The sequence below is a fragment of the Ranitomeya variabilis genome, chromosome 2 (assembly GCF_051348905.1).
Source record: "Ranitomeya variabilis isolate aRanVar5 chromosome 2, aRanVar5.hap1, whole genome shotgun sequence".
Lineage (NCBI taxonomy): Eukaryota > Metazoa > Chordata > Amphibia > Anura > Dendrobatidae > Ranitomeya > Ranitomeya variabilis.
The window spans coordinates 346,426,086-346,570,264 of record NC_135233.1 but is presented as its reverse complement, the minus strand read 5'-3'; the positions used below and the strand labels follow the sequence as shown (position 1 = coordinate 346,570,264).

General features: G+C 45.4%; 3 protein-coding genes across 6 annotated transcripts in view; 1 reads left to right on the top strand and 2 right to left on the bottom strand.

Annotated features, from left to right (window-relative positions):
* LOC143805811 (THAP domain-containing protein 5-like) overlaps nt 1-21,089 on the bottom strand; it is a 23,696-nt gene extending 2,607 nt beyond the window's left edge. The window contains exons 1-2 of one of the 2 annotated variants that reach the window (XM_077285493.1): nt 20,885-21,089; nt 12,880-13,072 (exon numbers count right to left, since the gene is read on the bottom strand). In XM_077285493.1, the coding sequence (XP_077141608.1) occupies nt 12,880-13,072; nt 20,885-20,949 (258 nt within the window). In that variant the 5' untranslated portion in view covers nt 20,950-21,089. Of the gene's footprint in view, nt 1-12,879; nt 13,073-20,413; nt 20,503-20,884 lie in introns of those variants that run through there. The other variant, XM_077285494.1, reaches the window with a different exon arrangement.
* Nucleotides 21,090-21,186: 97 nt separating this feature from the next.
* On the top strand, nt 21,187-29,053 carry LOC143805812 (Fanconi anemia group F protein-like). Of its 3 annotated transcripts, none has more exons than XM_077285497.1 (2): nt 21,187-21,307; nt 27,916-29,053. In XM_077285497.1, the coding sequence occupies exon 2, from the start codon at nt 27,933-27,935 to the stop codon at nt 28,968-28,970; it is 1,038 nt and encodes a 345-aa protein (XP_077141612.1). In that variant the 5' UTR covers nt 21,187-21,307; nt 27,916-27,932; the 3' UTR covers nt 28,971-29,053. The 3 variants fall into 3 exon arrangements, with proteins under 3 accessions (XP_077141612.1, XP_077141611.1, XP_077141613.1); XM_077285496.1 differs by having other exon boundaries at nt 21,208-21,420; XM_077285498.1 differs by lacking the exon at nt 21,187-21,307 and adding an exon at nt 21,429-21,611.
* A 24,335-nt stretch (nt 29,054-53,388) lies between these two features.
* LOC143803746 (vomeronasal type-2 receptor 26-like) lies at nt 53,389-112,040 on the bottom strand. Its single transcript, XM_077281521.1, has 6 exons — nt 112,017-112,040; nt 111,479-111,621; nt 69,190-69,481; nt 57,347-57,568; nt 55,273-55,399; nt 53,389-55,185 (listed from the first exon to the last, which is right to left on the bottom strand). Exons 1-6 carry the CDS (start codon nt 112,038-112,040, stop codon nt 54,323-54,325), a joined length of 1,671 nt encoding a protein of 556 aa, XP_077137636.1. The 3' UTR covers nt 53,389-54,322.
* Between the last annotated feature and the right edge of the window lie 32,139 nt (nt 112,041-144,179).

Sequence of the window (144,179 nt, the reverse complement as noted above, 5' to 3'; positions counted from 1 at the left end):
GGAGCCATGTCTTGGACCATTTTCTTCAACTTCCACCAAAGATTTTCAATTGGATTGAGATCTGGACTATTTGCAGGCCATGACATTGACCTTATGTGTCTTTTTTCAAGGAATGTTTGCACAGTTTTTGCTCTATGGCAGGATGCATTATCATCTTGAAAAATGATTTCATCACCCCCAAACATCCGTTCAATTGATGGGATAAGAAAAGTGTCCAAAATATCAACATAAACTTGTGCATTTATTGAAGATGTAATGACAGCCATCTCCCCAGTGCCTTTACCTGACATGCAGCCCCATATCATCAATGACTGTGGAAATTTGCATGTTCTCTTCAGGCAGTCATCTTTATAAATCTCATTGGAACTGCACCAAACAAAAGTTCCAGCATCATCACCTTGCCCAATGCAGATTCGCGATTCATCACTGAATACAGGGATTTTTGTGTACTCACCGTAAAATCCTTTTCTCCGAGCCCATCATTGGGGGACACAGACCATGGGTGTATGCTGCTGCCACTAGGAGGCTGACACTAAGTGAAAACAAAGAAAGTTAGCTCCTCCCCTGCAGTATACACCCTCCTGCTGGCTCACAGCTAACCAGTTCAGTGCATAAGCAGTAGGAGATCAATAACAACATATGGGCGTATATAGCATGTCATATTATATATGAGAGTATAGCATGTCAGAATATAAAAACAAGCACAAGCTAATAGGGTGGGAGCTGTGTCCCCCAATGATGGGCTCGGAGAAAAGGATTTTACGGTGAGTACACAAAAATCCCTATTTCTCCTTCGCCTCATTGGGGGACACAGACCATGGGACGTCCCAAAGCAGTCCCTGGGTGGGGACAACATCAGATCAGGCCGGTGTAACCGCTACTTACAAGAGCGTAACCGCGGCCTGCAGAGTCCGCCTGCCCAGACTGACATCTGTGGAAGTGTGTGAATTATAGTGCTTCAAGAATGCATGCGGAATGGAGGAATTCGCAAGCGTGCGGTCGTGCTTGCCGACGTCTGGTACCTAGAGCCCTCAGACAGGGAGATAGGCTGACGTCTAGCACGGAAGGACTCCTGGATGGTGAAAAGAATCCACCAGGCTAACATGGTCGATGAAACGGCTAAACCCTTCCTGTGACCGTCAGGAAGCCTACTTACCCTCGAGAAGCCCAAGTAAAGTGTCCAACCTTCGGAAGAACACCATCCTCGATATGTACCCACTCAGAGTATCTACTTCTTCCAGATCATGGAGAAAACATTCCGTTGTGTGGACTAGAGCCGAAAGAGATGAGAGGACGATGCCCCTGCAACAATGGGAATACAATACTACCTTGGCAACGAGGGAAAGGAGACGGCCTGAGGGCAACCTAGCCTTGATGATGATGAGGAAGAAAGTCTGAAAGAACAGAGTGGCGAGCTCTGAAGACTCCTCAGGATGACAGGTACGCAGAGAAATAAGGGGAGCGACCATCCCTGATAGTAAAATCTGTCCGGGTCGAAAAAAGTCTACTGTAAGATCCCCAGGACCATTAAGGTCCCACAGATCTAACGGTACGCGGTAGAGAAAAAAACTACGGGTGAAGACTCTCTGCAAGAAATTCATATTTGCGGTTTCGTCGCAATAAGCCAGACAAAATACTAGTACGGCAAGGGAGAGAACCTGACAGTGTCAGTGATCTCCCGGGATCACTGGGGCCCTTTCTGCTTCCAAAGAGATCTCAGAAGTAGTGGAAGAGAGTTATGGAAATGGGTACCATGGAAGAAAACGAGCATGCACTGCGATGGTCATGGATTTCGAGGTCAAACCATGAACTGGAGTACATTAGTGATCAATTTGGACGCCATCCGACCTGATGGAAGACTTCCGAGAGAAGTTCCCAGTCACATGAGGAGAAACCCTGACGGCTGAATATGTCTGCCACCCAGTGTTCTACTCCAGGGATATGTACTGCTGAGATCACGGAGTGATAGATCTCGGCCCATCAGAGAGTGCGAGGTACCTCGGCCATGGCGCTTGACTGTGGGTACCTGCTAGATGGTTGACGTACGGCGCAGCCGTGGCGTTATCCAATTGAAGACGGATGGCTGACCCGCTTGAAGGCAGTAGACCTGCTGTAGGATTAGCTGTACCGTTCGGATCCCCAGTGCAATGATCGGGAGAAAAAGACTGGAATTGGTAGTCCTTAATAACCATTGGACCAGGAGAAGGCTCCAGATGAGAAAGGAGCTAGAGACTGCCCCTGTGAAGGCCTGATTGCCTGCTTGAAACGAGCGGAGCGAAAGAAACTGCTTCCATTGTCGTCTTTTTCCCCAGAACCGTCCTAGCGAGTTGAATGAACCGAGGGAATGAGAGACTAAGTGCACGAGCTTCTAGTTGAAAAGCCACGACCATGACTCAAGATCGTTCTTGTGCAGGATCATCCTCAAAAAGAATCTGCTGGGCTGGGAAAGAGGAAAAAACTTGTCCAAGTTTAGCTGCTAGCCCAAGTGAGAAGGTATTGCAAGTGATATAGACGACTCAGCGCAGTCCTGGAAGAGCAGCTAGAAAGTCGACCAAATAGGGAAGGGCGACCATGCTTCTAGGGTGCAAGAAGCACATGACAACCGCTATGATCCATGCGACCACTCTGGTGCGGTAGCTAGGCTGAAGGGCAAGGGCGTGACTTGAAAATGCTGTTCGCGAATGGAAAGGCGAAGAGATTATTGTAGAGGGGAAAAAATAGGCATGTGAGGGTAAGAATCCCGAATGTCGATGGATGCTAGAAAACTCCACTTTTTTCTGTTGAAGTAATGGCTGAGCGGAGGAACTCCATCTGAAAAAGGAGGACCTTGTCAAAGGTTGTTAGAAGTTTGAGGTCCAGGAATGGTCTTACTTTTCATTCCCTCCATCTTGAAACCAAGATCCCTTAGATCTAGACTGTCCTGGACAACGCTTCCACTGCTGGTTGGGTCTGTAGAAAAAGATACGATCCCTTGTTAGTCTTCCGCTCAGAAGATTTGATTTGAATCGAAGTAGATAAGGTCTCTGACCAGGAGACTATTGGTCAAGCAACATCATGTGGCGGCTAAAGAAGGGTAGAGCACTGAACCCGAAACCACAAGACGGAACGAACCAGATTTGCTATCCGACCGTCTGCGGTATTTTAATTGATGATACATCGGGCAGGGATACTGGTTGGTACACCATAAGAAATTCTACCCGGTTAGTCTGCCAAGTGGCAGAATGCGGGGCTGCAACCAGCAGGTCTCTTGCCATTGTCGTGCAGAGTAGAAAATTAGGAACCCTCGATCCACCATCCTCTTAACAGGGACGTGGAGAGGAATCGTCCGCTTTTTTGCATCATCCGCTAAATAGTGGTGATACCAAGAGGGGAGCTCGGACGACAAAAATGTGCGCCTCTGTACATCCCCAGAGTTGAGGTCCCCGGGTGAACAGAGCAGGTTGTCTGGCATTAGGCCTGGATGCAGAAGAGGATACATGGAGGCGACGCTGCATGTGTTCATCTGTTGAAGATGTGGGGGGAATCGGTGCCCCTAAAAAGGACCCATCTCCCATAAAAATCAGACCAGGTATGGCAACCTACTTAGAGGCTTCTGTCCAGTGAATCGCTCGTCAATGTTGATGGTATAAATAGGAGAGTCCCTCCTTTTCTGAAGCTCTGGCAATCCAAGGCAATAAGCGATCCATATTCAGCGTTGTTCTCAACCAATCATAGGGGAGAGATCAGGAAATGAAAACTTCCGTCTTCTAGACCCCTGTACATTTTTCTAGAACCCTTGCGGCCCCTGCTAGCCGACGGCTCCCATGTAGGAGAGGGACCATGTATCTCGGTCCTGCGAGCACTCCGAGTCACAGAGGGTTCACAGAGGGATTCAATCTCTTGGTCCGAGAAAACCATGGGTTGTACTTTTCATTCCCTCCTCGGTTAAGGGATGAGTGGCGAAGGCTCCAGAGCTCAGTTAGGGTGACCAGCTTCGGATTGGTGAAGTGCCCTTAAGACCAGGGCATACTGGTCACGTGCCTTTAAGACCAGGGCATACTGGTCACGTGCCTTTAAGACCAGGGCATACTGGTCACGTGCCTTTAAGACCAGGGCATACTGGTCACGTGCCTTTAAGACCAGGGCATACTGGTCACGTGCCTTTAAGACCAGGGCATACTGGTCACGTGCCTTTAAGACCAGGGCATACTGGTCACGTGCCTTTAAGACCAGGGCATACTGGTCACGTGCCTTTAAGACCAGGGCATACTGGTCACGTGCCTTTAAGACCAGGGCATACTGGTCACGTGCCTTTTACTGTGGGAAGAGCCGGGATCGGCGGCGGCGGGCTCCTGAGCTCACTGGAACTAAGTACTCTGGTAAAAGTGACCGGCTTCTGGTTGGTCATGACCTAAAGAGCAGAGAATGCTTGTCATGTACCCTTAAGACCAGGGGATGCTGGTCGTGAAACTAAGACCGGAGTGGCTGGTCGGGAGCCTTTAAGACTAGCTCAAGGACCAGGGAATACTTCTGCGTTTATGGCCTGTATAATGGTTGAAGTTTTTTGTTTTTTTTACATTATCCACCTCTGCTGTCGGAGGGGTTGTTGGGGAAAGGAGAGCGGGGGGAGGGATGGAGCGGCGTCTCCCTACCTGGTTCCTGAATCCCCCGTCAGCGTTGGATTAGATTCTCCAGCGCTGAAAGCAGCGCCGGGACCGATGCCGCAGCCGCTTCCGGATGTTCACAGCTCATGTCCGGAAGCGGCAGGGAGATGAACATGGCCGCCGAGAATATGTGGTGTTCTCGTCCTGAGCGAGAAGCGCCTGAATAGGGAGGCGGAGCCTAAACGCGCGGCCTAGCATGGGCGGAGACTCCGGGTTGCGGCCTACACGCAGCTGAAGCCGGGGGCTAAATTTTAGGCCAGTTACGCAGAGCCCTCCAGCCGCACAAAATCCCAGCACTTACCTAGGAATCTGCCGCAAGGCAGAGTATGCAGCTCTGTTCAGCAGATCATTAGAAGGAAAACTGTTGCTGTCGCTGCTGTTTGGACGGTGCAGGTATAGAGAAGACCTCAATCCATCGTCCCTTTAGCAGGGAGGAGGAGAGGAACCGTCCGCCTCCTTGTACCATCCGCTCTTAATAGTGATGGTGCAGTGGGGGCTGCTCGGACGCCATGCTGAATAGTGCCTCTGTACAGCCGAGGGTAAAACCTGGTGGGCAGGGCTGAATGTCCGGCAATAGGCCTGGCTGCAGAAGAGGATACTGGAGGTGACACTCCAGTGCTCGTCTGATAAGGGAGGGGGAGATCGGTGCCCTTGAAGGGGCCCGTCGCCCCTAGAATCAGCTCAGGCAGTGGCTTCCCACGTCGCAGGAGAGGATACGGAGAGGTGAAACTCCCGTGCTCGCCTGTTGTTGGTTCGGGGGAGATCGGAACATGAAAGAATCTGTCGTCCCCTTCGTCCGTTGTAAAAGGTAAACCTCCTACGGACACTAAGCAAGAACTAGTTAGCTGTGAGCCAGCAGGAGGGTGTATACTGCAGGGGAGGAGCTGACTTTCTTTGTTTTCACTTAGTGTCAGCCTCCTGGTGGCAGCAGCATACACCCATGGTCTGTGTCCCCCAATGAGGCGAAGGAGAAATGACTTTAATCCAGTCATCCACAATCCACGATTGCTTTTCCTTAGCCCATTGTAACCTTGTTTTTTTCTGTTTAGGTGTTAACCCCTTAGTGACAGAGCCAATTTGGTACTTAATGACCGAGCCAATTTTTACAATTCTGACCAGTGTCACTTTATGAGGTTATAACTCTGGAACGCTTTATCGGATCCCGCTGATTCTGAGATTGTTTTTTCGTGACATGTTGTACTTCAAGTTAGTGGTAACATTTCTTCGATATTACTTGCGATTATTTATGAAAAAAATGGAAATATGGCGAAAATTTTTAAAATTTTGCAATTTTCAAACTTTGTATTTTTATGCCCTTAAATCAGAGAGATATGTCACAAAAAATAGTTAATAAATAACATTTCTCACATGTCTACTTTACATCAGCACAATTTTGGAAACAATTTTTTTTTTTGTTAGGGAGTTATAAGGGTTAAAAGTTGACCAGCAATTTCTCATTTTTACAACACCATGTTTTTTTTAGGGACCACATCACCTTTGAAGTGATTTTGAGGGGTCTATATGATAGAAAATAACCAAGTGTGACACCATTCTAAAAACTGCACCCCTCAAGCTGCTCAAAACCACATTCAAGAAGTTTATTAACCCTTTACGTACTTCACAGGAACTAAAACAATGTGGAAGAAAAAAATTAACATTTTACTTTTTTTTGCAAACATTTTACTTCAGAACCATTTTTTTTAATTTTCACAAGTGTAAAAACAGAAATTTAACCACAAATTTTGTTGTGCAATTTTTCCTGAGTACGCCGATACCCCATATGTGGAGGTAAACCACTGTTTGGGCGCACCGCAGAGCTTGGAAGTGAAGGAGCACCGTTTGACTGTTTCAATGCAGAATTGGCTGGAATTGAGATCGGACGCCATGTCGCGTTTGGAGAGCCCCTAATGTGCCTAAACAGTGGAAACCCCCCACAAGTGACACCATTTTGGAAACTAGACCCCCCAAGGAACTTATCTAGATGTGTGGTGAGCACTTTGAACCCCCAAGTGCTTCACAGAAGTTTATAACGTAGAGCCGTGAAAATAAAAAATCGCATTTGTTTTCACAAAAATGATTTTTTCGCCCACAAATTCTTATTTTCACAAGGGTAACAGGAGAAATTAGACCACAAAAGTTGTTGTGCAATTTCTCCTGAGTACGTCGATACCCCATATGTGGAGGTAAACCACTGTTTGGGCGCACCGCAGAGCTTGGAAGTGAAGGAGCACCGTTTGACTTTTTCAATGCAGAATTGGCTGGAATTGAGATCGGATGCCATGTCGCGTTTGGAGAGTCCCTGATGTGCCTAAACAGTGGAAACCCCCCACAAGTGATACCATTTTGGAAACTAGACCCCCCAAGGAACTTATCTAGATGTGTGGTGAGCACTTTGAACCCCCAAGTGCTTCACAGAAGTTTATAACGTAGAGCCGTGAAAATAAAAAATCTCATTTTTTCTACAAAAATGATCTTTTTGCCCCCAAATTTTTATTTTCACAAGGGTAACAGGAGAAATTAGACCACAAAAGTTGTTGTGCAATTTCTCCTGAGTACGTCGATACCCCATATATGGGGGTAAACCACTGTTTGGGCGCACCGCAGAGCTTGGAAGAGAAGGAGTGTCGTTTTACTTTTTCAATGTAGAATTGGCTGGAATTGAGATCGGACGCCATGTCACGTTTGGAGAGCCGCTGATGTGCCTAAACAGTAGAGACCCCCCACATATGACACCATTTTGGAAACTAGACCCCTTAAGGAACTTATCTAGATGTGTGGTGAGCACTTTAAACCCCCAGGTGCTTCACAGAAGTTTATAACGTAGAGCCGTGAAAATAAAAAAATCGCATTTTTTCTACAAAAATGATCTTTTTACCTCCAAATTTTTATTTTACCAAGGGTAACAGGAGAAAATGGACCCCAGAAGCTGTTGTACAATTTGTCTTGAGTACGCCGACACCCCATATGTGGGGGTAAACCACTGTTTGGGCGCATGGCTGAGCTCGGAAGCAAAGGAGCGCCATTTGACTTTTCAATGCAAAATTGACTGGAATTGAGATCGGACGCCATGTCGCGTTTGGAGAGCCCCTGATGTGCCTAAACAGCAGAAACCCCCCAAAAGTGACCCCATTTTGGAAACTAGACCCCCCCATGGAACTTATCTAGATGTGTAGTGAGAACTTTGAATGCCCAAGTGCATCACAGAAGTTTATAATGCAGAGTCGTGAAAATAAAAAATATATATTTTTTAACAATAAAGATTTTTTAGCCCCCAAGTTTTTATTTTCACAAGGGTAACAAGAGAAATTGGACCCCAAAAGTTGTTGTCCAATTTGTCCTGAGTATGCTGGTACCCCATATGTGGGGGTAAACCACTGTTTGGGCGCATGGCAGAGCTCGGAAGGGAAGGAGTGCCATTTTGGAATGCAGACTTTGATAGAATTGTCTGCGGGCGTTATGTTGCCTTTGCAGACCCCTAATGTACCTAAACAGTAGAAACCCCCAACAAGTGACCCCATTTTGGAAAATAGACCCCCCAAGGAACTTATCTAGATATGTGGTGAGAACTTTGAATGCCCAAGTGCTTCACAGAAGTTTATAATGCAGAGTAGTGAAAATAAAAAATATTTTTTTTCCCACAAAAAAGATTTTTTTAGCCCCCAAATTTTTATTTTCACAAGGGTAACAAGAGAAATTGGACCCCAAAAGTTGTTGTCCAATTTGTCCTGAGTATGCTGGTACCCCATATGTGGGGGTAAACCACTGTTTGGGCGCACGGCAGAGCTCGGAAGGGAAGGAGCGCCATTTTGCAATGCAGACTTTGATAGAATTGTCTGCGGGCGTTATGTTGCGTTTGCAGACCCCTAATGTACCTAAACAGTAGAAACCCCCACAAGTGACCAAATTTTGGAAACTAGACCCCCTAAGGAACTTATCTAGATATGTGGTGAGAACTTTGAAAGCTCAAGTGCTTCACAGAAATTTATAATGCAGAGTAGTGAAAATAAAAAAATATATTTTTTTCCAACAAAAAAGATTTTTAGCCCCCAAGTTTTTATTTTCACAAGGGTAACAGGAGAAATTGGACCCCAAAAGTTGTTGTCCAATTTATCCCGAGTACGCTGATGCCCCATATGTGGGGGTAAACCACTGTTTGGGCGCACGGCAGAGCTCAGAAGGGAGGGAGTACCATTTGACTTTTTTAGCGCAAAATTGGCTGTCGTGTTTGGAGACCCCCTGATGTACCTAAACAGTGGAAACCCCCCAATTCTAACTCCAACCCTAACCCCAACACAGCCCTAACCCTAATCTCAACCCGATCCATAATCCTAATCACAACCCTAACGATAATCACAACCCTAACCCCAAAACAGCCCTAATCTCAACCCTAACCATAACCCTAATCAAAACCCTAAATCCAACACACCCCTAACCCTAATCCCAACCCTAATCCCAAACGTAACACTAATCCCAACCCTAATCCAAAACCTAACCCTAATCCCAACTCTAACCCTAACTTTAGCCCCAACCCTAACTTTAGCCCCAACCCTAACCATAACTTTAGCCCCCGTCGTCACAAAAAAAGTTCAATGTAACCTTTTTTTTGTACGTCGCGTCCGCCATTTCCGCGGATGCGTGGCCGTAACTCTGCCCCCTCCTCCCCAGGACATAGACTGGGCAGCGGATGCGTTGAAAAACTGCATCCGCTGCCCACGTTGTGCACAATTTTCACAACGTGCGTCGGTACATCGGGCCGACGCATTGCGACCGCCCCGTACCGACGCAAGTGTGAAAGAAGCCTTAGGCTACTTTCAGACATAGCGCATTTTTGAGCGCTATTTTGCGGGCGCTTTTCAAAAATGCGCAATGTCATTTTCGTCTGCCGGCAAAGTGAATGAGAAATTCACTTTGCCGTTCAGACACACCGCAAAAAAACGCGGCGCTTTTGTCTGCAAACACGCCGGCGTAAAAAGAATTGACATGTCAATTCTTTACGCAGCGGCGTGTCTGCGTATCCCCCTAGGGCCCCATATTACCTTCCACACACAGCGCCTTTGTCCTGGGTGTCGGCGTCTTTGTACGGAGGGGTTGACACCCAGGACCGGACGTGACGTCGGACAGGAAGAGGGAAGCCCCCGCCCCCCAGTGAAGCAGCATGGAGTCCTTCTGTGTGTGTGTGTGTGTGCGTGTGTGTGCGTGTGTGTGTCCCCATGCGACGCTAGTGCCACCATTGTGCTAAGTCGCCGTATGGGACTACTACTCCCATCCGGTATTAGGATGGGAGAGTTGTCCCTGTGTCCGGCGACTTAGCACAATTGTAAAGTTACACAAAACACCTACACACAATACACATACATGACACACAGTACATACAACATATAACACAGAGTATATACTCACCAACAGCACACTTGTAGGCGAAGCCCTCGATCCTCCAGGAAAAAATCCAAAAATAATAAACCAAATTCATACTCCCTGTCCGCAGAATCCATAAAACGAGTGTCCCACGCCGATCGGCTGCTCTCCGGCGATACACTGCCAGGAGCGAAGCTCCTAGCAGTGTATCGCGTACTGTTCCGGAGTTCAAAGACTCCGGCGTCTCGGTTAACAGCAGTACAGCTGCGTTGAACTTTCCCACGCAGCACTGCCGTTAAGCGAGAGTGCCGGGGTCAATGACCGCCGGTAAACTCGCTCGCGCATGCGCAGTGACACACCGACAGGAACTATGGCTCCTGTCAGTGTGTTGCTGCAGCCGTGGAGAGCAGACATATCTCTGGATGTGTCTGTTCTCCATGGAAAATCTTGATACGTGGCACTTAAATATGTGGCAATTAAATACGTGACACGTGGCACTTATACGTGATACGTGTCACTTAAATACGTGGCACTGAAATACGTGGCACTTTGATACGTGGCACGTGTCACTTAAATACGTGGCACGTGGCACTGAAATATGTGGCACGTGGCACTTTGATACGTGGCACGTGTCTCTTAAATACGTGGCACGTGGCACTGAAAGATGTGGCACGTGGAACTTTGATACGTGGCACGTGGCACTGAAAGATGTGGCACGTGGAACTTTGATACGTGGCACGTGGCACTGAAATATGTGGCACGTGGCACTTTGATACGTGGCACTTTGATACGTGGCACGTGGCACTTTGATACGTGGCACGTGGCACTTTGATACGTGGCACGTGGCACTTTGATACGTGGCACGTGGCACTTTGATACGTGGCACTGAAATATGTGGCACGTGGCACTTTGATACGTGGCACGTGTCACTTAAATACGTGGCACGTGGCACTGAAATATGTGGGACACGTCGCACAAAAAAGTTACATGTAGTTTTTTTTGTGTCGACGGTCCGCCGAAGCACGACGCATCCGTCGCACGACGGATGCGACATGTGGCAATCCGTCGCAATGCGTCGCTAATGCAAGCCAATGGAGAAAAAACGCATCCTGCAAGCACTTTTGCAGGATGCGTTTTTTCTCCAACGACGCATTGCGACGGAAGCCAAAAAACGCTAGTGTGAAAGTAGCCTAACCCTAACCCTAACCCTAAATTTAGCCCCAACCCTAACCCTAACTCTAACCCTAACCCTAACCCTAACCCTAACTCTAACCCTAACCCTAACCCTAATTTTAGCCCCAACTTGTCTTCTCCTGCCGGCCGGCAGATGGCAGCAGATGGCGGGCGCACTGCGCATGCGCCCGCCATGATGAAAAAGCCGGCTGGCAGGAGAAGACAGAAGAGGACCCAGGGACCCCGGGTGAGTATGTTAGGGTCCCCGAATCCCCCTATTTCTCTGTCCTCTGATGTGCGATCACATCAGAGGACAGAGAAATAACTGATCGCTTTTTTTTTTTTTTTTTTTTTTGCGGTCGCCGGTAAACTGTTAATTACCGGCGATCGCAAAGCAGGGGTCGGTGCAAATCGACCCCGATCATGTTCTTTGGGGTCTCGACTACCCCCGGCAGCCGAGACCCCAAAGAACATCCGGGTGCCGGGCGGCGGGCGCACTGCGCGTGCGCCCGCCATTTTTTCCCGGAAAAAAGATGGCGGCGCCCATGGGGAGACACGAGGAGCACCGGGGGAGGTAGGTAAGTATTGGGGGGCTATTGGGGGCCATCGGGGACCACATTTCTCTGTCCTCCGATGTGCGATCACATCGGAGGACAGAGAAATTAAACGGCAAATCGCGTTTTTTTTTTTTTTTGTTGCGACCGCCGGTAAACGGTTAATTACCGGCGATCGCAACTCGGGGGTCGGTAAAAACCCCCCGAATCATGTTCTCTGGGGTCTCGGCTACCGAGACCCCAGAGAAAATCCGACTCTGGGGGGCGCTATTCACTTTTTCCACAGCGCCGTTAATTAACGGCGCTGTGGTTTAAGTACCCTTAGCGGCCGCCGTTAAAAGGCGTATCGGCGGTCGTTAAGGGGTTAATGATAGCTTTCGTTTAGCTTTTCTGTACGTAAATTTCATTTCCTTTAGGCGGTTTCTTACAGTTCGGTCACAGACGTTGACTGCAGTTTCCACCCATTCGTTCCTCATTTGTTTTGCTGTGCATTTCCTGTTTTGGAGACATATTGCTTTAAGTTTCCGGTCCTGACGCTTTGATATCTCCCTTGGTCTACCAGTATGCTTGCCTTTAACAACCTTCCCATGTTGTTTGTATTTGGTCCAGATTTTAGGCACAGCTGACTGTGAACAACCAACATCTTTTGCAACATTGCGTGATGATTTACCTTCTTTTAAGAGTTTGATAATCCTCTCCTTTGTTTCAATTGACATCTCTCGTGTTGGAGCCATGATTCATGTCAGTACACTTGGTGCAACAGCTCTCCAAGGTGTGATCACTCCTTTTTAGATGCAGACTAAAGAGCAGATCTAATTCGATGCAGGTGTTATTTTTGGGTATGAAAATTTACAGGGTGATTCCAAAATTTTTTCCTCAGAATTGAGTGATTCCATAATTTTTCCCCTATGCTTGGTTAAAAATAGTAACCATTACTTACTACCACATTTTTTTGTTCTTGATTTCTTTTAGTGTTTCTTAAAGCCAGAAAGTTGCCATTTGAAATGAATTTAGTTTTGTGCCATATCTGTGATCTACTTTTTTTTTCTACAAAATTAAACAACTAAATGAACATCCTCTAAGGCCGGTGATTCCATAATTTTTGCCAGGGGTTGTATAAGAGAGAAAGAAGAGCTAGAGAACAGAATACCTACCGATACCACCGGGCTGGAGGAGAAGATGGTGGGAACAGCATCGTGTCTGAGGTAGCGGACCCCCCAACGAATATGGAAACAAGACGGTCTGAAGTGCTTGTTGCAAAGATACTGGTTTTTCGTTGGGAAGAAATTTTCTACATTCATGTTTGTCAGCCATTGCTTGAGACGTACTTTATCGTGTAATGGAAATCTGGGGGAAGAAAGGAGAATCAGACTCGTGAAACTGACAGGTGCTCACACAGGAGACGTGAATGGTGGATCCTGTGTTATCTACTGTATATAGAGGTGTTATCAGTCATCGTAGAGGAGGTGAGCTGTGACATCACCTATTGTGAATGGTGGATCCTGTGTTATCTACTGTATATAGAGGTGTTATCAGTCATTGTACAGGAGGAGGTGAGCTGTTACATCACCTATTGTGAATGGTGGATCCTGTGTTATCTACTGTATATAGAGGTGTTATCAGTCATTGTACAGGAGGAGGAGGTGAGCTGTGACATCACCTATTGCGAATGGTGGATCCTGTGTTATCTACTGTATATAGAGGTGTTTTCAGTCACTGTGCAGGAGGAGGTGCTGAGCTGTGACATCACCTATTGTGAATGGTGGATCCTGTGTTATCTACTGTATATAGAGATGTTATCAGTCATTGTACAGGAGGAGGAGGTGAGCTGTGACATCACCTATTGTGAATGGTGGATCCTGTGTTATCTACTGTATATAGAGGTGTTATCAGTCATTGTACAGGAGGAGGAGCTGAGCTGTGATATCACCTATTGTGAATGGTGGATCCCGTGTTATCTACTGTATATAGAGGTGTTATCAGTCATTGTATAGGAGGAGGTGAGCTGTGATATCTATTGTGGATGGTGGATCCTGTGTTATCTACTGTATAGAGAGGTGTTATCAGTCATTGTACAGGAGGAGGAGCTGAGCTGTGATATCACCTATTGTGAATGGTGGATCCTGTGTTATCTACTGAATATAGAGATCTTATCGGTCATCATACAGGAGGAGGTGCTGAGCTGTGACATCACCTATTGTGAATGGTGGATCCTGTGTTATCTACTGTATATAGAGGTGTTTTCAGTCACTGTGCAGGAGGAGGTGCTGAGCTGTGACATCACCTATTGTGAATGGTGGATCCTGTGTTATCTACTGTATAAAGAGGTGTTATCAGTCATTGTACAGGAGGAGGAGCTGAGCTGTGATATCACCTATTGTGAATGGTGGATCCCGTGTTATCTACTGTATATAGAGGTGTTATCAGTCATTGTACAGGAGGAGGAGGTGAGCTGTGACATCACCTATTGCGAATGGTGGATCCTGTGTTATCTACTGTATATAGAGGTGTTATCAGTCACTGTACAGGAGGAGGAGGTGAGCTGTGACATCACCTATTGTGAATGGTGGATCCTGTGTTATCTACTGTATATAGAGGTGTTATCAGTCATTGTACAGGAGGAGGATGTGAGCTGTGATATCACTATTGTGAATGGTGGATCCTGTGTTATCTACTGTATATAGAGGTGTTATCAGTCATTGTACAGGAGGAGGAGGAGAGCTGTGACATCACCGATTGTGAATGGTGGATCCTGTGTTATCTACTGTATATAGAGGTGTTATCAGTCATTGTACAGGAGGAGGAGGAAGTGAGCCGTGATATCACCTATTGTGAATGGTGGATCCTGTGTTATCTACTGTACATAGAGGTGTTATCAGTCATTGTACAGGAGGAGGAGGTGAGCTGTGACATCACCTATTGTGAATGGTGGATCCTGTGTTATCTACTGTATATAGAGGTGTTATCAGTCATTGTACAGGAGGAGGAGGAGGAGAGCTGTGACATCACCTATTGTGAATGGTGGATCCTGTGTTATCTACTGTACATAGAGGTGTTATCAGTCATTGTACAGGAGGAGGTGAGCTGTGACATCACCTATTGTGAATGGTGGATCCTGTGTTATCTACTGTACAGAGGTGTTATCAGTCATTGTACAGGAGGAGGAGGAGGAGAGCTGTGACATCACCTATTGTGAATGGTGGATCCTGTGTTATCTACTGTATATAGAGGTGTTATCAGTCATTGTACAGGAGGAGGAGGAGGAGAGCTGTGACATCACCTATTGTGAATGGTGGATCCTGTGTTATCTACTGTATATAGAGGTGTTATCAGTCATTGTACAGGAGGAGGTGAGCTGTGACATCACCTATTGTGAATGGTGGATCCTGTGTTATCTACTGAATATAGAGAGGTTATCGGTCATCATACAGGAGGAGGTGCTGAGCTGTGACATCACCTATTGTGAATGGTGGATCCTGTGTTATCTACTGTATAGAGAGGTGTTATCAGTCACTGTACAGGAGGAGGAGCTGAGCTGTGATATCACCTATTGTGAATGGTGGATCCTGTGTTATCTACTGTATATAGAGGTGTTATCAGTCACTGTACAGGAGGAGGAGGAAGTGAGCCGTGATATCACCTATTGTGAATGGTGGATCCTGTGTTATCTACTGTATATAGAGGTGTTATCAGTCACTGTACAGGAGGAGGAGGTGAGCTGTGATATCACCTATTGTGAATGGTGGATCCTGTGTTATCTACTGTATATAGAGGTGTTTTCAGTCACTGTGCAGGAGGAGGTGCTGAGCTGTGACATCACCTATTGTGAATGGTGGATCCTGAGTTATCTACTGTATATAGAGGTGTTATCAGTCATTGTACATGAGGAGGAGGTGAGCTGTGATATTACCTATTGTGAATGGTGGATCCTGTGTTATCAACTGTATATAGAGGTGTTATCAGTCATTGTACAGGAGGAGGAGGTGAGCTGTGATATCACCTATTGTGAATGGTGGGTCCTGTGTTATCTACTGTATATAGGGGTGTTATCAGTCATTGTACAAGAGGAGGAGGTAAGCTGTGACATCACCTATTGTGAATGGTGGATCCTGTGTTATCTACTGTACATAGAGGTGTTATCAGTCATTGTACAGGAGGAGGAGGAGGAGAGCTGTGACATCACCTATTGTGAATGGTGGATCCTGTGTTATCTACTGTACATAGAGGTGTTATCAGTCATTGTACAGGAGGAGGAGGTGAGCTGTGACATCACCTATTGTGAATGGTGGATCCTGTGTTATCTACTGTACATAGAGGTGTTATCAGTCATTGTACAGGAGGAGGAGGAGGAGAGCTGTGACATCACCTATTGTGAATGGTGGATCCTGTGTTATCTACTGTATATAGAGGTGTTATCAGTCATTGTACAGGAGGAGGAGGAGGAGAGCTGTGACATCACCTATTGTGAATGGTGGATCCTGTGTTATCTACTGTATATAGAGGTGTTATCAGTCATTGTACAGGAGGAGGATGTGAGCTGTGATATCACTATTGTGAATGGTGGATCCTGTGTTATCTACTGTATATAGAGGTGTTATCAGTCATTGTACAGGAGGAGGAGGAGAGCTGTGACATCACCGATTGTGAATGGTGGATCCTGTGTTATCTACTGTATATAGAGGTGTTATCAGTCATTGTACAGGAGGAGGATGTGAGCTGTGATATCACTATTGTGAATGGTGGATCCTGTGTTATCTACTGTATATAGAGGTGTTATCAGTCATTGTACAGGAGGAGGATGTGAGCTGTGATATCACTATTGTGAATGGTGGATCCTGTGTTATCTACTGTATATAGAGGTGTTATCAGTCATTGTACAGGAGGAGGAGGAGAGCTGTGACATCACCTATTGTGAATGGTGGATCCTGTGTTATCTACTGTATATCGAGGTGTTATCAGTCACTGTACAGGAGGAGGAGGTGAGCTGTGATATCACCTATTGTGAATGGTGGATCCTGTGTTATCTACTGTATATAGAGGTGTTCTTAGTCACTGTGCAAGAAGAGGAGGTGAGCTGTGACATCACCTATTGTGAATGGTGGATCTTGTGTTATCTACTGCAGAGGTGTCAAACTGCATTCCTCGAGGGCCTCCAACAGGTCATGTTTTCAGGATTTCCTTGTATTGCACAGGTGAGAATTTAATCACCTGCACAGAATGATTCCAGCACCTTGTGGAATGCTAAGGAAATCCTGAAAACATGACCTGTTGGCGGCCCTCGAGGAATGCAGTTTGACACCTCTGATCTACTGTATATAGAGGTGTTATGCAAATTGCCTCTTCTGAGAAAAAGAGGACTTGAACGCTATAGCGCCACCTGTTGGAAATAGCAATCCTACAAGTCACAATCAACCCTTTAACGAGTCGTGCAATATAACTTAGGATAAAAGCCAAATCAGTATCTCAATTTGCAGACACGGTGTTTCGGGCTGTTGGTCCTCGTCGGTGCGAAGCATGAGAACTGGTTTGGCTAGGTGAGAGGCTCTGGACTGGGGTCTAAGGGGTAACGTTTCTCCTTATGGAGAGTGACATACCAGCTGGCTTGACAAGGTAAGGAGGCTTATTTGCCATGCAATGCTCCTCTGGGAAATTAAATATGCAAATTGCCTCTTATAGAGGTGTTGTCAGTCATTGCACAGGAGGAGGAGGAGGAGGTGAGCTGTGACATCACCTATTGTGAATGGTGGATCCTGTGTAATCTACTGTATATAGAGGTGTTATCAATCATTGTACAGGAGGAGGAGGTGAGCTGTGACATCACCTATTGTGAATGGTGGATCCTGTGTAATCTACTGTATATAGAGGTGTTATCAATCATTGTACAGGAGGAGGAGGTGAGCTGTGACATCACCTATTGTGAATGGTGGATCCTGTGTAATCTACTGTATATAGAGGTAATAATACACAAAGAAGGACCGGTATAAAGTGCCAGTATGCACCAAATAAATATTTTATTTTGAATTTACATATAATATAACCAAAAAACAACAAATACCTGCAAGGTTGCTACTAAGAAGCAGAGACTGCCACAATAAGTTATAGGTAATAAACGTATTACCACACCTGTGCCTACTTTAATATACCCATACATATAACTCAGTATACTCAATTATACTACATAGTGTAGGGGTAAAAAGAAACCCTGTCTAAATACATCTAAGTAATGTGCTGGGTAAAAATGAAGATAAGCGGCACTTACATAGATCTGGTGTGGATCCCAAATGGCGTCCCCGCCGCCCCAACGCCATTTGGGATCCACACCAGATCTATGTAAGTGCCGCTTATCTTCATTTTTACCCAGCACATTACTTAGATGTATTTAGACAGGGTTTCTTTTTACCCCTACACTATGTAGTATAATTGAGTATACTGAGTTATATGTATGGGTATATTAAAGTAGGCACAGGTGTGGTAATACGTTTATTACCTATAACTTATTGTGGCAGTCTCTGCTTCTTAGTAGCAACCTTGCAGGTATTTGTTGTTTTTTGGTTATATTATATGTAAATTCAAAATAAAATATTTATTTGGTGCATACTAGCACTTTATACCGGTCCTTCTTTGTGTATTATTATAATCATTTGGTTAATTGTGCCTTTTGAACTTTATATGGGTCTAGTGGTGTATATAGAGGTGTTATCAATCATTGTACAGGAGGAGGAGGAGGAGGAGGTGAGCTGTGACATCACCTATTGGGAATGGTGGATCCTGTGTAATCTACTGTATATAGAGGTGTTATCAGTCATTGCACAGGAGGAGGAGGTGAGCTGTGACATCTATTGTGAATGGTGAATCTGTGATAACTATAATATATAGAGTTACCTGTCATTGTACAGGTGTTCCTTGCATTGTTATCGTGTATGTGATGGTATTTAGACTGCTGAAAAGTCTTCTGTGCAGAACCAGTCTAGTGTTAAACCTAATAGCCAGTGTGAAAACTGCATATAATATATACTGTGTACTGTACCTGTCAGACGGCCATATAAATTGGACTGCAGTGCATGGACTGGCAAAGTGACTCTCCAAACCCGAGGGTGACAGTGGTATATAAATATATGAAGGGGACACACTCGGGTAGTGAGACCCACTGGCGAGTCCATGTACTGATTTCCCATTTCTACGGCAGTCTGACTGCACCTTTAGGCTATGTTCACACTTTGCAGTTTTTGCTGCGGATCCGCAGCGGATTTGGAGCTGCGGATCCGCATCAGTTTTCCATGCAGGGTACAGTACAATGTTACCCTATGGAAAACAAAAACCGCTGTGCCCACTTTGCGTTTTTCCGCAGGAAAATCCGCGCGGATTTTCTGCGGAAAAAAAGAAGTACCATGTCAATTCTTTCTGCGGATTCCGCAGCGGTTTTCCACCTGCACCAATAGGAAAGTGCAGTTGGAAAACCGCAGTGGAATCCGCAGTAGAAACCGCACAAAAAACCGCAGTGAAAATCACCGCGGTTTTGCACTGCGGTTTTTGCAAATCCGCTGCGGAAAAATCCGCAGTGGAATCTGCAAAGTGTGAACAAGCCCTTACAATGCAGCTCTGGCGTGGGGCCTCATTACTTCATCCATCCACCCTGGCTGCCATAATTGAACATGCATGTCAAGAGAGAGCCCCTTCCCTCTATTCCCGATGCTCTCAAGGGAATTAAACAGCCGGGATGAGAGTTCTCCGTATCTCTAACATGGCTGACACTAGTATACATCTGTACATTCATAGCGGATTGCATAGCTGTAAAATTGAGTGACGGGGGTTTAGGGATGAGCTACAGGCTCCACTGCATCAGCGGGGAGATAGTTGTCAGACACAGCTGGACTCTTCATAAAGAAGGCAGAGAGGGTTTACTACCAGGTCTGCCTTCCGGATCTGTCTATGCAGTATAGGAAGCACTGACAGCGCGTCTTCCTCTCATCCTAGCGATCCCCGAGGACCAGGACCTGCCGGGTCCCAATAGGTCCAGATCTGGGGGTTATAAACAAACCAGGGTGAACAAATAAAAAAAAATGTATATATCTAAATGCCTCCCAAAGTTTAATTATAATATAAATGTGTGAAATAAAAAGTAAAGAGAAAAAAAATTAAATTAGGTTACGTTCACACATTGCGTTTTTTCAGCATTTTTTTTGTGCATATATGAAGCTGCGTTTTATAGTTCTAGCAAACTCTATGAGATATCAGAATGCTCGTGCACACATTTGATTTTTGGCCTCACTATTTTGTGCAAAACCTCGGTTATTGCCAAATGTGGCATGTCACTTCTCTCAGCGTTTTTCACCCATTGAAAGGAATGAAAAAAAAGATTGGAAAAAAACGCAGGTATCAGGCTTTGCTGCAATTTTTTTATGCTAAAACCTGATGAAGTAGAATTAGATTTTTTATTTTGTGCACTAAACTTTATCAGTATGCACAAGAGACAAATACGCAGGGAGAAAACGAATCCAAAAAAGCATCAAAAAAATGCAAAAAAAAAATATATATATATATATAATAATAAGGAAAACCTGCTTTTTTGAGGCAAATTTCTTACTGCCTTAGGAAAAAAAACGCAGCAAAAATGCAACGTGTGAACACAATACAGTCCCGACTCCACTAAAGATTAAAAAATGTTGTCCCATAGATACGAATACTTACTGAAAAGTAGGCAAAATGTTTGCCCCTGCTATTTAGTAGTTATATTTATGGGTTGCTGGTTTTTTTTTTTAAAGATTTTTAAATTTTCTTTTGCCTGATAAACCAACAGAAAAAAAAGTTTTATAGAATAATATATATATATATATATATATATATATATATATATATATATATATATATATATATATATATATAATAAAGCCACGCATAACAAACAAAAAAAGGGTAAAAAAAAATGTTATTGAAATATACAAAGGAAAATAACTAAATTTACAGAGGGAAAAAGAAAAAAAAAGTATCGGGGCTAGTAATGGTTAATACTAATAAACAGATAAAATCCAAGTAGGAGGTGAGTAGAAGTTCGGTGAGAAGTCCGTGCCCCCCGCACCGCACGGCCCGTGACTCCGCCACCAGAGAACTTCCAGCCACACGCCCCCTCCCCCACACAGGCGCTGGCCGCCCCGCACTCACTTGTAGTAACTTTCCCTGCCTGTCTCCGCTCTCCTGCACTCCGGGACCACGCAGCTCTTCGGCATTCTACTCGCTCTCTCTTGCCTCTAAAAAAAATAAAAATAATAATAATGACGTTTTCCGTTGTCCCCTTGACGTCATCCGGAAAGGCTGAACTGTGTGTAAACCCCAAGCGGCCATTTTGGATAAGGGAAATCTGATTGGGTTCTTGTAATTTGTTGCCCAAAATGAGTGGCGGTGACGTCATCCTTGAGCGACTCACGTACGCGCATCACGCTGGCGGACATGTTTAGTAAGGGCAGATTTGCTCTGACTGCCAGTGAAGCTGTTTGGACGCCGCTATAGTATGTGCATGACTGAGGGAGGCCTGAGGACGAGCCGCTTTACAGGGACTGCTCACCTCAGAGAGCAGCGGCTGACTAGGTAAACACTGTTCCAAGGAGGGGCGTGACGTCGATGAAGGGGCGTGGTTATGAGGTCAAGTTTGCCACCTCACATGGAGCTTCCGGAATAATAGAGGCTGGAACAGTTGGCAGGTACGTGTGTAACCCTAGGTGATGAGGTCAGATCTGCCCCAGAGCAGGGAAGTGCACCGAGTCCTCACACCGACAATTCACGCCTTCACATCACGTATTCGTGTGCAGCTTCACCTTAAAGGGAGCCTTTCTTATGACTTATTAAAGGGGCTGTCCATCCACTGTTATACTAAAAGAAGGACTCGGGCCAGGTAAAAATATACACTCCAGCGATGGCGTGCTTGTACCTTGGCAACGTCTCCGCTTCCTGGTGTCTTGGGCTGAAAAGAGTCTGTTTTAGGGGCTGAACTTAAAGGGAATCGGCGACGTACAGACAGTCCGCACTTGTATGGAGGAGACGCCGAGCAGAATCATATATAGGACTGTAAGACTTGAATTCATTGAAGTCTCTGGTATCTATATGTAGGCGTCCAGTGTGATAGCTGTAGTAGTCCATTGGGTGGTTCCACTAGTGACTGATAGCTGTAGGAGTCCAGTGGGTGGTCCTACTAGTGATGGCTGTAGGTGTCCAGTGGGTTGTCCTACGAGTGATAGCTGTAGGAGTCCAGGAGGCAGTCCTAATAGTGACTGATAGCTGTAGGAGTCCAGTGGGCGGTTCTACTAGTGATAGCTCTAATAGTCCATTGGGCGGTCCTACTAGTGACTGATACAGTAGGAGTCCAGTGGGCAGTCCTACTAGTGACTGAGCGGTAGGAGTCCAGTGGGCAGTCCTACTAGTGACTGATAGCGGTAGGAGTCCAGTGGGCAGTCCTACTAGTGACTGATAGCGGTAGGAGTCCAGTGGGCAGTCCTAGTGACTGATAGCGGTAGGAGTCCAGTGGGCAGTCCTACTAGTGACTGATAGCGGTAGGAGTCCAGTGGGCAGTCCTACTAGTGATGGCTGTAGGAGTCCAGTGGGCAGTCCTACTAGTGATTGATAGCTGTAGGAGTCCAGTGGGCGGTCCTACTAGTGATAGCTATCTTGGCATGTACAGACATATATAGTAGACTGTCAATCACTTGTAGGATCACCCACTGAACTCCTACAGCTGTCAGTCACTAGTAGGGCCGCCCACTAGACTCCTACATACAGACACCATAAACATCCATGAATAAATTACTAGTTTTATTGAAACTTTTTCCCACAAAATATGTCTGTCAGTGAGCTTCAGCTTTATAGCGTGGTGCCTTCGGAGCATTTTCTTTAGGGCGTGTTCTCATTCAGTGAATAAATGTTGGTTAGTGGATAATTGCCGACTCGAGCTGATGAATAGATTAGTAGTTCCCTGGTCTAGTGGCCACCAGAGCCCTGTGAGCCGCTTCCTATCTGACAGCATCCTTGGTTCTTATTCTGATACTAGATGGTGGCCCAATTCTAACACATCGGGTATTCTAGAATATGTATGTATGTATGTATATAGCAGCCACATAGTATATAGCACAGGCCACGTAGTATATAGGAGCCATGTAGTACAGGTCCTTCTCAAAAAATTAGCATATAGTGTTAAATTTCATTATTTACCATAATGTAATGATTACAATTAAACTTTCATATACTATAGATTCATTATCCACCAACTGAAATTTGTCAGGTCTTTTATTGTTTTAATACTGATGATTTTGGCATACAACTCCTGATAACCCAAAAAACCTGTCTCAATAAATTAGCATATTTCACCCGACCAATCAAATAAAAGTGTTTTTTAATACCAAACAAAAAAACCATCAAATAATAATGTTCAGTTATGCACTCAATACTTGGTCGGGAATCCTTTGGCAGAAATGACTGCTTCAATGCGGCGTGGCATGGAGGCAATCAGCCTGTGACACTGCTGAGATGTTATGGAGGCCCAGGATGCTTCAATAGCGGCCTTAAGCTCATCCAGAGTGTTGGGTCTTGCGTCTCTCAACTTTCTCTTCACAATATCCCACAGATTCTCTATGGGGTTCAGGTCAGGAGAGTTGGCAGGCCAATTGAGCACAGTAATACCATGGTCAGTAAACCATTTACCAGTGGTTTTGGCACTGTGAGCAGGTGCCAGGTCATGCTGGAAAATGAAATCTTCATCACCATAAAGCATTTCAGCCGAGGGAAGCATGAAGTGCTCCAAAATCTCCTGATAGCTAGCTGCATTGACCCTGCCCTTGATGAAACACAGTGGACCAACACCAGCAGCTGACATGGCACCCCACACCATCACTGACTGTGGGTACTTGACACTGGACTTCAGGCATTTTGGCATTTCCTTCTCCCCAGTCTTCCTCCAGACTCTGGCACCTTGATTTCCGAATGACATGCAAAATTTGCTTTCATCAGAAAAAAGTACGCTTCTGCCGCTGTTTATGGTTCAAAAGTGGCTTTACTTGGGGAATGCGGCACCTGTAGCCCATTTCCTGCACACGCCTGTGCACGGTGGCTCTGGATGTTTCCACACCAGACTCAGTCCACTGCTTCCTCAGGTTCCCCAAGGTCTGGAATCGGTCCTTCTCCACAATCTTCCTCAGGGTCCGGTCACCTCTTCTCGTTGTACAGCGTTTTCTGCCACATTGTTTCCTTCCAACAGACTTACCATTGAGGTGCCTTGATACAGCACTCTGGGAACAGCCTATTTGTTGAGAAATTTCTTTCTGGGTCTTACCCTCTTGCTTGAGGGTGTCAATGATGGCCTTCTTGACATCTGTCAGGTCGCTAGTCTTACCCATGATGGGGGTTTTGAGTAATGAACCAGGCAGGGAGTTTTTAAAAGCCTCAGGTATCTTTTGCATGTGTTTAGAGTTAATTAGTCAATTCAGAAGATTAGGGTAATAGGTCATTTAGAGAACCTTTTCTTGATATGCTAATTTATTGAGACAGGTTTTTTGGGTTATCAGGAGTTGTATGCCAAAATCATCAGTATTAAAACAATAAAAGACCTGACAAATTTCAGTTGGTGGATAATGAATCTATAGTATATGAAAGTTTAATTGTAATCATTACATTATGGTAAATAATGAAATTTAACACTATATGCTAATTTTTTGAGAAGGACCTGTATATAGCAGACAAATAGTACGTGGCTTGTGCTATATACTACGTGGCAGCTATATACATACATATTGTAGAATACCCAATGCGTTAATACAGGCCACGCAGTATATAGCAGTGGCCACGCAGTATATAACACAGCCCAAACAGTATATAACACAGCTCACGCAGTATATAGCAGCCACGCAGTATATCACACAGGCGACATAGTATATAACACTGGCCACGTAATATATAGCACAGCCCACGCAGTACAAAAGACAGCCCACATAGTATCTAACACTGGCCACGTAGTATATAGCAGCCACGCAGTATATAACACAGCCCACGTAGTATACAGCAGTGTGGGCACCATATCCCTGTTTAAAAAAATAATTAAAATAAAAAATAGTTATATACTCACCCGCCGGGATCCAGCGAAGCTCTCGCGATGCGCGCGCTGCTGCCGCCATCTTCCGTTCGCAGGATGCATTGCAAAATTACCCAGATGACTTAGCGGTCTCGCGAGACCGCTAAGTCTTCTGGGAAATTTCGCAATACATCTCTGGGAACAGAAGATGGTGGCAGCCGCGTGCGGCTCGGCGGACTACGGAGGGTGAGAATAGCAGGTTTTTTTTGTTTTTTTTAATTATTTTTAACATTACATCTTTTTACTATTGATGCTGCATAGGCAGCATCAAAATAAAGATTCCAACAGCATAAATAAATACTCCTAGCTAGAAGCATTGCTATGCCTGCTTCTCCATTAGTTACATTGAAAAAATCACAAAAATAGTGGAGAAATCAATATATCACCAAAAGATGAGTACCAAGTACCCATAGACCAGAGGTGTCAAACTGCATTCCTCGAGGGCCGCCAACAGGTCATGTTTTCAGGATTTCCTTGTATTGCACAGGTGATAATTTAATCACCTGCACAGAATGATTCCAGCACCTTGTGCAATGCTAAGGAAATCCTGAAAACATGACCTGTTGGCGGCCCTCGAGGAATGCAGTTTGACACCTCTGCCATAGACCACTATGACACTAACAATGTAAAATCAATAAAGTTTATTGAAAAATAATATTAAAAACATATCCTGATATGTGAGGATCTCAAAAGACTCAGTAAATTTACATATGGCAGTGGTAATACATCAGCACATATCGCATAGCATTGTCTAATATATATACATGTAATTCATGATCCCGTATGAGGTTCATAAAACATCCTCTAAGGCCAAAATCTAATGTATAATGCCCGGATGATAGGAACTAAACATTAGGGAATTTCTTCTACAGATAATAGTCAATGCTTACCCATTCTTAGTCAAGATACCACTGCGCAGAACGCCCCGACGCGCATTTCGCCCACGTGCTTTCTCAAGGGGAGTGTATTGCTACCCCCACCCCTTCCTCTTAAATACCCCCAGTTATTTCAAATTAGCCAGTGATAACGGAGTCCGTTACCGCTGGCATTAACCCTGTGTTAGCGGTGACTGGAGGGGAGTATGCGTGCGCCGGGCAGTGACTGCAGGGGAGTAGGGAGGGACTAATCAGACTGTGCCCGTCGCTGATTGGTCGCGGCAGCCATGACAGGCAGCTGGCGAGACCAATCAGTGACGCGGGATTTCCGTTGCGGACAGAAAGACGGAAGTACCCCTTAGACAATTATATATATATATATATATATATATATATATATATATATATATATATATATATATATATATATATATATATATATATATATATATATATATATATATATATATAGCTGTAGGTTCAATGTCATCGTTGCGGCATAGCGTCACGCAGGTCTACTAGTCAGAAGAGGCGCTGGGGATGCAATAGGGGGTCGGCCCGGCTCCCATCCGGTGACTGTGGACTACTGATGTGGCCACTAGATGGGTCTCTGTGAATCGATTCCATCATCTGTACTCCCCACCGCTGTGAAATAGCTGGTATCCCAGGCAGGGTCAGCGGCACCCATGACATTTGCTGACTTTTCCAAGACTCCAGAAGGTGTCCTCTAATTCTTGGAGGCTCCCAGATAAGCTGGAGTAATGGGTACAGATCTGCCTCTAACTATAAGCCCATCAGACCAGGTCAGGAAGCTCACAGTCTGCCGGGCGGACGCGGTACCAGGATTGTGGATTGCAGATATGTGACACCATCCTCAGTATGACGAGTGCTCTGGCATGCAATTATGTGAGACAAAAAATTATTTTTCAATTGGGATTCATTAAAAATATTGCATCATTTTGCTTTGTTTCCGGCACATTCACCTTTAATGTGATCCGTGGTCATAAATCAGCGATAGGAGCTCAGATAAAGACAGATAAAGGAATGACATTCTTTCCCATCAGGACGAGCTCGATTTTAAAGGGAACTTGTGAAAAGATTCGTACTGCACAAACCATGAGCAGCATCAATCATATTGGACGCACCGTCACAGCCCACTGTGTATTTCTCTGGGTGGTATTTCAGAGTAAATATAGTGGAGACCGGGCCTGGACCTTTGATAATATCCACCATTGCCAAGATCTCTCACTTGACATACAATAGTTAGACATTGCTGATGGATGATCGGTCATTGTTATGTAGACATCTCCTGAGGTGATCAGGTAGACAACAGGAACAAGTCAAGCTGGTGGGTCATTGTTCTGTTCACAATCCATCTGGTGTTTGGTCTGAGTTCACTTTCTTCAAAGGGTTCACCTTCCTTTAGAATGCATATCTGGCCTCAAGTTTGTGTAACGAAGGCCTGAAAAAGGTCATCTGGTCTCAGGCCTTGGAAAATAAAAACTTTGGAAGTGCAAAGACGCCATCTACTACTCATTTAGAAGGATAGTTGCATTTTGAATGAAACCCAATTGCAAAAATTATGTTTAGCACAGAATACATATATTTAAGTAAAAAGTATCCCAGAAGGTTGGAAACCCCCTTCATAGAACAGCTAACTCAGTGTAAACTATGCTGGAAAAATGCACAAAATATTTTTTTATTCTCTATATTCACAACCCAAAAATATTTCTTAGTACAATTTCTCCAACAAATTCTCATGGTCACATACCAGGGCCGGACTGGCCATTGGGCAATTCTGGCAAATGCCAGAAGGGCCTGTCTGGTCGTGGGCCACATTGTCTGCTATTTTGTTAACAGAATAGGTGTTCTCAAGACACACATACTGTTAAGAGGTGTGACAAAGCACAAAGTGCCAGCACGTCATAGGGAACATTAGAAATATTGGTCTTGTAGTAGATCTTGCTTCCTTCACCCAGGGTAATCTTACTAATATATCTCATCTGGTGCTTGGGGATGGGGACCGAATGAGCCTGTGTGATTTCAAATGCCAGGGCTGAATTTCAGCCCCAGTCCGTACCTGTCACATACTCACTAAATTTGCCCTCCCTATCCTCGATCTCCAGATCAGTGGAGGTCAGATGCATTTATCCTGTAGGTCTAGTGGCGTCACTTGTTTCCTCCACTTTTCTTTTTCTATGATTTAGGTGGATGTGATGGCATCATGGCTGAGAAGATGAAGACCCTGCTGGACAATTTGGACCAATTTCTAGAAGTTCTGGCGTTGTCTCAGAGTGTTCATGCCGACGATTGGGATATTCTCCATGTCCAGCGAGCTCTTGAATGGGGAACCTATTTCCAGCATGTCCACCATCAGTACAAGGCAAATAAACCTCTTAGAAACTCAATAGAAGCTCATCTTAGCAGGAAAAACCAAGAACTTTCTGAATATCTGAAAACTTACCATCACGTTACGTTTGATGACCTAAGTAAAGGCCGGAATCTCCTGTGTATGTCTCTTCTCCAGAACAAGGCTCTTCCTGATCCCGTATTCAAGTACGTGACCGAACTGCTCCGAAACTCCGAATCCAAAGGTGCTGAGTCTACGAGTTTAACCCATGTGATATCCCAAAAAGTGGCCTCACAACTACTTCTATCTCTTCCTATATTGGCGTCTGAAGGATTTTACGAGTTATCGGACAACCCTATACTAATGACACAAGCCAATCTCCTGAGAAAACGTCTAGAAGGACGATTGGAGGTGTCAGAAGACAACCAGAAGTCCTCCATCATGTCAGATATTCTTGGCCAGATTTCCAGACCACATGTCTACCACCTGCTAGTAGCTGTTCTTTTATCTAACAAAGCATCCAAACACCAGGACCCCATATCTGATCTTCTCCTGGATTGGGTTCTGTCAGATGAGGATCTCTCTGGTGGCCTTTTCATGAATGTAAGATGCCAGGTCCTGGCGAGGTTAAGCTTCATGTCCTTCAAGTTCAGGAACATCTACTTGGAATATTTGGTTAAGATGGGTAGTAGTATGGAACCAGACCTGAGTTGTCGGAAATGGGTCAGTGACTCCTTTAACCTGACTTTTGATGGATTGATGGATCATTATAAGCGTCTGATGGAAGGACCTGAAGACTTAAAAGACTTCTTATTAACTAAACTTTGGACCCTAAAAAATAAGGATGGGAACTATGAAGTGCCTGGTGTTAGTATATGGACCGATGTACTGGCTGAAATACAAAAACCTTAAACTATTTTTTTGTTTTCATAGTTTGCTTTTATTATGTGGTGTAAAAATGTATCACCTGGGCTTATAAAAAAAAAAAAAAAAGACCCATCTGCTCTCCTGACATATCTGTTTTAGGCTATGTTCATATGTCCAGTAGTGATCAGTTACAACTGATCCAGTAGTAATCTGTTGGCAAAATAGTTGTGCAGACACAACGTCTTTCTGTTTTTAAATGACTGATCGCTGCTGACTTTGTATTTTTAACATTGAAGTCTATGAAAAAACGAGTCTGTTAATTAGCCATCCATTTTTCTTTCATTTGTAACGGATCCGTTTTTTTCTTACTGGATCCAGTTGCCGGCACTGGGAAATCCTTACAACACGTGATGTGAGGATTAACAAGTCAAGTACAAAAATCATGAAACAATACAAGTTACCGCCTGGTACAGGAGGAAAGAGGACCCTCACAATCTACAAGGGATGGGTGAGGGTACAGTAGGTGAGGGGAGAGAGCTGGTGGTGCAGCAGTATGGTGGATCGGTGGTTACTGTAGGTTGTAGGCTTGTCGGAAGAGGTAGGTCTTCAGGTTCTTTTTGAAGGTTTCGATGGTAGGCAAGAGTCTGATATGTTGTGGTAGAGAGTTCCAGATTATGGGGGAAGCACTGGAGAAATCTTGTATGCGATTGTGGAAAGAGGAGATAAGCCAGGAGTAGAGGAGGAGATCTTGTGAGGATCAGAGATTGCGTGTACGTCAGTACCGGGAGATGAGGTCATAGATGTGTGGTGGAGACAGGTTGTGGATGGCTTTGTATGCCAGGGTTTTGAACTGGGGTCTCTGGGCAATGGGAAGCCAGTGCAGGGATTGACAGAGGGAAGGATGTTGTGAACTCTATTTTTAGGCTCCCTCTAGTGGTCACAAGCTGTACTGTGTAGTGTTGTCTTTCTGCAGGTTGGCTGCATCAGCTGGTTCGTTATCCTTGGTTGGTTTCCTATTTAGCTCACCTGGATACTCAGTTCCTTGCCTGCTATCAATGTATTCAGTGCTCTTCAGATTCCTTGTGACTACCTTGCTCCCAGTCTCTCCAAGACAAGCTAAGTTTTTGTTTGTTCATTTTTTGATTATCAGCATTCATCATGTTTCTTGTCCAGCTTGCTAAAATGTGATCTGTGATCTCCTCGCTTGCTGGTTGCTCTAGGGGACTGAGTTTCTCCCCCCACACCGTTAGTTGGTGCGGGGGTTCTTGAAATCTCAGTGTGGATATTTTGTAAGGGTTTTTTACTGACCGCACAGACCCCTTTTCTATTTTCTGCTATCTAGTATTAGTGGGCCTCATTTGCTGAATCTGTTTTCACCCCTGTGTATGTGCCTTCCTCTTACCTCACCGTTATTACATGTTGGGGGCTTCTATATCTTTGGGGATTATTTCTCTGGAGGCAAGAGAGGTCTTTCTTTCTCTCTAGGGGTAGTTAGTTCCTCAGGCTGGCTCGAGACGTCTAGGATTTTTAGGCACGTTCACCGGCTACCTCTAGTGTGTTTGGATGGGTTCAGTTTTGCGGTCAGTCCAGTTTACCACCTCCCTAGAGCTAGTCCTATGTTTGTTACTTAGCTGGAGTAATTTGTGATCCTCAACCACTAAGGATCATAACAGTATAGCAGGCCTCAAAGTGTTTAATGCATCGCAGAAGTGGGATAAAAAGAAGACCTGAGTACATTTTTTTTTTTTTTTTTCCTCCCGCTTTTCCTTTGCTGCAGTCTGTTTAGCTTCTTTCATCCCCTTGAACTCTGGGTGGTTTTGAGCTCAGCTGCAGACATGAATATTCAGACTCTGACTTCTAGTGTGGATCATCTTACTGCACGGGTGCAAAGTATTCAGGATTTTGTTATTCATAGCCCTATGTCAGAACCAAAGATACCCATTCCTGAGTTGTTTTCTGGAGATAGATCTAGGTTTATGAATTTTAAGAATAATTGTAAGTTATTTCTATCTCTGAGACCTCGGTCCTCTGGTGATTCTGCTCAGCAAGTTAAAATTGTTATCTCCTTGTTGCGTGGTGACCCTCAAGATTGGGCCTTCTCTCTGGCACCAGGAGATCCTGCATTGCTTAATGTAGATGCATTTTTTCTGGCTCTTGGACTGCTTTATGAGGAGCCTAATCTTGAGAATCAGGCAGAAAAAGCGTTGCTGGCTATCTCTCAAGGTCAGGATGAAGCAGAGGTGTATTGTCAAAAATTTCGGAAATGGTGCTTACTCAATGGAATGAATGTGCCTTGGCTGCAAATTTCAGAGAAGGTCTTTCTGAAGCCATTAAGAATGTTATGGTGGGGTTTCCCACCCCTACAAGTCTGAGTGATTCTATGGCTTTAGCCATTCAGGTTGATCGGCGTTTGCGGGAGTGCAAATCTGCTCATCCTTTGGCGGTATTTTCTGAACAGAGACCTGAGTCTATGCAATGTGACCTAACTCTGACCAGAATTGAGCGACAAAGTCATAGACGTCAAAATGGGTTGTGCTTTTACTGTGGTGATTCTACTCATGTTATCTCAGCATGCTCTAAACGCTTAAAGAAAATCGCTAAACCTGTCACCATTGGTACTATACAGCCTAAATTTATTGTGTCTGTTACTTTGATTTGTTCTTTGTCGTCTTACCCGGTTATGGCTTTTGTGGATTCGGGTGCTGCCCTGAATCTGATGGATTTGTCGTTTGCCAGGCGCTGTGGTTTTGTCTTGGAGCCTTTGGAATTTCCTATTCCTCTGAGGGGAATTGATGCTACGCCATTGGCTGAGAATAAGCCTCAGTATTGGACGCAAATGACCATGTGCATGACTCCCGTACATCAGGAGGTGATTCGCTTTCTAGTTTTGCATAATTTGCATGATGTTGTCGTTTTGGGTCTGCCATGGCTGCAGGCTCATAATCCAATAATCCAGTTTTAGATTGGAAAGCTATGTCTGTGTCAAGTTGGGGTTGTCAGGGAATTCATGGCGATACTCCGTTGGTGTCTATTGCTTCTTCCACTCCTTCTGAGGTCCCTGAGTTTTTGTCTGACTACCAGGATGTATTTGATGAGCCCAGGTCCAGTGCCCTGCCCCCTCATAGGGATTGTGACTGTGCTATAAATTTAATTCCTGGTAGTAAATTCCCTAAGGGACGACTTTTTAATTTGTCTATACCAGAGCATGCCGCGATGCGGAGTTATATAAAGGAGTCTTTGGAGAAGGGACATATTCGCCCATCCTCTTCCCCTCTTGGTGCAGGATTTTTTTTTGTGGCCAAGAAGGACGGTTCTTTGAGACCGTGTATAGATTATCGCCTTCTGAATAAAATCACAGTCAAATTTCAGTATCCTCTGCCATTATTGTCCGATTTGTTTGCTCAGATTAAGGGTGCCAGTTGGTTCACCAAGATAGATCTCCGTGGTGCGTATAACCTTGTGCGCATTAAGCAGGGAGATGAATGGAAAACAGCATTTAATACGCCCGAAGGCCATTTTGAGTACTTGGTGATGCCTTTTGGACTCTCTAATGCTCCTTCTGTGTTTCAGTCCTTCATGCATGACATCTTCCGAGAATATCTGGATAAATTTATGATTGTTTATCTGGATGACATTTTGGTCTTTTCTGATGATTGGGAGTCCCATGTGAAGCAGGTCAGGATGGTGTTTCAGGTCCTGCGTGCTAATGCTTTATTTGTGAAGGGCTCAAAATGCCTCTTCGGAGTACAGAAGGTCTCCTTTTTGGGTTTTATTTTTTCCCCTTCTACTGTGGAGATGGACCCAGTCAAGGTCCAGGCTATTCATGACTGGACTCAGCCCACGTCTGTTAAGAGTCTTCAGAAGTTCTTGGGTTTTGCTAATTTTTACCGTCGTTTCAGCGCTAATTTTTCTAGCGTGGTTAAACCTTTGACGGATTGGACCAAGAAGGGTTCTGATGTGACTAATTGGTCTCCTGCGGCCGTGGAGGCCTTTCGGGAGCTGAAGCACCGGTTTTCTTCAGCTCCAGTCTTATGTCAGCCAGATGTCTCTCTCCCCTTCCAGGTCGAGGTTGATGCTTCTGAGATTGGAGCAGGGGCTGTTTTGTCGCAGAGAAGCTCTGATGGCTCTGTGATGAAGCCATGTGCTTTCTTTTCAAGAAAATTTTCGCATGCCGAGCGGAATTATGATGTTGGTAATCGGGAGTTGTTGGCTATGAAGTGGGCATTTGAGGAGTGGCGACATTGGCTCGAAGGAGCTAAACATCGTGTGGTGGTCTTGACTGATCACAAAAATCTGATTTACCTCGAGTCTGCCAAGCGCCTGAATCCTAGACAGGCTCGTTGGTCGTTGTTTTTCTCCCGTTTCAACTTCGTGGTCTCATACCTGCCTGGTTCGAAGAACGTGAAGGCTGATGCACTTTCTAGGAGTTTTGTGCCTGACTCTCCGGGAGTTTCTGAGCCGGCTGGTATTCTCAGAGAGGGAGTGATTTTGTCTGCCATTTCCCCAGATTTGTGACGAGTGCTGCAGAAATTTCAGGCGGATAGACCTGACCGTTGTCCACCAGAGAGATTTTGTCCCGGATAGATGGACCAGCAGAGTTATTTCCGAGGTTCATTCTTCGGTGTTGGCGGGTCATCCTGGGATTTTTGGTACCAGAGATTTGGTGGCTAGGTCCTTCTGGTGGCCTTCCTTGTCGCGGGATGTGCGTTCCTTTGTGCAGTCTTGTGGGATTTGTGCTCGGGCTAAGCCTTGCTGTTCTCGTGCCAGCGGTTTGCTTTTGCCTTTGCCTGTCCCGAAAAGGCCTTGGACGCACATTTCCATGGATTTTATTTTGGATCTTCCAGTGTCTCAGAAAATGTCTGTCATCTGGGTGGTGTGTGATCGTTTTTCCAAGATGGTCCATTTGGTGCCCTTGCCTAAGGTGCCTTCCTCCTCCGATTTGGTTCCTCTATTTTTTCAGAATGTGGTTCGCTTGCACGGCATTCCTGAAAATATTGTGTCTGATAGAGGATCCCAGTTTGTGTCCAGGTTTTGGCGGACTTTTTGTGCTAAGATGGGCATTGATTTGTCTTTTTCGTCGGCCTTCCATCCTCAGACTAATGGCCAAACCGAGCGAACTAATCAGACGTTGGAAACTGATTTGAGATGTTTTGTTTCTGCTGATCAGGATGATTGGGTGACTTTTTTGCCATTGGCCGAGTTTGCCCTTAATAATCGGGCTAGTTCTGCTACTTTGGTTTCTCCTTTTTTCTGCAATTCTGGTTTCCATCCTCGTTTTTCCTCGGGTCAGGTTGAGTCTTCCGACTGTCCTGGGGTGGATTCTGTGGTGGATAGGTTGCAGCAGATTTGGAACCATGTGGTGGACAATTTGAGGTTGTCACAGGAGAAGGCTCAGCGCTTTGCCAACCGCCGCCGCGGTGTGGGTCCCCGACTTCGTGTTGGGGATTTGGTGTGGCTGTCTTCTCGGTATGTTCCTATGAAGGTCTCCTCTCCTAAATTCAAGCCTCGCTTCATCGGTCCTTATAAGATCTTGGAAATCCTTAACCCGGTGTCTTTTCGTTTGGATCTCCCAGCATCGTTTGCCATTCATAATGTGTTCCATAGGTCTTTGTTGCGGAGGTATGTGGTACCTGTGGTTCCTTCTGTTGAGCCTCCTGCTCCGGTGCTGGTCGAGGGCGAATTGGAGTACGTGGTGGAGAAGATTTTGGATTCTCGTTTCTCTAGACGGAGGCTTCAGTATTTGGTTAAGTGGAAGGGCTATGGTCAGGAGGATAATTCCTGGGTTGTCGCCTCTGATGTTCATGCGGCCGATTTGGTTCGTGCCTTCCACGCGGCTCATCCTGATCGCCCTGGGGGTCTTGATGAGGGTTCGGTGACCCCTCCTCAAGGGGGGGGTACTGTGGTGAACTCTATTTTTAGGCTCCCTCTAGTGGTCACAAGCGGTACTGTGTAGTGTTGTCTTTCTGCAGGTTGGCTGCATCAGCTGGTTCGTTATCCTTGGTTGGTTTCCTATTTAGCTCACCTGGATACTCAGTTACTTGCCTGCTATCAATGTATTCAGTGCTCTTCAGATTCCTTGTGACTACCTTGCTCCCAGTCTCTCCAAGACAAGCTAAGTTTTTGTTTGTTCATTTTTTGATTATCAGCATTCATCATGTTTCTTGTCCAGCTTGCTAAAATGTGATCTCCTCGCTTGCTGGTTGCTCTAGGGGACTGAGTTTCTCCCCCCACACCGTTAGTTGGTGCGGGGGTTCTTGAAATCTCAGTGTGGATATTTTGTAAGGGTTTTTTACTGACCGCACAGAGCCCTTTTCTATTTTCTGCTATCTAGTATTAGTGAGCCTCATTTGCTGAATCTGTTTTCACCCCTGTGTATGTGCCTTCCTCTTACCTCACCGTTATTACATGTTGGGGGCTTCTATATCTTTGGGGATTATTTCTCTGGAGGCAAGAGAGGTCTTTCTTTCTCTCTAGGGGTAGTTAGTTCCTCAGGCTGGCTCGAGACGTCTAGGATTTTTAGGCACGTTCACCGGCTACCTCTAGTGTGTTTGGATGGGTTCAGGTTTGCGGTCAGTCCAGTTTACCACCTCCCTAGAGCTAGTCCTATGTTTGTTACTTAGCTGGAGTAATTTGTGATCCTCAACCACTAAGGATCATAACAGAAGGAGGCCGGGGAATAGAGGGGGGACAGGTGGATTAGTCGAGCAGCAAAGTTTAGAATAGATTGGAGGGGCGCGAGAGTGTTAGAAAGGAGGACACAGAGCAGGAGATGACGAGGGCATGCATTAGTGTTTTTGCAAATTCTTAGTTAAAGGGAGGGTGCCGTGATTTTAGTTTTTGTATTAATAATTATTGCTTATACAATCAATTATTTTTAATACAAAAGTAAATGTACCTCTTTCATACTTTTTTATTTATTCACTTTTACTTTCACCACTGGAGGCCGCCATTTTCATTAGTGTGGGTGTAAGTGTCTGGGCACACTTGCAGTCCTCACTTACGGCAGCCATGGGCATAGGAGCCAACGGTCGGGCTCCGACCGCATCTCCTGCCTCTCAGCTGTGACTTGGCCACGCCCACTGAGCTGCCCCGTCACAGCTGTGAGAGGAAATCGCGGCCATTTTGTTTATTTCCCTCTGCCATCGCACACACAGCTCAGTGCGTGCGATGGCAGGAGCTGCCAGGGAGAAGCTGCTGCCGAGGGTCCAGGGTAAATATCTGCAGCGAGGAGCTGTGATTGCAGCCTGCACTTAGTATTACAGTACAGGCTGCAATCACTGCCGACCTGTTCAGAGCAGATCAGGGAGATCGTGGCACTGCTCTGCCCTGAACATGACTCAGCATTTCCTGAGAGAGGATGGAAGGTAAGTACAGGGTTTTTATTTTCTTATGCATCTACCACTGCTACCAGCCCCTATATACCACCTAGCACTGCCTGTCTGCCTCTGTATACCACTGCCTGCCTGCCTCTGTATACCACTGCCTGCATGCCTCTGTATACCCCTGCCTGCCTCTGTATACCACTGCCTGCCTGCCTCTGTATACCACTGCCTGCCTGCCTCTGTATACCACTGCCTGCCTGCCTCTGTATACCACTGCCTGCATGCCTCTGTATACCCCTGCCTGCCTCTGTATACCACTGCCTGCCTGCCTCTGTATACCACTGCCTGCATGCCTCTGTATACCACTGTCTGCCTGCCTCTGTATACCACTGTCTGCCTGCCCCTGTATACCACTGTCTGCCTGCCCCTGTATACCACTGTCTGCCTGCCCCTGTATACCACTGTCTGCCTGCCTCTGTATACCACTGTCTGCCTGCCTCTGTATACCACTGTCTGCCTGCCTCTGTATACCACTGTCTGCCTGCCTCTGTATACCACTGTCTGCCTGCCTCTGTATACCACTGTCTGCCTGCCTCTGTATACCACTGTCTGCCTGCCTCTGTATACCACTGTCTGCCTGCCTCTGTATACCACTGTCTGCCTGCCTCTGTATACCACTGTCTGCCTGCCTCTGTATACCACTGTCTGCCTGCCTCTGTATACCACTGTCTGCCTGCCTCTGTATACCACTGTCTGCCTGCCTCTGTATACCACTGTCTGCCTGCCTGCCTCTGTATACCACTGTCTGCCTGCCTGCCTCTGTATACCACTGTCTGCCTGCCTCTGTATACCACTGTCTGCCTGCCTCTGTATACCACTGTCTGCCTGCCTCTGTATACCACTGCTGCCTGCCTCTGTATACCACTATCTGCCTCTATATACCACTGCCTGCCTGTCTCTGTATACCACTGCCTGCCTGTCTCTGTATACCACTGCCTGCCTCTGTATACCACTGCCTGCCTCTGTATACCACTGCCTGCCTGCCTCTGTATACCACTGCCTGCCTGCCTCTGTATACCACTGTCTGCCTGCCTCTGTATACCACTGTCTGCCTGCCTCTGTATACCACTGTCTGCCTGCCTCTGTATACCACTATCTGCCTCTATATACCACTGCTACCTGCCTCTATATACACCTACCACTGCTACCTCTGTCCTGTGTAGCTAATCTAGTCCTGGGTAGCTAATCCTGTCCCGTGTACTGTGTCCTCCGCAGTCAGTATCACACAGGACAGGATTAGATACACGGCTCAGCAGTCGGTATCACACAGGACAGGATTAGATACACGGCTCAGCAGTCAGTATCTAATCCTCTCCTATGCACTCCTCTCCCCCCTGCGTGTCTTTCCCCAATGTGGTTTATTATTTTTGTTGTGGGAGATGAGGGAGTCGAGGATTATGCGTTCGGTATGGTTTAAAAAAGATTAATAAAGGACTTTATTCTGGCCGAGTCTTTATTTACAATACAACTATAGGATGGATAGTAATGGATGGGTGCCTTATAGACGCCTCTCCATTACTAAGCCGTGGGCTTGATGTCACCGGACAATATGAAGGTGACATGAACCCCACAAATATGAACCCCACTTGCTACCGCTACAGGGCAAGTGGAAATTGCCAGGCAAAGCGCCAGAAAAGGCGCATGTAAAAGGCGGCTGAGAGCTGATGTTTTTAGCCTGGGGGGGGAGACAGTATCCGTGGCCCCTTCCTAGGCTATTAATGTAAGCCCGCAGCTGTCTGCATAATATTTGATGGTTATTAATTATAGGGGGCCCCACGTCTTTTTTTGGGGGGTGTCCCCCATTTTAATAGCCAGTAAAGGCTATAAGTATACAGTTGCGAGCGTGTCAGTGTGAGCACACCCTCCCACCCATAGACCAGTACACTGCTCTCCTGAAATACTGTGCTCCTGTCACCCTGCTCCTTCCACCATACGTCTCTCACCTCCCTAGAGCAGCACAATACCATATGGATCACGTATAATGCCGCTATATATATATATATATATATATATATATATATATATATATATATATATAATCACATAATACTCCCATAAAGACCACACATCACACATTATGCCGGGATATTATAATATATATATAATATCACACATTATGCCGCCAAGTGTTGTGTGATCTATGTGACGGTATTATATGTGATCTATATGGCAATATTATGTTTGATCAGTGTTGTGGAATGATGTAAAAACTATATGACGGTGGTATATGAGAACTATATTGTGGGATTATGTGTGATCTATGTGGAAGTACTAGGTGAGAATTATATGGCGGTATTATGTGTGATCTATATGGTGGTATTATGTGAGAACTGTATGACAGTATTGTGTGATCTATTTGATGGTATTGTGTGTGATCTATATGACGGTATTATGCGAGAACTGTATGACAGTATTGTGTGATCTATTTGATGGTATTGTGTGTGATCTATATGGCGGTATTATGTGAGAACACTATGGCAGTATTATCTTCAGAAAGCGGACCCATTCTATGGTGGTTCTGGCTGAGCACCTGCACGTGGGTCTGGGGTAATAGAGGGGGCAGCATGACCTCCAGTTAGGTGCAGTCAGGGCTGGTGAGGCAGCTGAAGAGAAGGGTCTCATTTTTATCATTACTATATGGCTACATTTCCTTCGCAGCGTCACCCCTGACTGCGCCTGTCGCCTCGCTTTCACACATCGCCAGGACAGGATGGAGAAGACAGGATCTGAGGAGGGGAATGGGGTCTTTGCATGCAGAGTCTGGATCAGAACAGGCCATCAATCCACAGAAATGTTTCCTGGATTTCTGTGGAGCAGACGGTCCATCCATGTGTATAAAAGACAACGCTCTATGTACAATCCCTGGCTGCTCTGCGCACTGAACATGGTGCCCCCTCCATAGACCAGCACACTGCTCTCCTGAAATACTCTGTGCTGCTGTCACCCTGCTCCCTCCACCACATATCTCCCAGAATCCTTGCTGCCTGCCATCCTCGGTGACTGTCTACTTGTCAGTACAAGGCTGCCGTCACACATTCAGTATTTGGTCAGCATTTTACCTCAGTATTTGGAAGCCAAAACCAGGAGTGGGTGATAAATGCAGAAGTGGTGCATATGTTTCTATTATACTTTTCCTCTATTTGTTCCACTCCTGGTTTTGGCTCACACATACTGAGGTAAAATACTGACCAAATACTGCTAGTGTGACGGCAGCCTTACTCTGCAGTCACCAACAAAATGGCTGCTCACTGGGTTCCTGAATATCATCCTCTCTTATCCCTTAGCAAACACCTAGAAGGGGAGGAGAGGAGACATCACACAAATGTCAGCAGACTCCGCCCATAATTACTGCAGTGCTGTAATGTGAGCTAGTTGTACACTAGGTTTTTCTGAAATTTCAGCAGCTGCTCCCCCTAGTGTTTAAAAGTGGAAATTCCAAAACTTTTCAAATTATTTTTCATATTTTACTAAATTATAAACAAATGAAAATATTTATTAAGAAAATTTAAACATTAATTCTTTACATTTTTACAATTGCTGTAAAAAAAATTTTTTTGATGGCACCTTCCCTTTAAGGAATGTGCGGATCTGGGAAATATTTTTGAGTTGGAGTCGGCAGGAAGTGGAAAAGGGTTGGATATGTGGTTTGAATGAGAGGGCAAACTCAATGGTTACCCCAAGGCAGTGGGACTGGGAAGAGTGAGCAGCCATGGACTTTGAAGGATAGGTCAGTTGGGGGGGGTGAGTGAGATGGGGGAAAGACGATGAATTCTGTTTTGTCCATGTTAAGTTTTAGAAATCCGGCTGAGAAGGATGAAATAGCGGACAGACGTGGGATTCTGGTTAGTAAGGAGGTGATATCGCGGTAGATCTGTGTGTCATCAGCATAAAGGTCTTCTTGAAAGCCGTGAGACTCTATGAGCTTTCCCAAGCCAAAGGTGTAGATGGAGAAGAACAAGGGTCCTAAAACTGAACCTTGGGGGACTCTGACAAGGGGGCAAGATGATGAGGAGGAGGTGTGTGAGTGGGAGACGGTGAGTGTCTGGTCTGTTAGGTATGAAGAGATCCAAGATAAGGATCAAGTCTGTGATGCCAAGAGATGAGAGAATCTGTAGTAAGAGGGAATAGTTCACCGGGTCAAAGGCAAAGGACAGGTCCAGGAGGAGAAGTATTGGAGTCCGTACTCCTCTCTAATACCTCTGATGGAAGCCTCTGCTGTTTTTCATCTACAGAAAAATACTACTTATAAAAACATTAATTTTTATTAATTATACATTAAAGATGTTTATCTGTAAAACCTTAAACATGGAAGAAATCTGGGAACAAGGTATGGGTCTATCTTATTCCTCTCTATGGCGGTAATGGACGGTGTAACAACAGAGCATAGTTAGCCAAAAGATATTGATAACCTCATGCTGAAGTCCCCTGTAGCGTGCCTCATAAGAAAAATACCCTGCCTAGCCACGGAGGTTGGCACCCTAGTGATGCAAATGGCGCCTCCGCTCAACGTCGATTCTCCTGCTTGTAGTCCTAGTAGGCTCTATAGCTAATAGTATTAGATTGGCGGAAAAAAAATGCCAAGTGAGACGGTAGACCTGATAAGCCAAGGAACTGACCGCAAAAGAATACACCAATATCCTGCTGCAGTAAATAGCAACCAAATCAGAGAACTTACACAAATATAAATATAACACCTTTAATTAAAATCATAGGATATTCAAGAAGGTGTTATATATATAAGAAGGTGTTATATTTCATGTGCATGTCAATACAATGGAAGCCAGGGAACGTGAAATGGCTGCCACATGTTCATAAGTATAATGTTCAAAAGTACTCGAAGCGTTTCCCTTTTTGTTTATCTCTCAATGGTTCATCGGGAGAAAAGTATTGACGTAGTAGCACTTAGCTGACACTGCTGATAGGAGATGGTGCTTCACTCACAGGCGGTGGCACATTGGTGATTTAGTGCTGCCCTCTCCCCTTAGTGTCTTAAGGCGAGTCCCTTCCACCATTCAGAAAGGGAATATTGATTGCACTTTCAAAATATTTTACCATAATGACATTTTTGAAATTTTGATCAATAAGGAGCAGAACACTCAGCCTGTCTCTGGGGACCTCTTAGTCTCCAAAAGGAGTTGAGTGGCCAACTGACTGCTGGAGCACCTTTGGTCATTGTATATTGATTGGTTTGTTGAGTCCTCATCCGTCCCTGGCTTTCTGATGTAGAGAGATCCAAGTAATAACACACAGCACAAGAGATGTGTATTCATATGCAGGGATCGCCCAGGAGCTCGCCTCTGACTCACTGGGCTCACCCCTCCTGTTTATATAGGAATGAGATAAGCATTTACAGACATGCGTACAAGGGCTCATATTCTCTAACAAAGAGTATCTATTCTACTGATAACGTTCACTTCTGGAATGCAGGTTACAATATGGCAAAGGAATGCGTCCATAAAAGGAAATATGTCTACCTTGCTCAAGTTTCTTCATATACGTCTCTGAGTAGAGGAAGACAAAATGGATTCTTCAATCTGATCTCTACAATTCCCCCCTTTGACATATTCCTTTTATAATCTATCACAAATCCCCTTTAACATATCCATATTTTAGATTACCACAGGGCCAAAGACAAAGCCTTTATTTTTGGTATTACACATGTACACGCTTGTATTCAATAAGAGAATCAAATCTACTATCAATTCTTCCGTTTAACTCTCACAACCTTTTCTTTGTTCTGCAATAAGTATACTAAAATATAAAAACAAAAATTAGTACAGTAATATTAATTAGAATCACTAGAGGATAACATAAGAATGAAGAAGAAAATTTATACTCTTGCATCTATTACACAAAATTTATCTGTGCATACTGAGATACTCTTGAGCACAATCTGGAATAGTACGTATATGACTACAATAATCATAACTATATGTATTATGCTCTGCATAATCCCAGCAACCCACCCACCAATCCCTCTGAACCAGTTGGCTGGGTTGAGAAAAGAGAAAGTATCAGACCACCAGCTATCCTTATTCTGGTCATTGTCTTTATCATACTGATCTCTGAGTCGTTGTATGTCCTTTAATTTAAATGTCATGTACTAATTTTCTATGATGTTGTATGAATCTATTGTTCAAAGGGGTTAGAGAATTCAGTTTATCCCATGCCTCCGTTGAGGTTAATACTATTAACATCAATATTCTGAGTTTTATACTGCTCTTTTGCAATGGCTTGCATGTATCCATGATGCCTTTCCTTCAAGCTTGACTGATGTAGGTGTTGTCAACAGGACTTGGAAGGGTCCGTCAAATCTTGGTTCAAGAGCCTTTCTGGTGTGTCTTTTTACATAGACTTGATCACCTGGTTCCAACTTGTGACTTCCTTCAGTGTTGTCAGGATCTGGAAGGGAAGCAAAAAACTTGTGCATGCACCTTAGTTAATTGTTTCTGAAGATTTTGCACATAAGAAGTCAATGACTCAATATTTAACACAAGTTGTTGTGGAAAATAACATCCTAAATTGGCAGTCCTGCCAAACAAAATTTCATATGGAGACAGTTTAGTCTTACCCCTTGGGGTATTGCGTATTGACTTGAGTAAAGGGCCAGTGGAAGGCATTCTGTCCAAGGCTTTCCTGTTTCAGCCATGGCTTTCTGTATTTTTAATTTTAAAGTTCCATTCATGCGTTCCACCTTTCCAGAACTTTGAGGATGGTATGGAGTGTGTAACTGACTTTCAACACCCAACATTTTCAGTACATTTTGAAATATTTCTCCAGTGAAATGAGTACCCCTATCTGACTCGATCACTTCAGGGAGACCGTAACGGGGTATCAGTTCGGCAACTAGCTTTACAGCAGTGTTTTTAGCTGAAGCCTTCCGAACTGGATAGGCCTCTGGCCACCCTGAGAACATGTCCACACACACCAACACATACTCATACCCATTACTTTTTGGCAGCTGGATAAAGTCTATTTGTAATCGCTGAAACGGATAGAGAGGTCGGACGTGGTGCTTCATAGGGGTCTTTGTTGTCTGTCCAGGATTATGTGCCAGGCATATAGCGCATGTTGCACAATAGTCTCTTGCGTAGTTGCCAAAACCTGGAGCCAACCAGACTTGCTTTGCCAGTAGTGTCATTGCATTTGCAGACACATGAGTAGGGTGGTGCAGTCCACCAACTACAATCGGGTACCAGGCTCTAGGTAGACATATTAGTCCATCTTTCTTCCAAATTCCTGCTTGTTCTTCTGCCCCTTCCTTTTTCCACCTGTCCCTCTCCTCTTCTCCTGCATCTTCCTGTGCTTGTCTCAGTCTATCTTCAGTATTTTCTGTGGGGTTTACAGTATGAACCTGCTGTAAGGGTTTAACTGCTGCTGCTTTGGCTGCTTTATCAGCCCTATCATTTCCCCTAGATTCCCTAGTGTCGAGTCTCACATGTGCAGCTACCTTAATTACTGCTACTTCTTTTGTTTCTTGTGCAGCCTCTAAGATCTGTTTGATCAAAGAAGCATGTTTTACAGGTTGTCCTGACGCTGTCATGTAACCTCTAGCTCTCCAGATTACTCCAAAATCAAACACAATACCATATGCATACCTAGAATCAGTGTATATATTAGCTGTCTGATTCTCAGCTATTTTTAGCGCTTCAATCAATGCTGTTAGTTCTGCTTCTTGTGCAGACTGTTTCGGTGGAAGAGGTTCTGCTTTGAGAGTTTCAGATTCTGACACAACTGCATACCCTGTATGGAAATTACCTGTGTCATCTGCAAACCTACTACCATCTATAAACAGCTCTAAATCTGGATTTTGAAGTGGTGTTTCGGATACATTGGGTAAGCCTACCGTTTCTTGTAAAATGAGCTCTGTACAATCATGTGTGTCTGTAGGGAAAAAATTTGCGTGTGGATCAGTGTCCTTATTCCCCCCTTCAGACTCGAGAGGTAGCAGTGTTGCTAAATTAAGAGTCTGAAGCCTAGCAAATGTGATAGTCTGGTAGCCCTAACGCTGGAGCTGAAACAAGGGCATCTTTTAATTGTTGGAATGAAATCTGACCTTCTTTTGTCAACAAATAAGGTTCATTTTTTACACAGTCATACAGTGGTTGCATTAGTTGACTGGCATGTATAATCCATTGTCTACAATGAGACACTATTCCTAAAAATGCTCGTAGCTGTTTATGATTTCTAGGCTCATTCATCTGTCTTATTGCTTCAGTTCTTTGAGGTGTAAGATGCTTTTTACCTTGAGAAATGCAATGACCTAGAAAGACCACTTTGATCTGACAAACTTGTAGCTTTTGTCTATTCACTTTACACCCTTCTTTTCCTAGAAAACATAATAAACTTACAGTGGACCTTTCTGCAGTTTCTAGATCTGTGATAGTAACGTATGAGGATTGGGTACAACTGGGGTGATTGGATCTAGAACTTTGTTTATTTCTCTTAGATCATGTACCATACGATATTTGGGCATAGAACTCTTATCAAGAGTTCTCTTCTTGACTGGATACAGAGGAGTGTTAGCAGGTGATTGTATCTCTACCAAAACTCCTTTCTCTCTATATCCCTCTATCTGTTTTGTAATCGCTAATTCCTGCTGGGCACTCACAGGGTATTGTCTGAGCTGTGGGAGAACAGTTCCTGGTTGCACAGATAATTTTACAGGAGAGATATGTAATAATCCCACATCAGTGTCACCCTGTGCCCACAGTGTTTCTGGGACCATTGAGAGGTCTAGATCTGTGGTGTACTCTTTTTCTTCAGTATAATCCTCAAAAGCCTGAATTCTGACATATTGTTCTAATGTTTCTGCATCATCAGGGATAGTCAGCATAACTGTGCCATCGTCCCTAAAATTGATGTTAGCTTCTAATTTCTTTAGGACATCAGTTCCTAACAAACATGTTGGGGCACCTCTGGCATACAAAAATCTGGATGCAAAACATTTAGGTCCTAATGAGACCTCTAGGGGCACAGTATATGGCAGTGTTCGAATTACCCCATCATAACCCTCAGCAAAAGTTGTTTGTTCTGAAATATCTTCCGGATTCGGAAGAAAATCTTGATTCAAAATTGAGGAAGTTGCACCTGTATCTATCAAAAATGGAATCTCTCTCCCCCCCACATTCACCTGAATCATAGGTCTTCTAGCTGGTAGGGAAGTTTGTAACACATCGAGTCAATCTGAATCTGGTATGGGACCATCTATGATGGTAGATTTCTGCTGGTTGTCCGTTTGGGGAGGGTTATTTCTGGGAACAAATTTGCCTGACTTTATATCTGCCAACTTCTTCCTGCACTCTCTTTGGAAATGACCTGGCTTTTTACAGTAGTGACAAGGAAAATTGTGTCTCATTCTTCCTCCTGTATTAGCTTGTGCTATTCTAACAGGCTTACGATTCTCTCTCATATCCATGGCTATTCCTAAACATCGTTGTTTCACAATATTTGGTTGTTCAATTGTTCTCCAATCTGGAGTAGAGGATTTAAATTTTTCTCTGATTTTTGGATCTAGCCCCTCTATTAATTGTTTTGTAAAAAGTCTCCTTACTGAAGCATCAGTCATATCCAATCCTTCATCCCTAAAGCTATTTTCTAGTTCTTGACTATATTCTTCAATACTTTGCCCAAATTTCTGCATAATCACACCTGTTGACCCCCTTTCCCTCTGTTTTCCTCCTTCTGTTCTTCCAGATGGTACAAATGATTGGGCTTTTGGATCTAGGTAAGGTGGTGGGATTATATTACAACTTTTTCCCTTTCCCATGATCCATTTGGAAGTGTCTGGATCATACTTCCAATTCTCCTCTTTAGCTGTTTTTGAGACCTCTATCATACAGTGTATGATTTCTTCCCACCCATTGTCTTTGATAATTCCTCCTCTTTCTTTACTCAGTCTTTCCCATTCTGTACTGAACATAAGTGCTTCTGAAATTCCCAATTTTTCTCTCACTCTTCTAATCTGACTTCTGACTGCCTTTCCACATCTTTCCTGTATGATATCTGCTGCTTCCACTTGTCCTAAGACAGTTTTGGTCTGTTTATTTCTCATTTTAGCTATTTCTACCCCAGGTGACGTTTGGACAATCACTGTGGTGATGTCTCGTTGCCTTCTCTCCTAGGGAGCTAAAATATCCTTTCAATATTTGCTATTTCTACCCCAGGTGACGTTTGGACAACCACTTCCTCTGTTGGTGGCGTCTCGTTGCCTTCTCTCCTAGGGAGCTAAAATATTGAAGAGCTCGTCTGCTCCGTTTCTTCTAATATGCAGGACGTACTTAAGTGCTATTATGCACACAAACCCAGCAACACCATACAGATCACAAAACTTTCTGTGTCAGTTAGCATACTTGTCCCAGGCTCATGAAAACCGCGTCCTGGGCTCATTCTATCACACCTTATCCAGGGAATGTAGAAACAAGTTCTATAGGAGAGTCAAGCATGGGCGGAGGTCTCCCAGAAGGACGCAACCACATGACCCAGTTAGGCTGACTTCACCAATAACCTTGTTCTAACAATCGTGGCTTATTGTTCTACGCACTTCTATTCTTCTTTCACAACATGTCACAACCTTCACACTGTTCACACACTGTTCACACACTGCCAGGGACTAGACTCATAAATCTATACAATATGGTAACCCGAGTTTTATAGGTATCTACTCACTACTAGACTAACCCAGCGTGACACGGCTCATAGAGATCTTTCGGATAATACAGGGCAGATAAAAGAGAACTAATAATGTCTCTTACCTGGCCAGGTATTTCAGTTCATTTGCCGTCCATTATCCCAGATCTCCGTTGTCCGTATCCGCAGGTAAATCTCGAGCAAACACTCTCTCCTCAGGTCCCTGTTCAGGCGCCAAGAATTGTTGAGTCCTCATCCGTCCCTGGCTTTCTGATGTAGAGAGATCCAAGTAATAACACACAGCACAAGAGATGTGTATTCATATGCAGGGATCGCCCAGGAGCTCGCCTCTGACTCACTGGGCTCACCCCTCCTGTTTATATAGGAATGAGATAAGCATTTACAGACATGCGTACAAGGGCTCATATTCTCTAACAAAGAGTATCTATTCTACTGATAACGTTCACTTCTGGAATGCAGGTTACAATATGGCAAAGGAATGCGTCCATAAAAGGAAATATGTCTACCTTGCTCAAGTTTCTTCATATACGTCTCTGAGTAGAGGAAGACAAAATGGATTCTTCAATCTGATCTCTACAGGTTCAGATCTATTTGTTTCTTTTTCTTATGTGATCTGGGAGCAGATACCCTGATTCCAGCAATCTGTCACTTACTAGGCTCTGTTTTCGGATTTAAATTAAATCAGTGTTTTATCAGCAGGAGATTATCACTAGAGGACTATGTGTCTTATGATTCCTAGTCCAACCCCATTTCCACCACTGATTAGCAGCTTTCTGTCAATGCACAGTGTACACTAAAAGCGGCCAATCAGTGCTGTGGGCGGGGTTATACAGAGCTCAGCAGCTCAGCATTGTGAGCTCTGCTAGACCTGCAGCTTAGAAAACTGTGATTCTATCACAGCTGCTGCACCCAGTAAACTAAGCGACACATCGCTGGAATCAGGATCTCTGCTTCTATATTATGCTGCTCTCAGATGAGGCAGCAAAAAACTGGTAGCAGATTCTTTTTAAAGTCTTAAGGATAATATTGTAAAGGGTTGTACCGCCTCAAGCACCCTTGGCTATTGGCTATTATTACCAAGAATGGCTGCATACTATGATGCATTTCTCCTGTATCAACCACTCCGAAGACCAATGTGGCACCACAGGGCGACTATTGAAATGAAAGCGTCTCCATGCTCCATCAAAGGGGAGTCTGGGCTACGGGCCACCACTAGGCCACCTTAACAGAAGTTACACGGAAACTATTGGAAATAACATATAGTTACATAGGTTGAAAAAAGACCTAGGTCCACCAAGTACAACCTTTCTCCACCAATTATACTTGTTCTTTTTGTCGCTAAATTATCTATAACCCCAACGTTTACTGAAATACCGGTTTTTACGTACCGGTAATAGGATTTTACAGAGTCCACGACAGCACCCCAACGAGAGAGGGGATCCGCCCACCATCCGGACCGGAACCTACAGGATTAAAAGGGGCGGTCCCCCTCGCCACTCCAGTTTGTGTTTCAGAGTACAAGGGACACCGCCCATTGAGTTAGTACATAAACATATATACTTAAACATTACTAAATACCATCACCTCTAAAGAGTGATAACTAATGGCACACCTTCCAATAGAGTGCAGGAATCCAGTGATTAACTACGGGGGGGGAATGTGCGGGTGCTGTCGTGGACTCTGTAAAATCCTATTACCGGTACGTAAAAACCGGTTTTCCTATCGCCACGACAGCACCCCAACGAGAGACTTTCAAAGATCCATCACCTGGGTGGGACTACAGCACTAAGTACTGAACGGCCAAAAACTAAACTGGCCTCTGAGGATAAATCAAGACGGTAATGTCTATAAAAGGTGGAAGGAGATGACCACGTTGCCGCCTTACATATTACGTCTATGGAGACGTCCGCTCTCTCCGCCCAGGATGAGGCCATGGCTCGAGTGGAGTGGGCCTTGATGCCTTCTGGAGGTATCTGACCCTTGGCAGTATAAGCAAGGACTATCGTATCTCTTATCCATCTGGCAATAGATGCTTTCCTTGGATTCTGAAAGGAAACAAACAGAGCCCTACTCTGCCTCCCTGGTTTTGTCTTGTGCAGGTATTCTAATACTGATCTTCTGACATCTAGCTTATGACATTTCTGCTCTTCGGCTGAAACGGGATTGTTACAGAATGATGGCAAAACTCTTTCCTGACTTCTATGAAATTTGGAGGCTACTTTGGGTAGATACGCTGGATCTGGTTTTAAAACTATTTTATCCTGAAAAACCATTAAATAAGGAGGGTCTATTGACAATGCTTGTAAATCACTCACTCTCCTAGCGGAAGTCAGGGCCACCAGGAAGGCTGTTTTTAAAGCTAAGTTTTTTAAGGAGACAGAGTCTAAAGGCTCAAAGGGAGGTTCTGTCAACGCATCCAATACCAAATTCAAATCCCATGGCGGTAATTTAGGAACATACACTGGGTTACTACGTTCGGTGGCTTTAATAAATCTGGCTACCCATCTATTCCCTGCCACATCACTGTTATATAATGCTCCCAAAGCTGATATTTGGACTCTAAGGGTATTTACCGCTAAGCCCAATTCTCGGCCTTTTTGTAAGAATTCCAAAATAGCCGGAATTGGAACTTTGCCAGAAAAGGGATGTTGGTAAAAGGCAAGGAACTTTTTCCAAGTTTTGGAATAGATCTTAGTGGTAACTTCTTTCCGGCTATTTAAAAGGGTGGATATCAGAGCTTCTGAAAAACCTCTCCTCCTCAATAACTCCCTCTCAAATTCCACGCCGTCAGATGCAGGGATTCCACATTGGGGTAACAGAATGGACCCTGGGAAAGAAGTTCCGGACTGGCCGGCAATATCCAGGGGTCGGTCACCGACATTGCCCTGAGTACAGAGAACCACGCCCTCCTGGGCCAGAAGGGGGCAATCATGATCACTCTCGCCCCCTCCTCCCTGATTTTCCTGAGGACCATAGGGATCAGACACATTGGGGGAAATGCATATGCCAGTGGGAAATTCCAGTGAATCTGAAGGGAGTCTATTATACAGGGTTTGTCTGCTACCTGAAGCGAAGCAAACTTCCTGGTTTGTCTGTTCTCCCTTGTCGCAAATAAGTCTATATCGGGTAACCCCCACAAGTCTACTATCTGTTTGAATACCCGACGATCTAGAACCCATTCTCCCTGACGAAGAGAATGACGACTGAGGTAATCTGCTTCTGTGTTGAGTTCCCCTCGAATGTGCACGGCTGACAGAGAACGAAAGTGAGCTTCGGCTATGAGGAGTATGTCCGTAGCGGTGTTCATTAGGGAACTGGACCTTGTCCCTCCCTGGTGGTTGAGATATGCTACTACTGTTGTGTTGTCTGACTGGATCCTTACATGTGAATCCCGCAGAGATGGTAGCAACCTGAGTAGGGCCTTTTTTACTGCCATAAGCTCTTTCCCATTTGAGGACTTTTGAGCTTCTAAGAGAGACCATTGCCCTTGAGTCCAAACATCTCCTATGTGAGCTCCCCAACCTATCGGACTGGCGTCGGTTGTCACCGTGTTGTCTGGTACTATACTCCAGTGCACCCCTTTTTCTAAATGTTCCATATTTAGCCACCATCTCAGATTGTGTAGAGTGGAGGTGGATAGCCTGAGTCTTCTGCCTAATTGACCTTGAAGACTCTTCTCTGCGTCCAAGACCTGGGCCTGTAATACTCGAGTGTGGAATTGAGCCCACTGGACAGCTGGTATGCAAGATGTTAGGGATCCCAGAAGGGACATAGCGTCTCTCAAAGTCAGATCTGGTGTTTTTATCACAGTACTGACTTTGTGCACAATCGTCTGCTTTTTCTTTTCCGGAAGGAAACATAGTTGGTCTTCCGAGTTTAGCAGAATACCCAAGAAAGTCTGAGTTGTTGATGGCTCCAATCTTGACTTTTCTATATTGACTAGCCAACTCAAGTCCTGTAAGGAAGATATTACATGCTTTAGTCGACTCCTACACTGAAAAAACGAATTCCCTACTATCAGGAAGTCATCCAAGTAGGGTATAATTAATGTATCTTGCTCTCGGACATAGGCCATTATTTCCGCAATGACTTTAGTAAACACCCTCGGTGCCATTGATAAACCAAATGGCATTGCAGTAAACTGAAAGTGACCTGATCGTTTAGGCACACCGCCATTCTGAGGAATTGTTGATGATCCTTGTGAATAGGCAGATGGTAATACGCATCCTTTAAATCCAGGACTGTCATATAGCATCTGGGAAAAAGAAGTTTAGTCGCCGTTTTAATCGACTCCATCTTAAAGGCATGGTATTGCAGATATTTGTTCAATCTCCGTAAATTTATGATGGTTCGGAAGGATCCATCTGGTTTGGAGATTAAAAATAAAGGGGAATAGAAACCTTTCCCCTGCTGATGTTTCGGAACCTCAACTATCACTTCCTTTTGTATTAATGTCTGAACCTCCTTTTCCAGGGCCTTCTGTTGGACTACGGAATCAGGGGCAGTCAAAATATAAAAATTCGAAGGTCTTTCTCGGAATTCTAATTTTAACCCTGACTTAACTATACCCAGAACCCAATTGCTCGAAGTTATTCTGGCCCACTGAGTATAGAAGTACTTCAATCTGCCCCCTACTGGAATATTAACGGTAATTCCTTCTGCGTCTTGAGGAGGATGAAGAGGCATTAAAGTCCGGACCTTTCTTTTTCGGCTCCGTTGACTCCCACTCTCGGTTCTGGTAAGGTCTCCGGTACGGGAAGCGTCTCTTGAAGGTATTCCTAAAGGTAGGATTGAATATTTTAGGAAAACCTTTCTTCCTATCCTCAGCTTTAGCTAGGATATCGTCCAATACCGGGCCAAACAGGTACTCACCCCTACACGAAATTGTACAAAGTTTAGCTTTTGCCTGGGAATCCCCCTTCCAGGTTTTAAGCCATAGGGCTCGGCGGGCTGCGTTCGAGAGACCTGCTGACCTGGCTGCCAGTTTCAGGGAATCCACCAATGCATCTGCCAAATACACCACACCTTCACGTATTTGTGAAAGGGAGCTCAGTATTTTATCTTTGGGTACTTTGGATTTTAACTGCTCTTCCAGCTGGGTTATCCAAACCATGACAGACCTAGCCGTACATGTACTCGAGATCGCCGGCTTGAACGCTCCAGCCGAAGACTCCCACACCTTCTTCAACAACATATCTGCTTTCCTATCTGACGAATCTTTCAGCAGGCCTACATCCTCCAGAGGCAGGGTACCAACTTTAGATGTAGAAGCCACCGCTGCGTCCACCTTCGGGACCTTCGTCCATTCCGTCAAGTCATTATCGTCAAAGGGATACCTTCTTTTTGCTGATGACGGTAGGAACCCCTTATCCTGTTTATCCCATTCCCGCTTAATAAGGGTCTTAACCGTATCTACTACCGGGAATGACTTACGACTTTTCTGGCACAAGCCCGCAAACATTATGTCTTGCGCTGACCTCGGTTCCCTGTTTTCCGCAATGCCCATGGTTGCTCAGACCCCTTTAACTAACATGTCCATATTTTCTACCGAAAAACATGGCCTTCCCTCCTCATCTGAGGATGATGAGGAACGGGAACATTCACCTTCCACCGATGGGCTAGATCCAGGAGATATGTCCCTGACCGACTTTTCATGGTGGCTGCCTGTAAGGGTACCGTCACACATTGAAATTTTCATCGCTGCGACGGCACGATTCGTGACGTCGCAGCGTCGTATAATCATCGCTCCAGCGTCGTAGACTGCGGTCACACGTTGCAATCACGGCGCTGGAGCGATGCCGAAGTCCCCGGGTAACCAGGGTAAACATCGGGTAACTAAGCGCAGGGCCGCGCTTAGTAACCCGATGTTTACCCTGGTTACCAGCGTAAACGTAAAAAAACAAACAGTACATACTCACCCGTCGGTGTCCTTCAGGTCCCTTGCCGTCTGCTTCCTGCTCTGAGTGCAGCCGTACAGTGAGAGCAGATCGCAGCACCGCTGTGATCTGCTCTCACTTTCCGGCCGGCACTCAGAGCAGGAAGCAGACAGCAAGGGACCTGAAGGACACCGACGGGTGAGTATGTACGGTTTGTTTTTTTACGTTTACGCTTGTAACCAGGGTAAACATCGGGTTACTAAGCGCGGCCCTGCGCTTAGTTACCCGATGTTTACCCTGGTTACAAGCGAAGACATCGCTGGATCGCTGTCACACACAACGATCCAGCGATGTCAGCGGGTGATCAAGCGACGAAAGAAAGTTCCAAACGATCTGCTACGACGTACGATTCTCAGCAGGGTGTCTGATCGCAGTAGCGTGTCAGACACAGCGATATCGTAACGATATCGCTAGAACGTCACGAATCGTAACGTCGTAGCGATGAAAATTTCAATGTGTGACGGTACCCTAAGGGAATAACTTATCTCTTCCCTGATGACAGCTCTGAGGTCTGATGAACGAAGGGGGACTTCCTCTTCTAAGGTCTGAGAGATGCAAGCCTGGCAAAGCCTTTTAGTGTAACTGTCAGGCATAGGAGTCGTGCATAGAGCACATTGCTTATGCTTTGATTTAGATGACTTTTTACCCTAAAACAAAGCACAGAATAATAGACCATGTCAGCATCAGGTGTACTTTTAACACTCACCACAAGCTGACCCCGTGAATACCGATTTTGGAGGAGATGAATCCTTCTGTGACGCTGGGGCGCCTGCATGCCGCTGCCCCCGTACCACTCTGCTGCTGCTTCCTGAGCGGCCGCTACTGCTCTTGCTGAGCTGCTCTGATCCCTCTCCCTGAGGGTGCTCCGCGTCCCCTACTGAGGACATCTTGCTACACGCCGCATTCCATAGCCGCCGGCCTTTCATATGAGCAGCTGCACTCCTCCCCCGGCTTACCCCGGAAGTGTAACAACTACTTCCGGGTTCACCGGCGCCGGTGAGAACGCTGAACCCCGCACCTGCACTGCGGACCAGGACGGCACTGCCTGACTCCTGGAACGTGCTCCGTATGGCCAGACGAGGGGGGGTCTGCACGCAGGACACCCCCGACGCTGCTTCCGGGCCCCCGATTCTGCCGTTCCCAACGGATACCGCACAGAAGCATGGCGGACCCGGGTAAGACATCCTGCAGGCTCCCGCCGTCCGGACAGGAACCCAAACTGGAGTGGCGAGGGGGCCGCCCCTTTAAATCCTGTAGGTTCCTGTCCGGATGGTGGGCGGATCCCCTCTCTCGTTGGGGTGCTGTCGTGGCGATAGGAAAAAGAGAATTTTAGATATTTTTTCTTTATTTGCCCTTTGATCCACAGATGGAATGATCTTTAACTTGCACATTCTGTCAACAGCTTCTGAACTTTTCTTGCTTTACTCTTTTATTTTTCTGGTGCATAAAAGATTATGAAGCATTTGGGAAAGAAAATACACCCTAAAACACCGGCTGCAGATACAAGGATGGCGAAAACCTCTACAGCCACTGTATACTTCCCTTTGGTGCTCAGGTATGCCGGTATGAAGGAAATCCAGACACTGAAGAAGACCAACATGCTGAAAGTAATGAACTTTGCTTCATTGTATCTGTCGGGTAGATTCCTAGCTGGAAAAGCTATGATGAAACATCCCATGGCAAGGCAGCCGATAAAGGACAACATGAGGTAGAAGCCAAGGTGCTCTTCACATTCAACAATTATCTGACCATCCTGTGAGTGGAGATCCAAAAATTGGGTAGGGGGATGTGTTCCTAACCACAAGGCACAGATAATAGCTTGGAAAGAAGAGGAGAAACCAACAATGGTCCATGGGAGCTTCTTCCCCATGAATCTTCTCATTTGGCTTCCAGGTTTGATAGCTCGAAAGGCCGTAACCACAAGTATGGTTTTTGCCAATAAGGAAGACACTGAGACCGTAAAAGACATTCCAAAAACTGTTTGTCTTAATAAACAAGTTATGTGTCCTGGATGACCAACAAAGACCAGACAACTGCAGAATGTGAAAGTAAGCGACAAGAGAAGAAGGAAACTTAGATTTCTATTGGTGGCTTTAATGACCGAATAGTTCTGATAATGGGTGAAGATGGCAAGGATGAAGAGGGAAGCTAGAGAAAGCACAATGGCGCTGCAAGTAAGAGTTGTACCCAAGAAGTCTTCATAGGACAGATAGATAATTTGTTTTTCAATGCATTCATTTTTCTTTCCATTCGGCCATTGGTCATCTGGGCATTTCCAACAGCTGCTCATGTCTGTGGGAAAGAATTAAACACACGGTTGATAGTCTCATATTGCTGCACGTGCCATATACTGAGAGCTATGGTGGTGCCAGCCTTTACCAGTGTGATTGGTAACTTCTCCTCTGGGGCAAGGAATGCAATCATAGCAGCAAATTGGCTTTCCTTTCAGTATCATTTTCCTGGACCCAGCTCGGCAGCTGACACTGCAGACAGAACGTGGTGGTTCCTAGGAGAGGAATATAAATGTTTCACCCTTGGGGAAACAGTGCTAAAGAAGTAGTTTTATTTTTTTCTATGCTAGTACTTGTTGGGGGCTGTGGGGACACTGATTCTGTGTGAGGACCATCATATTGAGTGGGGTACATGATACTGTGTGTTGGAGCTTCATACTAAGTGGCAAATATGATACTGTGGGGACCATGATACTATCCGTGGTGGGCTGTATGGACCATCATACTGTGTGGGGGACTGAGGGTTTCGTGATAACATGTATGGGGCTGTGGGTGGCATCATACTGTGTGTTTGGGAACTATGGAGAAATCATACTGTACTGTGGAAGACTGTAAGTTCCATGATGCCATGTATGGGGCTGTGGGTGGCATCATACTGTATGTTTGGGAATTATTGGGACATCATACTGTGTGGGAGACTAAGGGTACTGTCACACTAAACGATTTACCAATGATCACGACCAGCGATACGACCTGGCCGTGATCGTTGGTAAGTGGTTGTGTGGTCGCTGGGGAGCTGTCACACAGTCAGCTCTCCAGCGACCAACGATGCCGAAGGCCCCGGGTAACCAGGGTAAACATCGGGTTACTAAGCGCAGGGCCGCGCTTAGTAACCCGATGTTTACCGTGGTTACCAGCGTAAAAGTAAAAAAAAACAAACAGTACATACTTACATTCCGGTGTCTGTCCCCCGGCGTTCTGCTTCTCTGCATTGTGTCTGCGCCAGCCGGAAAGCACAGCGGTGACGTCACCGCTGTGCTCGCTGGCCGGCGCTCACAGTGCAGAGAAGCAGAACGCCGGGGGACAGACACCGGAATGTGAGTATGTACTGTTTGGTTTTTTTTACTTTTACGCTGGTAACCACGGTAAACATCGGGTTACTAAGCGCGGCCCTGCGCTTAGTAACCCGATGTTTACCCTGGTTACAAGCGAACGCATCGCTGGATCGCTGTCACACACAACGATCCAGCGATGAGAGCGGGAGATCCAGCGACGAAAGAAAGTTCCAAACGATCAGCTACGACGTACGATTCTCAGCAGGGTCCCTGATCGCTGCTGCGTGTCAGACACAGCGATATCGTATGGATATCGCTGGAACGTCACGGATCGTACCGTCGTAGCGACAAAAGTGCCACTGTGTGACAGTACCCTAAGTGCCATGCTGGGGAGCTGTGGGTGACATACTGTGTTTGGGAACTATGGGGACATCATACTGTGTGGCGGATTGTGGGTTCCATGATACCATGCTGGGGGGCTGTGGGTGACATACTGTATGTTTGCGAACTATGGGGACATCATACTGTGTGAGGGGAACTTTAAGAGCATTATGCTTTGCTGAAGGTCACTTTGGGAGAACTGTGTTACTTATGAGGACATCATACTTTGTGTGGGGGGGTACTGTTATGGCAAATTGTGTGAGAACATTCACTACGGGGTACCATACTGTGTTGGTGGGGTGATTTGGGGACATCATACTCTATGGGTGCCATGAAAGGGGTGTTGTAGTGGGTGAGAACACTAAGGGGCTTCAGTAGAGATATAAATACAGTATACATGTGGCAATACATATCCCTCTCATATTTTTTTTAAAGCTGGGAGCTATGAGCCCACTTATTCCACCGCATATTTTTTTGAGTGTGTGTGTTGAAGGAACCTCATGATTTCTATGTATGTCCCTGACCACAATAGAGATGTTACTATGCGTTTTGTAGCTACAGCAGTACAGCTTTTTTTATAGCGGCCAAGTTGGAAAAAAGTGGTCTCCTAACACCATCCTTTTGATTCAGTATTACAAAATAGCCCTTATTTCTCAAACCAGTCCTAGAGAAAAGGCCCATAAAATCAGTGCCCACCATGGTGATTTTCTCATTCACTCTCCTTCTAAGAGAAAGCTTATCCTGCACGGTCTACTTTCTTCAAGCACAAACGAACAAGATGTCTACCTGGGCAAGATGATCAGCCCATACAATGGCTGATACATTAACCGTCACGTTGTCCCCACTGCTAGATGTGATGTTTCCAACTCTGACACTTCTAAGTTTCTCCTTGCGTCCGGTCACCCAATTAATCAGATCATACATAGGAGCAGCATCTCCATGTTCATCAAAGTATACGTCCTCTCCAGCGCTATTGGTAAAGTGCACTCTTCTCAGAAATTGGTGAAGCTGATGAAGAAACATATACAGGATATACAGAGCATAAATGTCACAATTGCTATTAAGTACCAGTAAACATTCTTGGGATCAAGGTTCAGTAAAGTGTACATTGGTAATCACCCACAGATTAAATATGCCTTATACCAGGATCTGCACCACATCTGATGACTGTTCTTCAAAGTATGCTTCATCTGGAAGTGGATGAACTTCTAAATTTGCATGACGTGGTAATTACTTTTGAAGAGTCATGAGGAGGCGCTGCTCTCCTGAAGAGTCATGAGGCGGCGCTGCTATCCGGAAGTCATGAGGAGGCTTGAATCCTGAAGAGTCATGGAATGGTGCTACTGTTCTTTAGTGTCATTGGGTAGTGCTACAATCCTGAAGTCAACCTAAAAAAACAAATATGGACCACAGAGCAGTAGAAACATTAAAACTTGATATTTATTGAAAAATTTTAATAACATGCATTAAAAAACTAAAAAATAAATGAGGAAAAGATAAGGGGTAGTGACACCTTAGCTTAGTGCCACGTTCAAAGGCGGTTGGTTATATGTGTCGCACCATCGCACTCTAACAAGCATCTCTATTCTTCCAACAGGTATGTTCATCCACCCAGCTCTCCTGCTGTTTGTCTATGAAGTGCACACCGTACATCACCCAGCTTTGCACATAGACTTCCCCCTGCTCCCTGCTTTCACATGGTATGCCTGTCAGCTCACCCCAGCTTACCCTGTGATATTTATGACCTTGTTTACTTAGGCTTGATTGTATGCATCTGGTCCACCCTTAATTCTCTGACCAAGATGAGCAGAGACCACTCCTCTCTGCTTCACACCTGAACGCACTTAGTTTTCCATATATTGTATAGCGAAAGTCTGCATGACTTTAGTCTGCAGTGTGATCCCTACAAGTGTGTCCTAAAAGTGTGGATTACATTAGAACTAAAACCTGAATTGAACCTGAAGGGAACTGAAGGTAACTGGCCAGTCACTGCAAACAATGTTTCTGTTTCTTTTCACTTTCACCCCTATAATCATTCACTTTCTGCTACCTCCCCCAATCCCCACACCAAATAAGGAACTGTTCATCTCCTCTTCAATCCTCCCCATCCACCTCACCACCTCCTCCTCAGAACTGTTCCTTAACATACAATCCTCTGTCTCAAAGCACAGGAAGCCCCCTCATGCCCTCTCCTACTCCCACCTGCTAACACTATCTCTGCTCCTTCTCACTGCTGGTGATATCTCTCCAAATCCTGGTCCTCCTCACCACATTCCCACAGTCATTTCTACCTCCCATCCACGTTCCATCACAAACGTCCGTAACCTCTCTAACCTTATACCCATTTGCCCAGCCCCCGCTTCCCCTGTCCTACTAACAGGAGCTCTGTGGAACGCTCGCTCTGTCTGCAACAAGCTTTCCTACATCCATGATCTTTTTGTTACTACCAAACTTTCCTTCCTCGCCATCACCGAAACCTGGCTCACCCCTTCTGACACAGCCTCCCCTGCTGCACTCTCTTACGGTGGCTTCCACCTTTCTCACACACCCCGCCCCAGCAGCAAGCATGGCGGCGGAGTTGGTTTTCTCCTGTCAGATAACTGCTCCTTCACCCCAATCCCACTGCCACCCTCTGTTACCCTCCCTATCTTTGAGGTGCACTCTGTGCGCATCTACTCCCCCTCCAACTGGCTGCCATTTACCGCCCCCCAGGGCCAGCCACCACCTTCTTTGACCACTTCACCACCTGGCTACTTCATTTCCTTTCTGCGGACATCCCCACTATCATCATGGGCGATTTCAACATCCCCATTGACACTTCCCTCTCAGCTGCCACTAAACTTCTATCTCTCACTTCCTTCGGCCTCACTCAATGGTCTTCTGCAGCCACTCACAAAGATGGTCACACACTGGACCTCATCTTCACCCGCCTCTGCTCTCTATCTAACCTCTCTAACTCACCTCTTCCTCTCTCTGACCACAACCTTCTCACATTCTCTTCCCTCTCCACTCCATGTCTACAATCCCCACCCCACAAACTTTCACACCCTCGCAGAAATCTTAAACATCTTGACCTACATTCATTCTCTGAATCCCTCCTCCCTCTCACAGACATAAGTTCCATACACAATGCGGATGACGCTGCCGCTCTATATAACACCACAATAGCTGTAGCTTTGGAATCTGCTGCCCCACTTACACATACCAAAGTTCGCAAAATCAACAGACAGCCCTGGCACACCAGCCTGACCAAAGAACTGAGGCGAGCTTCCAGGGCTGCTGAGCGCAGATGGAAAAGATCCCACTCCAACGAGCACTTCATCGCATTCAAACAGTCCCTCACTACTTTCTAGACCACACTCGCCACAGCTAAACAAACCTACTTCTCATCTCTCATATCCTCCCTGTCTCACTACCCTAAACAGTTATTCAACACCTTTAACTCTCTCCTCCGTCCCCCAGCACCTCCTCCCTCCCCACTTATCTCCGCTGAAGACTTTGCCTCATTTTTCAAGCAGAAGATTGATAGCATCAGAGACAGTTTTGGTTAACAACCCCCAGAGCCCTTCCTCCCGACTTCCCAGCCCTCCACCTCCAAAACCAACTTCTCCACCATTACAGAAGATCAACTCTCCACTCTACTCTCAAGATCACATCTCACCACCTGTGCACTTGACCCGATCCCTTCCCACTTCATCCCAAACCTCACCACAGTCTTCATCCCAACCCTAACCCATCTCTTCAACCTATTACTAACTGGTGTTTTCCCCTCAAGCTTTAAACATGCCTCCATCACACCTATCCTCAAAAAGCCCTCTCTTGACCCATCCTCTGTATCTAGCTATCGCCCTATATCACTTCTCCCTTATGCCTCCAAACTACTGGAACAACACGTCTACCTTGAACTGTCCTCCCATCCCTCTTCTTGCTCCCTCTTTGACCGCTTACAATCTGGCTTCTGGTCACACCATTCCACTGAAACTGCCCTAACTAAGGTCACCAACGACCTCTTAACCGCCAAGAGCAAGCGACACTACTCTGTCCTCCTCCTCCTCGACCTGTCGGCTGCCTTTGACACAGTGGACCATTCCCTATTATTACAGACCCTCTCATCCCTTGGCATCACAGACTTGGCCCTATCCTGGATCTCATCATACCTAACAGACCGGACATTCAGCGTCTCCCACTCACACACCACCTCCTCACCTCGCCCCCTATCTGTCGGAGTCCCACAAGGTTTAGTCCTTGGACCCCTGCTCTTCTCCATTTACACCTTTGGCCTGGGACAGCTCATAGAATCTCATCGCTTTCAGTATCACCTCTATGCTGATGACACAGATCTACATCTCTGGACCAGATATCACCTCCCTATTAGCCAGAATCCCTCAATGTCTGTCCACTATTTCATCCTTCTTTTCCGCTAGATTTCTCAAACTTAACATGGACAAAACAGAATTCATCATCTTTCCCCCATCTCACGCGACCCCCCCCCCAACGAACCTAACCATTACAGTAAATGGCTGCCCACTCTCCCCAGTCCCACAAGCTCGCTGCCTCGGGGTAATTCTCGACGCTGATCTCTCCTTCAAACCACATATCCAAGCCCTTTCCACTTCCTGCCGACTTCAACTCAAAAATATTTCACAAATCCGTTCATTCCTCAACCAAGAATCTGCAAAAACCCTAGTCCATGCCCTCATCATCTCTCGCCTTGACTACTGCAACCTCCTGCTTTGTGGCCTCCCCTCGAACACTCTCGCACCACTCCAATCTATTCTAAACTCTGCTGCCCGACTAATCCACCTGTCCCCCCGCTATTCCCCAGCCTCTCCCCTCTGTGAATCCCTGCACTGGCTCCCCATTGCCCAGAGACTCCACTACAAAACCCTATCCATGACATACAAAGCCATCCACAACCTGTCTCCTCCATACATCTGTGACCTCGTCTCCTGGTACTTACCTACACGCAACCTCCGATCCTCACAAGATCTCCTTCTCTACTCCCGTCTTATCTCCTCTTCCCACAATCGCATACAAGATTTCTCTCGCGTATCACCCCTACTCTGGAACCCTCTACCACAACACATCAGACTCTCACCTACCATCGAAACCTTCAAAAAGAGCCTGAAGACCCACCTCTTCTGACAAGCCTACAACCTGCAGTAACCACCGATCGACCAAACCGCTGCATGACCAGCTCTACCCTCACCTACCGTATGCTCACCCATCCCTTGTAGATTGTGAGCCCTCGCGGGCAGGGTCCTCTTTCCTCCTGTACCAGTTATGACTTGTATTGTTCAAGATTATTGTACTTGTTTTTATTATGCATACCCCTCCTCACATGTAAAGCGCCATGGAATAAATGGCGCTATAACAATAAATATTATTATTATTATTAATGTGTCAAAAATGCATAATCAGGCTACAAAAAATACATAGAGACAATACTATCATAGAAAAGATAATTAAAAAAACAGCACGTCAAATAATGAAGCTAGCAATCAAATAGCAGTACAAGGTATATATATTCATGAAGACTCTAATTATAATATATAAAGTGACAAGTGCAATGCGATAATACAAAGTTGTAAATAAGAATGAAGCCTATCAGAAAATCAAAAGAATCACTGCCATATCAAAAACTTAACATATCATGGTTGCTGTGAAATCATAATCAAAAAGCGACACACAAGTATTACCAACTACATGGTGGCCCGATTCTAACGCATGGGGTATTCTAGAATATGTACAGTACAGACCAAAAGTTTGGACACACCTTCTCATTTAAAGATTTTTCTGTATTTTCATGACTGAAAATTATACATTCACACTGAAGGCATCAAAACTATGAATTAACTCATGTGGAATTATATACTTAACAAAAAAGTGTGAAACAACTGAAATTATGCCTTATATTCTAGGTTCTTCATAGCAGCCATCTTTTGCTTTGACTGCTTTGCACACTCTTGGCACTCTCTTGATGAGCTTCAAGAGGTAGTCACCGGGAATGGTCTTCCAACAATCTTGAAGGAGTTCCCAGAGTTGCTTAGCACTTGGCCCTTTTGCCTTCACTCTGCGGTCCAGCTCACCCCAAACCATCTTGATTGGGTTCAGGTCTGGTGCCTGTGGAGGCCAGGTCATCTGGCGTAGCACCCCATCACTCTCCTTCTTGGTCAAATAGCCCTTACACAGCCTGGAGGTTTGGGGTCAATAAAAAATAAATGATGGTCCAACTAAACGCAAACTGGATGGAATAGAATGCCGCTGCAAGATGCTGTGGTAGCCATGCTGGTACAGCATGCCTTCAATTTTGAATAAATCCCCAACAGTGTCACCAGCAAAGCACCCCCACACCATCACACCTCCTCCATGCTTCACGGTGGGAACCAGGCATGTAGAGTCCATCCCTTTACCTTTTCTGTTTCACACAGACACGGTGGTTGGAACCAAAGATGTCAAATTTGGACTCTTCAGACCAAAGCACAGATTTCCATTGGTCTAATGTCCATTCCTTGTGTTCTTTAGCCCAAACAAGTCTCTTCTGCTTGATGCCTGTCCTTAGCAGTGGTTTCCCAGCAGCTATTTTACCATGAAGGCCTGCTGCACAAAGTCTCTTCTTTACAGTTGTTGTAGAGATGTGTCTGCTGCTAGAACTCTGTGTGGCATTGACCTGGTCTCTAATCTGAGCTGCTGTTAACCTGCGCTTTCTGAGACTTGTGACTCGGATAAACTTATCCTCAGAAGCAGAAGGGACTCTTGGTCTTCCTTTCCTGGGGCGGTCCTCATGTGAGCCAGTTTCTTTGTAGCGCTTGATGGTTTTTGCCACTGCACTTGGGGACACTTTCAAAGTTTTCCCAATTTTTCAGACTGACTGACCTTCATTTCTTAAATTAATGATGGCCACTCGTTTTTCTTTACTTAGCTGCTTTTTTCTTGCCATAATACAAATTCTAACAGTCTATTCAGTAGGACTATCAGCTGTGTACCCACCAGACTTCTGCACAACACAACTGATGGTCCCAACCCCATTTATAAGGCAAGAAATCCCACTTATTAAACCTGACAGGGTACACCTGTGAAGTGAAAACCATTCAAGAAAATGCCAGGTTTTTGAGGGCCCCAGGCGAAAGAGTCTCAGTGGCCCCCCCTTTAACACATACCACGATTCCTGATGCACAGATACAGGAGAGAAATATAGCACAGCCACGTAGCGTATAACACAGCCCACGTATTATATAGCACAGCCCACGTAGCATATAGCACAGCCCACGTAGCATATAGCACAGCCACGTAGCATAGCCACGTAATATATTGCACAGCCCACGTAGAATATAACAGCCCACGTAGCATATAACACAGCCCACATAGTATATAGCACAGCCATGTAGCATATAGCACAGCCCACGTTTCATATAGCACAGCCCACGTAGCATATAGCACAGCCCACATAGCATATAACACAGCCCACGTAGCATATAACACAGCCCACGTAGCATATAGCACAGCCCACGTAGCATATAACAGCCCACGTATATAACAGCCCACATAGTATATAGCACAGCCCACATAGTATATAGCACAGCCCACGCAGTATATAGCACAGCCCACGCAGTATATAGCAGTGTGGGCACCATATCCTGTTAAAAAAAAGAATTAAAATAAATAGTTATATACTCACCTTCCAGCGGCCCCTGGATCCAGCCCAGGCCTTTAGCGATGCTCCCACGAGACCGCTACGTCATCAGGACAATACTAAGAACGCTAGCTGCCGGCAGCATCGCAAGCATCGGGAACGCTGCGCGGGACACCGGAAGGTGAGAATATTGCGATATTTTTTTTCTTTTTCCCATTATTTTTAACATATCTTTTTACTATTGGTGCTGCATAGACAGCATCAATAGTAAAAAGTGAAGCGGTGTTTAAATCCCGCCCCAATATCGCTGATTGGTCGTGCCCAGTCGGCCGCAACCAATTAGCGACACGGGATTTCCGTGACAGACAAACAGACGGAAATGGACCTTAGACGATTATATATGTAGATAAAGATGGCGTAGTCACCCCTGGGTTCCTCTTCCACGTCCTCACCTGAGGTTTGTTTAATTAACGGCATTTTGACTGCACCATCTTCATTGGTAATACTTTTGTGTCCCTTTTTGATTATGATTTCACAACAGCCATGATATGTTAAGTTTTTGATATGGCAGTGATTCTTTGGATTTTCTGAGATAGGCTTCATTCTTATTTACAACTTTGTATTATCGCATTGCTCGTGTCACTTTATATATTATAATTAGCATCTTCATGAGTATCTATACCTTTTACTGCTATTTCATTGCCATCTTCATTATTTGACGTGCTGATTTTTCAATGATCTTTCTTATGATAGAGACAATACTATGTATTTTTTGTAGCCTGATTATTAATTTTTGACACATATAACAACCGCCTTTGGACGTGTCACTACCCTTCAACCTTGCCTCATTTATTTTTTAAATTTTTTTAATGCATGTTATTAATATTTTTCAATAAATATCAAGTATTAATCTACTGCTCTGTGGTCCATATTTGTTTTTTTGGGGTTGATACTGTTATATTTATGGATGAGCTATAACTAGTGATAAGCAAATATACTCGTTGCTCGGGTGATCTCCGAGTATTTGTTTGTGCTCGGAGACTTGTTTTTTTTTGCTGCAGCTGAATGATTTACAGCTGATAAACAGCTTGATTACATGTGGGGATTCTCTAGCAACCAGGCAACCCCCACATGTACTCAGGCTGGCTAGAAGCTGTAAATCATGCAGCTGAATCAACAAAAGCTAAATCTCCAAGCAGTCACAAATACTCGGAGACCACCCGAGCGTGCTCGGGGGAAAACCCGAGCAACGAGTATATTCTCTCATCTCTAGCTTTATCTACTATACGGCCTTTTTTTTGTTTGTTTTGAAAAATATCCTGAAGAGTCATAGAGGAAGTACTGCTATCCTGAAGAGTCATTTGGATGGTGCTGCTATTCTAAAGAGGCACGGGGGCAGTACTGCTATCCTAAAGAGTCATGGGGTGTTGCTGCTATCCTGAAGAGTCATGGGGGCAGTACTGCTATCCTGAAGATTCATGGTGTGGTACATGTATCCTGATGAGTCATGGGGACATGCTGATATGAGTCATGGGGCGGTGCCGCTGTCCTGAGCAGACATGGGCTGGTGATGTTATCCTGAAGAGACATGCAACAATATCCTGGACAGTAATACATTCTATTATGTAAACCCTATCTTCCAAGTTTCATTATCACCACCCCCTTCCCCCTCACCTGGCAACTGAACTTCATTATGTGCTCCCTCCAAGTCTATGGTTGTGTTGCACTTCTCGAGCCTGCACAACACAGTGAGGCCCACTTCACTCGTCCGTTTTTTGTTTCCATATGCGGTATGTTTTTAATGAGCTGCAAATACGGACACACACCCATTGTATTCAATGGTGGTGCACACATGTCAGGTCTTTCACACGGACCAGGTGCCGACTGCTGAAGGCAGCTTACATCATTGTCACGTGGTCTCCCTGAGATTAGTGTTACCAGGCGACAATGATGGGAGTTGTATCCAGCACCCGCTGTGTCCCTCCTGTGTAAAATAAAGAAGTAAATTAAAAAAAAAAAAACAGCATGGGCTCCCTCTCAATTTTCATAACCAGCAGAGGGAAAGCTCACAGCTGGGGGGCTGATGTTAATAATAGTGGAAAAGGATCAATGACCAGGATGTGTGAAGGAGGGCTGGGATGTAGTCTGCCCTCTTCATCACTACACTGTACATGACTAAAGGACCATTGAAAAGCTTGGAGGAGACAGGAATTGACCAGAACGGGAGGGTTTGAAGATAGCATGACTGCATCGATGTGCCGCCATTTCCATGACTCTTTAAAAGGCTTATTAACCTACAGCCAGGGGCAACAATATAAGTTCGCTTTATAGATAATGCTTAAAAGACCATTTCTACAGGGTATCTTTATGAAGCTGTTCCTCTAGTGTTATTATGTATTACGCTATGGTAGTTATTTTAAGACCTCAAATCAAGTGGCTGGTCCCTGGCAGCTGGAGCGGTGTATTACAAAGGTAGTTCTAAACCCATTAAAACATATATTAGGATATTGAGTAGTGAAAATTTGGGGGCTAAAAACAATGTTTTTAAAATATGGACCATAACTTAAAAAAAAATAATTGCTACTCGCTATAGTATACAAAAAGAAGTCTTGTCACTCGAGTCACCTTCCATGGATGTTCATAAGATAGAGACGCACCCTCTATCTGCGATTCCTTCCAGTACTTGGATGCCATAAACATATGAAGGGCATGAGCCAAGGCATATATAGCGTTATATACTCGATAACTCTCCACCAGGGTCTCTACACCCATCAGAATCTTCTTTGCCTTGTCGTGTTTGCAGGTGTGATGGAGCATTTTACCATCAACTAGTTTACATTCATATAAGGCCATCTTGCAGAGGAAAATAAAATTGCAGAAGGTGTATTGGTCCAACGTGATGTTCCAAAGGAAAGGCATGAGTCCAGGAATCTCCATCGTTTTCATCTGAATGGCCAAAGCTCCATGGAAAGGGCTGAGGTTGACGATGTCCATGGTTGGGTCTAGGAGATGGTACATGTCGGTAAGAACAATCCAGACTTTCTCTCTCCTTGTTAAAGTATGTACTAAAAAATATAAATTAGCTGTAAATTCCAGGTCAGCCCAAAAGACAATAATGGTTGCCGAGGACTCAGAAATGACTTTGGCAATACGTCTATACTCAGTCTTCCAGTAGTTTGTGGAACCGAGGAACTTTTCTGTGAACTCAATGCAACTCCCTTGTGTCATAATGGAAGATTTTAACTTTTGGATTGCATTTTCATTGCTTTCAACGTTGGAATAAACTATTCCAACCCAGGCCCAACCAAAATGCTTCAGCACTGAACTCAATGCATTGTGCAGATGGACAGAGCTGGGAACAGTGCGGTAGAAGTATGGAAATATCAACTTATTACTTAGATGAGGGTCTGTGGCCCCATAGCTGATCTGTAATGCAAAAGGACTTTCTTATTTGTCATCAAACATGGCATCTGTGGTTCAATTTGATAAGAACTGACTATAACGTTTGAAATTCGTCTGCTTCCGTTTTGTAGCAACATGACAAAATCTTGAGTTGACCATACACTAGATAGCTATGGGCCAAATTCTCGTTCTGGCAACAGTTATTTTCCGACTCCATCGTTTTCAATAGAAGGGATAAAGCCTCTACCAGAAATCTCTTGACAGCGGCTTATTTTCTCCAAAAACAAAAGGATCAGGTATTTTAAGTGGTTGTCCCACAAGATACATTTATGGCATATCTGTAAGATATGCCATAAATGTTTGACAGATGCAGGTCCCACTTCTGAAGTAAGGGTCTACAGTGCATTTGCTCGGCTGTATAGAGCACTCCCATAGCAGTGACTGGAGAGAGCTTTTATATGTGCTGCGCCGTTCTGGAGACAGGCAAGAGTCCCAGGTCTCAGAAATGTTTCTTGTGAGAACCCCTTTAAATTTCAACTACCTGATTTCCAGTTAATATAATATTTCAGGAAAGATTTGAGACGCCCCCATAAGCATCGGATGGTCCCACCAAAAATATTGTGTTTCGCCGTCTTTCATCTAATCTGTAGAGGGGCCTTTAGGCTCCATTAATATAATATATGCATAAGCCAGAAAGAAGTGACCAAACTGTAGCTCTTGACAGATCCTGATAGAGTTAAGCAAAATGATTCGCAGAAGCCAGGACCAGCTGCCACATTGGTAGTTTATGGACCATGGCCATACAAATTTCCTCCTATCGTCAGGCATCTGGGTGCCTCTTCAGATTATCAGCGATTACATTGCATAGGCGTCCATCATCAGAAGAGGCGCCAGGGATGCTGGCAAATAAGAGTAGGTTCACTCGCTGGGCCCTGGTTCGGCCAACAAGGACTAACAAACTGGACTAGAGTCCTGAAAATGTTTTTGCTCAATTCTACCTATTGATTTTTAATGGCAGCTGTAATTCTGCTGGCAAAAAAAGTAATATATGCGCCTCTATCCTTAATTGATGTGAAGAAACCGAGCCTATGATGCAAATGTCACAGTCTAAACAGTAGATAAAGCTTCTTTATATGAGTAAATTCCATGCATTAACCCAAAAAATTGAGGCAAGTGCATGCGGCCAACATATTCCAAGAGACTTTTTGGTATACTTGACCTTCCTAATTTTCTATATAAGAACACATAGTCTGCTGCACTTCCCTGTACAGAAGGACTTGGCACAGAAAAAAATACACAAAATACTTTTTTTTAAATGAAACTAAGAGTCAAAGACTGAGATATGCCACCGTATGGCTTTGTTGTGGCACACATTAACACCTTCTATTGGAAGTATACATCTGGAAATACTCCAAACTAATTAATACTATGCTATTACTTCTTGAGAAGGATACAGTGCCTTACTAGGATGATGTATGAACTATGCATGCACCCTTACACACCAGTACAATTATTAGAGTACATGGCAATCATAGAGGGAGTTCTCTACTTAGGAACATATTAAATCACAGAAGGGCATCCTAAAGACACCTACCTGTGGGTAACCATAAATTCCAAATGTATTTGCTACCAGAAGAGAAAGAACTGAAGATGCAAACCCCACCACAGCTACCAGATGTTCTTGGCTTACACACTTATAATTAAGAATTTGGTAGCGACTTCCACTTAGTATTTCCATATAAGCTTTCAGCGTTTCAGCTTCGTTCATGAAGGATTCAAATAGGTGAATTCCCAAAGTGATATTTGGTAGAAGATCCTCGTTCCTATTAATTTCTTCAATGGCAAATAGAACTGTGAGAGCTGTCTGGTATTTTTCCTGATAGACACTAAAAAAAGAGAAACCGTGAGAAAAATCAGCATAGGAAATGTTTAAAAGCTCATGCACGTATGTTGTGTTTGTGTCAAGATAAGGGGCCAAGGTCCATCACAGCGGCCATTGCTCTGACAGATTGTCGAGGGCCTCGATTTGTGAGACAAGCTCTCTAAAACGTCCATATGCCTACACAAAGCACATGGACATCCTCTATTTCTTACCAGGAAGGTTTAGGCTTGAACAATGGCTGTCTGGAGTTGGAGGGTTTGGAGGACTTCTTGTTGCCTATGTGGGGAGAAGAGAGACCCTTGGCCACTGAGACCCCCTGATATAGCATAAAAATGCACTAGAGCCTGAAAATATAGCTGCAGAAAGGCGGTAAAAGTGGTATAATAGAGTTAGGAAAAAAACAGTTAAAGGGACTGTAAAACAGAAATCCAAGAATGACACAGGGGGATGTGGGAAGATGGCCCTGGAGGAATAAAGAGAAGACCCTAACCAGAACTCATAGGAGAGTGGTGCAATTATTCCCACCTATCCAATGTCTTCATATACCCACAGGGTTACCCCTTTGATGACCTTGCATGTATTGTAAGGGCATTGGTACTCTGCTGAGGCAGCAGTCTGGAGGACGGGTGACGTGATGAAATGACATCTGCAGAGAAGTAGACTACTGTGGAGTGCATGGTGTGACCTCTGAGATAGTGAACACAAAGTGGAGGACATAAGAAAAAGAAAAATGAAAAGAAAAAAAAATGTGCAGCAGATTTCGCCATGTCTACTTCCTATGGAAAATAGGCTAAAAGTGAGCTGCCTCATCTCTGAGTAGAGGGCATAGCCCACCAGGGAGAGAACACTTTTACTCACCTTGTGTCGAACCTTCTTTTTTTAATCAGATACATTTTTATTGAACATAACATTGTGTTGATATTCTAGTGACAGGGCTTATACTCAGAGTCCTGGGTCCCACTATGCTAATAAAAACTAAAAAAGTTTAAAACTAATCAAAGGCTAAAAATAAAAAAGTATGTTTGGTATTGACCTTTACGTAAAAATCCAAACTATGAAAATCTAAAGTTATGTGTCTCGCAAAATTGCGAAGGAAACCACATTTTTTTTCTATGAGGTTCAGAATTTTTTTTTAAGCTCCTAAAATAGATAAAAATAAAAGCATATTTGGAATCGCCGTCATCGTGCAGTCGTGGGGAATCATGTTGTCAGGTCTTTTTTGCTACTCAATGAATTCCATAAAAATAAAACCTAAAAAAAAAAGTTGCAAAATTGTGCTTATTTTATCAAAATGTCACCTAACTTAGAATTTTTTCACATTTTCTAGTACATCGTACTGTGAATTGAATGGGGACATACAGAACTACAATTCATCCTGCAAATAAAGCAATCTTTCATACGACTGTGGAGGAGGAAAAAGTGACAACGCCGTAACGAAAAATTGGCTACATCTTTATGGGGTTAATATGACAAAAATTTGATAATGAAGCCATTATAATCCAGTGAAATTCTATCTCATTTATTACAGAAGACTTATAGAACAAGACAGAATGGATCGATCGTCACTACTTACAATACTAAATTTCCAACTTTTGGCTTTATTTTGAATGTCAGCTTTTGCTTTTGAGCATCACGCATCATCCCATTAACTGATATAATGGCACCGATGATCATTTCTCCAGGATGGTATAGCCCTTGTCCTAACCCTTTATTTTCTGCAATTCCCAATGTTTTCAGAATAAAGAACAGAAGATATAATAGTATAAGTAATGACATATTTGCACCAGATATAAAATACATTATTAATCCAGCTCTTGATATCAAGCATGAGAATAAAAACAAAAATTCTGCTATTTTTCTTTTGGATATTGGTTGACGATTTATAGAAGAAATGCTCCATAAGCGACATGCACATTAATGGGATGACTGGTCTCTTTCATGTCAGTAATAAGTGCAGGGCAGGAACCAGAGATTTATAAGCCCAAGATCTGTGGAGTTGACGTGGAAGATTATTTTTCAGTAACTTGCTCCAATTATTAAAATGACAGGTTGATGTTCTTTTTCTATATTCAGTTACAGTGATTTTTTTTATGTTAGTTACTGTGTGAACACCCTCATACCTCCCAGTCGTGTACTTGGGAACTGTTTGGAATATTAAAAATAAGATGATTATAGTGTTTGTCCCTGACAACATCTGTACTCTATAGATGGACCAACCTCATATGTAGAGAATAGACAAAGCCGAACTAGAGGTCTCCAAGCGGTTTGTCCATTTTGGTCTCATGTGCCATTATATGTGGATGTGAAGATTGGACTAAAGAGGTCAATTAAGGGCCAGGTACCTACCACAGTGCCCCACCAGAATAGAGTGTCTCATTTGGTTCTTACTGCACTATCACATTGCAGAAAAAAAAAAATCCATACCCTCAAATTGGCTTTTTTTTTTTAGTCACCGCATCTCCACAAAAAATGCAATGAAAAGTGATCAAGATATCATGTAGACTCCAAAATGGTACTAATAAAAACTGCAGCTTGGCACAGAAAAAACAAGCCATCATACATCTTCATCAATAGAAAATGTAAAAAGTTCTGAGTCGGAAAATGGCGAAACAAACCAAATTTCTTTTTCAACAGGGTTCAGAATTTTTTTAAGCTCCTAAAATAGTTAAAAATAAAATTATATTTGGTATTGCCATAATCGTTTTGACCTGGAGGATCATGCTGTCAGGTCATTTTTGCTAGTCAATGAATGTCATTAACACAAAACCTAAAAAAAAAATGATGCGAAATTGTGTTTTTCTTTATGACCATTTCACCTCATTTAAACTTTTTTCACATTTTCCAGAATATTGTAACACAGGACAGGTGTTACTTACCACTATTTACCAGAGCAGGGGGGCTCCACTAGTGGCCAAAGCTCTCCTGCCCCCAGCCACCGGCTAATAGAAATTAGAGACTATGATTGGTATCAAATCAAATTCATTATGAATTTTCCACAAAGTTCAAATTCCAATTTTCCAATTGTTGGATTCATTGGGCAAGGAATTGGCTAAAATGCATGCTCCATTTCTGAGGTGGCTGAGGGCTGGTGTTATTAGTCTGGGAGGGGGACAATATCCATAGTTTCTTCCCAGCTTATTAAGATCAGCCTGCAGCTGTCTGTTTAGTCTTCGCTGACTATTAAAAATAAGGGGTATCCCACGTCATTTTTTTGTCCCCCTTTTTAATAACCAGTAAAGGCTACGCAGACAACTGTGAGCTGTTATTAATAGCCTGGGAACCTTTATGGATATTGACCCCTTCCCAGAATAATAACACCAGACCCCAGCTGTCTGCTTTCCCTCAGCTGGTTAGGGGGACCCCACAACATTTTTTTCATTAATTTATTTAGGTAGTGCGCGCTATTCCCAGATGGCAATGCTGACTACAACTGTCATCGGTGTCGCCTTGTCTCGCTCATCACAGGGAGACCAGGTGAGCATGATGATCGTTGGGTTACATGTTCATTAATCCGCCATGCTTATACGCTAATTATACCGTTTCATCTCTTATGTGACAGTTATACAGTCATATATAGTTAAAGTACAAGAAAAAGGGGGAGGAAATGAATCCATAAAGATAACCTTATGTCTTTTTAATAAAATTGCTTTATTTAACAGTGCAAGGCAAGAGGGCAATGGTGACAACATAGTCGCCCAATAGAAATATAAAAACAACTAATGCAAACAGAACACCGGGACCCATATCAGAAGATTCTTATTGTAGCAATTAGCATATTGGGTCAAGGTTGCAAGACAAAACAGGGGGACTCAGCCTATAGCAAAAAGGCCCATGTAAAAAAATCGCTGTGTCCCATACATAATAGTACCACAATCAACATACAATCTAATACAGCATAATGCAAAATGCAAGAAAAAAAGAGCGATAAGAAGAGTTAATACATCACCCCAGAATAATGGTATTTGGTAGGTGCAAAGTCCCGGTGTCCGCCCCTATAGTTATATAGTTAAAGCTCTCGGGCTGACAGTCCCACCCTTTTAAAAACGGTTTATGCACAATTAAAGGATGACGCGTTTGTAAATGAAAAGCCTTTTTTTTGTTTTTGTTTAGTTTTTTTTTTTACAATTGCTTAACTTTGGATCCACCGAACCACAGAGAAAGGTAGAAAAAAATCAGTCATATCTTATCACTCATAAAATTGTCACAAAAAGCATAAAGATACAACCCATGAAATAGGAAATAGACATTCTAATTTTCAGATATAGGGGAAGATTCATTAAAGCTTTTATGCTACAAAAGTAGAGTAAAAGCTTTGAAATGGCCAACATTTTTTTTTTGTTACTAGGAATTGTCCAATTTTTTTTTACTTTTGACTCCACTTTGGATCATGGCTGGTGTTAGGGAGGAGTGGAATGGGGCGTGAACACACTCCTCATCGAATTCACCAAATGGGCCAGCATTTTGTACACCAGAAATGCTACTAGTAGCGCTTGGAGGCACTCTCTACTCAGTGGCGTGCGTCTCTTAATGAATTTGGGGCCATGTACCCTGTCAAGACTGGCGTAGTGCAAGCTACCCACTTCATACAAATGCCAAATATATACATTAAAGCAGCACTCCATATAACACTGTGTACTTACAATTTCTATTTTTTCCTTTCTACCCCAGCTAATTCTTCTGTTTTCTCTTAGATCTATGACATCACGTGATTAAAAATGGACGCGCTGAGTCCTTCTAAGCTCTATGTAGAAACAGGACGTCAATTTTCTCTGTATGAGTCATGAGTCACTGCAAAAGTCCCTGGCAGAGGGGAGGAGCAGAGCAGCTGGGTCAGGAGTTAAAGAGGGGAATGATTATTTCAGGAAAAAGAGACTTCCTGTTTCTACATAGAGAAGAGAAAAGAGGAGAATTATCTGGGTAGAAAGGCAAAATGAGCAACTGTAAGTACACAGTGCTATATAATACAATGATTGCAATATATTAAGAGGATAAAAGCTTTGATGGGAAGAGTAGGAGGAGTGCTTTTTTAAAAATCTAGTTGTCCTACTATTTGTATTCAGTTCCACATCTTCTATGAGAATAGTGGATGTTTTTGCTCACTAGCCTAATGGACAGGCAAAATAAGAACCTGGAAGCATCCATAAGCTAGTCATTAGCCTGGCATGAATCCCATAGTACATTTCTGGGCATTAAAGGGGTTGTCCACCTTTGTGGCCAATTTATTTTTCTTCTCCTCCTGCTCTTGTTAGTGCAGCTTTCGTCAGAGACTGCAAAGTGGAGTATGTGACCAGACCTGTCCATCAGTCTCCTCCAATAGAAACCTCACATGAGACTGCTGCATTTCTCCTGTGGGAGAATGTCTTCTATTCAACGCGCTCCTGCTCTGGTCTTCTGCACACAGTGTACTCACTGAAGATACATTTACATGAAAACTTCACACAAAGAATACACAAAAACAACAAAACGGATTTCTTCACTGCAGGTATGCAAATTGCCTATTCGGAGAAAAAGAGGACTTGAACTTTATAGCGCCACCTGTTGGAAGTAGCGATCCTACAAGTCACAATCAACCCTTTAACGAGTCTTGCAATATGACTTAGGATAAATAGCCAAATCACTATCTCAATTCGCAGACACTGTGTTTTGTGCTGTTTACCCTCGTCAGTGCGAAGCATGAGAACTGATTTGGCTAGGTGAGAGGCTCTGGACTGAGGTCTAAGGGTAAGGTTTCTCCTTGTGGAAAATTACATACTAGCTCTGGCTTGTCAAGGTAAGGAGGCTAGTGATGAGCGAGCACTAAAGTCCTCGTTGCTCGGGTCGAGCAAATTGGAATACTTGGGTACTCGACCCAAGCAACGAGCCCAATGTAAGTCTATGGGAAACCTGAGTACTTTTACCGCGATGTCACACCCCCCCCCCCCCCCCGGAGGGTCCTTTTGAGGTCTAAAAATGTCTGAAAATGATGGAAACACTGCTCAAATGACATGGGAGCATCATGGGGATCGCCCCTGAAAGCATTTCTGACTCCAAGGTCACAGCTGTAAGCAATGTTGTCAGAGTTTCACGCCATTTTTACAGGTGCACCAAAAAACATACAAAAACGAGACTAAAATGGATTTTGCTGGGAAATATGTTAACCCCTTAATGACCGCCGATATGCCTTTTAACGGCGGTAGTTAAGGGTACTTAAACCACGGTGGAAAACAGTGGAAAAAGTATATAGCACCCCCCAGAGTCAGATTTTCTCTGTGGTAGCCGTGACCCCAGAGAACATGATTCGGGTCGGTTTTTACCGACCCCGGTTTTGTGATCACCAGTATTAACCGTTTACCGGTGACTGCAAAAAAAAGGGATTTTTGTGTACTCACCGTAAAATCCTTTTCTTCGGCCAATCATTGGGGACACAAGACCATGGGTGTTATGCTGCTGCCACTAGGAGGACACTAAGCAAATACACAAAAAAAGTTAACTCCTCTGCAGTATACACCCTCTGCTGGCTCTCTCGTCAACCAGTTCGTTGCCAAAGCAGTAGGAGCTCACAAACAGAATAGCAATAAAGACTATAAGCCAACGGGTTAACAGGGTGGGCGCTGTTTCCCCCAATGATTGGCTCTGAGAAAAGGATTTTACGGTGAGTACACAAAAATCTCTCCTTCATCTCATTGGGGGACACAGTACCATGGGACGTCCTAAAGCAGTCCCTGGGTGGGAAAACATCTCAACAGCTGAAACCTCGTGTACCCAATGCTGAAAGAATTAAGTGATTAAATGAGGCCTACAGATGCGAAACTGCCGATTGCAGAATCTGTGCCGACGGCCGCATCTGAGGAGGCTTGAACATGAATGTTGTAATGTTTAGCGAACATGTGAAGACTGGACCTAGTCGCAGCCTTACACACTTGCTGTGCGGATGCCTGGTGCCGAATGGCCCAGGAGGCCCCCACTGACCGAGTGGAGTGTGCCTTAATCCCTGCGGGGATAGGCTGGCCTTTGAACACGGTAAGCTTCTTGAATCGCTGAACGAAGCCATCTGGCTATCATGACCTTCGAGGCAGGTAAACCCATTCTGTGACCACCCGGAAGCACAAAAAGGACATCAGCTTTGCGAAAAGACGCCGTTCTGGAAATATAATTTCTGAGAGCCCTCACCAAGTCCAGAGTGTGAAGGGCTTTTTCAGTACGATGGACTGGAGTTGGACAGAACGAGGGCAGGACAATGTCTTCATTCAGATAAAAAGACGAGACGACTTTAGGTAAGAAGGACGGGGATGTCCTGAGCACCACCTTGTCCTGGTGGAAAATCAAAAACTGAGGTTTACTCAACAAGGCTGCCAGTTCCGAAACCTGTCTGATGGATGTTATTGCCACCAGAAAGGCAACTTTCCATGAAAGAAGAGCAAGGGAAACATCCTGTAATGGCTCGAAGGGAGTCTCTTGTAAGGCACTGAGGACCAAGTTAAGGTCCCAAGGTTCTAAAGGCATCTTGTACAGAGGGACGAGATGCGAAACTCCTTGCATGAAGGTCTTAACCTGAGGCTTGGAAGCTATCCAATGCTGGAAAAGGATGGAGAGGGCCGAAATCTGGCCCTTGAGAGGCCAGCGCTAGGCCTGAATCCAGACCAGCTTGGAGAAACTCCAGAATGGAGGGGATGGAAAACACCAACGGGGAAAGACCCCTATCTTTACACCATGAGAAAAAAGTTCTCCAAACACGATGGTAAATACGCATGAAAACAGGCTTCCTAGCGTTGATCATGGTAGATGCGACTTAGCGGGAGAACCCGGCTTGGGCTAGAATCCAGGATTCAATGGCCAGGCCGTTAAACTCAGAACTCTCAAGTTCTGGTGGCAAATGGGTCCCTGGGAGAAAAGGTCCGGAAGATCCAGTAACCTCCAGGGAAAGTTGGCGACGAAATGCATTAGCTCCGCATACCAAGCTCGGCGAGGCCAGTCCAGAGCGACAAGGATCACCGGAACGCCTTCTGCTTTGATTTTTCGGATGACCCTTGGGATCAGCGGAAGAGGCAGAAAGATGTAAGGGAGACCAAATTGGCTCCATGGAAGTATTAGGGCATCCGAGCAGAAGGCTAACGGATCGCGTGATCTGGCTACAAATGTCGGAACCTTGGCATTCTGCCTGGAGGCCATGAGGTCCACATCTGGAGTGCCGAAGCGCTAGCAAATCCCATGAAAGACCTCCGGGTGAAGAGACCACTCTCCTGAGGCTATGCCCTGGCAGCTGAGAAAGTCTGCCGTCCAATTCTCTACCCCCGAAATGTGAACTGCCGATATGAGCGATTGATTTGTCTTGGCCCATTGTAGAATGTGCGAAACCTCGGTCATCGCTCTTCTGCTGCGCACACCTCCCTGGCGATTGATGTACTCCACAGCCGTGGCGTTGTCTGATTGGATCCAGATGGGACGTCCCGCCAAGACGTGATAGAAACGATGAAGAGCCAGATTTATCGCTCGGATCTCGAGGATGTTGATCGGAAGGTTGGCTTCCTGAGCGTACCAACGTCCATGAGCTGTGTGGTGACGAAAAATTGCTCCCCATCCAAGGAGACTGGCATCGGTGGTCACTACCAGCCAGTGAACCGGGAGGAAAGACCTTCCCTGATCCAAGGACGATGTTGCAGTCCACCACCTAAGAGATCGCCTGATTCTGGGTGCCAGGCGAAAACGGCGACCAAGGGAGGCTGTATTCTTGTCCCATGCTGAGATCAAGGCCTGCTGCAGGGGACGGAAGTGAGATTGGGCAAATGGCACTGCCTCGATAGATGCCACCATTTTCCCGAGTACCTGCATGGCAAACCGCAGGGAGTGAGAGCTGTCATGATCTCAATGGCAAGAGAACATAGCATAAGCATATATAGGAACTAGCTCTTGGAAGATGGGAACTGAGCTGACCATGAACTAAACCTAACGCACAACTAGCAGTGGCCGGGTAGCATGCCTACGTTGATTCTAGATGCCCAGCCCAGCCGGAGGACTAAATAAAGCTAGCAGAGGAAAATATTAGTCCTAGCTCACCTCTAGAGAAATACCCCGAAAGGAGATAGAGGCCCCCCACATGTATTGGCGGTGAGTTGAGATGAAATAACAAACGTAGTATGAAAATAGGTTTAGCAAATTTGAGGTCCACTTACTACATAGCAGAAGACAGAAAGGGCACTTTCATGGTCAGCTGAAAAGCCTATCAAAAACACCATCCAGAAATTACTTTAAAACTCTGGCATTAACTCATAACACCAGAGTGGCAATTCCCGTTCACAAGAGCTTTCCAGACACAGTAACGAAACTACAGCTGTGAACTGGAACAAAATACAAAAACAAACATGGACAAGAGTCCAACTTATCTAGTAGTTGTCTAGGAGCAGGAACAAGCACAGAGAGGCTTCTGATAACATTGTTGACCGGCAAGCAACTAACAGAGCAGCAAGGTTATATAGCGACTCCCACATCTTGATGGGAACAGGTGAACAGAGAAGATGAAGACACCAGTTCAATTCCACCAGTAGCCACCGGGGGAGCCCAGAATCCAAATTCACAACAGTACCCCCCCCTCAAGGAGGGGGCACCGAACCCTCACCAGAACCACCAGGGCGATCAGGATGGGCCCTATGAAAGGCACGAACCAGATCGGAGGCATGAACATCAGATGCATTCACCCAAGAATTATCCTCCTGGCCGTATCCCTTCCACTTGACCAGATACTGGAGTCTCCGTCTGGAAACACGAGAGTCCAAGATTTTCTCCACAACGTACTCCAACTCACCCTCAACCAACACCGGAGCAGGAGGCTCAACGGAAGGCACAACCGGTACCTCATACCTGCGCAATAATGACCGATGAAAAACGTTATGAATAGAAAAGGATGCAGGGAGGTCCAAACGGAAGGAAACAGGGTTAAGAATCTCCAATATCTTATACGGGCCGATAAACCGAGGCTTAAACTTAGGAGAAGAGACCCTCATAGGGACAAAACGAGAAGACAACCACACCAAATCCCCAACAGAAAGCCGAGGACCAACACGACGGTGGCGGTTGGCAAAAAGCTGAGTCTTCTCCTGGGACAACCTCAAATTGTCCACCACCTGCCCCCAGATCTGATGCAATCTCTCCACCACAGCATCCACTCCAGGACAATCCGAAGATTCCACCTGACCAGAGGAAAATCGAGGATGAAACCCCGAATTACAGAAAAACGGGGACACCAAAGTGGCAGAGCTGGCCCGATTATTGAGAGCGAACTCCGCCAATGGCAAAAAAGCAACCCAATCATCCTGGTCAGCAGACACAAAACACCTCAGATATGTCTCCAGGGTCTGATTAATCCGCTCGGTCTGGCCATTCGTCTGAGGATGGAAAGCGGACGAAAAAGATAAATCTATGCCCATCCTAGCACAGAATGCCCGCCAAAATCTAGACACGAATTGGGTCCCTCTGTCAGAAACGATATTCTCAGGAATACCATGCAAACGAACAACATTTTGAAAAAACAGAGGAACCAACTCGGAAGAAGAAGGTAACTTGGGCAGAGGAACCAAATGGACCATCTTAGAAAAACGGTCACACACCACCCAGATGACAGACATCTTCTGAGAAACAGGCAGATCTGAAATAAAATCCATCGAGATGTGCGTCCAAGGCCTCTTAGGAATAGGCAAGGGCAACAATAATCCACTAGCCCGAGAACAACAAGGCTTGGCCCGAGCACAAACGTCACAAGACTGCACAAAGCCTCGCACATCTCGTGACAGGGAAGGCCACCAGAAGGACCTTGCCACCAAATCCCTGGTACCAAAAATGCCAGGATGACCTGCCAACGCAGAAGAATGAACCTCAGAGATGACTCTACTGGTCCAATCATCAGGAACAAACAGTTTATCAGGTGGGCAACGATCAGGTCTCTCCGCCTGAAACTCCTGCAAGGCCCGCCGCAGGTCTGGAGAAACGGCTGACAATACCACTCCATCCTTAAGGATACCTGTGGGCTCAGAGTTACCAGGCGAGTCAGGCTCAAAACTCCTAGAAAGGGCATCCGCCTTAACATTCTTAGAACCCGGTAGGTATGACACCACAAAATTAAACCGAGAGAAAAATAATGACCAGCGCGCCTGTCTAGGATTCAGGCGCCTGGCGGTCTCAAGATAAATCAAATTTTTGTGGTCAGTCAATACCACCACCTGATGTCTGGCCCCCTCAAGCCAATGGCGCCACTCCTCAAAAGCCCACTTCATGGCCAAAAGCTCCCGATTCCCAACATCATAATTCCGCTCAGCGGGCGAAAATTTACGGGAAAAGAAGGCACAAGGCCTCATCACGGAGCAGTCAGAACTTTTCTGCGACAACACTGCCCCAGCTCCGATCTCAGAAGCGTCGACCTCAACCTGAAAAGGTAGAGCAACATCAGGCTGACGCAACACAGGGGCAGAGGAAAAACGGCGCTTAAGCTCCCGAAAGGCCTCCACAGCATCAGGGGACCAATCAGCAACATCAGCACCCTTCTTAGTCAAATCGGTCAATGGCTTAGCAATATCCGAAAAACCAGCAATAAATCGACGATAAAAGTTAGCAAAGCCCAAAAATTTCTGAAGACTCTTAAGAGAAGAGGGCTGCGTCCAATCACAAATAGCTTGAACCTTGACAGGATCCATTTCAATGGAAGAGGGGGAAAAAATATATCCCAAAAAGGAAATCCTCTGTACCCCAAAAACACACTTAGAACCCTTCACACACAAAGAATTAGACCGCAAAACCTGAAAAACCCTCCTGACTTGCTGGACATGAGAGTCCCAGTCATCCGAAAAAATCAGAATATCATCCAGATACACAATCATAAATTTATCCAAATAATCGCGAAAAATATCATGCATAAAGGACTGGAAAACTGACGGAGCATTAGAAAGACCAAAAGGCATCACTAAATACTCAAAGTGGCCCTCGGGCGTATTAAATGCGGTTTTCCACTCATCCCCCTGCCTGATTCGCACCAAATTATACGCCCCACGAAGGTCAATCTTAGAGAACCACTTGGCCCCCTTTATGCGAGCAAACAAATCAGTCAGCAACGGCAATGGGTATTGATATTTAACAGTGATTTTATTCAAAAGCCGATAATCAATACATGGTCTCAAAGAGCCGTCTTTTTTTGACACAAAGAAAAAACCGGCTCCTAAGGGAGATGACGATGGACGAATATGTCCCTTTTCCAAGGACTCCTTTATATATTCTCGCATAGCAGCATGTTCAGGCACAGACAGATTAAATAAACGACCCTTTGGGTATTTACTACCCGGGATTAAATCTATGGCACAATCGCACTCTCGGTGCGGAGGTAACGAACCAAGCTTGGATTCTTCAAAGACGTCACGATAGTCAGACAGGAACTCAGGAATTTCAGAGGGAATGGATGATGAAATGGAAACCACAGGTACATCCCCATGAGCCCCCTTACATCCCCAGCTCAACACAGACATAGCTCTCCAGTCGAGGACTGGGTTGTGAGATTGCAGCCAAGGCAATCCTAGCACCAAATCATCATGTAGATTATACAGCACCAGAAAGCGAATAATCTCCTGGTGATCCGGATTAATACGCATAGTTACTTGTGTCCAGTATTGTGGTTTATTATTAGCCAATGGGGTGGAGTCAATCCCCTTCAGAGGAATAGGAGTCTCCAAAGGCTCTAAATCATACCCACAGCGTTTGGCAAAGGACCAATCCATAAGACTCAAAGCGGCGCCAGAGTCGACATAGGCGTCCGTGGTAATAGATGACAAAGAGCAAATCAGGGTCACAGATAGAATAAATTTAGACGGTAAGGTGCAAATGGAAACAGATTTACCAAGCTTTTTAGTGCGCTTAGAGCATGCTGATATAACATGAGTAGAATCACCACAATAGAAACACAACCCATTTTTCCGTCTAAAATTCTGCCGCTCGCTTCGGGACAGAATTCTATCACACTGCATACTCTCTGGCGACTTCTCAGTGGACACCGCCAGATGGTGCACTGGTTTGCGCTCCCGCAAACGCCTATCGATCTGAATAGCCATTGTCATGGACTCATTCAGACCCGCAGGCACAGGGAACCCCACCATAACATCCTTAATGGCATCAGAGAGACCCTCTCTGAAAGTCGCCGCCAGGGCGCACTCATTCCACTGAGTAAGCACAGACCATTTACGGAATCTTTGGCAGTAAATTTCCGCTTCATCTTGCCCCTGAGATAGGGACATCAAAGTTTTTTCTGCCTGAAGCTCCAAATGAGGTTCGTCATAAAGCAACCCCAAGGCCAGAAAAAACGCATCCACATTGAGCAACGCAGGATCCCCTGGTGTCAATGAAAAAGCCCAATCTTGAGGGTCGCCCCGGAGCAAGGAAATCACAATCCTGACCTGCTGTGCAGGGTCTCCGGCAGAGCGAAATTTCAGGGACAAAAATAATTTGCAATTATTTCGAAAATTCTGAAACCCAGATCTATTCCCCGAGAAAAATTCCGGCAAAGGAATTCTCGGCTCAGATACAGGTGCATGACAAACAAAATCTTGCAAATTTTGTACCTTCGTGGCGAGATTATTCAAACCTGCAGTTACACTCTGAAGATCCATTACAAACAGGTGGACACAGAGCCATTCAAGGGTTAAGAGGAGGTAAGAAGCAGCTAGACAGCAATTAAGGGCTAGGCAGCAAAACTCTGAGGGGAAAAAAAAAAATTTCCCTTCAACACTTCTTTTTCTCCTGCTTCAGCCCAAACAATTAACACTTTGCGGGCCGGTCAAACTGTCATGATCTCAATGGCAAGAGAACATAGCATAAGCATATATAGGAACTAGCTCTTGGAAGATGGGAACTGAGCTGACCATGAACTAAACCTAACGCACAACTAGCAGTGGCCGGGTAGCATGCCTACGTTGATTCTAGATGCCCAGCCCAGCCGGAGGACTAAATAAAGCTAGCAGAGGAAAATATTAGTCCTAGCTCACCTCTAGAGAAATACCCCGAAAGGAGACAGAGGCCCCCCACATGTATTGGCGGTGAGTTGAGATGAAATAACAAACGTAGTATGAAAATAGGTTTAGCAAATTTGAGGTCCACTTACTACATAGCAGAAGACAGAAAGGGCACTTTCATGGTCAGCTGAAAAGCCTATCAAAAACACCATCCAGAAATTACTTTAAAACTCTGGCATTAACTCATAACACCAGAGTGGCAATTCCCGTTCACAAGAGCTTTCCAGACACAGTAACGAAACTACAGCTGTGAACTGGAACAAAATACAAAAACAAACATGGACAAGAGTCCAACTTATCTAGTAGTTGTCTAGGAGCAGGAACAAGCACAGAGAGGCTTCTGATAACATTGTTGACCGGCAAGCAACTAACAGAGCAGCAAGGTTATATAGCGACTCCCACATCTTGATGGGAACAGGTGAACAGAGAAGATGAAGACACCAGTTCAATTCCACCAGTAGCCACCGGGGGAGCCCAGAATCCAAATTCACAACAGAGAGCGGCCCAGAGATAGCAAATGGGCTCCCTGGATTAGAGAGGAAATTTTTTCCGGAGGGAGAACTACCAACCCTGGGGAAGTATCCAAAATCATCCCCAAAAAAGGGACTCGCTGGGATGGAACTGGTGACGATTTCTCCATGTTCACCAGCCAACCTAGACGAGACAGAGTGTCGATGGCGACAGAGACGCACTCTTCACAAGCCCGATAAGATGCACCTTTGACGAGAAGATCGTCCAGATATGGAAAAATCACCACGCCCCGGGAGTGTAGGATAGACCTGACAGCTCGCATGACTTTTGTAAACACCCTGGGAGCAGTGGCGAGCCCAAAGGACAGAGCGGTGAATTGAAAGTGATCATCTCCAACCGCAAAGTGTAGGAATCTTTGATGACTTTGGAAAATTGGGATGTGAAGATATGCGTCTTTGATGTCAATTGACGCCAGGTATTCTCCTTTTTCCAAAGAAGCAACAACAGAGCGTAGGGATTCCATCCTGAAGTGGCGCACTGAGAGGAATTTGTTCAACAACTTCAGGTCCAAAATGGGATGCATGGTTCCATCTTTCTTGGGGAGCACGAATAGATTCGAGTAGAAGCCCGTGAACCTTTCTGTGGGAGGAACCAGAACGATAACTGCGCTGTCGTGGAGGGGTTGTAAGGCCTGGTAAGAGGGAACTGAGTGTGCCTTGGACTTTGGAAGACGAGACTGAAAGAAGCGCATCGGAGGGGGGGAGATGAAGTCGATCCTGTATCCGGAAAACACGAGATCTCTGACCCACTGGTCGTGAACAACCGATAACCATACTTGGCGAAACAAAACTAGATGGCCGACTACCATGCCTGTGTCCACCGGACATGGCCAGAAGTCATTGACAAGAGAATTTTCGGGAAGGGGCACTTTTGGGCCTGAATCGGGGAGATCTGTTTCGCCATGAATTAGAAGGTTTGAAGGAAGGTTGCGACCCCCTGCCTCTGCATGGGGGGGCGAGAAGAGCTAGCGGGAGCGGTTGAGGAAGACGAGCCTATGGTACCGCGAAAGGGTCGGAAGCGAACTTGGGATTGGTTCCGAAAGGGGTGAATGGGCCTGCACTGAGGGAGGAATTTGCTTTTTCCTCCGGTAGCATCCGAGATAATCTGTTTGAGTTTATCACCGAACAGAAGCCCGTGCTGGTATGGCAGTGAAGTCAAGGATTTCTTTGAAGCGGAATCTGCCCACCATTCTCGGAGCCACAATGCCCTCCTGATAGAAACAGCGCAAGTGCGGCACAATTAGTCGCATCTAGAGAGGTATGAATAACGTAATCCCCTGCTCAGGCAATCTGATAGGATTAAGTACATCGGGCGGCCAGCTATTGTCTCTACTGGACTTCAGTATGGCCTCGGCCCAGGCCACCATACTAGCTACCCAAGTGGTGACAAATGATGGGAATAAAGTTGCTCCTGCGGCCTCGAAGACCGACCTGGCTAGGTTGTCAATCTGACAATCCGTGGGATTCTTAATGGAAGACCTGTCCGCCAGAGATAAGAGTATTTTTTGAAGCGAGTCTTGATATAGGTGGATCTACAGCAGGGGACTCAGTCCAGTCCTTTCTTAGATTCAAAGAAAAGGGGTACCGAGCTTCGAGCGGTTTTAGGCCCGAGAAACGCTTATCTGGGTGGCTTCTATGCCTTGTAATAATGTCCGTAAACTCAGGGTGGTTGGCGAAAACCCTGTGAGGCCATTTTGTACGCTTAAAGAACACTCGGTAGTCCTGATTAGTACCCGGCACATAGTCTATTGTTAGAGTGTGATTGACCGCCTCGATGAGGGAATCAATAGACTACTGGAGTTCAGGGGATTCCAGGTATGTGGCCACAATGGATTCGTGCTCACTGTAAGCCGCTGGAGAAGGGGAACAAGATAGGGAACCAGCGGCTAAGGAAATATCGGAGTTCTGTGGGGAAGCCGCACGGGTACGCTTCCTGGAGGAATGTGTACTCCCCATCGCAATTCGGCCCCTATCTGAAGACTTGTGCAGCTGGGAGACCCTCTATTGGGGGTACGGCAATGCCCTGACTTGAGGATGAATCACAAAAGGTTTCTAGGGCCCGTGCGAGGGAAGCCATGGACTGTGACAAAGAAGCAGCCCACTCAGGGGGGCTGGCACCTCTGTGTTCTACAGTAGCGGGGGTCTCCTGAGAGCCTGATGTTTCACAGTCCGTACAGAGGGGTTTTGGATGCTTACGCAGTAGGGAAGCATTGCATGAGGCGTAGATCACCGTGTGCATCTTATCTGCCTTTTTATTAGCCTGTGGCTGAGACATTTTGCAGACGTTTGTAGGGAGCTGCAGATGCTGCTAAGAGCTGTAGGGATGTGCCTGGGCTAGCAGGATGAGCTTGCAGAGTGAGCCTGCAGCGGAGGGGTTAATTATGAATGTGCCGTGGAGTGGGTTAAGCAGCATGCGCTAGCTCAGGTCCTGCGTCCGTGCCCCCAGTGAGGTGGTCCTGCCGCGGAGTAGACTGCTGGAGCTGAGCTTCCGACTACTAGGAAGTAGTCCCGAGAAAGAAGTCGGTGCTTCTCGTTTGCAATGAGAAGTGCCAGAAAGAGTAGGCGGAGCTATAGGCGGGAGGGACGCAGCTGCAATCTGCAGCATCCCGGAAAGAAAGCCGGTGTTCTGAAAATTGTCGGCATGTCGTAGATAGTAGGGATGGGCGAGGCTACGGAGTCACGTGCCGCAAACTGACCAATCACGGCCAAGCAACAGCTGAAGATGCAGGGTGGAGAGAAGAGGAGCTCTGGGCGGGGCTCTGGGCGGCAACATGCCTGAAAATTTCAGGGACGGGCGTGATTATGGCACCTGGGGGCCTGGTTAAAACCACAATAGTGAGGGAGGGGGCGTGACAAAGGGAGGGGGGCGTTACTATGCTCAGAAATTTCAGGGCGTCTTCATTTCTGCAAAGGGGGGTGATTAAAGCAGCGGGGAGTGACTACATGCCGAGAAGGGGAGTGTATCCATGCCCAGAAATTTCACCAGAGGGACGATGCTGAAGTTGGTTTCTTATTCGTTCAGTTTCTTATTCGGCTATTTTTTATTTTCTGTTTTTTTTCAGGTTTTTCAATAAAAATAAACCATTGTAAGTATATAATATTATGCGGTCATGTGCCCTCTTGTGAATACACTTAAAAACAGATAAAAATATTAGAAGGCTGGCACAAAAATGGGCATCAAAGTGGGCACTGAGGTATGGTATTAAAGGTGTTAAATGGCTTTGTGCCACTGATCTGACACCTGACTTGCATACCTTGTGATGCCACACATCAAGTTCCTGTCAATCCAGCCTGGCACAAATGGGTTCTGGGCATCAGAACTGGCATCAAAGTGGGCAGAGAACCAATTTTCACACATGCGAATAAGTAACAGCTATTTTTAAGGGGTTAAATGCCTTTGTGCTACTTATTAAACACCTGATTTACATACCTACTGATGCCCCACATGAAATCCATGTCACTCCAGCCTGGCACAAATGGGTTCTGGGCATCAAAACTGGCATCAAATGGGGCAAATCGCCCATTTTCACTGATTTGAATAAGTAACAGCTATTTTTAAGGGGTTAAATGCCTTTGTGCCACTGATCTAACACCTGATTTACATACCTACTGATGCCCCACATGAAATCCATGTCACTCCAGCCTGGCACAAATGGGTTCTGGGCATCAAAACTGGCATCAAATGGGGCAAATCGCCCATTTTCACAGATTTGAATAAGTAACAGCTATTTTTAAGGGGTTAAATAGCTTTGTGCCACTGATCTAACACCTGATTTACATACCTACTGATGCCCCACATGAAATACATGTCACTCCAGCCTGGCACAAATGGGTTCTGGGCATCAGAACTGGCATCAAAATGGTCAAATCGCCCATTTTCACAGATTTGAATAAGTAACAGCTATTTTTGAGAGGTTAAATGCCTTTGTGCCACTGATTTAACACCTGATTAACATACCTAATGATGCCCCACATGAAATCCATGTCACTCCAGCCTGGCACAAATGGGTTCTGGGCATCAGAACTGGCATCAAATGGGGCAAACAGCCCATTTTCACAGATTTGAATAAGTAACTGATGTTTTTAAGGGGTTAATTGCCTTTGGGCCACTGATCTGACACTTAAAATACACAGAAAGTGATGCCCTGCATCAAACCCAGGTCCCTTCAGCCTGGCCCAAATGGGTTTTGGGCACCAGAATTGGCATCAAAGTCGGCAAACAGCCCATTTTCACAGATTTGAATAAGCAACTGGTGTTTTCAAGGGGTTAAATGACTTTGGGCCACTGATCTGACACTTAAAATACACAGACAGTGATGCCCTGCATCAAACCCAGGTCCCTTCAGCCTGGCCCAAATGGGTACTGGGCATCAGAACTGGCATCAAAGTGGGCAAACAGCCCATTTTCACATATTTGAATAAGTAAGTGATTTTTTAAGAGGTTAAATGACTTTGGGCCACTGATCTGACACCATTATTACATGCATTTTGATGCCCTGCATGAAATTCATGTCACTTTAGCTTTTCCCAAATGGGTTCTGGCCGTGAGAATTGGCATCAAAGTTGGCATTGATTTTAATGATTTGAATAAGTAACTGAATTTTAAGGGGTTAAATGACCTTGGCCACTGATCTCACACCACTATGACATACACAGGCTGGAGACACACTAGCGATTTAAAAATTGGTCCTATTTATTGCAGGAAAGTCTGACGAGTGCAATGCAAGTGTCATGTGAGTGTCAGGCGTTTTTTGTGCGAGTACAATCTGACTTCTCACACCTAACACCCGATCTACATCCGACTGCAGTGCGATTTTAACATGAGATTTTACATACAGAAATGTTATTAATCATTTACACATAGTTTTAAAACGTAATATTCTTCAAAATGTATATACCGTATATATTCTAGAAAGATAGATTAAAAGCCGGCAAATGATCAGCCACGTACATTTTAATCAGAGTGACAGGTTAGATTACGATAGAATAGAGATATACACATAGAATAAATGTGTGGTGTGTGTGTGTGTATACATATATACAGTATATATATACTGTATATATATATATATATATATATATATATATATATATATATATATATATATTATAACGCTGATAGCGTCACTCTGTCCAAAGCCTTTATAGACTGCGCAAGCGCGACGCGTCTGCACAGTCTGGATCCCACAGTGTGACGCATCCGGGGAGGAGGATTGTGGCCCAGGAGATCGCGGTATGAGTAAGCACTGAACGCATACCGCTATCTCCAACGGAGAAGCAGAGACGCACCAGGAGGGTGAGTATGAAGGGGGAGGGTGAGCCATGCTATATTCACCTGTCCCCGTTCCACCGCCGGGTCTTCCGCATCCTCTGGCTGTGACGTTCAGGTCATAGGGCGCGATGACGTGGTCAGTGCGCGCCCCCTGCCTCAACAGTCACAGCCAGAGGACACGGATGACAGAGTGGCGCGCGGCGGTGGAACAGAGACAGGTGAATATCGCAAGTGCCGGGTGTGACGGGGCATGCGACAGAGCAGGAAGAGACACCACGCCAGTAATCAATCCAATAAAATTTATCGGAACAGGGAACTGGGACAACACAAATCAAAGTAATTCTGCAGCGTCCGTAATTAGTCTACAATGAGTCCACACAAAGGGAGCAGATCCGGGGGCGCCACCTGGCAATCCGAAGCCAGGCAAAAGAAAAATAATCCTGGGATGGGTTTACTGGATCCAGCAGATGAGGGACACAACACCATTCCACGTGGCAGCTTTTAATCCTCCACACACGGGCACCAGGATCTCGCCTCAGCATACGATCCCAGCCCTTCGCAAGTCACCACACAATTGAATCAGCCAACACATGAGTCTATTGTTCTGTGTCCTGGGATCCATCCCTCCATGAGGGAAAGCTCCCCCTTCTGGTTGTTGACTCAAGCCTGATTACATAGCAGTCCAGGGACACAGGCCGGGGGAGGGACACGCTGTTACACCGGGGGCCTTAGCCAGCGGCGACTTCAGCACCTGACCCCCATAGTGCGCTGGTGTTCCCGCCTGCTTAGGCACTCGGCGCCCAGCGACGAGAGGTGAGTCTGTCATTTTTTTTTTTGAAATCGCAGCATCAGCATACGGGGCATATTATGCTATGGAGCATCTTATGGGGGCCATCAACGATGGGAGCAGCACATGACAGAATGGGGGCGCAGAATGGGTGCAGCACATTACAGAATGGGGCGCAGGATGGGAGCAGCACATGACAGAATGGGGGCACAGGATGGGAGCAGCACATGACAGAATGGGGGCGCAGAATGGTTGCAGCACATGACAGAATGGGGGCGCAGGATGGGAGCAGCACATTACAGAATGGGGGCGCAGAATGGGAGCAGCACATGACAGGATGGGGCGCAGGATGAAAGCAGCACATGACAGGATGGGGGCGCAGGATGGGAGCAGCACATGACAGGATGAGGGCACAGGAAAAGAGTAGCACATGACAAGATGGAGGCGCACAAAACAGGATGAGGGCACAGGATGGGGCTGCACATGACAGGAAGGGGGCGCAGGATGGGAGCAGCGTATGACAGGATGGGGGTGCAAGATGGTAGCAGCACATGACAAGATTAGGGGGCAGGATGGAAGAGGCGCATACCAGGATGGAGACCATATACCAATACAAATGCTCGCCACCCGGGCGTAGAACAGGTTCAATAGCTAGTGGGTGTGTGTATATATATATATATATAACGCCAAGAAGACCAAAAACGAACGGCACTGTCTGTGAAACGAGGTTATCCAAAAATTTCGGGTTCAGGTATTAATGAATAATAGTCCTAGCATCAGCCATGCATCAAGATCATAGGTGCTCTTCTGAAAATACACGAAAATCCATGACCATATGCAAGAAGAAAGAGAAGGCACTCACCGATCTAAAATTCCCAACTTTATTTCATCTTCATGTTAACAAAATACTGACCCGTGGAAGCGCAAGCACAAACGGCCGTCGTCTATCCCTGCTCACAAGAACTCCGCTCCTCACTCCCCCGGCCATGGAATTTTTTTAACATTAAGATGAAATAAAGTTGGGAAATTTAGATCGGTGAGTGCCTTCTCTTTCTTCTTGCATATGGTTATATATATATATATATATATATATATATATATATATATATATATATATATATATACACTGTATATATATAGTCTTTATATTGCAGAGAGAGATACATAGAAGAATAGCCGGTAATTCATTTGTCAGCCTCTCTAAAATCACTGCTGGAGCCGACAGGATAGAAGACATGGTTTACATACACTAAGTAGATGCAGAATAGTTAGATATGTACTGTATATGTCAGTGATCAATACAATTAGTATAGTGTGTGTGCAAATTAGAGGACATGTATGTAATTAATAAAAGATTATTTTGGGGGGAAAAAATGTTGCGGGCTCCCGCATAATTTTCCAATCCAGAGAGGGAAAGCCAGCGACTGGAGGCCAATGTTTATAGCCTAAGAAGGGGTTAATACCCATGGATCTCCCCAGGCTATGAATATGAGCCCACAGCTGTATTTTTAGTGTTTACTGGCTATTAAAATAGGGTAGCCCCCAAAAATGACATGGGGTACCCTTATAATTAAATTCCAGAAAAAGCTATGCAGACAGCTGCGGGCTGATATTCATAGCCTAGGAAGGGGCCATGGATATTGACCCCTCATGGCTACAAACACTAGCTCTCAGCCTCCCCAGAAATGTCACATTTTTAAGATTCACCAATTTCAGCACTTAGCCTCTCTCTTCCCGCTGCCCTGTATCGGTGGTATATGGGGTAATAGTTTGGGGGTTGATGTGACCTTTATATTGTAAGGTCACATCAAGCCCGGCTTAGTAATGGAGAAGTGTCAAGAAGACACCTATCCATTGCTAATCCTATAGTTGTTACAGGTTCAATAAAGACGCAGCCAGGATAAAGTCTTTTAATGAAATAAAACACTAAACACAGTTTTTCATCCTTATTATCCAGCTAATACATACAACGCCCTTGTTCTCCTGTAATTAAAAAAAAACAAAAACAAAAAACCAACAATATACCATACCTGTCAGTCGTTCTGTCCCACGCAGTAATCAATATCTGGGGAAAATACAGTTTGCAACTAGGAGCGGTGCTGAAATGCAACCGCCATGGCTGCAAACTACTGGGGAATGAGGAGATGCTGCCAGTGCAGCTACAGAGACTAGTGCTGATGTCACATAGTCTGCCCTCCCTTCCGGCTTGAACTGCAATGAACTCTGCAGCGTGGGAAAATGAACTGGCATTTTCCCACGCTCCAGAGTTCAGCGCGGGTCAGGCAAGCAGGGAGGGTAGACGCAGTGACTTCACCGCTAGTCACTGAGGCTGCGCTGGCAGCATCTCCTCATTCCCCAGTAGTTTGCAGCTGGGCTGGTAGCATCTTAGTACAGTCCTGGTTGCAAACTGTATTTTCCCCAGATATGGATTACTGCGTGGGACAGAACAACGGACAGGTATATTGTTGTTTTTTTTTTTTTTTATTCATTACAGGAGATCTATAGGATTAGTAATGGATAGCTGTCTTATTGACACCTCTCCATTACTAAGCCGGGCTTGATGTGACCTTACAATTCAAAGGTCACATCAACCACCCAACTATTACCCCATTGCCACCGCTACAGGGCAGTGGGAAGAGAGAGGCTAAGTGCCATAATTGCCATAAATCATGCAGCTGCGTCAACAAAAACTAAATCTCTGAGCAGTCACAAATACTCGGAGATTTCCCGAGCAACAAGTATATTCGCTCATCACTATTAACTACCTGCAAAAAACACTTGATGAACTTTCGATAGTAGTTTGCAAACCCCAAGAAGCGTTGCAAATAGTGATGAGCGAGTATACTCGTTGCTCGGGCTTTCCCGAGCACGCTCGGGTGGTCTCCCGAGTATTTGTGACTGCTCAGAGATTTAGTTTTTGTTGATGCAGCTGCATAATGTATGGCTGCTAGCCAGCCTGAGTACATGTGGGGGTTGCCTGTTTGCCAGGGAATCCCCACATGTAATCAAGCTGTCTAGTAGCTGTAAATCATGCAGCTGCGGCAAGGAAAACTAAATCTCTGATCAGACATAAATACTTGGAGACCACCCGAGTGTGCTCGGGAAAACCCAAGTAACGAGTATACTCGCTCATCACTAGTTGCAAACCCTTCAAGTCACGGGGCTGAACCCAATCACTAATAGCCTGCACCTTCTTGGGATCCATGTGAAACCCCTCATTGGAAACAATCAAACCCAAAAATGATAACTCCTGTACAAAAAATTAACATTTCAAATTTTGAAAAAAGTAGTTTTTCCCTGAGTCTATGAAGGACAGTACGCAAATAGTGAAAATGGGTTTCACTGTCAGGGGAGTAAACCAAGATGTCGTCAAGGTAAATAACTGCAAAGTGACCGATCAGATCAGCAAACACAATATTAATAAAATTTTGAAAAATGGCCAGGGGTGTTTGTTAGCCCGAAGGACGTAAAAAGATTCTCAAAAAGAACTTCTCACGTGAGAAACGCCGTCTTCCACTCGTCTCCCTCTCAAACACTTATCCAATTATAGGCTCCCCACAAATCCAACTTTGAAAATCATTTGGCCCCAGACAACTGGTTACACAAGTCAGGAATGAGAGGAAGTGGGTAAGTGTTTCTCACAGTGATTTTGTTGAGTTCCCGAAAGTCGAGGCAAGGACTCAAACCACCATCTTTTTTCTTTACAAAGAAAAAGCCAGCTGCCATAGGAGAAACATAAGGGCGGATATGCCCCTTACGAAGACTCTCGGCAATATACTCCTTCATGGCCAGCCGCTCAGGACAAGACAGATTAAATTGATGGCACAATTAAAAGATGGATGTGGCGGTAGAACCTCAGCCTCGCTTTCAGAGAACACGTCTTCAAAGACCTTCAGATACTCCGGAATAGCTTCCAGACCGACAGACAACACAGATACACACTTCAAGGACTTAGATAAGGACCATTGAACAATTTCCTCAGTAACCCAGTTAATAACAGGGTTTTGATGCTGTAACCAAGGCATTCCCGACACCAACCCACTATATTTGCCCACTTTGATGCTAATTCTGGTGCCCAGAACCCATTTGGGCTAGGCTGGAGGGACCTGGGTTTGATGCAGGGCATCGCTATTTGTGTATTTTAAGTGTCAGATCAGTGGCCCAAAGCCATTTAACCCCTTAAAAACAGTATGTCCCTATTCAAATCTGTTAAAATTGGCTGTTTGCCCAGTTTGATGACAGTTCTGATGCCCAGAACTAATTAGGGCCAGGCTGAAGAGACCTGGTTTTATTGTGGGGCTCCCTGTTCTATATGTATGCACTCTGGTATCAGTGGCACAAAGGAATTTAACCCCTTAAAAACACCACTTACTTATTCAAATCTGTGAAAATGGGCTGTTTGCCCACTTTGATGCCAGTTCTGGTGCCCAGAACCCATTTGGGCCAGGCTGGAGAGACCTGGGTTTGATGCAGGGCATCACTGTCTGTGTATTTTAAGTGTCAGATCAGTGGCCCAAAGGCATTTAACCCCTTAAAAACATCAGTTACTTATTCAAATCTGCGAAAATTGGCTGTTTGCCCACTTTGATGCCAGTTCTGGTGCCCAGAACCCATTTGGGCCAGGCTGAAGGGACCTGGGTTTGATGCAGGGCATCACTGTCTGTGTATTTTAAGTGTCAGATCAGTGGCCCAAAGGCATTTAACCCCTTAAAAACATCAGTTACTTATTCAAATCTGTGAAAATGGGCTGTTTGCCCCATTTGATGCCAGTTCTGATGCCCAGAACCCATTTGTGCCAGGCTGGAGTGACATGGATTTCATGTGGGGCATCATTAGGTATGTTAATCAGGTGTTAAATCAGTGGCACAAAGGCATTTAACCTCTCAAAAATAGCTGTTACTTATTCAAATCTGTGAAAATGGGCGATTTGACCATTTTGATGCCAGTTCTGATGCCCAGAACCCATTTGTGCCAGGCTGGAGTGACATGTATTTCATGTGGGGCATCAGTAGGTATGTAAATCAGGTGTTAGATCAGTGGCACAAAGCTATTTAACCCCTTAAAAATAGCTGTTACTTATTCAAATCTGTGAAAATGGGCGATTTGCCCCATTTGATGCCAGTTTTGATGCCCAGAACCCATTTGTGCCAGGCTGGAGTGACATGGATTTCATGTGGGGCATCAGTAGGTATGTAAATCAGGTGTTAGATCAGTGGCACAAAGGCATTTAACCCCTTAAAAATAGCTGTTACTTATTCAAATCAGTGAAAATGGGCGATTTGCCCCATTTGATGCCAGTTTTGATGCCCAGAACCCATTTGTGCCAGGCTGGAGTGACATGGATTTCATGTGGGGCATCAGTAGGTATGTAAATCAGGTGTTTAATAAGTAGCACAAAGGCATTTAACCCCTTAAAAATAGCTGTTACTTATTCGCATGTGTGAAAATTGGTTCTCTGCCCACTTTGATGCCAGTTCTGATGCCCAGAACCCATTTGTGCCAGGCTGGATTGACAGGAACTTGATGTGTGGCATCACAAGGTATGCAAGTCAGGTGTCAGATCAGTGGCACAAAGCCATTTAACACCTTTAATACCATACCTCAGTGCCCACTTTGATGCCCATTTTTGTGCCAGCCTTCTAATATTTTTATCTGTTTTTAAGTGTATTCACAAGAGGGCACATGACCGCATAATATTATATACTTACAATGGTTTATTTTTATTGAAAAACCTGAAAAAAAACAGAAAATAAAAAATAGCCGAATAAGAAACTGAACGAATAAGAAACCAACTTCAGCATCGTCCCTCTGGTGAAATTTCTGGGCATGGATACACTCCCCTTCTCGGCATGTAGTCACTCCCCGCTGCTTTAATCACCCCCCTTTGCAGAAATGAAGACGCCCTGAAATTTCTGAGCATAGTAACGCCCCCCTCCCTTTGTCACGCCCCCTCCCTCACTATTGTGGTTTTAACCAGGCCCCCAGGTGCCATAATCACGCCCGTCCCTGAAATTTTCAGGCATGTTGCCGCCCAGAGCCCCGCCCAGAGCTCCTCTTCTCTCCACCCTGCATCTTCAGCTGTTGCTTGGCCGTGATTGGTCAGTTTGCGGCACGTGACTCCGTAGCCTCGCCCATCCCTACTATCTACGACATGCCGACAATTTTCAGAACACCGGCCGGCGAGCGCCAAAGGAGAGGGGCGGGGTCGGCCGGGTGAGCGGGATCTTGGCCTACCACAGTCAGAAGCCGGGGCCTAAATTAGCGGCTGCAGTCAGAGCAGACAGCCACGGTCAGCTGTGACAGCCGCGACGGCCAGTCAGCGCTGGCATGAACCAGCGCTGTGGTCACGGTGGAGGGGACAGCTCTAACGGGGAGGGGGCAGAAGGGGGCTCAAATGGCAGCGATACCCTGCAATGATGCACAGGGATCGTTAAAAGAAGGAAAGACACGCTGTATTAACCCCTCTGGGCTCCAGTCCTCCGCACAGGACCCCTGGAGGGGGAGGGAACGAGCCTTCCTCCCCCCTGCCGACGGAGTGCATTTGTCCTCCAGGTACTCACGGTTTCGGTAGGGGTCTGTGGCACTATTAATCTTCCTCAATCCACCATCCCTTTGATAGGGAGGTGGAGAGGGCCCATTTGCCTCCTGGCATCAGCCGCTTGGAGACAGTGGTGGTGCAGGGACACATAGCTGCTGCAGGGGTTTCTCCTTCGCCACATTGGGGGGGCCTCCACTGCAGGGAACAGCTCTTCAATGAAGGCCTGGCTCCCGAAGGGGGTACGTGAGGGCAACACCTCATGTTCCCGTCCATTGTTGGTGTGGGGAGAGCGGACCCATTTAAGGATCCGTCGCCCCTATAAGAGCCCAGGCAGACATTGAAGGTGCAGGAGGGGGTACGGGGAGGAAACACTCCGCGTTCCCGCCTGTTGGAAGATTTTGGGGCCCCATCGCCCGTCCAATCTGTGAAAAAAATGGAAAAAATAGAAAAATAAAATAACAAAGTCTGGGTCTGAAATCAGACCCTAGTGCCTCCTAAGGACACTAAGCAAGAACTGGTTCATGAGAGAGCCAGCAGAGAGTGTATACTGCGGAGGAAGCGTTAACTTTTTTTGTGTATTTGCTTAGTGTCCTCCTAGTGGCAGCAGCATAAAGGCCCCGTCTCACATAGCGAGATCGCTAGCGAGATCGCTGCTGAGTCACAAGTTTTGTGACGCAACAGCGACCTCCATAGCGATCTCGCTATGTGTGACACGTACCAGCGATCAGGCCCCTGCTGCGAGATCGCTGGTCGTGTCGGAATGGCCTGGACCTTTTTTTGGTCGTTGAGGTCCCGCTGACATCGCTGAATCGGTGTGTGTGACACCGATCCAGCGATGTCTTCACTGGTAACCAGGGTAAACATCGGGTTACTAAGCGCAGGGCCACGCTTAGTAACCCGATGTTTACCCTGGTTACCAGCGTAAATGTAAAAAAAAACAAACAGTACATACTCGCCTTCTGATGTCCGTCAGGTCCCTTGCCGTCTGCTTCCTGCTCTCACTGACTCCCGGCCGTACAGTGAGAAGTGAGAGCACAGCAGTGACGTCACCGCTGCGCTCTGCTCTCACTGTACGGCGGCACTCAGTCAGAGCAGGAAGCAGACGGCAAGGGACCTGAAGGACATCAGATGGTGAGTATGTACTGTTTGTTTTTTTTTGGTAACCAGGGTAAACATCGGGTTACTAAGCGCGGCCCTGCGCTTAGTAACCCGATGTTTACCCTGGTTACCCGGGTGCTGCAAGGGGACTTCGGCATCGTTGAAGACAGTTTCAACGATGCCGAAGTCGTTCCCCTGATCGTTGGTCGCTGGGGAGAGCGGTCTGTGTGACAGCTCCCCAGCGACCACACAGCGACTTACCAACGATCAGGGCCAGGTCATATCGCTGGTCGTGATCGTTGGTAAATCGCTTAGTGAGACGGGGCCTTAACACCCATGGTCCTGTGTCCCCCAATGAGGCGAAGGAGAAAAGTCCTATGTGCCATTTAATTTCCCCAATCCCCCTCCGGTAGCTCCCGATGCTCCATGGCCAGGAGGGCCCAACCCATGGGCACCACCATCTTTCCCCGGAAAAAAATGACGGGCGCACTACGCCGAGATCTATCGTCCGGTACCCGGCAGATCTCAGGGTCTCGGCTGCCGGGGGTAGCCGAGACACCAGAGAACATAATTGGGGTTGGTTTTTACAGACCCCGGTTTTGCGATCGCCGCTACTAACAGCGGCCGCAAAAAAAAAGTCCAAATGTGCCAGTTAGTTTCTCTCTCCTCTGATGTGATCGCACATCAGAGGAGAGAGAAATAGTGTCTTCAATCCCCCCCCCCATACTTACCAGTGTCTCCCGGTGCTTCTCGGCCCTCCTGCTTCCTCCGGCGGACACCGCCATCTTGATCAGGGAAAAAAATGGCGGACGCATGCGCAGTGCAGAGATCTGCCGGCCAGCACCCGGCAACAATAGGAAGATTGTTCCTATTGGTCCACAGTGATCAAAATAAAAAAAATAGTAAATAACCCCCCCTTTATCACCCCCTTAGTTAGGGAAAAATAATGAAATAATGAAAATGTATTTATTTCCATTTTCCCACTAGGGTTGGGGCTAAAGTTAGGGTTAGGGTTGGGGCTAAAGTTAGGGTTGGGGCTAAAATTAGGGTTAGGGTTGGGGCTAAAATTAGGGTTAGGATTAGGGTAAGGCTTCTTTTACACTTACCGTGGTTTTGCGTCCTTTTTTTGCGGTCCCAATAGATTTCTATGTGGCCACAAAAATGGGCCGCAATAATTCCACGGAGCGCCGTACGCCATATGGCCATGAGGGCCATATTTACGGCTGTGAAAAAGCCTGCTCGATATTTTTCATGGCTTACGGACATGGCCCCCATTGTAATTCAATGGGGCCGCAAAAACAACCTTCTGTTGTTTTTGTGGTGCACCGTGACTTCTGGTTTTGCGGACCGCCTTTTTTTTTCCAATACTTATGCCATAGTATTGCAAACCTGAAAAAATGGCGACCCGCATGTTTTTTTCGGTCTGTTATTGTGGTAGACCGTGAAAATTGCGGCAATACAGCCTGCAAAAAAGGCCCGCAATAACGGGCCGCAAAAAAAAGGTAAGTGTAAAAGAAGCCTTAGGTTTGGGATTAGGGTTATGGTTAGGGTTGGGGTTAGGGTTAGGTTTGGGATTAGCGTTAGGGTTATGGTTTGGGATTAGGGTTATGGTTAATGTTGGGATTATGGTTAGGTTTGGGATAAGGGTTAGGTTTGTGGTTAGGGTTATGGTTGGGATTAAGGGTGTGTTGGGGTTAGGGGTGTGTTGAGGTTAGGATTGTGATTGGGATTATGGTTAGGGTTGGGATTAGAGTTAGGGGTGTGTTGGGGTTAGGGTTGGAGTTAGAATTGGCGGTTTCCGCTGTTTAGGTACTTCAGGGGGTCTCCAAACACGACATGGCTCCACCATTGATTCCAGCCAATTTTTCTGTTGAAAAAGTCAAATGGTGCTCCCTCCATTCTGAGCTCTGCTGTGCACCCAAACAGTGGTTTACCCCCACATATGGGGCTTCAGCGTACTCAGGACAAATTGGACAACAACTTTTGGGGTCCGGTTTCTCCTGCTACCCTTGGGAAAATAAAAAAAAATTGGGGGCTAAAAAATCATTTTTCTGGAAAAAAAAAGATTTTTTATTTTCACAGCTCTGCATTATAAACTTCTGTGAAGCACTTGGGCGTTCAAAGTGTTCACCACACATCTAGATAAGCCTCTTGTGAGGGTCTAGGTTCCAAAATGGGGTCACTTGTGGGGGGTTTCTGTTGTGAACTCTGTTTTCAGGCTCCCTCTTGTGGTCACTGGTGGTATGGTATGACTTTTGCTTTGGGCTCCCCCTGGTGGCTTTGTTTGTTATCCTGCTGGTCTCTGGCTATCAGCTGGTTCGTTATCTTCTGGGAGGTTCCTATATAACTCTGTTTCACTTCCACTTGTTGCCGGCTGTCTATGTAATTAGTGCTACTCAGATTCCTTCTGACTACCTTGCTCCCAGTCCATCCAAGACAAGCTAAGTTTTGTTTGCTCATTTTTTGATCAGCAGTGTTTATCATGTTTTCTTGTCCAGCTTGCTAAAATGTGATTCTCTCGCTTGCTGGTTGCTCTAGTGGACTGAGTTTCTCCCCACACACCGTAGTTGGTGCGTGGGTTCTTGAAATCTCAGGATGGATATTTTGTAAGGGTTTTTTATTGATCGCATAGACCCCTGCTCTATTTTCTGCTTTCTAGTACTAGTGGGCCTCTTGCTGAATCTGATTTCATCCCTATGTATGTGCCTTCCTCTTACTTCAGCGTTAATATTTGTTGGGGGCTTCTATATCTTTGGGGATTATTTCTCTGGAGGCAAGCGAGGTCTTTCTTTCTCTTTAGGGGTAGCTAGTTCCTCAGGCTGGCTTGAGACGTCTAGGAATTTTTTTTAGGCACGTTCACCGGCTACCTCTAGTTGTGTTGGATAGGTTCAGATTTGCGATCAGTCCAGTTACCATCTCCCTAGAGCTTGACCTTAGTTTTTTCACTTGCTGGTCTATTTGTGATCCTCAGCCACTAAGGATCATAACAGTACAGACGGCCTACAAAGTGTTAATTGCATGGCAGAAGCAGGAGAAAAGAAGCCTTGAGAATTTTTTTTCTTTTTTTTTTTTTGTTGCCGTGTGTCTAGCTGCTGTGGCTAGCTTCTCTCCTCCTCTTAATCTTGGTGTGGCTCTGAGCTCAGCTGCTGACATGGATGTCCAGAGCTTGGCTTCCAGTCTGGATCATCTTGCTGCTAGGGTTCAAAGTATTCAGGATTTTGTTGTTCACAGTCCTATGTCAGAGCCTAGAATACCTATTCCGGAGTTGTTTTCTGGAGATAGATCTAGGTTCCTGAATTTTAAGAACAATTGTAAGTTGTTTCTTTCTTTGAAACCTCGTTCCTCTGGTGATGCCGTTCAGCAAGTTAAGATTATCATTTCCTTTTTGAGTGGTGACCCTCAAGATTGGGCCTTCGCATTGGCGCCAGGGGACCCTGCATTGCTTAGTGTAGATGCATTTTTTCTGGCCCTTGGATTACTCTATGAGGAACCTAATCTTGAGAACCAGGCTGAAAAAGCGTTATTGGCCCTCTCGCAGGGGCAAGATGAAGCAGAGGTGTACTGCCAGAAATTTCGGAAATGGTCGGTGCTTACTCAGTGGAATGAGTGTGCCCTGGCTGCAAATTTCAGAGAAGGTCTTTCTGAAGCCATTAAGAATGTCATGGTGGGGTTCCCTACGCCTGCAGGTCTGAATGAGTCAATGACTCTGGCCATTCAGATTGATCGGCGTTTGCGGGAGCGCAAACCTGTGCACCATTTGGCGGTGTCTTCTGAACAGACACCTGAATCTATGCAATGTGACAGAATTCTGACCAGAAGTGAACGGCAAAATTATAGACCGCAAAATGGGTTGTGCTTTTACTGTGGTGACTCAGCTCATGTTATCTCAGCATGCTCTAAGCGCAAAAAAAAGGTTAATAAATCTGTCACCATTGGTACTTTACAGCCTAAGTTCATTTTGTCTGTTACCCTGATTTGTTCCCTGTCATCTTACCCGGTTAATGCTTTTGTAGATTCAGGTGCTGCCCTGAGTCTTATGGATTGGTCATTTGCCAGGCGCTGTGGTTTTGATTTGGAGCCTTTAAAATTCCCTATTCCACTAAGGGGAATTGATTCTACACCTTTGGCTACGAATAGACCTCAGTACTGGACACAAGTGACCATGTGCATGACTCCTGTTCATCAGGAGGTGATTCGCTTTCTTGTACTGCATAATTTGCATGATGTTGTCGTGTTGGGTCTACCATGGTTGCAGACTCATAATCCAGTCCTGGATTGGAAAGCTATGTCTGTGTCAAGTTGGGGTTGTCAGGGAATTCATGGTGACGCTCCTGTGGTGTCAATTGCTTCGTCCACTCCTTCTGAAGTCCCTACGTTTTTGTCAGACTACCAGGATGTATTTGAGGAGTCCAAACTCAATTCTCTGCCTCCTCATAGGGACTGTGATTGTGCTATAAATTTGATTCCTGGTAGTAAGTTTCCTAAGGGACGACTTTTCAATTTATCTGTGCCGGAGCATGCTGCCATGCGGAGTTATATAAAGGAGTCTTTGGAGAAGGGACATATTCGCCCGTCCTCATCCCCTCTTGGTGCAGGATTCTTTTTTGTGGCTAAGAAGGATGGTTCCCTGAGACCTTGTATTGATTATCGCCTTTTGAATAAAATCACGGTCAAATTTCAGTATCCTTTGCCATTGTTAACTGATTTGTTTGCTCGCATTAGGGGGTCTAGTTGGTTCACCAAGATAGATCTTCGCGGTGCGTATAACCTTGTGCGTATAAAACAGGGTGATGAATGGAAAACTGCATTTAATACGCCTGAAGGCCATTTTGAGTACTTGGTGATGCCTTTTGGACTTTCTAATGCTCCTTCAGTCTTTCAGTCCTTTATGCACGACATCTTCCGTGAATATCTGGATAAGTTTATGATTGTGTATCTGGATGATATTCTGTTTTTTTCGGATGATTGGGAGTCTCATGTTAAGCAGGTCAGGATGGTCTTTCAGGTCCTGCGTGACAATGCTTTATTTGTGAAGGGCTCAAAATGTCTTTTTGGAGTCCAGAAGATTTCTTTTTTGGGTTTCATTTTTTCTCCTACTATTGAGATGGACCCAGTCAAGGTTCAGGCTATTCATGACTGGACGCAGCCTACATCTGTTAAGAGTCTTCAGAAGTTCTTGGGTTTTGCTAATTTTTACCGTCGCTTCATAGCTAATTTTTCTGGTGTTGTTAAGCCTTTGACGGATTTGACCAAGAAAGGTTCTGATGTGACTAATTGGTCTTCTGCGGCTGTGGAGGCCTTTCGGGAGCTGAAGTGTCGGTTTTCTGTGGCACTGGTCTTATGTCAGCCAGATGTCTCACTTCCCTTCCAGGTGGAGGTTGATGCTTCCGAGATTGGAGCGGGGGCTGTTTTGTCGCAGAGAAGCTCCGATGGCTCTGTGATGAAGCCATGTGCTTTCTTTTCAAGAAAGTTTTCGCCTGCCGAGCGGAATTATGATGTCGGTAATCGGGAGCTGTTGGCTATGAAGTGGGCATTTGAGGAGTGGCGACATTGGCTCGAGGGAGCTAAGCATCGTGTGGTGGTCTTGTCTGATCACAAGAATTTAATTTATCTCGGGTCGGCCAAGCGGCTGAATCCCAGACAGGCTCGTTGGTCGTTGTTTTTCTCTCGTTTTGATTTCGTGGTCTCGTACCTGCCTGGTTCGAAGAATGTGAAGGCTGATGCTCTTTCTAGGAGTTTTGTGCCTGACTCTCCTGGAGATTCAGAGCCGGCTGGTATCCTTAGAGAAGGGGTGATTTTGTCTGCCATCTCCCCAGATTTGCGACGTGTGCTGCAGGAGTTTCAAGCGGATAGACCTGACCGCTGTCCACCGGAGAGACTGTTTGTCCCGGATAGATGGACCAACAGAGTCATCTCCGAGGTTCATTCTTCGGTGTTGGCGGGCCATCCTGGAATATTTGGTACCAGAGACTTGGTGGCCAGGTCTTTTTGGTGGCCTTCCTTGTCGCGGGATGTGCGTTCCTTTGTGCAGTCTTGTGGAATTTGTGCTCGGGCTAAGCCTTGCTGTTCTCGTGCCAGTGGTTTGCTGTTACCTTTGCCTGTCTTGAAGAGGCCTTGGACGCACATTTCCATGGATTTTATTTCAGATCTCCCTGTCTCTCAGAGAATGTCTGTCATCTGGGTGGTGTGTGATCGTTTTTCTAAGATGGTCCATTTGGTGCCCTTGCCTAAGTTGCCTTCCTCCTCCGAGTTGGTTCCACTGTTTTTTCAAAATGTGGTTCGTTTGCACGGGATTCCTGAGAACATTGTTTCTGACAGAGGATCCCAGTTTGTGTCTAGATTTTGGCGGACCTTTTGTGCTAAGTTGGACATTGATTTGTCTTTTTCGTCGGCCTTCCATCCCCAGACGAATGGCCAAACCGAGCGAACTAATCAGACCTTGGAGACTTATTTAAGATGTTTTGTTTCTGCTGATCAGGACGACTGGGTTACTTTTTTGCCGTTGGCCGAGTTTGCCCTTAATAATCGGGCTAGTTCTGCTACTTTGGTTTCTCCTTTTTTTTGTAATTCGGGGTTTCATCCTCGTTTTTCCTCGGGTCAAGTGGAGCCTTCTGACTGTCCTGAAGTGGATGTTGTGGTGGATAGGTTGCATCAGATTTGGAATCATGTGGTGGACAATTTGAAGCTGTCACAAGAGAAGGCTCAGCTCTTTGCCAACCGACGTCGCTGTGTGGGTCCCCGACTTCGCGTTGGGGACTTGGTGTGGTTGTCTTCTCGCTTCGTTCCTATGAAGGTCTCCTCTCCTAAGTTCAAGCCTCGGTTTATCGGTCCTTATAAGATTCTGGAAGTCCTTGGCCCTGTGTCATTTCGTCTGGACCTCCCAGCATCATTTGCTATTCATAATGTGTGTCATCGGTCATTGTTGCGAAGGTATGTGGTGCCTGTGGTTCCTCCGGTTGAGCCTCCTGCCCCGGTGCTGGTTGAGGGAGAATTGGAATACGTGGTGGAGAAGATCTTGGATTCTCGTATTTCTAGACGGAGGCTCCAGTATTTGGTTAAGTGGAAGGGCTATGGTCAGGAGAATAATTCCTGGGTTGTCGCCTCTGATGTTCATGCGGCCGATTTGGTTCGTGCCTTCCATGTGGCTCATCCTGATCGCCCTGGGGGTTTTCATGAGGGTTCGGTGACCCCTCCTCAAGGGGGGGGTACTGTTGTGAACTCTGTTTTCAGGCTCCCTCTTGTGGTCACTGGTGGTATGGTATGACTTTTGCTTTGGGCTCCCCCTGGTGGCTTTGTTTGTTATCCTGCTGGTCTCTGGCTATCAGCTGGTTCGTTATCTTCTGGGAGGTTCCTATATAACTCTGTTTCACTTCCACTTGTTGCCGGCTGTCTATGTAATTAGTGCTACTCAGATTCCTTCTGACTACCTTGCTCCCAGTCCATCCAAGACAAGCTAAGTTTTGTTTGCTCATTTTTTGATCAGCAGTGTTTATCATGTTTTCTTGTCCAGCTTGCTAAAATGTGATTCTCTCGCTTGCTGGTTGCTCTAGTGGACTGAGTTTCTCCCCACACACCGTAGTTGGTGCGTGGGTTCTTGAAATCTCAGGATGGATATTTTGTAAGGGTTTTTTATTGATCGCATAGACCCCTGCTCTATTTTCTGCTTTCTAGTACTAGTGGGCCTCTTTTGCTGAATCTGATTTCATCCCTATGTATGTGCCTTCCTCTTACTTCACCGTTAATATTTGTTGGGGGCTTCTATATCTTTGGGGATTATTTCTCTGGAGGCAAGCGAGGTCTTTCTTTCTCTTTAGGGGTAGCTAGTTCCTAAGGCTGGCTCGAGACATCTAGGAATTTTTTTTAGGCACGTTCACCGGCTACCTCTAGTTGTGTTGGATAGGTTCAGATTTGCGATCAGTCCAGTTACCATCTCCCTAGAGCTTGACTTTAGGTTTTTCACTTGCTGGTCTATTTGTGATCCTCAGCCACTAAGGATCATAACAGGTTTCTACTGTTTAGGCATATCAAGGGCTCTGCAAACACAACGTGGCCTTCAGACCATTCCATCAAAGTCTGCATTCCAAAACATCACTGCTTCCCTTCCAAGCCCTGCCATGCACCCAAACTGGTCCCCCCACATATGGGTTATTAACATACTCAGGACAAATTGCACAACAACTTTCATGTTCCAATTTCTCCTGTTACCCTTGTGAAAGTAAAAATTTGGGGGAGAAAAGATTGTTTTTGTGGAAAAAATATTACCGTAATTTTTCATTTTCACGACTCTGTTATAAACTTCTGTGAAGCACTTGGGGGTTAATAATGCTCACCACACATCTAGATAAGTTCCTTGGGGGGTCTAGTTTCCAAAATGGGGTCATTTGTGGGGGTTTCTACTGTTTAGGCATATCAGGGGCTCTGCAAACGCAACATGATGCCTGCAGACCATTCTATCAAAGTCTGCATTCCAAAACGGTGCTCCTTCCCTTCCGAGCTCTGTCATGCGCCCAAACAGTGCTTCCCCCCACATATGGGGTATCAGTGTACTCAGGACAAATTGCACAACAACTTTCATGGTCCAATTTCTCCTGTTACCTTTATGAAAGTAAAAATTTGGGGGTGAAAAGATCATTTTTTTTGAAAAAGTATGATTTTTTATTTTCACGGCTCTACGTTATAAACTTCTGTGAAGCACTTGGGGGTTCATAGTGCTCACCACACATCTAGATAAGCTCCTTGGGGGGGGTCTAGTTTCCAAAATGGGGTCACTTGTGGGGGGTTTCCACTGTTTAGGTACATCAGGGGCCAGCGTCAGAATGGGGTGCCTAGGGCCCACCAGGGGAATTAATTCCAGGGGCCCACTCTACAGCTAACAAACTTTTTTATATATAATATAAGGACAGAGATATTAACCATATTTGTAATATACCTCATTGCGAAAATAAGATTCTGGCAGCAGCAAATGAGTCCTGATTGGGGATCTGCCACTAGTTTGCTACCCTTAGTTAGGATACCATAAAATCAGTGACAGATTCCCTTTAACAGAATCCCTGGATAATACCTTTAGGGTAGTTTCCCACTAGTGATTCCACTGCAGGATGCCTGCTGCTTGTATCCCACAGTGGACCTGCTCTGGAGGAGGATCATGCCGAGATTATACAGATACTAGATGGTGGCCCGATTCTAACGCATCGGGTATTTTAGAATATGTATGTAGCTTATTTATGAAGATTTTAGAATAATACAATGAATACACAGAATTCGGCTGGCCGGGCGCGACCAATTAGTGAAGCGTGGTTCAAATCCCGAGCCAAGTCGCGGCCGGAGTGCGCCTGTCGCTGATTGTTCGTGGCCGTCCAAGTAGTATATAGCACAGCCACATAGTATATAGCACAGCCACATAGTATATAACAGCCCACATGGCATATACCACAGCCACGTAGTGTATACCACAGCTCACGTAGTGTATAACACGGCTCACGTAGTGTATAACACAGCCCACGTAGTGTATAACAGCCACGTAGTATATAACACAGCCCACGTAGTATATTGCACAGCCACGTAGTATATAACACAGCCCACGTAGTATATTGCACAGTCCACGTAGTATATTGCACAGCCACACAGTATATTGCACAGCCATGTAGTATATTGCACAGCCACGTAGTATATTGCACAGCCCACATAGTATATAGCACAGCCACATAGTATATTTCACAGCCCACGCAGTATATTACACAGCCCACGTAGTATATAGCACAGCGACGTAGTATATAACAGCCACATAGTCCCACATAGTATATTGCACAGCAAAGTAGTATGCCTATGTACTATATAGCACAGCGACGTAGTATATAATAGCCCACGCAGTATGTAACAGCCCACGTAGTGCATAACACAGCCACGTAATATATAATACAGCCCACGTAGTATATTGCACAGCCACGTAGTATATTGCACAGCCCATGTAGTATGTTGCACAGCCCACGTAGTATGTTGCACAGCCCACGTAGTATATTGCACAGCCACATAGTATATTGCACAGCCACGTAGTATATTGCACAGCTACGTAGTATATTGCACAGCCCACGTAGTATATTGCACAGTCCGCGTAGTATATAGCACAGCCACTTAGTATATAGCACAGCCACGTAGTACATTGCACAGCCCACGCATTATATTACACAGCACACGTAGCATATAGCACAGCGACGTAGTATATAACACAGCCTTGTAGTCCCACATAGTATATTGCACAGCCAACTAGTATATTGCACAGCCACGTAGTATGTTGCAGCCACGTAGTATATTGCACAGCCACTTAGTATATTGCACAGTCCAAGTAGTAAATAGCACAGCCCACATAGTATATTACACAGCCCACGTAGTATATAGCACAGCCACGTAGTATATTGCACAGCCGACACACTATATAACACAGCCCATGCAGTATAGCAGTATATAGCACAGCCCACGCAGTATGTTACAGCCACGTAATATATTACACACCCCACGTAGTATATAGCAGAGCCGACGTAGTATATAGCACAGCGACGTAGTATATAACACAGCCCATGCAGTATATAACACAGCCCACGTAGTCCCACATAGTATATAGCACAGCCACGTAGTATGTTGCACAGCCACGTAGTATATAGCACAGTCCACGTAGTATATAGCACAGTCCATGTAGTATATAGCACAGCCCACGTAGTATATAGCACAGCCATGTAGTATATTACACAGCCGATGCAGTATATTGCAGAGCCGACGCAGTATATTACACAGCCCACGTAGTATATAGCACAGCCACTTATATTGCACAGCTGATGTACTATATAACACAGCCAATGCTGTATATAACACTGCCCACGCAGTATATAACACTGGCCATGCAGTATATAACACTGCCCACGCAGTATATAACACTGCCCATGTAGTATATAACACAGCCCACGCAGTATATAGCAATGTGGGCACCATATCCCTGTTAAAAAAAAAAAAGTTATATACTCACCCTCCGACGGCCCCCGGATCCATCCCAGGCCTTTCCCGCTCCTCGTGCGCCGCTCCGGTCCCAAGCGGCAATAACACGTGATGATGTAGCGGTCTTGCGAGACCGCTACGTCATCTCCGGTCATTGCCACAATGCATTCTGGGGACCGGAGCGGCGTGCGAGGAGCAGGAAAGGCCTGGGCTGGATCCGGGGGCCGTCAGAGGGTGAGTATATAATGATTTTTTTATTTTTTAAATTATTTTTAACATATGTATTTACTATTGATGCTGCATAGGCAGCATCAATAGTAAAAAGTTGGTCACACAGAGGGTTAATGGCAGCATTAACGGCCTGCCTTACACCGCGTTAGGCCACGGTGTAAGGCAGTCCTTTTAACGCTATGTGGGCGCTGACTGGGGGGGAGTATAGAGGGGGCACTGACTGCATGGGAGTAGGGATAGGCCATTTCGCGACCGGACTGGCCGCGACCAATCAGCGACGCGGGATTTCCGTGACAGAAACACGGAAGTGACCCTTAGACAATTATATAGTAGATATACTCCTATATAATGCCGGATGCATTATATACAATGTTAGGAATCAGAGTGAAATCCTTCAGGAGTATTGGACACCTCTATAAAGGCTCTCTGTCAGCACAGAATGACTGTTCAAACCAAGCAGAGGAGCTCAGATTATCATGGCGGCCAATCATTTATATACACCCTCCCACCTGCTTCTTTCCCATCCATCTCCATCCTTCTCTGACTCTATGAAGCCAGAGCTGTCAATCACATTAGACATTAGAGAGAGGTGGAGAATGACGGTATAAAAGCAGGTGGGAAGGTGAATGTACATGATTGGCCTCACCGTGAAGCACCGAGCGGCAGGACTTAGTTTGAGCAGTCATTCTGCACTGATGGAGTCCCTTTAAGGGTAACTCGTCACATAGAGAAATGCTGTTAATCTGCAGGTTAATGTTGTTTAAAGCCTGGTTAGCCGGCTTAATGGGAAAGCTTTGGCTAAATGGAGAAAATTAAACTTTATTCTCCCTTCCGCCAGTCGCTTCCTGAGATAGGGTCAGTGCAAGGAGGGACACATTACAGTCACCGCTAACTACAAAGTGAGCGTGCTGTAATAACATCCCAGCACTATGATTATAACATTGTCCAGGGAGCCAACCTCATGCTGAGCTTCATTGAAAGACTAAGGCTTCTTTCACACTTCCGTCGGTACTCGGCCATCACCAGGCGTCGGGGCTATGTACCGACGGAAGCTTATGAAATTTTGAGTGACGTGAGCAGTGGACGCAGTGTTTCAACGTGTCCGCTGCTCATTGTAAAGTCCCAGGGAGGAGGGGGTGGAGTTCCAGCCTGGCATGCGCATTAAAAAATGCAGGAGAGGACATACGAAAAAACGTTCCCTTGAACGTTTTTTCGCAACGACGGCCTGCCAAATACCGACGCATACAGTGCACGACGTATGGAACATGTGTCCATACGTCGCGATGCGTCGGTAATAAAAGTCTATGTGAAATAAACGCATCCTGCGGTCAACTTTGCAGGAGGCTTTTTTTTCACATAACGACGCATTGTGACGGTGCAAGATAAACGGAAATGTGAAAGTAGCCTAAGATGGCAGCAGCACGTGACACCCATCAGCAACCTACAACTGCGTCACAGGGGGCTGATGGGTGCAGGTGAGTGCAGGCTGCGGCCATCGTGCCATCTAAATGCTGCTGTCAGTGATTGACAAGGGCATTTAAATACCTTAAACAGCAGCAATCAAGGTGGCCTCTGATCACTATTGTTACAGGCAGATGCTGGCTATGTATCACAGCTGACATCTGCCTGGTATGGAGCAGGCTCAGCTCCTGAACCCGCTCCATACAATCATATCCCTAAGAGTATGTGCACACGTTGCGGATTCTCTGTGGATCCGCAGCGTTTTTTGCAGTGCAGAAACGCTGCAGATCCACAAGTGATTTACAGTACAATGTAAATCAATGAGAAAAAAAAACTGCACATGGTGCGGAAAAATCAGTGCGGAAACGCTGCGGATTAAAAGAAGTAGCATGTCACTTCTTTTTTGCGGATCTGCAGCGTTTTTATTCCATTATAGAAATCCACAGGGGTAAAAAAAACGCTGAAAATCCGCAAAAAATCCGCAGCAAAATCGCACCAAAAACGCTGCGGATCCGAACAAAAAACGAAACAAATCCGCAGCTGCGTTTTCTGCCAAGAGATGCAGAATCCGCACCATAAATTCCTAAGGCTAATCCGGAACGTGTGCGCATAGCCTAAGGTGACAGCTATGTCAAGGTTAGAAAATTTCACTTGTCTGTTCCTAAACATGGAAAGACAAATGGAATTTCCTAACACATGTGAAAGAGCCCTTAGGTATAGTAAATGTGCACAAAGATATGAATGCTTTCACACCACAATGCACTGTTACATTCACACATCTTACAAAAATACATATAATTCCAGATATACAAACACGCAGACAGGCACACACACACACATCAGTATACAGTATAAGTACATCACCTGAACCACCATCAGTACGTGGTACATCAATTATAGTGTCAGGTCAGCCCCAGATACCTTTGTATCGCAGGAACCTACAACTCCCAGTATGTCCTTAACAATCGAGACACTGGGAGTTGTCATCAGTCATCATCAGACTGCGGACTGTACAGGAACCACAGCACTGATGAGACGCAGGCTGGATCACAAATAAGCATTCACATCCAGGTATCTTACCTGTGATGCCTTTTCTGATTAGAGTCGTTCTCTTTCTTTTCATCTCCATCTTGTCCAGGCTCCATGATAATTCTTCTCATCCACAGCCGTCTCGGCAGACTTCCATCTTCTCCGGTCTTCTGCAGCACATCCCACACGACGCCCTTAAAGATAGCAGTGTCATTATAACATGCCTAAATAAAAATATCTGCCCTATACTGAGCCACTGTAAAGACTGCTCACAATATGACCCACACTGTCCCTCTAATGGTACATGCCCTACACACTGTCCTCTCACATGGTGCCCCCTCTATACTGCCCAGTCCCTATACTGTGCCCCCTCATCACACTTCTCTTCAGCCTACTATTCCCTCCTTGCTGTGTCCTCACACTGTCCCCCCATACTGCCGCATCTATATGTCCCCCACCACTACATGGTCTCTGTTCTGTGTCCCCTCACACTTTTCTCCCCCCCGTGCCGTCTCCTCATACATTCCTCCCACTCTCCATAATGTCTCCTCACACATCCCCCTTCAGTTCTCGCGCCCATTAACCATACTGTTTCTTCACAGATTATCCCCATACTGACTCCTAAAATGTCTTCCGCTATCTCTCCCCAATTATAATACATTTTTGGAAGAGCACAAAGACACACACACAGACATGCACAAGCACACATATACACACCAAGACACGTACACACGTGAGTGCAGACACACACACACAGACAGGCACACAGACAGTCATGCTCATACACACACAAAAATTCACGCTCAGACAAGCACACACACAAAATGTGGAGATGCACATACACAAAAATGCACACGTAGACACAAGCACAACCATGGAGACATGCACACACACAGACAATCACATGCAGACACTCATCAGCATGCATGCACAGAAATGCATGCGTAGCCACAGACATGCAAACACTCAAAGGCATACGCAGACACAAATGCATATGTAAATACAGATGCGTGAACACAGACACACACAAAAATGCTTACGCAGACACGCACACAGACATACACGCGCGCACATACATACACACATATACATACACATACAGGCATATACACACAGGCATATATACGCACAGACAGGCATATACACACAGGCATATATATGCACAGACAGGCATATACACACAGGCAGGCATATATACAAACACACAGGCATATACAGACACACAGATATATATACACTGACGCAGGCATATATACAAACAGGCATGTACACACACACAGGCATATACAGACACACAGATATATATATATTTACACACACGCAGGCATATACACACAGGCATATATACACACACGCAAGCATATATACAAACATACAGGCATGCACACAGGAGGCATATATACACGCACACAGGAGGCATATATACACGCACACAGGAGGCATATATACACGCACACAGAAGGCATATATACACACACAGGCATATACTGTATACACGCACACAGGCATATATACATGCACACGAGAGGCATATATACAAGCACACAGAAGGCATATACACGCACACAGGAGGCATATATACACACACGCAGGCATATATACAAACATACAGGCATGTATACAAACATACAGGCATGCACATAGGAGGCATATATACACGCACACAAAAGGCATATAAATATACACGCACACAGGAGGCATATACAGTTAGGTCCATATATATTTGGACAGAGACAGCATTTTTCTAATTTTGGTTATAGACATTACCACAATGTATTTTAAGCAAAACAATTCAGATGCAGTTGAAGTTCAGACTTTCAGCTATCATTTGAGGGTATCCACATTAAAATTGGAGTTTAGGAGTTTCAGCTCCTTAACATAAGCCACCCTGTTTTTAAAGGGACCAAAAGTAATTGGACAATTGACTCCAAGGTTATTTCATGGACAAGTGTGGGCAATCCCTTTGTTATATAATTCTCAAATAAGCAGATAAAAGGCCTGGAGTTGATTTGAGGTGTGGTGCTTGCATTTGGGAGGTTTTGCTGTGAAGTAAACATGCAGTCAAAGGAGCTCTCCATGCAGGTGAAACAAGCCATCCTTAAGCTGCGAAAACAGAAAAAAATCCATTCGGGAAATTGCTACAATATTAGGAGTGGCAAAATCTACAGTTTGGTACATCCTGAGAAAGAAAGAAAGCAGTGGTGAACTCATCAATGCAAAAAGACCTGGGCGTCCACGGAAGACAACAGTGGTGGATGATCGCAGAATAATCTCCATGGTGAAGAGAAACCCCTTCACAACAGCCAACCAAGTGAACAACACTCTCCCGGAGGTCGGCGTATCAATATCCAAATCTACCATAAAGAGAAGACTGCATGAAAGTAAATACAGAGGGTTCACTGCACGGTGCAAGCCACTCATAAGCATCAAGAATAAAAAGGCTAAAAAACATCTAAAAAAGCCAGCACCGTTCTGGAAGAACATTCTTTGGACAGATGAATCCAAGATCTACCTCTACCAGAATGATGGAAAGAGAAAAATATGGCGAAGGCGTGGTACAGCTCATGATCCAAAGCATACCACATCATCTGTAAAACACGGCGGAGGCAGTGTGATGGCTTGGGCATGCATGGCTGCCAGTGGCACTGGGTCACTAGTGTTTATTGATGATGTGACACAGGACAGAAGCAGCCGAATGAATTCTGAGGTATTCAGAGCCATACGGTGTGCTCAGATCCAGCCAAATGCAGCCAAACTGATTGGTCATCGTTTCATACTACAGATGGCCAATGACCCAAAACATAAAGCCAAAGCAACCCAGGAGTTTATTAAAGCAAAGAAGTGGATTATTCTTGAATGGCCAAGTCAGTCACCTGATCTCAACCCAATTGAGCATGCATTTCACTTGTTAAAAACTAAACTTCAGACAGAAAGGCCCACAAACAAACAGCAACTGAAAACCACCGCAGTGAAGGCCTGGCAGAGCATCAAAAAGGAGGAAACACAGCTTCTGGTGATGTCCATGAGTTCAAGATTACAGGCAGTCATTGCCAACAAAGGGTTTTCAACCAAGTACTAAAAATGAACATTTTATTTAAAATTATTGAATCTGACCAATTACTTTTGGTCCCTTTAAAAACATGGTGGCACATGTTAAGGAGCTGAAACTCCTAAACCCTTCATCCAATTTTAATGTGGATACCCTCAAATGAAAGCTGAAAGTATAAACTTTAACTGCATCTGAATTGTTTTGTTTAAAATTCATTGTGGTAATGTCTATAACCAAAATTAGAAAAATGTTGACTCTGTCCAAATATATATGGACCTAACTGTATACACGCACACAGGAGGCATATATACACGCAAACAGGAGGCATATACACGTACACAGGAGGCATATACACGTACACAGGAGGCATATATACACGCACACAGGCATATATACACGCACACAGGCATACACACATTTGGGAACACTCACCCAGAAAAACACGTATTGCATTTTAGAATCAGGCAGCAGCCCAAGCTGTAGCTGGCCCTTCCAGGAAGGGTGTCATAACTCAGTCGGCGTTGGGGCAGGACAGCCGGAGACAGGAGAGCACAATGCGGTGTCACCTGATACCGCTGGTCCGCTGCTATAGCAACTTGGCACAGAGGACAGCGGGAAAGCAGAGGACTCGTCACCGCCCACAAAGAATGTCAACATCCTCCTGAATCCTGATCATGTGGGACGGTGAGAGCGTCACTGCGGTCAGGGTCAAAGTATGTGCGCGCGGCCCTTCATAACATTAGGGTATGTTTCCACGTTCAGGATTGCATCAAGATTTGATCAGGATTTGACACAGGTAAAATCTGCACCAAATCTGCACCTGAGGTCACAATGCGTTTTTCATGCGGATTTGTGTGTGTTTTTGTAAGCTCAATATAGATAATTTGTAGCCTGGGAAGGGGGTAATACCCATGGCCACTCTCTAGGCTATGAATATCAGCCCACAGCTGTCTGCTTAGCCTTTACTGGCTATTAAATTAAGGGGACCCTCCCAAAACTGACGTGGGGTCCCCCTATATTTTATAGCCAGAAAGGCTACCCAGACCGCTGCGTGCTGATATTCATAGCCTAGAGAGGGGCCATGGTTATTGGGCCCCCCCCCCCGGATACAAATACCAGCCCCCAGCCGCCCCAGAAAAGGCGCATCTGTAAGACGCGCCAATTCCGGCACTTAGCCCCTCTTTTCCCGCTCCCGAGTAGCGGTGGGATATGGAGTAATAAGGGGTGAATGTCACCTTGCTATTGTAAGGTGACATTAAGCCTAGTTAACAATGGAGAGTCGTCAATAAGACGCCTATCCATTATTAATCCTAGAGTAGTGAAAGGGTTAAAAAAATAAATAAAGACACAGCCAGAAAAAAGTATTTTAATATTAATTTAACCATACTTACCATAGTCGATCAAAAAAATTAAAATAATAAACCAACCGTATACTACCTGTCCATCGTAGTCCAATTAATAACAAATGTCCCACAATGATCTCTCCTATAGAACAGTGACATCGGGTGATGTCACTGCTCTATAGGCCCTCCAGTGACACACAGGAGACAATGGCTCCTGCTGTGTATCACTGAGGTTACCTTAGTTAAGGGTCTCACGTTATGGCAAAAGCTGCGTGGAAATTTTCCCACACAGCAGTGCCACAAGTTAGACTAGGGACTATTTCTCACAGGGGCGTAGGAATACATTGCTGAAGGATACCTTCTGTCATTGTATTCCTGGAGCCCCTGGAGAGCGGTTGCATCTGCTGATGTGGCTGCTCTCCATGGGAGATCATCATGGGACACTCGTTTTAATTGGATATCTGCAGACTCAGGGAGTATAGTGTTTATTTTAATATTTTTTACAGGTGACAATGGCTTCGGGGATCAAGGTGATGGTGAGTATGTACTCTATGCTTAATGTACTGTATATCTATATGTATGTATGTGTTGTATGGTGCATGTCGCATGGTACATGTATGTTGCATGGTGCATGTTGCATGTCGCATGGTGCACGTTGTATGTCGCATGGTGTATGTTGCATGTCGCATGTATGTCGCATGGTGCATGTTGTATGTTGCATGTCGCACGGTGCATGTTGTATGTCGCATGGTGCATGTTGTATGTTACATGGTGCATGTCGCATGGTGCATGTTGTATGTCGCATGGTACATGTTGCATGTTGTATGTTGCATGTCGTATGGTGTATGTTGTGTGTTGTATGTGCACACAGTCTAGACGAGTCCAGCTCTGCTACATCTGGATGCCTGACATCCAGATGTAGCAGAGCCTGTAGATGATCGCCAGAGAGAACTCTCCAGCGATCACCTACACTGCAAAGTCTGCATTTTAAAACATCACTACTTCCCTTCCGAGCCCTGCTGTGCACCCAAACATTGCCCCCCCCCCCCCCCACATATGGGGTATCAGCATACTCAGGACAAACTGGACAACAACTTTTGGGGGCCAATTTATCCTGTTACCCTTGTGAAAGTAAAAAATTGTGGGCTAAAAAAATCATTTTTGAGGCTCTACGTTATAAACTTATGTGAAACACTTGGGGGTTCAAAGTACTCACCACACATCTAGATAAGTTCCTTAAGGGGTCTAGTTTCCAAAATGGTGTCACTTGTGGGGGGTTTCCACTGTTTAGGCACATCAGGGGCTCTCCAAACGCAACATAGTGTCCGATCTTAATTCCAGCCAATTCTGCATTGAAAAAGTCAAACGGCGCTCCTTCCCTTCCAAGCTCTGCCGTGCGCCCAAACAGTGGTTTACCCCCACATATGGGGTATTGTTGTATTCAGGAGTAATTGCACAACAAATTTTGTGGTTCATTTTCTCATTTTACACTTGTGAAAATAAAAAAATTGGTTCTGAAGTAAAATGTTTGTAAAAAAAAAAGTTAAATGTTAATTTTTTCCTTCCACATTGCTTCACTTCCTGCGAAGCACGTAAAGGGTTAATAAAATTCTTGAATGTGGTTTTGAGCACCTTGAGGGGTGTAGTTTTTAGAATAGTGTCACTTTTAGGTATTTTCTGTCATGAACACCCCTAAAAGTGACTTTAAATGTGAGATGGTCCCTAAAAAAATGGTTTTGTAAATTTTGTTGTAAAAGTGAGAAATCGCTGGTCAATTTTTAACACTTATAACTTCCCAACAAAAAAAAAATTGTTTCCAAAATTGTGCCGATGTAAAGTAGACATGTGGGAAATGTTATTTATTAACTATTTTGTGTAACATATTTAAGGGCATAAAAATTCAAAGTTTTAAAATTGTAAAATTTTAAAAATTTTCGCCATATTTCCGGTTTTTTCATAAATAAACGCAAGCAATATCGAAGAAACCACTAACCTGAAGTACAATATGTCACGAAAAAACTAAAATGTTCCTCCACCATTTGGGCTGTGTTCACACGCAGCGTTTTTGATGCATTTTTCAACTTTTCCATGGCTTTCAACCAATACAAATGCATTCACTGGGAAATGTCATAACATTTAACAACCCTAGCTGGCCATGTGGTGTGTGACACATAAGGAGACAAATCTTGTTTAATTTATTAAAGAGGGACTCCGTCTTAAATCTCAAAGCCTATTTTTAGAGGGGCATCAGGCGGCATTAATATTCTTAAAGGGCCATTATTAAACAGTGGGTCTCATATGCTGTTATTGCCTATTAAGTGAGTGGATGGGCTGCCAACAATTACAACGCAACCAATACCCCTTTCACGAGAGGTACAGGAGGGCTTCCTGAAAAAATGTTGCATTGAATGCAAGGCCTGCCCTGATATCAAGTCATATGCACCCCAATAAGCCTTTAAACCCAGGTACAGGATGGCCACAGGAAAACCCACTTCACATTCTTCAGTTGGTCCTGCCATACTGTTTTCTTATGTATTACCTGCTAGGCCTGCCCTGCTATCAAGTCATGTGCACCCCAATAAGCCTTTGAACCCAGGTACTGGATGGCCACAGGAAAACCCACTTCACATTCTTCAGTTGGCCCTGCCATACTGTTTCCTTATGCATTGAATGCATGGGCCACCTTGACCCAAATTTGCACGCACCCCAATCCCCCTTGGAAGAAACATGGAGGAAAAAAACTGTCCGATTACAAAGGAGCGGGTCTCCTAGACTTGTAATGCCCATACACAAAGTGTATGGACCAGGTTCGGACTGGCTCATAGTGTAATAGGGGAATACCCTGGTGGACCCCTGTGCAGATCTTGGCCCCCAATCCCACTAAATGGGCAGTACTTGCATAATTCACTTAATTCACTCTGTACAGAAAAAAGCAGCATCTCATCATTCATTACCCACGCTACCCAGTTTATTATTACATAGAGATATAGGTACATTTATGAACGAAGGGAGTGTAATATTTCTATGCAGGTGAAAAGTGGGCCCCCCCAAAGTCAGCGTTTCTGGTGTTCACTTGGCACCCCAGTCCAGCACTGGTATGGGCTGACAAACATTTCTCCATGGGGCTTAATTTTTAAAAAATATTTAATTGGGATCACAGACACCCTTGCCAAAAAATTGACTGTCTGTAGCAGCACGGAAGAAGTGAACTCTGGTGATCTAGTGATGGAAAATGATGAGAGGTGGAGGAAGACTTCATTAAAAACTAGGCCCAATGATAAGGAGCGGGTCTACTAGGCTTGTAATGACCATACACGAAGTGCATGGGCTGAGAAACATTTCACCATGGGGGGTACCTTTTTAAAAAATCTTTTATGGACATCATAGACAGGCTTGGCAAAAATTGGACTGCCTGTAGCATCACAGAAAACGTTAAGTGTGGTGATCTAGTGGTGGAGAATGAGGAGACATTGCTGAAGGCCTCATGAAAAACTAGGCCCAATGTAAAGGAGTGTGTCTCCTAGACTTGTAATGCCCATACACGCAGTGCATAGGCTGACAAAAGTTTCCCCAAGGGGGATACATTTTTTAAAAATATACTATGGGCGTCATAGACACCCTTGCCAAAAATTGGACTGCCTGTAGAGGCACAGAAGACGTTAAGCCTGGTGATCTAGTGGTGGAGAAGGAGGAGACCTAAAGATAATCATACTGAAATAAAAAAAAATAGGATGTGAATCCACCAATGAAAGTAAAAAGGGAGGGGTGAATACAAGTTCATATATATGATGCCAGATTGTGTCCAATGACATGTTTGTCCTTAGCAACAGCTCAGAGACAGGGATATAAAAAAAAATAATAGTATTTCAATATTTTAATATTGTAGAAGTATACACTGGGTCATAAAAGGACTGTGCAGAGAGGAGTTTATTTTGGTTTCTAATTAGTAACAGCATCTGAAAAACACCCTTGCACAAAATATGAGTGACTTTTGCATCACCTTGGTGTCGTACTGGTTGTGGATGATGAGGATGAGGATAAGGGCTCATACTCACCTGCGAGAAACTCAGATGAGTCTCGCACGTCATTACCCGGTGCTGCTGCCGGCAATCAGGAGCGGAGCATGCAGCTGCATGTATTCCTATGTGGCCGCATGCTCCAATCTGAGTGACGGGTGCAGTGCCGAGTATTAACATGCGAGACTCATCTTAGTTTCTCGCAGGTGAGTATGAGCCCTAAGGAGGAGGATAACACCAAACAGACAAAATCAGGAAGCGGATAGCCATGTGTGGTTGGGGAGAGGTGCATGACAATACACCTCCACAAAAAAAGACAATGTATTACAGGTTATGTTTTGCTGTTTTCACTTGGTGGTGTACAGAAATCTTGCCCAATCCAGTCCTTGTTCATTTTTATAAGAGTCAACCTGTCAGCATTTTCAGTTGACAGGCGGATGCGCTTATCTGTTATAATTCCACCAGCGGCACTAAACACCTGCTCTGACAGAACACTAGCAGCAGGGCAGGCCAGGACCTCCAAGGTATAGAGAGCCAGTTCATGCCACATGTCCAGCTTGGATACCCAATAATTAAAAGGCACAGAGGAATCACCGAGGACATTTGTACAATCTGCAAGGTACTCCCTCAGCATCCTCCCAAACATTGCACTTTTTGTGACCTCACTCCTTGCCTCTGTGCCAGCACGATGGGAGGGTGAGAAAACTGTCCCAGAACTTTGCCATTTTTCCCCTGACTGAGCTGGATTGTACTTCTGTCTCTCTCACTTGGACTCCTTGGCTGTACAACAAACTCTGACGTCTGCTGCCAGCGTTCTCACATGGGAATTTTCCAAGTAATTCCGCTATAAGGGCCCGCTGGTACTGCAACATTTTAGTACACCTCTCTGCTTCTGGCAGAAGAGATTGAAAGCTCTCCTTGTAGCGTGGGTCTAGAAGTGTCACCAACCAGTAATGAGTGTCACAAAAAATGTTATAATGCGAGGGTCACGTGAAACGCAGAGCAACATAAAGTCAGCCATGCCTGCCATACTGCTAACAGGCAAGACTTCCGTGTCCTCACCAATAGGACGACTGACTATGCTGTCCTCCTCATCCTCCTCCTCCCTGTCCTCAGGCCATCCCCGCTGAACAGACGGTATAACAGCTGTGCTTGAAGTACCGTTTATAGCGCATGAAAGTAGCCCCTGTTCTTCCTCCTCATTGCCTACCAATCCACATTGAAAAGACATGAGGCTGGGCTGAGTGTAATCCCCCTGTATGATTCCTTGGTCCATGTCCTCGTGCTCTGCCTGTAATGCATCCTCTTTAATTGTGAGCAGAGAGGTTTTCAAAATGCTGAGAAGAGGGATGGTGATGCTAATTATGGCGTCATCGCCGCTCACCATCTTGGTGCAGTCCTCAAAGTTTTGTAGGATGGTACATATGTCTGACGTGCATGTCCACTCCTGAGGTTTTATGTGTGGAGTCTGAACTGAAAATCGACGGCCTTGTTGATGTTGGTAGTCAACAACTGCCCTCTTCTGCTCCACATATCCTTTCCAACATATGCAGCATAGAGTTCCAATGCGTGGGGACATCACACACCAGTCGGTGAGCCGGAAGCTGCAAACGCTGCTGAAGCACGGCAAGGGCTTCTGAAGCTGTAGCTGACTTTCTAAAATGGGCAGACAGATGGCGTACTTTCACTAGCAGATCCGGCAGCTCCAGGTAGCTTTTCAGAAAATATTGAACCACGAGGTTAAGCACATGGACCAGGCAAGGTACATGTGTGAGCTCAGAGCCGCCACCATGTTCCGGCCAATGTCACACACGACCATGCCTGGCTGTAGGTTCAGCGGTGTCATCCAAATATCAGACTGCTCTTTAAGCACTCTCCACAACTCTTCTGCATTGTGCGGTTTGTCACCTATGCAGATTAGCTTCAGCACAGCCTGTTGCCACTTGGCCGAGGCAGTGCTGCAGAGCTTCCAGCTTCTGACTGATTTGTTGATTTCAGAGAGGGAGGATGAAGAGGAGGAGGTGCAGGAGCTGTAGACTGTGGGGGCAACCCTGATTGACGTAGGGCCTGCAATCCTCAGCGTGGGGAGGATGTGTTCCATCCCAATGTCCGACTGGGTCCCGGCTTCCACTATGTTAACCCAGTGTGCCGTCAGTGAGATGTACCGTCCCTGCCCACAAGCACTTGTCCACGTGTCTGTGGTTAGGTGGACTTTCCCAGTAACAGCATTGTAGAGGGCACGGGGAATGTTGTAGGACACATGCTGGTGTAATGCTGGCACAGCACACCTGGAGAAATGGTAACGACTGGGCACCAAGTACCTTGGGACGGCCGCCATCATCAGGTTGCGGAAAGCTTCCATCTCAACGAGCCTAAAAGGCAACATTTCGAGCGCAAGCAGAAGAGATATGTTTGAATTTAGTACTGTGGCGTTGGCTGGGTATTTCCTCTTGCGTTGCAATGACTGGGGTATAGACAACTGAAGGCTGTGCTGGGACAAGGATGTGTATGGGCTTGATGATGGTGCTGCTTGACTGTGGGCAACAACACGTGCAGGGCTAGAGGCATTTTCACATGCACGGTGGACTGGGGATTGGCTTCTATGCAAAACAGTGGAAGAAGCAGTGTTGTCACCTGCAGACAGTGTTCTTGGACCCTCTGGTTCAGCCCACAAAGTCGGTTGCTTTGCTGACCATGTGCCTGATCATGCTTGTGGTGTTCAGGCTGGTAGTTTTGCTACCCCTGCTGATACGGACATGGCAGGTGATGCAAATAGCCCGTTTGGGGTTATTGGCAGAGTCTTTAAAAAATAACCAGACTCAGAAAGATCTAACAGTGGAAATGGCAACTTCCCTCATGTTGGTGTTACGGGGAACGGATGCACGGCTTCTGTCTGTGGCCACCACACTGCTTCTTCCTGCCTGTTGGGGTGATATGCCTCCTTCCCCATGTGTGCTGCTGTCCTCGCTCTGCATGTCCTCCTGCCAGGTTGGGTCAGTCACTATGTCATTCACCACCTCGTCTTCCACAACCTCACCCTGCTACTCCTGTCTTTCTGGCAATTGTGTCTCATCATCGTCCACCTCTTGTGACACTTTTCCACCATCGCCTTCATGTGACCGTGGCTGGTCAAAGCTTTGGGCAGCTCTACATGCGATCTCATCTGGCCCCACGTCAAGTTGACGGGCCGAGAGTACGGAATCTTGAAATGGAAAACTTAACAGCTCTTCAGAGTGTCCAAGTGTAGCATCAGTTGTCTCAGAGCACTCAGCATGATGGGAGGAAGAAGGATCAGGGTGAGGAATATCCTGTCCACACTCACGGCTACTCAGACTTGACCGTCTGGTGGTGGTGGTGGCTAAATGCCTGGAAGCATTATGCGCTATCCAACCAACAACCGTTTCACACTGCTCTGGCTTCAATAGTGGTGTACTGCGATCCCCTAGAAACTGTGACAGGAAGGTCGAGTGAGAATATGTGGGTCTTTGTTGTGGCCCACTTTCAGCTTGCCACGGCCTCGTCCTCTGGAGATTTTTTATTAAAAAAAAGAATGGAGGCTAGCAGACAGAATTATGAAACTTATGCCTGTGAAGCTCAGATACACAAGGCCTCAGTCTGACATAACAGACTGTATAATTTTTTTTTGGGGGGGGTTGCAGAATTCTTAAAATAAAAAAAAAAGAGTAGAACAAGGCTACCAGACAGAACTATAAAACTTATGCCTGCGAAGCTATGATTTTTCCACCACAGATACAACAGGCTTCAGCCTGACATAACAGACTAGACTGTATAAAAAATGTTGGGATTTTTTTGAGAATTGAAAAAAAAAAGAAGAGTGGAAAAAGGCTAGCAGACAGAACTATGAAACTTATGCCTGCGAAGCTACGATTTTTCACCTTAGATACACAAGACCTCAGCATGACATTACAGACTGTATACATATTTTTTTGGTTTTGGAGAATTTTTTTTTTTTATAGGGGAACAAGGCTAGCAGACAGAACTATGGAACTTATGCCTGCGAAGCTACGATTTTTCAAACACAGATACACCAGGCCTCAGCCTGACATAACAGACTGAATAAAACATTTTTTGGGGGGTGAATTTTAAAAACAAAAACAAAAGGAGAACAAGGCTAGCACACAGAACTATGATACGTATGCCTGCGAAACTACAATTTTTCCACCACCGATACACCAGCAGTCAGCCTCAGATAACAGACTAATCTAAATGTGGCCTTGATTTTTTGGGCACAACTAAATTGTGTCAACTAGGGTTGAGCGACTTTCATTTTTTTAAGATCGAGTCGGGTTTTGTGAAACCCGACTTTGTCCAGAGTCGAGTCGAGTGCAGTCGGCCGATTATCGCTAAAAGTCGGGGATCGACCGAAACGCGAAACCCAATGCAAGTCAATGGGGAAGCATAGTCGGCAGTGAGTGGAGGCCAGGAAAACACCTACAGTGCCCATTTTAATGCCAAAAACATCCATTCTTGTTTCTGAAGCTTGTCAATCTTAATTAACTTTATAATAATAGTTGGGCATAGGAAATTGGGGGTCATTTGGCAAAAGTTGTGGGGGGAGTAGGGCTGGCTCAAGTTTTTCGTGGGCCCAGGAAATGCGGACTACATCACGGCGGTGTTGCAGGGAGAGGTAAGTATTTCAACGTTGCAAGTGCTGTGATCCTGAGCAAGCAGGGGGGGCCCACTCGTTCGCATTGGCACTGGCACAGGGCCCCTCAAAGTACGGCGGTGTGTTTGCATGGCGGGGGCGCCTCCCACCAGCAGCGACACTTTTGCGTACTCTGAGGGGCCCTGTGCCAGTGACGTCGCCAAAGAGTATGCCCCCCCACCTGATGAAGGAACCTGCACTTTCATCTGCACCTTCCTCTTTGTCCCTGTGTAAGGTGGTATAACATGCGGGAAGGGGAACCTTACTTTCAGCAGGGTCAGATTCTGGCTGTGTAGAGTGCAAGGGGAATGTAGTGGTCTAGGTCAATGTACCAGCAGACTCATCTAGCAGTGGCTGGGCAATGGGCAGGATGAGGAGGAAACAGATATAGGGCCAAAGAATAAAGTAGGCTAAATGCAGTTCAAAATTGGTAACAGGACTAAACAGGCGGCATTGCTTTGTTCAGTGGAGTAGCAAACCCAAGAGCAGCAGACACTGTTTCAAGGGCCTAACCACACTAGTAGGCCAAATGTAGTTTAATATCTGATAGTATAGGCCGAAAGCCAGAATGTGGAAGCTCAGCTTTGTTCAGTTGAGGACAACACCAGGCAGGGGCAGACACCTTTAGTAGGCCGGAACAGCCAATTTCATTTTTAAAAATCGTAATTTGGAACAGAAGGTTGAAGCACAGCTTTATTCAGTTGAGGACAACACCAGGCAGGGGCAGACACCTTTAGTAGGCCGGAACAGCCAATTTCATTTTTAACAATCGTAATTTGGAACAGAAGGTTGAAGCACAGCTTTATTCAGTTGAGGACAACACCAGGCAGGGGCAGACACCTTTAGTAGTCCGGAACAGCCAATTTCATTTTTAAAAATCATAATTTGGAACAGAAGGTTGAAGCACAGCTTTATTCAGTTGAGGACAACACCAGGCAGGGGCAGACACCTTTAGTAGGCCGGAACAGCCAATTTCATTTTTAACAATCGTAATTTGGAACAGAAGGTTGAAGCACAGCTTTATTCAGTTGAGGACAACACCAGGCAGGGGCAGACACCTTTAGTAGGCCGGAACAGCCAATTTTTTTAAAAAACAGCAGTTAATAAGAGGCAGAAGGTAGAAGCTCAGCTTTATTCAGTTGAGGACAACACCAGGCAGGGGCAGACACCTTTAGTATGCCGGAACAGCCAATTTTTTAAAAAAACAGCAGTTAATAAGAGGCAGAAGGTAGAAGCTCAGCTTTATTCAGTTGAGGACAACACCAGGCAGGGGCAGACACCTTTAGTAGGCCGGAACAGCCAATTTCATTTTTAACAATCGTAATTTGGAACAGAAGGTTGAAGCACAGCTTTATTCAGTTGAGGACAACACCAGGCAGGGGCAAACACCTTTAGTAGGCCGGAACAGCCAATTTTTTAAAAAAACAGCAGTTAATAAGAGGCAGAAGGTAGAAGCTCAGCTTTATTCAGTTGAGGACAACACCAGGCAGGGGCAGACACCTTTAGTAGGCCGGAACAGCCAATTTTTTAAAAAAAACAGCAGTTAATAAGAGGCAGAAGGTAGAAGCTCAGCTTTATTCAGTTGAGGACAACACCAGGCAGGGGCAGACACCTTTAGTAGGCCGGAACAGCCAATTTTTAAAAAAAAACAGCAGTTAATAAGAGGCAGAAGGTAGAAGCTCAGCTTTATTCAGTTGAGGACAACACCAGGCAGGGGCAGACACCTTTAGTAGGCCGGAACAGCCAATTTTTTAAAAAAAACAGCAGTTAATAAGAGGCAGAAGGTAGAAGCTCAGCTTTATTCAGTTGAGGACAACACCAGGCAGGGGCAGACACCTTTAGTAGGCCGGAACAGCCAATTTTTAAAAAAAAACAGCAGTTAATAAGAGGCAGAAGGTAGAAGCTCAGCTTTATTCAGTTGAGGACAACACCAGGCAGGGGCAGACACCTTTAGTAGGCCGGAACAGCCAATTTTTTAAAAAAACAGCAGTTAATAAGAGGCAGAAGGTAGAAGCTCAGCTTTATTCAGTTGAGGACAACACCAGGCAGGGGCAGACACCTTTAGTAGGCCGGAACAGCCAATTTCATTTTTAACAATCGTAATTTGGAACAGAAGGTTGAAGCACAGCTTTATTCAGTTGAGGACAACACCAGGCAGGGGCAGACACCTTTAGTAGGCCGGAACAGCCAATTTCATTTTTAACAATCGTAATTTGGAACAGAAGGTTGAAGCACAGCTTTATTCAGTTGAGGACAACACCAGGCAGGGGCAGACACCTTTAGTAGGCCGGAACAGCCAATTTCATTTTTAACAATCGTAATTTGGAACAGAAGGTTGAAGCACAGCTTTATTCAGTTGAGGACAACACCAGGCAGGGGCAGACACCTTTAGTAGGCCGGAACAGCCAATTTCATTTTTAACAATCGTAATTTGGAACAGAAGGTTGAAGCACAGCTTTATTCAGTTGAGGACAACACCAGGCAGGGGCAGACACCTTTAGTAGGCCGGAACAGCCAATTTCATTTTTAACAATCGTAATTTGGAACAGAAGGTTGAAGCACAGCTTTATTCAGTTGAGGACAACACCGGGCAGGGGCAGACACCTTTAGTAGGCTGGAACAGCCAATTTCATTTTTAACAATCGTAATTTGGAACAGAAGGTTGAAGCACAGCTTTATTCAGTTGAGGACAACACCAGGCAGGGGCAGACACCTTTAGTAGGCCGGAACAGCCAATTTCATTTTTAACAATCGTAATTTGGAACAGAAGGTTGAAGCACAGCTTTATTCAGTTGAGGACAACACCAGGCAGGGGCAGACACCTTTAGTAGGCCGGAACAGCCAATTTCATTTTTAACAATCGTAATTTGGAACAGAAGGTTGAAGCACAGCTTTATTCAGTTGAGGACAACACCAGGCAGGGGCAGACACCTTTAGTAGGCCGGAACAGCCAATTTCATTTTTAACAATCGTAATTTGGAACAGAAGGTTGAAGCACAGCTTTATTCAGTTGAGGACAACACCAGGCAGGGGCAGACACCTTTAGTAGGCCGGAACAGCCAATTTCATTTTTAACAATCGTAATTTGGAACAGAAGGTTGAAGCACAGCTTTATTCAGTTGAGGACAACACCAGGCAGGGGCAGACACCTTTAGTAGGCCGGAACAGCCAATTTCATTTTTAACAATCGTAATTTGGAACAGAAGGTTGAAGCACAGCTTTATTCAGTTGAGGACAACACCAGGCAGGGGCAGACACCTTTAGTAGTCCGGAACAGCCAATTTCATTTTTAAAAATCGTAATTTGGAACAGAAGGTTGAAGCACAGCTTTATTCAGTTGAGGACAACACCAGGCAGGGGCAGACACCTTTAGTAGGCCGGAACAGCCAATTTAAAAAAAAAACAGCAGTTAATAAGAGGCCGAAGGTAGAAGCTCAGCTTTATTCAGTTGAGGACAACACCAGGCAGGGGCAGACACCTTTAGTAGGCCGGAACAGCCAATTTCATTTTTAACAATCGTAATTTGGAACAGAAGGTTGAAGCACAGCTTTATTCAGTTGAGGACAACACCAGGCAGGGGCAGACACCTTTAGTAGGCCGGAACAGCCAATTTCATTTTTAACAATCGTAATTTGGAACAGAAGGTTGAAGCACAGCTTTATTCAGTTGAGGACAACACCAGGCAGGGGCAGACACCTTTAGTAGGCCGGAACAGCCAATTTCATTTTTAACAATCGTAATTTGGAACAGAAGGTTGAAGCACAGCTTTATTCAGTTGAGGACAACACCAGGCAGGGGCAGACACCTTTAGTAGGCCGGAACAGCCAATTTCATTTTTAACAATCGTAATTTGGAACAGAAGGTTGAAGCACAGCTTTATTCAGTTGAGGACAACACCAGGCAGGGGCAGACACCTTTAGTAGTCCGGAACAGCCAATTTCATTTTTAAAAATCGTAATTTGGAACAGAAGGTTGAAGCACAGCTTTATTCAGTTGAGGACAACACCAGGCAGGGGCAGACACCTTTAGTAGGCCGGAACAGCCAATTTAAAAAAAAAACAGCAGTTAATAAGAGGCCGAAGGTAGAAGCTCAGCTTTATTCAGTTGAGGACAACACCAGGCAGGGGCAGACACCTTTAGTAGGCCGGAACAGCCAATTTTTAAAAAAAACAGCAGTTAATAAGAGGCAGAAGGTAGAAGCTCAGCTTTATTCAGTTGCAGCTTCTTGGCAATAATATAAAGAAGACGCGACAGGACAACACTCGGTGGATGCCATATCTGTGTTTTCAATGGAAAAAAACCTTTCAGTTAACTACTTGCAGGAGAAAGTTTTTGTAGCTGGTGGCCAATTTTTGTACTGTACCATTTTTTTGTTGTATGTGTTTTTGTTTTTAATGTTAAAATGTCTGCATTTGATATCTCTCCAGTATTTTCTTTTTTATAAGCAAAATACTGCAGTTTTACATCGGTTACATGGATACACAGGCAGCTTGGTGGTCAGTGGAGGAGTATTTAAAGTAGGGACCGCAGACAGGCTATCAAAGGCCTAAAATAACAAACAATAGGCTCATGGCAGTTTTACATCGGTTACATGGATACACGGGCAGGCAGCTTGGTGGTCAGTGGAGGAGTATTTAAAGTAGGGACCGCAGACAGGCTATCAAAGGCCTAAAATAACAAACAATAGGCTCATGGCAGTTTTACATCGGTTACATGGATACACGGGCAGGCAGCTTGGTGGTCAGTGGCGGAGTATTTAAAGTAGGGACCACAGACAGGCTATCAAAGGCCTAAAATAACAAACAATAGGCTCATGGCAGTTTTACATCGGTTACATGGATACATGGGCAGGCAGCTTGGTGGTCAGTGGAGGAGTATTTAAAGTAGGGACCGCAGACAGGCTATCAAAGGCCTAAAATAACAAACAATAGGCTCATGGCAGTTTTACATCGGTTACATGGATACACAGGCAGCATTGTGGTCAGTGGAGGAGTATTGCAAGGAGTGTCTGTCCCAGTACTCCCAAAATATAAATAGATGTTAATGTCTCGCAAAACAACCAAAAAAAAAAAAAAAAGGTGGCATACTTAGGTACAGGGGTGGGCTCATCTGCTGAGTTTCTGACATAGTAATTTGGCAGTAACTATTTAATGGTGCCAATATAGGACACAGACACAGACTACTTTAAGTTGCATCATAGATGTCTACAAATTTGTATTGTCAGTGCCTGACATTGAATGATGTCAGCGAATAGACTAAAGATTGGTGGAGCTGTGCGACATAATTTTGCACGTGGTAGAGCACAGTTTGAGCTGGGGGAGGGGGGAACTCTCTTGAGGCCGGCGGGACCGCCCCAGGGCCCCTCATGTTACAACAGTGTGTCTGACGTTGGGTGCGCACCACCACTGCCAGAGACACTACATTGTACTATGAGGGACCCAGTAGCAATGCCGTCAACCAAAAGCGAGCACACCCACCTCTTCAGACAAACAGCAGTCTCACGGGTGCTTGCGCCAAGTCGCGATACCACGGCCCCGTGTGGGGAGTTTGGCCATTTAGGGAGGTGTAAACATGTCGTATGCTGTACAATCAGCTGCAGCAAATTAGACATTAGAAAAGTAATTCACAGGCAAGAGCTTTTCATAGGAAAGCTAGGTGTCAGCCGGGCAAGGTGGGGCAAAAGATTTCGAAATCCAGTTGTGGTTCATTTTAATGAATGTTAGATCGTCAACATTTTGGGTAGCCAGACGAGTCCTTTTTTCGGTTAATATTGAACCTGCAGCACTGAATACTCTTTCTGATAGGACACTTGCTGCCGGGCAAGCAAGCTCCTGCAATGCATATTCTGCCAATTCTGGCCAGGTGTCTAATTTTGATGCCCAGTAATCAAATGGGAATGACGGTTGAGGGAGAACATCGATAAGGGATGAAAAATAGTTAGTAACCATACTGGACAAATGTTGTCTCCTGTCACTTTCAATTGATGCAGCAGTACCTGTCCTGTCTGCGGTCATAGCAAAATCACTCCACAACCTGGTCAGAAAACCCCTCTGTCCAACGCCACTTCTGATGTGTGCACCCCTAACACTCCTAGTCTGCTGCCCCCTGGAGCTCGTGTGAGAACGATCACGTGCGCTGTGTGCTGGGAATGCCTGAAGCAAACGGTCAACAAGAGTTGATTGTTTGGTTGCTAATATTAGTTCCAAGTTCTCATGTGGCATAATATTTTGCAATTTGCCTTTATAGCGTGGATCAAGGAGGCAGGCCAACCAGTAATCGTCATCGTTCATCATTTTCGTAATGCGTGTGTCCCTTTTTAGGATACGTAAGGCATAATCCACCATGTGGGCCAAAGTTCCAGTTGTCAAATCTCCAGTTGTGATTGGTTGAGGGGCAGTTTCAGGCAAATCTACGTCACTTGTGTCCCTCAAAAAAACAGAACCCGGCCTTGCCACGCAACCAATTTCCAGTGCCCCCGGGAAAGCTTCCGCATTAAAAATATACTCATCCCCATCATCCTCCTCGTCCTCCACCTCCTCTTCGCCCGCTACCTCGTCCTGTACACTGCCCTGACCAGACAATGGCTGACTGTCATCAAGGCTTTCCTCTTCCTCTGGTGCAGACGCCTGCTCCTTTATGTGCGTCAAACTTTGCATCAGCAGACGCATTAGGGGGATGCTTATGCTTATTACGGCGTTGTCTGCACTAACCAGCCGTGTGCATTCCTCAAAACACTGAAGGACTTGACACATGTCTTGTATCTTGGACCACTGCACACCTGACAACTCCATGTCTGCCATCCTACTGCCTGCCCGTGTATGTGTATCCTCCCACAAAAACATAACAGCCCGCCTCTGTTGGCACAGTCTCTGAAGCATGTGCAGTGTTGAGTTCCACCTTGTTGCAACGTCTATGATTAGGCGATGCTGGGGAAGGTTCAAAGACCGCTGATAGGTCTGCATACGGCTGGCGTGTACAGGCGAACGTCGGATATGTGAGCAAAGTCCACGCACTTTGAGGAGCAGGTCGGAGAACCCAGGATAAGTTTTCAATAAGCACTGCACCACCAGGTTTAAGGTGTGAGCCAGGCAAGGAATGTGTTTCAGTTGGGAAAGGGAGATGGCAGCCATGAAATTCCTTCCGTTATCACTCACTACCTTGCCTGCCTCAAGATCTACTGTGCCCAGCCACGACTGCGTTTCTTGTTGCAAGAACTCGGACAGAACTTCCGCGGTGTGTCTGTTGTCGCCCAAACACTTCATAGCCAATACAGCCTGCTGACGCTTGCCAGTAGCTGGCCCATAATGGGACAACTGGTGTGCAACAGTGTCATCTGCCGATGGAGTGGTTGGCCGACTGCGGTCTGTGGAAGAGCTGTAGCTTCTGCAGGAGGACGAGGAGGAGGAGGAGGAGGGGGTGCGAACGCCTACAGCCAACTGTTTCCTAGACCGTGGGCTAGGCACAACTGTCCCGAAATTGATGTCCCCTGTGGACCCTGCATCCACCACATTCACCCAGTGTGCCGTGATGGACACATAACGTCCCTGGCCATGCCTACTGGTCCATGCATCTGTAGTCAGGTGCACCTTTGTACTCACAGATTGCCTGAGTGCATGGACGATGCGCTGTTTAACGTGCTGGTGCAGGGCTGGGATGGCTTTTCTTGAAAAAAAGTGTCGACTGGGTAGCTCGTATCGTGGTTCAGCGTACTCCATCAGGGCTTTGAAAGCTTCGCTTTCAACTAACCGGTAGGGCATCATCTCTAACGAGATTAGTCTAGCTATGTGGGTGTTAAAACCCTGTGTACGCGGATGCGAGGATAAGTACTTCCTTTTTCTAACCAGAGTCTCATGTAGTGTGAGCTGAACTGGAGAGATGGAGATCGTGGAACTTGCGGGTGTGCCGGTGGACCTGGCAGACTGAGAGACGGTTGGAGACGGTATTGTTTCCGCCGGTGCCCTAGATGCAATATTTCCTCCTACAAAACTGGAGATTCCCTGACCCTGACTGCTTTTGGCTGTCAAAGAAACCTGCACAGATACTGCCGGTGGTGCGGAAAATGGTGGCCTTACAGTGCCGGCAGGGATGTTGCGTTGCTGACTAGCTTCATTGGCCGAGGGTGCTACAACCTTAAGGGACGTTTGGTAGTTAGTCCAGGCTTGAAAATGCATGGTGGTTAAGTGTCTATGCATGCAACTAGTATTGAGACTTTTCAGATTCTGACCTCTGCTTAAGCTAGTTGAACATTTTTGACAGATGACTTTGCGCTGATCAATTGGATGTTGTTTAAAAAAATGCCAGACTGCACTCTTCCTAGCATCGGATCCCTTTTCAGGGATTGCAGACTGAGCTTTAACCGGATGGCCACGCTGTCCTCCAACAGGTTTTGGCTTTGACACGCGTTTTGGGCCAGATACGGGCCCGGCAGATGGAACCTGTTGCGATGTTGATGCCTGCTGCGGCCCCTCCTCCACCTCCACTTCTGAACTACTGCCGCCTGCACCCTGTTCCCCCAATGGCTGCCAATCGGGGTCAACAACTGGGTCATCTATTACCTCCTCTTCGAGCTCGTGTGCAACTTCGTCTGTGTCACTGTGTCGGTCGGTGGTATAGCGTTCGTGGCGGGGCAACATAGTCTCATCAGGGTCTGATTGCGGATCAGTACCCTGAGAGGGCAATGTTGTGGTCTCAGTCAAAGGAGCAGCATAGTACTCTGGCTGTGGCTGTGCATCAGTGCACTCCATGTCAGAATCTACTTGTAATGGGCATGGCCTGTTAAGTGTTTCACTTTCTAAGCCAGGGACGGTATGTGTAAAGAGCTCCATGGAGTAACCCGTTGTGTCGCCTGCTGCATCCTTCTCTCTTGTTGTTGTTTTTGCTGAGGAGGACAAGGAAGCGACTTGTCCCTGACCGTGAACATCCACAAGCGACGCGCTGCTTTTACATTTACCAGTTTCAGAAGAGGAGGCAAAAGAGCTAGAGGCTGAGTCTGCAATGTAAGCCAAAACTTGCTGTTGCTGCTCCGGCTTTAAAAGCGGTTTTCCTACTCCCAGAAAAGAAAGCTTTCGAGGCCTTGTGTAGCCAGACGACGAAACAGCCTCCACAGCTCCAGACTTAGGTGGAATATTTTTATCCCCACGACCACCTGATGCTCCACTACCACTACCATCATTACCAGCTGACAATGAACGCCCACGGCCACGACCTCTTGCACCAGACTTCCTCATTGTTTGAAAAACTTAACCAAATTAACTTTATTTGTTGCTGTCAAACAACTTACACGTTGAGCTATAACTTCAGTATGATTTCAATATCCCTTAACAGGTTGGTGAGACCACAAGGAAAATCAGGCACAATGTTACACACTCTGTTTTCTGTGGCACCAAATCACAGAGATGACACACACGCAGGACTGTCTCTCAAGCACAAATGTCAATATTAATCTCCCAGCTATTTTTTTTTTTTTTTCCCTCAGGGAGACTTTAGAAACCAAATAAGATAAAATGTTTTTTTCAGGGAGACTTTAGAAACCAAATAATAAAATTAAAAAAAAAAAAGGCTTTCTATGGCCCACTGAATGAGAGATGGCACACACAGGAGTGGCACACAAGCCCTGACTGAGGCCAATATTTTTCTCCCACTGATTGATGTAGTGTTTTTTTTAAAGGTAGATTTTAGAACCCAAATCAAGCAAAAAATAAATAGGCTTTCTATGGCCCACTGAGTGAGAGATGGCACACACAGGAGTCAGGAGTGGCACACAAGCCCTGACTGAGGCCAATATTTTTCTCCCACTGATTGATGTAGTGATTTTTTTAAAGGTAGATTTTAGAACCCAAATCAAGCAAAAAATAAATAGGCTTTCTATGGCCCACTGAGTGAGAGATGGCACACACAGGAGTGGCACACAAGCCCTGACTGAGGCCAATATTTTTCTCCCACTGATTGATGTAGTGTTTTTTTGTTAAGGTAGATTTTCGAACCCAAATCAAGGAAAAAAATAAATAGGCTTTCTATGGCCCACTGAGTGAGAGATGGCACACACAGGAGTGGCACACAAGCCCTGACTGAGGCCAATATGTTTCTCCCACTGATTGATGTAGTGTTTTTTTTTCAGGTAGATTTTCGAACCCAAATCAAGCAAAAAAATAAATAGGCTTTCTATGGCCCACTGAGTGAGAGATGGCACACACAGGAGTGACACACAAGCCCTGACTGAGGCCAATATTTTTCTCCCACTGATTGATGGAGTGTTTTTTTTTTAAGGTAGATTTTCGAACCCAAATCAAGGAAAAAAATAAATAGGCTTTCTATGGCCCACTGAGTGAGAGATGGCACACACAGGAGTGACACACAAGCCCTGACTGAGGCCAATATTTTTCTCCCACTGATTGATGGAGTGTTTTTTTTTTAAGGTAGATTTTCGAACCCAAATCAAGGAAAAAAATAAATAGGCTTTCTATGGCCCACAATTTGAGAGAGAGAGGTGGCACACCCAGGAGTCAAGACTGGCACACAAGCTGAAAGGGCAATATTAATCTCCCACTGTTTTTTTTTTTATTTTTTTTTTTTTCAGGGAGACTTTAGAAACCAAATAATAAAATTAAAAAAAAAAAAGGCTTTCTATGGCCCACTGAATGAGAGATGGCACACACAGGAGTGGCACACAAGCCCTGACTGAGGCCAATATTTTTCTACCACTGATTGATGTAGTGTTTTTTTTTCAGGTAGATTTTCGAACCCAAATCAAGGAAAAAAATAAATAGGCTTTCTATGGCCCACTGAGTGAGAGATGGCACACACAGGAGTGGCACACAAGCCCTGACTGAGGCCAATATTTTTGTCCCACTGATTGATGTAGTGTTTTTTTGTTAAGGTAGATTTTCGAACCCAAATCAAGGAAAAAAATAAATAGGCTTTCTATGGCCCACTGAGTGAGAGATGGCACACACAGGAGTGGCACACAAGCCCTGACTGAGGCCAATATTTTTCTCCCACTGATTGATGTAGTGTTTTTTTTTTAAGGTAGATTTTCGCACCCAAATCAAGGAAAAAAATAAATAGGCTTTCTATGGCCCACAATTTGAGAGAGAGAGGTGGCACACCCAGGAGTCAAGACTGGCACACAAGCTGAAAGGGCAATATTAATCTCCCACTGTTTTTTTTTTTATTTATTTTTTTTTCAGGGAGACTTTAGAAACCAAATAATAAAATAAAAAAAAAAAAAAGGCTTTCTATGGCCCACTGAATGAGAGATGGCACACACAGGAGTGGCACACAAGCCCTGACTGAGGCCAATATTTTTCTACCACTGATTGATGTAGTGGTTTTTTTTCAGGTAGATTTTCGAACCCAAATCAAGGAAAAAAATAAATAGGCTTTCTATGGCCCACTGAGTGAGAGATGGCACACACAGGGATGGCACTCTAGCAGAAATGCCAATCTTAATCTCCCACAAAAAAAAAAAAAAAAAAAAACAGGGACTGTCCTACAATTACTATCTCCCTGCAGTAATCTCAGCCAGGTATGGCAGGCAGCAATAGGAGTGGACTGATGCACAAATTAAATAAAAAGTGTGGACAAACAAAAAAGATAGCTGTGCAGAAAGGAAGGAACAAGAGGATATGTGCTTTGAAAAAAGCAGTTGGTTTCCACAGTGGCGTACACACAGCAATACAGCTATCACGGAGCCTTCTAGGGCAGCCCAATGAGCTACAGCGCTGAGAGAAAAAAAAAAAAAATTTAGCTTCCACTGTCCCTGCACACCGAAGGTGGTGTTGGACAGTGGAAATCGCTACAGCACAAGCGGTTTGGTGGTTAGTGGACCCTGCCTAACGCTCTCCCTGCTTGTGACGAAGCGGCAGCAACCTCTCCCTAAGCTCAGATCAGCAGCAGTGAGATGGCGGTCGGCGGGAACGCCCCTTTATAGCCCCTGTGACGCCGCAGAAAGCAAGCCAATCACTGCAATGCCCTTCTCTAAGATGGTGGGGACCAGGACCTATGTCATCACGCTGACCACACTCTGCGTTCACTTTCATTGGCTGAGAAATGGCGCTTTTCGCGTCATTGAAACGCGACTTTGGCGCGAAAGTCGCGTACCGCATGGCCGACAAGCACAGGGGTCGGATCGGGTTTCATGAGACGCCGACTTAGCCAAAAGTCGGCGACTTTTGAAAATGAACGACCCGTTTCGCTCAACCCTAGTGTCAACAAGTTGTCTATGACACAAAAAAAAAGAATTTTTTGGCGCACACACATCTAGTGTCTAGGACAAAAAAATGGTAGATTTGCACGTTCTTAGAATTCAATAACCTGGCTGTAGTAGGCAGCTTGAATAAGCAAATAAATGATAACATAAGAGGGCTATGGATTGTTTTAGAATAAAAGGAGCAGGTATCAGGTGAAGAAAAAAAAAGCCACAGAAAACTACGGCTAGATATATATTAACCCCTTTCTGCCATATGACATACTATCCCTTCAAGGTGACCTGGGACTTAATTCCCAGGGATGGGATAGTATTTCATGGGCGATCAGCCGCGCTCATGGGGGGAGCGCGGCCGATTGCCGCCGGGTGTCAGCTGATTATTTCAGCTGACATCTGGCACTATGTGCCAAGAGCGGTCACCGACAGCTCCCGGCACATTGACCCCCGGAACACTGCGATCAAACATGATCGCAGTGTTATGGCAGCATAGGGAAGCATCGTGCAGGGAGAGGGGCTCCCTGCATGCTTCCCTGAGACCCTCAGAACAATGAGATGTGATCGCGTTGTTCCGAGCATCTCCTCCCTGCAGGCCTCAGATCCAAAATGTCCGTGGGGCTCCTTCCGGGTCCTGCAGGGAGGTGGCTTGCAAGCGCCTGCTGAGAGTAGGCATCAGCAAGCTTGCAGCACTGCGTGTCAGATCGCTGAACTGACACAGTGCTTTGCAAAGTGTCAGATCAGCGATCTGACACTACACAGTGATGTCCCACCCTGGGACAAAGTAACAAAGTAAAAAAAAAAAAAATTCCTAAATAAAGAAAAAAAATATTGTTCCAATAAATACATTTCTTTATCTAAATTAAAAAAAAACAATAAAAGTACACATATAATAATAACAGATTCAGGCAACATATTAGATACAAACGGGAGGGGGAAATGAGACCACCAGCACTAAGTAGTGCTATACAGCCCCCCACCGATTAAGAAAACCAACTCCATAGAAATTAAGTGAAACAAGGAGAAAACTAGGAGTCTATGGATATTTAAATAGTAGAAAAATGCTTTATTTAAATAACATATAATTAACAAGCTTTTATAGCAAAATACAAAAAAGCACCAAAGGTTCATGACCAGTGTATTTAGACAAGGATGTTAAAACAGAGTGGAAAACCCCCAGTGTGCACCCACAAAGAAACCATCATACAGGGTTACATTTTGTAAAAACAGCTGCTCCAGAGCACCTATATAAAGAAAGTAACACCAAGCACACCAAGTGGTGTGTAATGCGAAGTTGCAGTTTTGTATACAGAAAAAGAGCAGCGCTTACCCTGAGAGGCACACAGTGGGGCACACCGGTTGGGGTCCACCAAACGCGACCCCCGACGCGCGTTTCGCCTATAGAGACGGCTTTATCAAGGGAAGGTGAAATAAGATGTATACGATGTCCTTAAATAGCGCCAGTAATGACTCATATGCCCGGGCACCTGGTCTGAATCAGCGGGTGAGAGCGGCGCACGCGTGCGCAGAGAGCCGAGCCCGGCGTCACAGGCCGCGTCACACGAAGCAGGCGCCCCTGGGAAAAACCCAGAGCGCACACGCCAAGTGACCAGACGCCGCTGGGACGGAGGGCAAGGCAGAATGCGCGACACAGGCGCACTACCGCCGGCCAGGTAAATGTCGGCCCGGAGTTGCGGGGTAAATGGGCGCGTGCGCACACCCCGAGCCACACCAGACATCACCGCCGCGTCAAGCATTGCCAGTGCGCAAGCGCACAGGCAAGGCAGGGGAGACGCCGCTGGGATGAATGGCAGGGCACAGTGTGTTACGCACGCGCTCCACCTCAACAGTCCTGATCTGATGGAGCATCTGCCAGTTGCAGATAGGAAGATGTTAAGATACTTGGCCACCAAAGTATAACATAGCATCTGTGAAATATCTCACTAGATAAGAAACAACACCCAGCATATGTAAGACAGACATAATATATAAAACAATGCATCTCAATAATATAACAAAATTTCCAAATAGTTAATTGATCCATCAAACGCTGGCTGTGGCTAGAGAATAGCAACTTGTTGGTGGAAAATTCAACACGGGCAGGAAGAAGTTGCGCCAAAAATAAGGACATCAGCATCTCAGACGTCATGATGTAACTAAAAACATATAAAGGAAGACAAGCTTAAAATTTAAAAGGAAAAATAAAAAACATACAAAAAGTGGCCCCAAGTGGGGTATCCACTCAAGGGGGAGATGTTGCACAATGGAGGGCAGGATATGACAGGAAATAAGGAACCGTAAAATACCTACAATATAAGGGAATCTATAATTGTATAAACATACAAGGACGATACACCTGAATATAGGAGGTGGGGCACAACGCAAAAGGGGGAAACCCTCAGCGCCATACTGGCGCGTCCATGAGAGCAGGAGGGCTTTTTTAGAGGAAGGGAGAGAAGCTCAGGTACTCATTCAGTCCCTTTGGAACCATGGTGTCCACACGGACTATCCAGCCTGCTTCACGCTGTGCAAGAACCTTTTTATAGTTACCCCCTCGTACCCCGAGATGAATACTTTCAATGCCTCTGACCTGAAACGTACTGGCATCACAGCCGTGAGCCATCTTGAAATGACGTGGGATTGTTTTCAGGTCAGAGTCATCCTCTACAGTTTTTGCAGCACCTATGTCCCTAACATGTTCGCGAACGCGTATGCGTAACTCCCTCGATGTTAACCCAATATAGATTAGGGAACACCCACATGTGGCATAATATACGACATTGGATGTACTACATGAAATGCGCTGCCAAATTGAAAATTCTTTAGTACCATCCGAGGATTTGAAAGTAGTCGCCCGTGTGATATTGGCACATGCCATACAGTGTCCACATTGATAGGAGCCAAGTACAGGGCCCCTAGTACAAAAGGGATTAGTAATGGATGGTACATAATGGCTACGGACGAGGAGGCTGCTCAGGTTAGGGGATCTCTTAGCCGTCATAAGCGGGAATTCCCCTACGGCCTGTGCTAATGCAGGTTCAGTCATCAGGACTGGCCAATGTTTTTTGAGTATATTCCTCATGTTGGACCACTCATGATTATAGGTCGTAATGAACCTAACTTTCTCAAAATTCTTCCTCCTCCTCCGGTCATTTGTACCGGACTGCAGAAGATCTCTACGAGGTGTCCTCCTCGCTCTGTCAAAGCCTCGCCTAATACTCCTGCGGCTATATCCGCGATCTCTAAAGCATCCCTCGAGGTCAACCGCCTGTGCAAAAAATTTTTCGTCAGTAGAGCAGATCCGCCTCACCCTTAGGAACTGTCCGACCGGGACGGCCCCAATGGTGGTAGGATTGTGGGCGGAGTCAGCATGCAATAATGCGTTGACAGCTGTGGACTTTCTGAAGACGTCAGTCTGGACGCGACGTGCGGTGTCCACCTCCAGCCTGACGTCCAGAAAGTCGATATACTCCGAATCACAATTGTATGTCAACCTGATATTAAACGGGTTGTCGTTAAGTTGATCCATAAAATCCCCGAGCTGCCGCGCCGTCCCCTCCCACAAAAAGAGGACATCATCTATATATCTTAGCCAGCACAGCACATGGCCCGCGCCCCGCACCCCCCCGTTGCCAAAAACCTGTCTCTCCCAGGAAAAGTACACATATTTAGTATCGTCGCATTCGTAACGACCCGACCTATAATGCTGTCCCACTAGTTAACCCCTTCAGTGAACACCATAAAAAAAGGCAAAAAACAAAGCTTTATTATCATACTGCCGAACAAAAAGTGGAAAAAACACGTGATCAAAAAGACAGATATAAGTAAACATGGTACCGCTGAAAATGACATCTTGTCCCGCAAAAAACGAGCTGCCATACAGCGTCATCAGCAAAAATTAGGGTTAGGGGTGTGTTGGGGTTAGGGGTGTAATTGGGATTAGGGTTAAAGGCGTGTTTGGGTTAGGGGTGTGGTTATGGTTATGGTTAGGGTTGGGATTAGGGTTAGGGGTGTGTTTCAGGGTTAAGGTTTCAGTTAGAATTGGGGGGTTTCACTGTTTAGGCACATCAGGGGCTCTCCAAATGCCACATGGCGTCGAATCTCAATTCCAGCCAATTCTGCGTTGAAAAGGTAAAACAGTGCTCCTTCCCTTCCGAGCTCTCCCGTGCACCCAAACAGGGGTTTACCCCAACATATGGGGTATCAGCGTACTCGGGACAAATTGGACAACAAATTTTGGGGTTGAATTACTCCTGTTATCCTTGGGAAAATTCAAAACTGGGGGCTAAAATCTAATTTATTTTCATGGCTCTGCGTTATAACCTGTAGTGAAACACTTTGGGCTTCACAGTTCTCACAAAACATCTAGATAAGTTACTTAGGGGGTCTACTGTCCAAAATAGTGTCACTTGTGGGGGGTTTCCACTGTTCAGGCAAATCAGGGGCTTTCCAAATGCGACATGGCGTCCTGTCTCAATTCCAGTCAATTTTGCATTGAAAAGTCAAATGGCGCTCTTTCCCTTCCGAGCTCTGCCATGCGCCCAAACAGTGGTTTACCCCCACATATGGGGTATCAGCGTACTCAGGACAAATTGCACAACAACTTTTGGGGTCCAATTTCTTCTGTTACCCTATGGAAAATAAAAAATTGGGGGTGAAAAGATAATTTTTGTGAAAAACTAAGATTTTTTTATTTTTACGGCTGTACATTATAAACTTCTGTGAAGCACTTGGCGGGTCAAAGTGCTCACCACACATCTAGATAAGTTCCTCAGGGGGTCTACTTTCCAAAATGGTGTCACTTGTGGGTGGCTTCAATGTTTAGGCACATCAGGGGCTCTCCAAATGCAACATGGTGTCCTATTTCAATTCCAGTCAATTTTGCATTGAATAGTCAAATGGCGCTGCTTCCCTTCTGAGATCTGCCATGCACCCAAACATTAGTTTACATCCACATATGGGGTATCAGCGTACTCAGAACAAATTGTACAACTTTTGGGGTCCAATTTCTCCTATTACCCTTGGTAAAATAAAACAAATTGGAGCTGAAGTAAATTTTTTGTGAAAAAAAGTCCATTTTTTTTAAACATTCCAAAAATTCCTGTGAAACACCTGAAGGGTTAATAAACTTCTTGAATGTTGTTTTGAGCACCTTCAGGGTGCAGGTTTTAGAATGGTGTCACACTTGGGTATTTTGTATCATATAGACCCCTCAAAGTGACTTCAAATGTGATGTGGACCCTAAAAAAATGGTATTGTAAAAATGAGAAATTGCTGGTCAACTTTTAACCTTTATAACTCCCTAACAAAAAAAAATGTTGGTTCCAAAATTGTGCTGATGTAAAGTAGACATGTGGGAAATGTTACTTATTAAAGTATTTTGTGTGACATATCTCTGCGATTTAAAGGCATAACAATTCAAAGTTGAAATATTGCAAAATTTTCTCCAAATTTCCGTTTTTTTCACAAATAAACGCAGGTAGTATCGAAGAAATTTTACCACTATCATCAAGTACAATATGTCACAAGAAAACAATGTCAGAATCATCAGGATCTGTTGAAGCATTCCAGAGTTATAACCTCATAAAGGGGCAGTGGTCAGAATTGTAAAAATTGGCCTGGTCATTAACGTGCAAACCACCCTTGGGGGTTAAGGGGAATCTGTCACTCCAAAATTTGCCTATAAGCTAAGGCCACCGGCATCAGGGGCTTATCTACAGCATTCTGTAGTGCTGTAGATAAGCCCCCAATGTAACCTGAAAGATAAGAAAAACAGGTTATGTTATACTCACCCAGGGGCGGTCCTGATGCGGTCCGGTCGGATGGGCGTCACGGTCCAGCGCCTCCCATCTTCATAAGATGATGTCCTCTTCTTTGCTTCCTGCCGTGGCTCCTGCGCAGGCATACTGATTTGCCCTGTTCAGGGCAGTGTAAAGTATTGCAGTGCGCAGGCACCGGACCTCTCTAACCTTTCCTGGCGCCTGCGCACTGCAGTACTTTGCTCTGCCCTCAACAGGGGTGACAGATTCCCTTTAAATTAGCAGCAGCAGCAGACAGTAACGGAGCTTTTGGAGGTATGCAGTGAGATCTATGTACTCACACACAGTGCCTGCAGGCCTTGCACTGATGTGGATATGTGCACATAGACTCCCTGCCTACCTAGCGCTGCAATCTCAGGACCCCCGAATTAGCCCTAAAAAGGACTGTTGGTTTCTCAGGAGTTGTGGACTGAACAGTTCCAGACCTACACTAACTATTAAAAGCACGATTCTGACCCTATCTCAGCAGCAGCTCTCCCTACACTTGTTAAGTCCGGAGCAGAATGCGGCGAGCAGGGCGGCGCCAGATCTCTTATAGACCCGATGACGCTGTGCGTCCAGCCAATCACCACAACAAAGATGGCTGTGGCATTACAGTGCATGGCTGAAAATCCCTGCTCTAAAGAGCGCCAGAATTGCAGGGCGGAGACAATAGCTCCTGACGAATAATCCCGGAAATACTCAGTGTTCGCCAAGTACACCGAGCATAGTGATCTTCGGACGAGTACCATTACTAAAGGAGGCTTATTCACCGTGCAATGATCCTCTGGGAAATTTAATATGCAAATTGTCTCTTCAGAGAAAAAGAGGACTTGAACTCTATAGCGCCACCTGTTGGAAGTAGCGATCCTACAAGTCACAATCAACCCTTAAACGAGTCTTGCAATATGACTTAGGATAAATAGCCAAATCAGTATATCAATACGTAGACACGGTGTTTCAGGCTGTTGGCCCTCGTCTGTGCGAAGCAAGAGAACTGATTTGGCTAGGTATGACTGCAGGTATCATTTTAATCAGCATCCAGGCGCAAGTATGGCTATGTATATACTTTACTTTGCAAAATCCTGCTGACAGGTTCTCTTTAAGGACAATTGGAAATTAGATGTAGGCCCCATGTCTGATAAGTAGAATGAGGTGTAGGAAATGTCTCCCACTCTTTGCTTGTATGAAGCTCAACGCCTATCACAGCTATATGTTACTCACAGGGTGCGTAAAGCCCCCCATACACTTTAGATAGCTGTCAGCCAAGCGATGGTTCAGTCCTGTGTTTTCTGTAAGCAAACTTTACTCTTTCGGGGCAGCTTATTTGTTAGAGAGCTAAAGGATCAGCAGCCCAAAATTGAACATCCCGGATCCTTTTGTCCTCTGATATCATCAATCCAGGGAAGGTTGGAAGGACCCCATACACAATATCAGTTAGTTTATCCAATGTTAGTATAATGTGTATGGAGGCCTTAATACTCTCCTTTGGTTGCAAAAGATTGAATTCAGATCAGACTCCAGCTGTCCAAGATGTGGCATAGTCAGGGCTGCCATCAGGGCTGCCATCAGGGCATTACTATGCAGCACCCCAGAGTCCTGGTCGTTGCAGTACTGTTGCTCCGCCACTAAGGGGGGCTATGGTACGTCTGATGGCACTGAAGGAGTTCACCTGACCAGG

Excerpts from the sequence above, each read along its gene's own strand:
- LOC143805812 (XM_077285497.1), top strand. The coding sequence starts at position 27,933 with ATGGCTGAGAAGATGAAGACCCTGCTGGACAATTTGGACCAATTTCTA.
- LOC143803746 (XM_077281521.1), bottom strand. The coding sequence starts at position 112,040 with ATGGGGATAATCTGTGAAGAAACA. Across the intron at positions 111,622-112,016 it reads GGATAATCTGTGAAGAAACA|GGCGTCGTGTGGGATGTGCT; the intron begins GTATGGTTAATG and ends GCTATCTTTAAG. Across the intron at positions 55,400-57,346 it reads GGGCTGATCATCTTGCCCAG|GAACCACCACGTTCTGTCTG; the intron begins GTAGACATCTTG and ends TTCCTCTCCTAG.